Source organism: Amblyomma americanum, chromosome 6, assembly GCF_052857255.1.
Source record: "Amblyomma americanum isolate KBUSLIRL-KWMA chromosome 6, ASM5285725v1, whole genome shotgun sequence".
NCBI classification, from domain to species: Eukaryota; Metazoa; Arthropoda; class Arachnida; order Ixodida; family Ixodidae; genus Amblyomma; species Amblyomma americanum.
The window spans coordinates 47,825,737-47,969,915 of NC_135502.1; the positions used below are offsets into that span (position 1 = coordinate 47,825,737).

The 144,179-nt window shown below is 44.7% G+C and overlaps 1 protein-coding gene and 1 long non-coding RNA gene across 2 annotated transcripts; both read right to left on the reverse strand.

Annotated features, from left to right (window-relative positions):
* Nucleotides 1-23,753: 23,753 nt before the first annotated feature.
* Nucleotides 23,754-27,990, reverse strand: LOC144094690 (U-scoloptoxin(18)-Er1a-like). Its single transcript, XM_077628609.1, has 3 exons — nt 27,808-27,990; nt 26,787-26,979; nt 23,754-23,905 (listed from the first exon to the last, which is right to left on the reverse strand). Exons 1-3 carry the CDS (start codon nt 27,907-27,909, stop codon nt 23,874-23,876), a joined length of 327 nt encoding a protein of 108 aa, XP_077484735.1. The 5' UTR covers nt 27,910-27,990; the 3' UTR covers nt 23,754-23,873.
* Nucleotides 27,991-38,497: 10,507 nt separating this feature from the next.
* On the reverse strand, nt 38,498-103,400 carry LOC144094691 (uncharacterized). The gene is made up of 3 exons (XR_013306544.1): nt 103,302-103,400; nt 41,123-41,338; nt 38,498-38,559 (listed from the first exon to the last, which is right to left on the reverse strand). It is a non-coding gene; the product is annotated as an uncharacterized LOC144094691 (long non-coding RNA).
* Between the last annotated feature and the right edge of the window lie 40,779 nt (nt 103,401-144,179).

The following is a 144,179-nucleotide window of genomic DNA, read 5'->3' on the forward strand; positions in this document are numbered from 1 at the left end:
TTGCAATCTACACTTTTCAAGACATTTGCTTCTTTTAAACATCGAAAAATTCAGGAGAAATCATCAAGGCCATTTTCACCTAGGAGCAATGTAGGATGGTCTGGCATTTGTTGCCTGTGAAACACAGCAAAATGTTTTCTTTTCTTTAGTGTTTCCAGTTTCCTACACGAAAATAAACTTGATTTACTGTTATCTCACCTCTCCATTGTTCACATAGTGGGTTGTCTTGTTTTGTCAGAATCAACTTTTGTAAGGCGTGTGTTTCTTATACGCATACAGCTGAGAATCACTTTGTTGAAACGTTCCTGCTATGCGCAAGAGTTCTGTTCCCCTAAAACTGGCTTTACCAAGTGTAGTTCCTTAGCTACTTCGTTGTTCCAAGCGGCCTGCAATTTTTTCTTGATTTGCAATATACTAATTTCGGGCAATTCTTAAAAGGCATATTTCACAAGAAAGAGAGCGCACAAGTCTGCTCTCTCCATGCTTTTTATAACCAGATTGTTAAATATTTTGCTCAGCATGTTGCTACAGCTAACATTTGAACAGTGAGTCTTGGAAGGTAATGTATTCGGAAGTTTTTTTTCATATTGCTTGGTTTGTTTCATCAAAAAAGAAAAGCTGGACTCACTCCTGCAGTAACTGAACAAAAGGGTATGAAATTAACTGCAAACAAAACACTTGTTTAGTTGGTTATGGCCTAATCATCCAATGAAGAGAAATTAAGCGTTTTTCTCGAAAGTTGCGATGCAAATACGAGCTAAAAGCAATTTCTGGGCAGACACACATGTTCAGGCCTGGTCTATATTTACGTAATAACGTGAGGATATATGTTATCACGTGTGGGCTCATTCGAGTGTGTAAACCGCATCACGTTTTTAGCAACTTTTGTAGTGTAGGTAGAAGAGCCTGCTAGCCACTGTACGCGGTCAGCGTCCCAGTCAATTTTGTATGGAGCATAATTGATCACCGCATGAAATTTTATGCTTCTTCTGAAAGCACTAATCTCGCTCTACTAGAGCACACTATACGGACTTTTTTTTGTACGCGGCAGTTTTTACGTTTTCAAAGGAAATCCAAAGGCTAGTTAATTCAAAGATGTATTAAAGAATATTTTTTTCCTGGTAAGAAGACTGAGCCAAGCCCTGGTTATTTGATAATCGATGGGATAGGGCATGACAAACATATTTAACTAAGCAGTTTTCGAGAATTGTGTTCAATTTCGTAAAATTTTGCTCTAGCTTTAAAATTTCAAAAGCGCCGAAAAGAACGCTAATCATTTTTTCTTAAGCTCGTGTCTCCACTCAGTAACCTCTGAGTTGCAGTGCTGCCGTTGGTATGAAAACTTTGTTTGCGGAGCCAGGTCAAAAGATGAATAACAAAGCTTAATCATAACCTTTCTCGAGATAACAAGTGAAAAACCTTGGAAAATAAATAATTCAGTCGTACCAGCTGCGTAGCTTTACATCACGTGTGGCCGACAACTTCCTTAACAAGCTCAAACCATTCCAGTCGCGCGCATAGCCTTTATGGGAAAACCTGTCAACGTCGCTTGCGTTGAAAACTCGCCCAGCATCCCTTGGGAAGTGTTCATAAGCACAACCACCTGAGCACCGGGAAGAGAGTAACATTCGGCAAAGAATCGGATCGAAATTCCATTTGTCGCGAAAGAAATGCGTCGGAGAAAACTTGCCTCCGTATAACCGGCAGCGTGTATGACGAGCGCAGGTGGCTGTGATTTGGCCGAAGCCAGCGTTCACCTTCAACATTCGAGGGAAACGCTTGGAGGATGAGGGGCATATTCGGCGACTAGGCTTCAGAGGGAGGTTAGAAACCTTTAAGCGTTGCGAAAATGCGGCATTAGGAGATGCTGCCCGTATGCAAGGTGTTTCGCCTAAGACTTCACATATGCTTTTTAATAGGCTTTTTTGAGTTAGAACAGCACTTTTTTCGGCAAAGCATTGACAGCGGTGAAGTACACCATACTACAGCTAAAACGTCCTAACTAGAAGGATGGTCAACTAATATAGAATAAGTAACTAATTATTACTGTTATTCTCTTTAATTATTGAGAGACGTATAGCCTACCGCAAGTAATGTTCATATCCGTTTTTAGAATTTTAGAAACGCGGTCACCCTCGGCGCTTTGCCCCAAAAGGTTCTGCCTACATCGCACAAAAATACATGCTCAGAAGCTTGCAGACAAAGCGACCTTTCCAGTGCACGTAACTCGTCGAAAAAGCCAAAATTTGTTGGGCCACAGCACCGGGGGTAATCGCGTTTTCTAAACTCTAAAAATGATCTCGATATTGCTCACGGTGGGATATATGCCTCTCATTAATTGAGGAGCTTACCAGTTATAGTTAAACCGTTAACTATTCAATATTAGTTAACCATATCGTGCTAGTTAGCACTTCTTATCTACATTCTGATGTACCACACCACTGACAGTGACTTGCCGAAAGAAAGCGCTGTTCTAACTTAAAACAACTGTTTTGAAAATTGTGTGAAGTTTACGGTGAAACATCCTGCATATGGCGCAGCTTGCATGTTGAGACAGGGTCTCCGATAACGGAAACTCACCGGTTGGGTTTAGCGACGGGCAAAAGCAGAGATGTGGTTATATTGACCCAGAAGATTTATTTTCTCTCTATTTTCGAATGCATTAGACCAAGTTCTTCATTTAACCATCGGAGTGCATCAGCCATCCATGCACTACAGCAACAAGCAGCCGGAGGCTCCAGTCCATATCACGAATTTTCAGTACGAATGTGTTATTCGAACACCTCAGCGCATTATCTAAATATTAATCTACATATTGCCGTGAGCGTACTAAGCTCGCAGCCTTACATTTGTTTAGCGTTAATGTGAAACCTGCTAGAAAGAGCTCAGAGAGGGTGCTTTCATACTGAAACTAAGAAAGCGTTCGTCCAACTCCAATCTTTTTGACATACATGACGGAAGCAATCAGCCACCGAAACCAAGGATCATATGGTTTTTAACTTGTGGTGTCAATTAATTCGAGAATAATAGTGTAAACATTCAATGACTTAAAGATAACCGATAAGAAATCAGAAGAAAAAACAACCACATGCCTCCGGTGGGATCCGAATCCACGACCTCCGAATTTCGCGTCTGGTGCTCTACCAATTGACCTAGAGCGACGGCTGACCAATTATCTGCTTTCGGGGGTATTTATGTGCAGTGTAAGCGAACCTTGAGAGTGTTCACCAGCGCCTTCCTCATCCATAGCGGCCGATGTAGTACGTGCTGTATTACCGCGAGTGCCATGTAGGAACGTGATCGAACGGCGAGGCCAGAAGCAGCACGAGAACCCTCTTATGCTGCCTATGGCATCATAGCTGCCTGATTCGAGGCCCTCGTAAAATCATTAAGCCTACAAGTGAAGAGAAAAGAGGTGCTCGTTATCACATGCATGACAGAAGCCAACAGCTACCGAAACCAAGCAGTATAGGAAACTTTTTTTAATTTGTGGTGTCAGTTAATTTAAGGCATACAAGGCACTTTTTGCCTACTTGAGAGCGAGTGGATTGAGTGACAAATTGTGACAGCGTTGTGCGTGTGTGTGTTATGCCTTTTTTCCCTTCTTTCTTCCTCCTTTTCAGATTCAGATTCAGATTTATTTCAACAACACTTGGTTGCCGAGGAGGCGAACAAAAAGGCAATCAAAAGTTGCCTGACGAAGCGTCCGCCCCCTTTACACTCTACAACTGAGCAGTGGGCAGGTTTAACCTAATCCCTCTTTAACCTAGTCCCCTAATCCCTCTTCCCCAGTGCAGGGTAGCCAACCGGAACCCCTTTCTGGTTAACATCCCTGCCTTTCCCTCCTCCTCTTTATCTATATATCTATCAGAGGTCGTGGGCTCGGATCCCACGGGCAGCATGTGGTTGTCTTTCCTTCTGCTTTCTTATCAATTGTCTTCATGTGGTTGGATGTTTACACTATTAATCTCCAATTAATAACACAGCAAGTTGGAAAACAAAAAGCTTCCCTTATGCTGCTTGGTTTCGCTGACTGTTGGCTCACTCATTTTTTCTTCCCTTGTACGCTGAATTCTTTTTGAGCGTGTCCTAAAGATATTTACCCTTCATCATGGCCAGGAATGCGCTGCACGCTCACATGACTAAAGTTCGTTCACTGGTGACTTTACTCGTTGTTCCTTCGTTCGAACCGAAGGCTACTAGGGCAGATGAGAAGCAAATATGAATTATGAGTAAGCATGTTTGAATAATTGCCACAGCTAATGAAAGCGTCCACATATTACTGCGGTCAGATAAACTTCACAAGAACTCCCATGAGTAATCACAATGGTTACTGATTGCCGAAAGTCTTCGTTTGCTACGTGTGCGATTCAATTTTTCACTTAGTTCGCCCCACCGCGCTTCAGCGAAGTGATATTTTATTGCATGAATTCCCTAAAGAGCCCCTTATCAGGTCTCAAAATTGAAGTTATAGAAGCTAAGTGCCTAGGTTGTGAAGTTCCGATCGTCTCTGCAAAATGCTAGAGCCGTGCGCGCCTTGTAAGACGAAGGAAATTGAAATCAAACCCGTTCGCGCTCTCATTTTACAAACCCTAGCTCCCCATCCTCCACGACGGTAACCAAGACTTCTCTTTGACGCTTAAGCGACTGCACCTCATTGGAGCGTCATTCTGGTTGCTATAAAGTGACGTACCGTCTACTAGCGGCTCTCGGGGTTATCGCAGCTCCGTTCATTATAGCGTTTTGGGGCTAAAAAAACCTAGACCTTAATGTATAGGCGTGCTCTATTTATAATACGGCTTCGTATGGGCCTTGATCTTCCTTTCGTTTCTTATTCACCTTGTTCAGTCCTTGGTATTCCAAAGCGAACGTGGGGGCACCACCTCGTCAGAAAGCGGTCACGAGCGTTTCTGTGCCCGTGTCCTCCAATACTTGCAAGCATATTTCAGGCATATCGGCGTCGCCGAGAAGCGAAAAGAAAAACAACAAAAATCTACTGAGAATGTTTTCTACTACATCATTCGCATCAGTGCGAAAGCAAGGCAGGCCTCCCTCTTAGAACAGACACTAGTTGATTTTTCTAATCCCTGAACCACTTAATTAGTGCCACGTAGAAGAAGACGACAAGCAGTAAGAGACGTGGTGCGGAGCACTCGCTTTAAGCTAGCTTCTCGGATATGCACTAGACGATGTTGCTAGACACTGAACCACTGAATTAGTGCTTTCGAACTAAAACACCTGACGAGGCTGTGCCATGACACACACATGCAACATACTCAGCGCGTGCTTCTGAAAACACGAGAAATTAGGGTATCTCACTTGTAAAGGCTGGCCCCGGACAGGTGAGACAAAGAGACTTAAAGACAGAAGTCCGGCGAAATAGCTTGAGTGAGACTGTTTTAACTCAGTTGTTAAGAGAACCGCTGCATTCAACTCGCGAGAAATGGCCAGAATATCTTCTTTTAATCACTGTAACCGCTCGCGTGTGCCGTTTTCTGTGGTATGCGAAAGTTTGATTGCTGAAATCAATCCAGAAGTAGTACATTTTAAAAATTGTTTCGTTAACCGCGACGGCTGTGCATTGCTGAGAAATCTTCGAAAAATTGACGCTAATGCCTGTTCTAGTTTGAAGACTAGATGCTTACTAACTATGGTCCACGAGATTTCATCCCGGCTGCTTTAGTCAATTTTGACGTTGTTTATTTTGTAGCCCTTACAATACTCTGCTCTATCTGATGAAATTCTTTTTGATTTTGATGAATTACGCATTTTTTGTGCACGACTTTCTTTACACTTTTGACATTTCTATGCCAAATGCACTTGCAATTGGTAACCAGGTGTGTGAAGTGGTTAGAGATTATGTCTACTTCTGGCAGGTAGTGAGCGTAGATCCGAATCACAACAGCGAAATAACTATGATGATAAGAATGGGGTGCAGCACATTTGGCAGGTTGAATCAGCTCATGAATGCCAGTTTACCAATATCCCTCAGGTGAAAAGTATGAACAGCTGTATCTTACCGGTACTCACCTATGGGGCAGAAACATGCAAGCTAACGAAAATGGTTCAGCTTAATTTCAGGACAACGCAGCGAGCTATGGAAATAAAAATGACAGGTGTAACATTAAGAGACAGCAGGAGAGCAGAGTGGGTGAGGGAACAAACTCGGGTTAATGACATCCTAGTAGAAATCCAGAGGAAGAAATGCGCTTGGCCAGGGCGTGTAAAGCGAAGGCAAGACAACCGCCGGTCATTAAGGGTAACGGACTGGATTCGAAAAGTAGGAAAGCGTAGCGAGGCGCGGCAGAAAGTTAGGTGGGCGGATGAGATTAAGAAGTTTGTAGGCATAGGGAGGACGCAGCTGGCAAAGGACAGGGTTAACTGGAGAGACATGAGAGAGGCATTTGCCCTGCAGTGGGTGTAGTCAGGTTGATGGTTCAAACAGGTTTGTAAAAATCAAAAACAAAGAAGATTATGTCGTGGAAAAACATATATGAATCTCATCACGTGTAGCATGCATTCTGAAATGCAGTGAATGTTGCACCATTTCCTCCTATATTCTTTCTAGTCTGCAGGCGTTTCTCAAGGTTCCACAAAGTGTAGAAGCGAAAAAAAGTTTATGAAAAAGAAGTTCTCCGGACATATTGCTGAAATTTAGTGCACTTTGGTTTGAAAGTTGTAAAAACATAGAGAAAACATTTTAACTGAATTCACTCCAAAAACAAGAAAATTTCCGTTCAAAGCCACTACCTCCCATTAAGTTTATTTTTCAAAAACCTTTGCAGCTCTACATTCCGAAGGAGGTGGTTTACAACTACCGCGGAAAAGCAAATTTTACGCCTGAGGGTGGTTAAGAGCCCCTTAAACTGTCGAATACGTAAGACGAGCACTCAATGAATTACTGTGTTCCACTTTCAGGTTTGAGAGAAAGCAATGTTATTGGCGAGTGCCGTATAGGCAAGCGCAATCAGATCTTTTAACTGCGGCCTCTAACCATCACGGCTACCACGAGACCACGTTCGCAACGTAAAGAGATGTACAACGAGCACGACTCTTTCCGAGTATTGTGGCCTTAGGTGCTCATATCATGGAAAAGGACCGAGCAGGAATGCATGATCCTTACAAACAGATGTCGTCTATGCGCGCAAGTAAATCGAAACAGCTTCCTAAGATGCTCACGAATTGGTCTTGCTCTCTGCGTTTTGGGCATTTAAAGGTAACTGTTATGCAGGGTGTCCCAGCTAACTTTTGCGAGGGTTTAAAATTATGTCGAGGCACTCAGAGACGACGCGACTAATTGCATGTTGCTAACTATTGTATGGAGCAACTCACTCTTTTTTTGTATTGGATTTAGCTGCATGATTAGTCCAGATTAATTCAAAAAGTTCGCAAGCAACGAAGATAGGCGAGAAAGTCTGATCAGAAAGCTGTAGAACGGTTTACGAAACGTCCCACTGAACAGTTTCTAATTCTTCATCTATTGCGTATCGGCTTTCTTTCGCTCTCTACAGATACCCGCGAAATACAAAAAATACCACTTGCAGTGCTCTCAAACGCTCTGCCAAAAAACAAACAGCTCATTTAGCCCGGTGTGCTGCTGCTTAAAAGGTGACAGGCCTGCGATGCACGCGCTGGCTGTGCGATTACGGGCGCGCAAGTGATAAGGACAGTGCCTACATGTCGCTATCATGAAGCGCCGCGAGGCAGGCATACCGCTGGCGTAAATCGCTGAGCCTGCTGCTGCGTCGCTGCCCTGTCACCTTTTAAAGGGCAACACACCGGGCTAAATTATCTCTTATTTCCTATACGGAACGTTTGAGAGCACTGAAATTGCGGTGCGTAAGCGGGCGTGTGACGTGGTATTTTTTGTATTTCGCGGGCATTTGCAGTAAGCGGAAAAAAGCTGATACGTAATAGATGAAGAGTTAACTGTTCAATCGGAATTTTGCGGCCGGTTCTACAACTTTCCCATTGACATTTTTCGCCTATCTCCGTTGCTTGCGAAGTTGGTTAATTAATATCGAATAATTGTGCAATTAACCGCAATACAAAAATAATGTGACTTGCTTCATACAATAGCCAGCAGAATCCATTTGGTCGCGTCGTCTTAGCGTGCTTCGGCGTATATTTAAACTCAGGCTAAAGTTAGCTGGGACACCCTGTATAAGGCTCCCCTAAACGGCAAACTAGGAGGCTATTTTTAGAAATTCCTAATTCGTGTTCGAAGCTATCATGCCAGACAAGACCGCATATTTGGCATTATTATGATCGGGACCCGGACGCACATTACACGGTAGCTATCGTTCAAGGATATATCTGGGGGTCTCCGCACAAACTTTAATGGCCCAATCAGAATACTGCAGCTACCTGTAATTCTGCAGACCAGTACACTGTTGACTTGAGCTGGAACTTCCTCTGATGTGTCAAAAGAAGGAAAACTTTCTGCGCGCTAACCAGCTACAATATAACCTGGTGCGCACGTGAAGTATGCATTCTTACCTTGCGGCTTGAGTATTGTAGGATACAACTTAAAAAAAAAAACAGCAGTGTATAACACTGAGCCACGATCCGCGGTGTATTCTATTACTCCGCTAGCCAATCACAAAAGAAAACGAAATCAGCTTTTTAATGTTAGGCTTCATTAAACAAGCCAGGTACCAAGATTGTTAAAGTTTTTTTTTCTCGTGATTTGCTTCTTGTTTGGCTGACAGGAGAAGTTTTAAACAACGGACTACTTTTGTGCGTGGAGGAATACTGCGCGCCGGTCCTGAATGTGGGCGGGGCTTCACTGCAGACTTAAGTTGCATCCGACTGTAGAAAGGTGCACTTGCTCTTTACATCCATGAGAGGGTTTTCTCTTTTCTTAGCCGACTTTGTTGTAGCGTTTAACTGGGCTGCATCTCGGGGTTGGAATTGATGGGCAAGGTTATGTTTGGTTCGATAAACGCTTTGGTCACGAAATCATGCAGCGAGTAGTAACTTGCAGTAGCAAGTTCTGGATGCTCCACAATATTAAATATACCTTTCTCTTTCGATTTTGTCTGATCGGCTGTGCGCGATTTTTTTACTGCCATGTAGAGAGAGAGAGAGAGAAAGACGAGCAGAAAGGCAGGGAGGTTAACTAGGCGACGCCCGGTATGCTGCCCTACACGTGGGAAGGGGAATTGAGGGAGAGATAAAAAGGGGAGAGTGCAAAGGGAGATCATTTATCCACATGTCCGTTGGCCACTAGTTGCAGGGTACACAGGCCACAGGGCCATCTTCATACATAATAAAAAAATGTCCTTTTGGACAGGTAGTTTTAGATCCACCTATGAATCCGTTTACCGATTCCAACCGCCTCTAGCGCATCAAGGATGGCCTCATGTGTCACGTTATCGTATGCACCTTTGATATCACGAAAAACTGCCGCGCACGGCGCTTCTAGCCTTTCTGTTGCTGTACTGTGGACACGAGATCAATGACATTGTCTGTTGAGGACCGACCCCGTTGGAAACCCGCCATGGCATTAGGATACACGTTATTGTGCCCAGGGTAGCACTTAAGACTTGCCAGAAGCATTCTTTCCATGACTTTTCCCCCACAACTGGTCAAAGCTATTGGCCTGTATGATGACAGGTCGAGGGGGGTTTCCCTGGTTTTAGTAATGGTATCATGCGACTGGATTTCCACTGGGGCGGAACAACTCCGTCTTGCCACGAGTGGTCGTAAAGGCTGAGTAGCTCACTACGCGCGTCGTGGCCAAGGTGGCATAGCGCAGCATATGTAATACCGTCTGGACCTGGTGCAGATTAACGTTTACTTTCTGCAAGGGTAGCATCAATTTGCTCGCGAGAAAAGATAACATCAATCGCTGAATCCCGTGATGCAGGAGGAACACGCTGAGAACCCGACGTAGTCACTGCACCCGCCATTGTTCTGCAGAAATCAGTTGCAACTTCAATCTGGGGACAATTTTGATGTAGAGCCAACGTATAGAAAGGCTGTCTTTGCTGTGAAAGCGTTCGAAGCCCCCGCACTGTCCGCCAAATGAGGGACATGGGCTTTCGAGAATCCAGAGATTGACAGAAGAACTTCCAGCGCTGTTCCGCCAACGTGTCTATTCGCCGTTTGATTTTCCTCTGCAAACAACGCGCCTCTCTGAGGTCCTTTAAGCATTTCGTCAGTCTGTAACGTCTTTCTGCACGCCGACTAATAGCGCGTAGGTGGTCTAATTCGATATCAAATGCGGTGCGCAGTCTAGTTGACGTGAGGTAGCCTTTTGCAGCCTTAATTGCTGTTGCTATATTGTCCACCAAACTGGAAGTTACGCCTTCTTTGCAGGCCTCTTCCATTCGAGTTTTAAATACCGTCCCATCGATGTGCGCGTGTTTAGCTGGGCCGGACGCCCCATGACCTGGAATCTTGAGGTAAGTGAGTATGTGGTCACTCCCGTGAGCTGAAAAAAGCTCTAAAATAAAACGCCAATGTAGATCGAAATTGTAGAAAAATCTTCCAGCAAGCAAAAAACAGAAAGCTAAAGTTCGCGTCTTTTCTTGGTTCTGCTAGCACGCAACATATTCCTAGGGGGTGGTTTGGGGTCATAATTGCGAACTTCAGTTCGTTATAAATTGGTTATAGCTCATCCTCGTTTGAATTTTTTTATTCATGTGCAGTCTATAGATAGCGTGAATATGTAGCAAGCAAAGGCTCGGTGAAGCAGCGAGTTATTTGCATAAACTTATTTTCAAAACACCTTTAAGTTGTCTAATTAAAAACGCGAGTGTAAACAGCCTCTCTAACACGCAGTAACCACATAACTGTTTCCTATAGAACAGGTATATCTGGATGAGTTTTGAATGTTTTTCTTTATAATTTCAAAGGACAGCATTTGAATGAATGTCATGGAAAACTACCAAATTCATTTTCTTGTGAGCAAGAACTGCAGCAGCACACGAAGTGATTTCTAGCAGCAGTTAGAATAAAGCATATACTAGAACAGAAAGCTAATTAAAATAAAGCAGGTACCAAAAGAACCTGTGAGTAAAGGACAGGCGAAACAGACAAAACGAAATTTATTCAGAGTAAACCAGTCAACTAATGCGCAGTCAGTCGCACTCATTCATGTACACTTCCGTTATGCCTGCTCAGTTGAACCTCGAATTAGCGGCGAACTTTCGCCCTTTGTGCATCATATTAGCCATCACCCACTGCAGATGTAGGCGTACTTGACAAGCGAACATTGCCTTAAAATAGAAGCGAACAGAAGACGAGTGTCACTACTTCGAAATGCTTGTACGGAACACTCAATAGTTCGAAACAAGAACATGAGGCGCAAAAGAAAGAAACCACGGCGATCGCGTATAGTCATGAACGCTTATCTCGGGCCCTAGATTCAAGAACGTTAGTTCTGCATAGTCTCTCTTATTCGCCGCCCTCGATCCTTCAAGCTTGAAAAGAGGCAGCGATGGCGGAATCCTAGCTGTACGTCCCGCAGTGGAGACATTCACCACCAGGGTTGGCTAGGCCACGCGATCACATGTAGAACATTCTCGACAATCTCGACTGTACTGCCAGCATTTTGCTTATAAGGATGTTTTTCTAATGCCGTGTAGGGAACGTACTCAATAAGCTTTATAGAGATCCCGATGGCAAATGATCCCTATAAAACAAACCGGAATGCCGACAGCAACCTCGGTCACCACAAAGATTTGCCTCATGCAGATTTAGTTATCATGTCCAGCTTCCATGGACATCGCTTTTAATTGTACGGCAACCGAGGAATATTGCAGGGCAATTTTATAAACATTTAGGTGGGAATGGTTCAATATTTCGATGCGTAGCAAAACGTTTTTAAAAATGATCATCTGATCGCACTGAGTAGTTAATACTACCATGAAAAACTAATGTGGGGCGTTTTTCAGATTAAATAGCAGAAAACTACAAGTGTTCTAAGGAGGAACACGTAGATATATCAATTTCTATGGGAGAATCTTAGAATATGCGACAATAATGCGTTCATAAGGAATTTGTTGAAAAAATGCTCTTTTTCAGAAATTTGGTATGAAACTGGACCCCTTTCGAACTTACACGACGGATATATGCCATGGCCATTTTTTTACATGATGAATATTCCAAACCACACAACCACATGGGACGTCATTCTTAGTCAAGCCACTCCAAAAAGGAGGAATAAATGTTGATATTTTTATGCTTTGTTTCACAAAAAAAAACTTCTCTTTCCCTTGCCCCCGGAACTCCACAGAATTGAGCGGAATATTTTTTTTACTTTTCTTCATATCCCCAATATTCTCTTCTTACTTCCGTATCGCTGACATAAGCCTAGACTCACGCCATTCGAGGTGAAGGCAGGAGCGCGCCAGGCCTACACTCTGTTGGTCGACAGAGACAAATGCGGGCAGTGGATGACACTCAAACAGGGCCCAAGTCCACGTTCTACACCTGTGCATCAAGCTCAGTTTAAGCTGTAAGGGTATAAGCTTCTTCTGTTGCTTATTCTTTTCCCTCTTTCACAGGTCTTGTTCGAGCCTAAGTTGCCGAAGCTACACGTGAGTTCTTGTCACAAGGGCATCGCGAAAATGAAAGCACTAAATGTAATGCAGTAGAGGCTATGTGCGTTCCCCTTTAAGCCCTCACCAAATTCCCTTCGTTCTCCGCAACGCTCTAAAGACTGGATGTGCAGAAAAATATCGCCCATTTGCAGCTTGAATTCGCAGTTGCAGCTTTATTTACCATTACTTCTGCATATTCACGTGTACAGCGTTGATGTTTGTTATTCTTTTTTATTATTTTGTACATGACTGTAATGTTTTCCGTTTTTGTCATTTGCCTGCGATTATGTGTTTTGTTATATGTACCAACCCCCTCCCCTCCACTGTAATGCCAGATTGGCTCTGTGGGTTAAAGATGAATAAATAAATAAGTAAACTTGTGTTTCTCCCCAAGCTTCAAAAAACTCTGCTCAAGAATTGCAGAGAAAATCAAGGCGAGGGAAATATGGCGCGAAAACAGATTGCTTCTCAAGGCGTCACGCATATGCCATCCTATAAAGTACGATCAGTGCTTTCTTCATATTTCCTCTTTTTTTGACGCGGAAAAGCGTCATGCTAATCTAAGTAAACAGAGACTCCTCATGCGTCAGCGGTCAGAAACTTCTTTCTTGCGTGGATGACGCCTGGCGTGATGGACGTGTCTGCAGTGAAAGTTTCTTCGAAGTTATCTTTGGCTGTTACTCTCGACACCATGACGTCTGGGATTTTCTTTCTTAGTGCCTTTTCGCGCTCACTGGACTTCGTCGTAATTTAGTTCCCTCTCTTCAGTCAGCCTGTTTATTTTTGCACCCAGAAGGACGTAGCAGCTCGTCGCCTTAAAACCGACTGCAGAAAGGTGAACAGCTAGAAGTACTGAACTTCTCTTTTTCCTCTTGAGTGCTTTGGGGAAGCCGGCACAGTGTTCCAGATTTTGAATAAAGGAAGGAAAAGAAGGTTTAGTCAGCATATTGCATTGAATTGAATATATAAAGAAAACTTATAAGGGGAGGTTTTGGGAGGATTGCGTCCCATGAACAAACCTCGGAAGAGATGATATTGTTCCCGCATGCCGTCATCTCATATGACTATGTGGCATTGCTTTTTCTTTAGTGTCTCATTGAAGAAGAGTAAATATACGTGAACAGTGGGGGGGCTGAATATAACAGTTTTCGAGAGTGTGCTTTTACTTTGCTATTTATGATTTGTCACTTTCGTACTGGCAGAGTTGATTCTGGCACGGACTTCTTTACAGGCAAACTGCCGTTTGACAAACGGCTCAAAGCCTTAGCCGTCGCTCGTCGTTTGCTGAGCAGCTTGCCCTGCATGCCGGCTTGCGACTGTGACACTATATTCCTGCCTGCAATCCTTTAGCTCTAGAAGTGCTCCTTGATGAAAAAGGTACTCTTGCAGAGGGGAGGGTGCTCGGCGACCGGGGGTCTGGGAGTCTTCCTTTGACATACGAGTCGCATGCATCGACGAGCTGATCTGGCTGTAGATGCTCCCGAGTGCGTCGCTACCACCTTCGTATTTTGCCCTACCCTGAAGCTCAAGCGTTCATTGGCGAGACGTCTTTGGCCACGTTGCACCTACTGGGCTAATGTCGTTCGGCTTCGTGCCCAGTTGCACGCAACTCGACTGAACAGTGTTGTCGCTTGCCTCAGACCCGTCCTGGTTTGCGGTTTGCTCCTCACGATGTCAATCAGGGCGTTCGCGTCCCAAAGTTCTCCTTTGGGCCCCACCAAGTATCCATGGGCCCATCAAAATCTTTGGGCCCATCAAATAAATTGCCTTTTCCGAACAGTAAACGAGAAGTAAATAATGTAACGTTTCTCTCTCATTTTTTCATGACTTTCGAATAATGCCAAGGCTATCTATGATCCATTAGCGTAAACTGATGCGAAAAAGGCATGCATTCAGCATCGAGTCAGAAGAAACATATAACTAAATGGACTCCTCCTCTGCCAAAAGAGAACAAAAAAAAGGGGGGGAACACAGAGAGCACGCACGGTCAAAGGTCTTCTCGGTTTAGTACAGCACATTCTGCGTATACCTTCGCGTTGATTGCAAAAACAGTTGTTGCTCGACCTAAGAAAAACAAATTTCCCACAGGCCCCTTTGTTTTAAGCATGAAATATATGTGACCAGCACGGTCAATGCGCTTGATGCCCTTTTTTCTCGTTATTCGCTTCATCTCGTTTTGCTGGGGAGTTTGTAAGCATCCTTCTTCTTCCGTTTCCTGCTCTTTCACTTGATATTGTTAAGGGTCCCGTTCGGTGGGAAATCCGGCTTTGGCGTTGCAGTATTTGTCAGCGTTGTGAGCGAAACCAGATTCTTCGAAAAAATGGCTACCTCCCAAATGAAGGGGAGATTTCAAATGTGAATCAACCATTACAAAACTGGTTATTAGAAGGTCGAAAGAAGACTTCGTCTTAGGACATGTAGGTGTATAAAGTAAATTCAATGCGCTGAAAAGAAAATTTTCTTAATTAGACCGAAACCGAGTTCCTAAAAGTTGGTTAGCGAGTCAGACACGCCTTCGCTAGACCACGCAGGCGCGCTCTCACGGCTTGTTTATAGCCATATTTTATATGTATGTCATGTAGTATTTCACATGGTGATTGAGATCTTAAAAAAGTAAACTATGTCCGTGTTCGAGAATCCGCTGACTGGACTCGGCAACGCCTTTGCGTCATAGCCTTAAAGTAGGATCTTAAGTGTGCCCACATTTACCTCAGTTTTTAACACCACCCATATAAATTAATGCGCCTCCTATCATGTGTATAGCGTAATACAACGTAACAGCTTTCCCAAATGAATGATTGTTAAGGAGGGCATGTGTTAGCAGAATTGAGCTCTTGTCAAAATATGTTATGTTTGTCATATTTTTCCGAAAGCTGAACTAGCTTGTGGAAATTTTTTCGATTAATAGAAATTTCGGTCGGTCCAATATATGTATGAAAAAAAAAGTCCTAGAAAACTCAATGTTAGTGATTACAATGCATGCGCCTTTGCGAGTGAAAGAAGGGAGAAAAATTAAATTGTCTGTAATTCCATTTTCTAACGGGGTAGACGAGATATTGTGTCGTGTCTCCTTCTTTTCTCGTCCTGGTTTCGCGCTATTTAGCAGTCATCAGTCACAACCAACTCGCCCAACAAGCCTCCATTCTTGAATGAGATATTGGTAGCAGTGAAATAAAGACTCATCGGTAATTTATTAAAATTTCTTTTCGAATTTATAACCTCCAACTTATCTAAACAGTACCCGGTCTACTACGAATACTGCAACAAATACGGTGGAATCGGTCGCGGGGCATATATGGGCCGGACAGAATAGCTGGTTTCATTCGAAAGTGCATTATAATCATAACAAAAGGCGAATAAAGGCCCGAGGTATGCTTTGTTGAAAATGTAAAACTGCGTTGATTATTATGTTTCGGCTAAAAACAAATTCCCCTCAGCTAAACTGTGGTATTGTTTTGCTGCATAACGTTCAACTGTTCGTTGCCGGTCGCCATTAGCAGTCGCGTCGGCGGCTCTTCTACAGCAAAACTATTTGTTAAAGCATCTGGAGCGCAACCTTATATTCACCTAAGTGATTATCATCGCAAAAATGCAGCTTTTGTAAATGGTCGCCGCCAGAAACATCATTATGAGAAAGCACGCTCATTAATCTTCGATCGCAGGGTTTTGCTGCAGTAGCAGATACGTAACGTGAAAAGCTATTCACTAACATCTGCAGGCAAAAACAGCGCAGTTTGCGCATATTAAACGCTCGACAGCTGCGTTATACACACAACTCACCACAGCATCCGATACGTTCTACTAACTACTTGCGATATTTTCCTAGCAGCATCATTCGGTCAGCTATGTACGAGAACTTGCATTGGCGCAAAACGCGCAACACGCACCACATGGCGCAACATGCCATGCCACATGACTCTTTTTTTTCGATCCTAAACAAACTTAAGTGCCGTCTTTTTTCTCACGTGCACCGAAGGCTATTGTGAGCACTGTGCCAGCATTGCAGTGGTACGAACAGTTCTTCGTGCGTTTATTCGGTGTATTCAGTGCAAACTAGCTCGTAAACAGTAATCGTTTGCCCTGATATTAGTCTAGAGGCAACCTTCCTTTGAAAGCAAAGCATTCTTCTCCTCTCGCTGCTATTGAAGACTCGCCAAGTGTACTTCCAGAGGACCGGTAGAAACAACTCGCAAAGACAAACAATTTTTGTTTCACCTTCCCGTGATCGTTACAAGGAAAAATTTCTTCACTCCTCAGAAAGTGTGCTCTTTACAATTCAGTGACTGCACGTAACCAAGTTATTTAAAATACTGCTACGCCAGCAGAACGGCGCCCGCATGGCAGATCAGCATCCTAAAAAAGTTTAGTTTCCATCCTCATCTGATTACCCTTCTTGTTCTTGCCCCATAATCGATCTTTTCACTTTCCAGTTCATACTAATGAATATATTTTTGCACTGGTTTTTACTGTACAATTTATTTAACCTGCCAGCACGACAGCTTAACAAAATCTCTCATCTTTGAAAGAGGTGAACATAATATGGCATTTCCCTCTCTTTTTTTTTTGCAAGAGTTTGACGCAGTGAAAATATGCAGGTTTCGCATTCCAGCAGCTTCGTACACTGTTAGTGCATGATGGTTTATTTATTTATTTATTTCGCATACCCTCAATCGCCGAAGCATTGTAGAGGGCAGTGGGTTACAAAAAGCAAAACCAGAACATAAAAGCGGCAGGTATGTAAATACAAATAAATCATATAGCGTGAAAGGTTAAAAACCAAGAAACCGAATGTAATTGCACTAGAAAAGTAGACCGAAAAGCGAAACAAGACATGAATAACAATAACAAGAATACAGCAAAGAGGAAAAACCCATCAATAAACACTTGGTGACATTACAAAAATGGCTGAACAATGCTTGCCTGAAAAGAGCTTAATCTGATATGGATGCGATCTCTGCGGGAAGGGGGTTCCAGTCTTTAGATGTGTTTGGCAAGAATGAATAAAAAAAGGTGTTAGTGCGGCAGTTAGAAGAGCAACCTTGCGACGACGGTCGACACGTGAGGAGAGGTAGCTAGGCGACATGATGAATTCAGGATGTCGAAACTCCAGGTAGTAAATTTTATGAAACAAGCAAATGCGAAAAATTTTACGGCTCAATGACAGACACGGCAAACCGACATTCGACCTCATTACCGTTATTCTGGCTGTTTGGTTATAATTATAAAGTAAAAATAGAATAGCATTATTCTGCACCATTTCAACAGCATGAGATAAAGTGTTTTGATTGGAATCCCAGATGGAGGCAGCATATTCAAGTTTGGGTCGGATAAGAGTTTTATAAAGAACAAGCTTTAATGAAGTAGGTGCTTTACTGAAATTACGTCTTGAGCATCCTAACGTGCGATTGGCGTTGCTGATAATTTGGTCGGTGTGAGCTTTCCAGTTTAATGCGGAAGAAATCGTTAGGCTAAGGTATTTGTATGAAGACACGGACTCAAGTGGAGGGTTGTTAAGTGTGTACACCGAGCTACGTTCACCTTGTCGAGAGACACGCCTTATTTGAGATTTGTTAATGTTTAGTCCCATACGCCATTTTGTGCACCAAAGAGATATGTTACTTAAATCAGACTGAAGTATTAGCATGTCATCATCATTACGCACCTCGCCATAAATGACACATTCGTCAGCGTATAAGTGCATGCGAGAAGAGACGCAGCTCGGCAAGTCGTTAATGTATATTAGAAATAAAACTGGCCCTAAAACGGAGCCTTGGGACACGCCTGATGTGACTTCGGTTAAGAGAGAATTACAATCGTTAATACAGACGTACTGAGAGCGTTTAATCAGAAAATGTTCAAGCCAATTTAGTACAGCAGGATCAAGATTCTGTGCAGATATTTAGTCACTAATAGCTTATGATGAACTTTACCAAAGGTCCTGCAAAAGTCCAGAAATATGCAGTCCGCCTGGGAATTCCGATCAAGTATGCTGTGTAACGAATGCGTGAATTGAAGGAGCTGAGTTTCGCATGAAAAGGAAGGGCGAAAGCCAAGTTTAACGGATGTAACAAAGGAATTAGAGTGCAAAAAGCGATAGATATGGAAATATAATAGATTCAGCAACGTTTTTGTCGTTAATTATCCCTCTAGCAAGCGTTACGCATGAGCAGCGGATGATTGTTGCTTAAGTACTAGTTGGTTTAAACATCGGTCTGTGCTCGCGTCTATCTCTCTCTCTCTCCCCCCCCCCCCCCCCCCTCTTTGCAATGCTGCGGCCCCGCTCCTACCTTTGGTGCCGACGGCCTGGCGTGGAGACACTTTCCGCGGCATTCGTCGGTTGGTCCTCAGTTCATGGATTTCCAAAGCCTATTCTGCGTATGGTGAGGTCGACCGCAGCTGGCTCGCCACGGCACAAAGCGAACACTGTCGACACGTCCCAAGTAATTCCATCTCGGCAGACGCTGAACATCCCAACCAAAACAGCGGCTGCGTCTGACGGAAGAAAGTCTGACCCATGTTGTCAGATTTTTAAGAGCTAAAGAAGCCTGCTCACCCACGCCATGCTTTCATTCGCTTTCGCGGCCAGGACTTCGTGAAGACGATCAGCGCCGCTATCAGTGACAAGTGAACAAGTGGCGCCTCTCGCGTGCAGGACTAAACCATGACGATACACCTTGCTGCCGCTCCTCACCGTTCGCGCCGCTTTTCCAGCGTCTAGACGGTTTCCTTCTTTGTAGTGTGTGTGCCTGGCGCGCAGCAAGATGCTGCCAGTAAAGCGCTGCCCAGATCACGCTTCGGGTGCGCAGGTTTCGCTATGCATTCGTACGCGTAAGTTTAGGCCATACTTTGTTTCTTTTGTACGCTGCACTCACGAGAGGTGTAATAGCTTTAGGAAGCTTTTTTCACACCCGTACGGTGTGTGAACGTAGTCGGGCCTAACGCCCGCAGAATGTCAAAGACGACTTCCAGCGCTCAAGGTGTCACGCTGATCGAGCTGTGCTTTAGGAAAACCCGCACAGCGGGACAAACATTTGTTCTTCGGGACCTCCAGACAAGGAGTCCCGATCTCTTCAGTTCTATTCACCACATGTTTAAAGGAGGTATTCACAGAAGTGGACAGGGATGAGTTGCTGATAAAAGCTCACGGAGAATAGCTTAGCAGTGTCCGATTTTTGATGATATTGCCTTGGTAAGTAACTCAAGGCACGAATCGCAATGCATTATCAATGACTTAAACAAAGCATAACGGTGGATCCAAAAATGAATATGCAGAAAAGTAAAGTAATGCTCAACAGTCTGTGAAGGGAACAGCACATTGTGATAGGCAGCGCTGATTTAGAAGTGGTAAGAGAACACAACTACTTAGGGCACGTAGTGATCGCAGACTGGGACCACGAGAATGAAATAATTAAACTGAAAATGGTGGGAAGTGCATTTGGTAGGGGCTTTGGTAGGAATTTTGTATGTAAAGAAAAATCATAGGTGTGAAGTTAAAAGGAAGAGAAGAGAGCGGGTCAAGGAACAAACACGTGCTGTCATGCCAGTCCAGATGAAGAAATAATGAAGATGAAGAGTGCGCGTTGTTGGTCGAGTAGGTCGGACATACTTAAGCAAGGAAAATGCGCAAAAAGACAGGGACGATGCGCCCATCTTTGTGTTCTTCTCGTTCCTGTTTTGTTTTTTATTTTGCGTATTTCCCTTGCTTAAATGGAGATCAAGAAGACATGTAGGTAACCGATGGTCGTTAAGGGTAACCGACTGGATTCCGACTGGATTCAGAGTATAGCAGTTGGGCGTGAGAAAGTCAGGTGGGAGGATGATATATCTGAGGGGATAACACGATGAAGCTCGGACAGGACTAGGTTCGTTGGAGAGATATGGGAGGACCCTTTGTCCTCCAGTGGATGTGTTCAAGCTGATGATGATAGCAGACTCTGACAAGCTATGCCTTTTCGTCCTCCAAATCTCTGATCAAAAATTACTCAGTGCTGAGTGATGTCAGCGCGCGTTTAATAACCCAAAGTGGTCTAAATTATTCCGGATCCCTCTATTATGGTGTCCCTCATAGTTCATGCGTGCCTTCGGGACGTTAAAACCCACATTTTACAATATGTCATTTCGCACGGAATGTGCAATATCTGAAAAAAAAACTGATTACAGTACAATCTACTGAATTCAAAAACACAAACTCTCGTCTGAGTTTTGAGGAACTGGAGAGAGATTCTTCCTTGTTGATGTTTTCATCGACAATTTTTTTTGTGATCAATCTGTTCACACGTGCGCTGCTCAGAGGGCATGCAGACGAGGTCTTTGTTTCCTTTGGTTTGAGTGCGACTAGGTCTCGGAGTGCCACGCTCAACACAAATCAGCGGGCGAAAGCACGAAACCACATCCACCTAACGCCACCGCAGAAGTATACCTGGAAACTTGGGGTGGCATCTTCATGCCCCTAGCGACGGCGGAGGGCGCAACTCCCAAAGAAAAGCTTCCTCTGCTTCCGCGGCGAATGCGAAGGCCGTAACACTAAGTGCGGCGACTATCGCTAGGCGTCACTACTGGTCAACGAGCGAAACTCCAAGGCAGGATACATCGGCAGGGATCAACTCAATGTTTCCGTTAATAGCGGATCGCTCAAGCAGTAGAGGAATTTATCGGTTTTGCTGAGGCGTTACAGCAAAGAATGAAGAGCCGCAACTCTTGTCTCCCCAAGAGGTTTTGAAGAACCACGTTGCGCATTCGAAAGAGACAAACACAGGAAAAGGCGAAGAAGTCGAAAAGAGAGCAAAAAAGCACTTAAAAGCAATGCACCAACTAGCCCCCCCAACAAGTTCTTCTAAACTACCCCAAGAGGTTATTCAGAAATTGTGGAGTGGACGCGGCGCCCAAAAAGTAAAGCCGGCGCCGGCCGCGTTTCGATGAAGGCGAAACGCTGAGGCGCCCGTGTGCTGTTCGATGTCATTGCACGTTAAAGATCCACAGGTGGTCGAAATTATTCCGGAGGCCTCCACTACGGCACCCCTTTCTTCCTTTGTTCTTCCATTCTCTCCGTTATACCTTCCTTTAAGGCGCGGTTCAGGTGTCCCCTCGATATGTGAGACAGATACTGTGGCATTCCCTTTCCCCAAAAACCAATTTTCAATTTCATTCATCTTGAAAGGGGCAGAAACGATCTATCGCCGAATCGTCGTACCGTATCGAACGTCCCATACGTGGCGCTGGACTGTTTTCCACTGCGTGAACATTTTGACTCTTATTTCACGGGGAGTAATTTTCAGCTCTATCCGTCTAATTACGCATGATAAATGACGACGCTTGGCATGAGGCTTCTCTCTTGATGTGAAGCAGCTCTTGCGTAAGGCGCTCTGCCTTACAGAAATGTAGAGTTACAGGCGACGGTTATGAATTTTCGCTCTTGGCCAGCAGTGTGGTATCGTTGCGCTTGACGGCATGTAAAGAATAAAGCAGCACCATATCTTATCATCCACTCCTGTCGAAGCAATCTCTTAAGGAAACAGCGCTCGCCCCACGCCGCTGGCACAGTGATTTTTTCCATTTCGTTGGCCAAGAATGAAAAAAGTTATCACCGTCGCCTGCAACCACACCTTCTTGTTAGGGCGGAAAGGCATACCCAACAGCTGCGTCTCACCAGGGAGGAGCCTCATGCGGAGTGCCGCAGTCTCGCATGCGTATTTACATGGTTTGGGCTAAAATTTGATGCATGCATACAGAGGACACAGGCGCGTTACTAAATCTGCGCATGGTTTGAAGCTGTTTAATGTCCCCAAGCGACTTAGGCTATGAGGAGCGCCGTAGTGGAGGACACCGGGTAATTTAGAACACCCGGGGTTCATTAAAGTGCAGTGACATCGCACAGACCTGTAGCATTTCGCCTCCACAGAAATGCGACCGCCGCCACCAGGATCGAGCCCGCGTCTTTCTGGACAGCGGCTTGAGCAACATAACCACTGAGCCACCGTGGCGGCTGGTAAAAGTGTTCAAATTATAATAGTCTCAATACCGCTGCCTCGAAGTATTTAATATAATTATGTACGCTAATGGAAATCAATAAACATTTTAAGAATGAATTTTAGTTAGTTACTCAAGTTACGATCAATATTTTCATCATTCTTTATGTGCACCCGGCCGCGTAGCACGTTTACAGCAATTACATACCCGTAGTGCTCTTGATATTTTTTTTTAAATTCTTCGTCTTATTCTCAACATCCTGTATAGGTGCACATTCCTTAGACTCCACTGTACTTTCTCCTTGCCCCTTGCATGCCTATTTTCACGCTGTTCATCGTTCTACCGATCCGTTTATTCCCAATGGGCACAGATCTGATGCTCGCGATAAATGCTGCAGATTCTGCCGTCAGCCTCCACAGTTTTTTTTTTTAAATCTGCTTTATCTTTATGTAACTAAGCCAATATCTCCTCCACCATGCCCGAGTGAAACAATCGATCGTGAATTCTGGGGACCGGCAGACACAGCTGTCGCGAATGATTGCGGCTGCGGGATTAGAACGTGGGCATCAAAAAAGTTTTGCGAAAGTCGTTATTACTATGCACCTAAATATAGTTAGTGACGATTACCGAAAACTAAAGTGCTTCACAAGCCACAGTAACAGGGCAGCAGAAATAGCTCCAATAGGAAAATATTTTCTGCTCATTAGATTCTTCGTTTTAGTCCATGCACATTACTGTAGAGAGCAAATCACGCTGAGAATTCTTATCGGCGTCGACACAAGTTAAAAAGAAACTTATGAAATCAAATATATACTGCGGACGTACATCTTACCCCTGATGTTGTTAAAAGTAAAATAGCCAAATTAAGTTTACGTTTTTGGCAATGCGAAAACGGAAGCTTCTGTAGTGTACTCTTCTAGGCGCTAACACAACTCTCAAGATGCCCAGATCAAGGGACTGATATAACAAATATTTCGTGCCCTTCTCTCAATACTACTTGTTCGAGGTGTTACCACAACAGCTGCACCTTTGGCGATGTGTCAGTATGGTAGTGACCAGGCAACCGATGTCTTTCATGCTGAAGTGATCCCTCGATAATGTTTTACGTTGTTTTTCTCCATCCCTAACATCGCGAATTAACTGCGGCAGGGGTTTGTTGCACCACCAGAGGATTGCGTGGCGTAGTCAATTTGACGCAACAGTAAAAAGTCATCTACGTTGTCAAAAAGTGCTCACTTGAGAAACACAGCTCATTTATTTCTCTGTTCGCTTCAGGTCCTTCGGTAAATGCGAGCCGTTCAGTGTCCGTACCCTCGATCTTGAGGCAGTCTTCGATGTCTTCAGGAAAGCTCAAGTCTATGGACAGTAGCCGTTGTCTCCGCAGAGGCCTTCAAAGAAGACAGGAAAGCAGGTTAATGCCTGAGGAAAACGGAAGCAATAGCAATGAAAGGTTTTGAAACGAAATTTATTTTCTGATGCATATATACAGCTTTCCTCAAAACTGTCTGACGCACATGGTTTGTTGTTGACTAGGAAATTTCATGTTGATAATCAGCGATACATACGGTATCATATTTACACCAAAATACTGGGCTAAAGACCAGTGTATAAAGTGTAATTACAATAACAATACTGCACCATTATCTACCATACGACTGGCTTGTTCTTGGCACTACAGCACTAATACCCCAAAAGTGTCAATGGCAAAAAAAGGTAGCTAGGGCTGCATTATACCTCGTGCAAGTCTTATATGATAAAAAGAGCCGTCATATGAAGAACCTAATTACTGATTGAAATTTCGGAAGCAGATATTTAGGCATCCCTAAGGTCGACAACTTAAGAACTGATCGCTTATGTTTCAAAATTTCGTACCAGACGTGGAATACAGATTCTCATGTTAGCCATGGTTAAACGTAGTTTTAACGATGATCACTCTGTACGAACAGCAAAGGAGCGCCATGAGAGAATTTTCAAGTCGGTACGCTGTTTTAATGTCACTTGAAACGAATAATATTTCGTAGATCTAGCTTCATTTCGCCATTTCTCCATGACATGCCGTAAGGTATAATGTTATTCGCGAATAATAACAGTAACATTCGGCGAAGAAAAATATAAGTAGAAAAACGCAACGTACTTGCAGATTGCTTTAAACTTTCACGTGGGCATTATGTTGGCTCCATAGGCTTCGCCTATTTAGCGAAGCGTACAATGCTGACCTTGCGCAGCTACTGTGTCCTTGCAGCTGATGTTCACGCCTGCTTGCTAATGGAATCGAAAGTAACACCTTTATCGGACAGGCGGTGCTAGATCTAGTGTTTTTTTTTACTTCTTTAAGCCCCATATATGCCTTAAAACGCAGGAAATAAGTTAGTTTACCTTCGATGGTGTAGAGATAATCAAAGTGCGTTACTTGCATTTATTGCCAATCCGGGGTTGTGTGAATGCATTTGATTAGAATTCATATGCAAATATGAGCTCCACAAACTGATTGTAATCCCAACATCATCCGAAGCAAATGTGTATTCCCGCTATCGGACGAGTATTGAATCAGCAGCCCGAGTAGTTCAATGCGAATGTCAATAAATCACTCAATGTGAGAAAGGTATTAAATCTTGAACCATCATTTTCTTGTTTTTTCAATGTCACCTTGCAAATCGCAAGCAAGCGTTAAATAAAATTATTCTAGCAAAGCTGTGTTCAGCGCACGTATTTGAACATCTACCCTCTTCCTTCAGTGCGTCCTTTGCATTTCTGAAGCTCTGACGTGAAATGTAATGCCATTGTAAACAATGCGGACAAATTGTTGGCGCCAGCTTGTGGTGCTCATCGCTGATTTAGATGCCTTCTCTTTGTATCGTCTTTTTAATGCTGGTTAGGCTAACGACAACTGACAACACGCTAGAGTTATCATAACCGACGAGACATAAGAAATGTCACCCCTTCATGCGATAAGCTGGCGCGAGGGTCAATAGTGTCGCTAAAAAAGATTTCCTATACCTAATCTTACTAATAAATATAAAGCATTGAATCAGTAATTATATTGAAATTAAATAAAGACAAGCAAGTGGTAAAAATCGGTCTCGCAGAGACTACCCTGCAACATAAAGGCTTATTCCTAATTTATTTTGAAAGGTTAGAAAATTGTGTACCAAAATCTCCACATTTATCATGTACGTAGATGCTTACAGGAATGCGCTTTTGTCATCGTGTGACCGGCTGCAATATCAGCGCTTTTAATAAAGGATAAAAGAAAAAAAAGCAAAGTTGTCTTTATCCGGCTGCTTGCGCTACGCGAAAAAAACAATGGCTGACGTTGATAAACACGTCAGTGGTCGGACCGGTCTAGTTCCGCTGATATCGAAGGTGAGCGATAAGTGTGACCCAGGAGCTGCCGCGCCCTGCATTCTTTACTACACTAAAGCCCGCAGGGTTTCTTGAAAAGGCGAGGAAAGCATGGCAAAAGAGTTTTGTTCTGGAATATTGTGCTTTGTTTGTCTGCCACACGCATCCGTTTAATAGAGCAATACGCCATAGTGGTGACGTAGAAAAGTTGCGTAGAAAAACTCAGCAGAAAAGACACAGCACTTCAATTGTGTTCTCAAGTTCCTGCTCTGCTGTGCTTGCTCTTCTGCATTTTATGAATCACGTATGACCTAGGCTGGATGCTTGGAAGAAGGTTTGCTCCGTGCAGCTTGGCATAGCTGATGGAAGGCAATTACCTCACTGATTTAGTCAGTCTCCTGAGAGAAGTTTCGAGTATTATCCTTGAAGAACACGTGAGAAATGTACACGACGGCACAGAAGAGTGCATTGTATTATAAGACGAGCTATTGGCATACACAGATTTACGAGTCCAAATGGCTTCAATCCCTGCCTATGCCATGTGATATGCGACTTCATTAGGTTTTCCTTTTTTGCTTGCTTGCAGTGTTGCCAAATACTACTGTCTGTTGCAAGCAATGTAAGTGCTTTTTGCGCACCTGAGCATGAGCACTCCGTCTGGCTAAAGCATAAGCAGAGAAAAAGAACATTTTTTTTACCTTATCAAAAATGTTACAAGACAGCAACATAGCACAGACGTCAAATACAAAAAGAGATATCCGCGCTAGCAATAGGCACCCTACCCTCGTTTTGAACTAACAATGAACCGGTTGTCTAGTCACAGAGCCATAAATCTCGCCACGACTACGAACGTAACTCGTAGAGCATAAAGGACATGAGACTGCGCTTATGGGTTAAACGAAGATCGCAGAGTCCAACTGCTCTCACCGATGCGGCAGGGGCAGCCGCCGATGAAGGTACCGCCCTTGATCTGCTCATCACTGCAGCGCTCTCCGGATTCTGCGTAGCGGCGGCACTGCCTTGGGCTGCCGGCCTGGTCGCCGTCGGCGAACACGGTGGCACAGCAGCGGGACTTGCACTCGGAACTCACCAGGCAAGCCGCGCCCAGTTCCAAGCTCCGCTAGAGAAACGGGTGTGCAGAGAGGTGTTGGCAGAGAAATGTTGCCAGAGGATTGTCGGTCGACATTTCATTGCCCCGAAAGTGCACAGCAGACAATGAGCACCGTTGGCAAAGACTGAGGCCTTTTATGCAAACTTACACAAGTTCCCGCCTCTCCCCTCCTTTACCCTTCATTGGTGATCACCGACGCAGAACGTCAATGTAATTAATTCGGTCCTATTTTTATTCCCCACACAAATTTTACGTTTACCCCTCGCAAACAGCTCTTGTGATAACACAGAGGCCCGCAATTCGCTTCCCTATTGGCTAGCATTTCGATTCCAAATCTCAAGCGTGCTGTAATATTCAATCTTATCTTAGTGAAATAATGCAATAGATCAAAAGTAAGCGCCCGAAAAAGGGTGACTGAGTGAGGTGATTTATTTCGATACGGGTGAGAGAGCTATTTCACATTTTTTTTAGATATTCAATACAGCACGATACGTTTCCAACAGGGAAGACAAAAGAGAAGGCAATGCTTATAGATTAAGTAAAGGCCATAGGCTCACTGTAACTAGGCGTACAATAGAAACGGAATTCTATCGCTGCTTTGCATTTAGCTTACTCTATGCTGATTTTATGCAGTATTTCCGAAACCCTGACCTACTACCGCTGCAGTTGACTTGTTGCACAAAAGTTTTGATGCAGAGTACTTCAGCCTCGAATCCGACTATTCTTGAACACCTAGCAAACAGCAAACATAGGGTCTCCCCAACCCTGTGAACCACCCATCTACATTTACAAAAGGGTGAGTTGTTTATGGACGTTTTGCGAAGCTGAAAAGTTTACCTTCGGCAGCGGCAGTACGGGGACCTGCCCGATGTCTTCATCGGCCGACACCGCAGCGACGACGACTACCAGCAGGGCAACGGTCGCAACCACCTTGATCATTTTGCTCCGTGTATGCGGCAGCTATACCGGGGAAACAGGAAAGCCAAAAGAACTCTGCACCGCTGAACGATGAGAACAAAGAATAAGCCAGGCGGCGTCCTCACTTATAGCTGAGTTCGCTATCACGTGTTCGAAGTATCACACCTGCGCCCATAGGTTGATAGCACTTTATCGCCGTGAACATAGGGCATCCCACCTGCCAGGAGGGCTGCGACGTGACAGCGCAGCCTGCATTGCCGTATGCACAGGCAAAGACGTAATTCGTTACGCCATTATGAGACAACATCATAATAAAAAAACGCTGACGTTCGGGCGTCACACCCAAGGTCGGTTGTGGAACCGGTGTGCAAGCTTTTTTCTCCGTATAACTTGAAATGCTTCTGACAGGGCCGCGTACATAGAGTATCAGGGATAAAATTCCTGGAAAAACGTCCCGCTGATAAAGTGCGGTGTGCTATTGTGATAGTGATAGTGATAGTATGTTTTGACGTCAACGCCACCATCGCCTTGATGACTGCTGCATCAATAGCACGCAATGCTCAGATTATTAGTTGCGTCATTATAAGAGAATCCATTATATAAAGCTGCCAACAGGAGTGGCGCGAAAACAAAAAGAAAATTACATCACGTCACCCACCTACGTCAAGCTGCCGCGAAATGTGGCTAAGGTAGAAATGAGAATAACGAAGCGAATTGGGGACAGAAATTATGAATCACGCATGCAGTGGGAGACAGCTGTCACAGGAAGCTTTCTCAGGAACGTGTCGGTTGTCGCTGCTTTGCTGACATCGTCTTCCAATCAAACCTTCACGGCGCTGACATTACTCTGTTAACAAGGGATTTCAGGTTTTCCTGAGGTAATCCTCTTCTTTTTTTCAGCAACCCGACGTGGTGGCTCAAAGGCCCCGGCGTTAGGCTGCTGAGGCTAAGTGAATGAACCTCAGGTGGCCGAAGTTAACGGAAGCCCTCCAAAACGCTGACTCTCGTAGGCTTGTGAATCTTGACAGAGTTAAAGTTCGCATATTCCACTATACTTTAAAAAGAAACTCGGTGTAATCTATTCAATTACGCAATTTCTGTAAAACTGATTCCCTCAATATTAAGAAAACAGAAACTATACTTCCGAATTTGACGTTAATGAACAATATTCCAGGTGTCCTAGAAAGACTGGAAATCTCTGTATGAACCATGAGGTTCAAGAAGGATGTTAAAACACTGTTTTTTTTTCCTCTTTTACACGTACAACGTCCTGCTGTACATGAATCTTCTTTTTTTTAAGAGTGTTGTGCAAAATCATTGGGGTGTATTATTCTTTTGAGGAGTTATTTAATCATGTTTTCAAAGAATGCAGTACTTCTCTTCGTGTTTGTTGTTGAGTGCACAAACGCTTTGCGTGCTGAAGCTCTATTCATACAAGAATATAGCCTTTTTGTCACAGCATGTGAGGTATTTGCTAATCTCAAAGGGCAGACAACGCCTGTACGCGGAGACTGTAATTGATTGCTCAATTTACAACCTATAGAACACTTATAATCGTCCATGAACCTAAATCGTGCATGCGTGAAGGTTGCAAGGTGATGTAAAAGGCAGGCTGCGGAGCTATTCACAATTGTTGACTCTATACAAAGAGGAACCGATGACGATAAGATTGGAAACGACACAGACATGTAGGAAGGCACTTGACAATAGGTCAGGCTCACCCCCATATATTTGAATACTGATTTCGAAACCGGATAACTTACCCCGGTGCGGGAACGTTGCACTCGAGCTGTAGTTGTAATTTCGAAAAGGACGCTGCTCTCTTGATAGTTTGCAGATGTATTTTTTTTTCTAACATATGCCCTATCAGTCGTAGTCAGGTAGCAGAAATGACTCGGATTGTGGTGATGCGGGTGGGGATGCCTTAAATGAAACTGCTGGGCAGTAGCTAGTCTAGTGCGGTCCTTAGTTCGTTTTTTTTATTCTGTAATTAATGCATTGTCTCTTACCTTCCTCACTTCGCTCAGCACATTCGGTTGTGAGTGAAGAGATGCATTTCAGGTGCACTTCCTGACTCTTGTCATACTCGAAATGGGAACAGTGTTGGTCAAACCAACACTGTTCCCACTTCGAGTTACTGATCAATTCGCTCTCGCCCTGTCATAAGCTTGCCGTCCAGGTTAGCTCAATTGGGAGAGCGACTGCTCCGGTGAAGCGGTGGTCCCGGGTTCGAACCCCGGACCAGGATGAATTTTTCTTTCTACGAAGTTTCTGAGAAAGCTGCTTAGCTTTCCTTTGTAGCTGTATGGCTGCGTTCAGGTGGACGCCAATGAGTAATTACTCCCGTATTACAAATTTACTCCACCTTGGGGATTCCCCTAAACATATGACCAAGTGTTTTCTGTTTTCTTTGCTGCATAGAAGTAGTGCCGAAAAGAAAAATATAAGCATTATTACGCCAGAAACACCAGGCCACCATACCCCTGCACGACCTCGCCTTCAAAAACATCAGAAGTCTCGGAAGCGCACACATGCATCCAGATAGCGGAGCCAGCTAGGCGGCTCTTTTAGGGCAACATATAGTCCCCGCCCCAAGGCGCATTGCTCGCGAAACCAAAATTTCGGCGACCATGGCGATTCGGCGTGGAGGTTCATCACGCGGCTTTTCGAGAGACTAAATAGTCCCAGCAACATAAAGAGATCATATGGCACACACAGGTTTTCTCCACAGGCAAAAACGCATACTGTAGGGTGTGATGTCAATGTCCCCCTTAATTTTTTTGTTGTAATATGTCCCAGAAGAACATAGCATCAATGCACAGAATAAAACAATGGTCCATTGTGTCTGGTGTTTTGCACAGGAGGCAATTCACCGTTCATGGCGCAAGCATCTCCTAAGCTTGAAGCCATGCCTTCACAGGCAGCGTGGATGTGTGCGGTTTTAAGAATGTTTCATCAGGCATGTTTTATCAGAAATGTTTTATCAGCTGTGCGTATCAAGCGTCTCAGTGCTCATTTGCCTTTCCTATTCGCACCGACTGGACAAACTCGAGGGTGTGGATGGGGGGGTGGGGGGGGGCTTATGGGGATTCCTTAAGGAAGTTGCTGGCACCTTCAATTTCCTCACTGTGCGCTTTTCTTTAGACTCCATGTATAGCCTCTCCAGAAGGCAGATGACTGAGGCACTTACAGAATATTTGTTTCCTGTACCGCTGTGTCGGCACCCTTTTCTGGAGTTCCTTGACACCAGTGTTTTAAAACGTGTTAGACGAATGTGCATTTCTTCTGGTACGCCAAACCGAAAACAAAACAAACACGCGTATTTTTGTGTTTTTCAATGTAGTCTGACTAAATAGTTCAGCGCCGTCGGCTGAAATCATGAGGTGAAGTTGCGGCTGCGGCTGAATGATTGCCGCTGAAGAATGAAGAAGCACTGAAGCCGCTTGCCTGCTCTCGAGATTTGCCACTGGTGTTCTGAATCTATATGCGCACAGAAGTTTGCACGTCAAGATTTTAAAAATAATTTTCACGGCGCTGGCTGTTTGGCTGTGCTCTTGTGGCGCGCACGGAATTGTCGCTACGTACGGAGCTCCAGCGCAAAACTTGCTCGCATATTGCGCGACGTAGCTTCACAACCGGCCTACAGAGCAGCAAAGGCCAAATTTTACTTCCAACGAAGTCTCGTATACATGTCAACACATCAGGAAGCGTTGGGTGATCAACGGCTCAGCTTTGTTACTCAAGCCGAGAAAGAGTGCAAAAACACGCTGGAAAAAGCGAACACACGCGCTGTGAGCTCTTTCTTTTTTTTTTTACACACTGCTTCATCGTTGGGCAGGCTGTTGTTTTATTGTTCTAGTCTTTTTGCATCTCTGATCACACTTGGCCAGAGCGGAAAGAGAGGCAGTGTAAGATCGGTACTACGTAGGCTTCGTTGTTATCCTGCGATGAAGCTAGCTGTGCATATGTTTCAGGTTTGTGATGATAGCCAGTATTTTTCCTTTCAGTTTTTCTCATGCAGTTTCTACGCCAATGCGTAATCTCAAAGTATGCGCGAAGGTCGATTGCGCTAACTTAATAGCAATCAACTCACCCATCTAAACACTTGAAATAACAAGAATTTGCATTCAGTTCCTATTCAGTTGCAAACCGAGACCCCAAAAAACAGCGCTTGCTGCCGTAACATGGTTCATTTGCCCGATGTTTCGGCTCCCGGTTTCCGGACGGCCCGCTACTTCTAAACCGACACTGGTTGCTGCGCGGTCCCAACTCGTGAAGCACTTGTTCCAGTGCCATGAATGATATACGAGTTGAAAATTCAGTGTGGCAAAGCAAAGCCCAGCGTTTACCTCCATCCTGCCAGCGGAAAATAGTGTCTTTCCATCCCAGCCTTAGTAAAATTCTCCGACAGCCATGTTCGCAGCAAAATCCAGCGCGAAAAACATACTGGTTTTAGCGTGAAAACGATGGAGAACACTGTTTTTTTGCAATAGGGGACGTCACTGCTTATAACATCAGAGCCGTGTTAAACTCCAGTGCACCAAGCGAAAAGGCTGCTTCTTGCAAACGGTACCCAACAGCGAACCATATTCCGGCCATTTAAGAGGTTGTAGAAAAGTTCCTCCACGTTCCTGCCCCATAGGTGAGTACCGGTAGGATAGATCTGTTGTATACCTATGTCCTTAAGGGTAACAGACTGGATTTCAAGAGAAGAGCAGCGCAGCAGGGGGCGGCAGATGGTTACGTCGACGGATAAGATTAAGATTCCTGGGGATAGTGCGGCCGCAGCAGGCACAGGACAGGGTTAAGTGGAGAGATATGAGAGAGGTCTTTGTTCTGCAGTGGGTGTAGTCAGACTCATAGTGATGATGATAAAATGCTCTAAATATGACAGTCTTTGGATATCCTCTTAAGATGCGAGCAAGTGTTCGGTTTGGCAGCGCATGGTAATCAAAATCTATCTGTCCAGTCTGGACGTAAACGACGTCCAGTCTAGTGCTTAACGTTCAGTCTTTACGACATGCCTCGTAACGCGCTCAAATTTCGCATTTCGTCCCCATCAAAACGCGCCTGGCGCGGCGGGGGTTTGATCTCGCAACGACGCGTTCAACAGCAGATCATCTCATCCGCGTTTCGAACATGGCGCTGGAATTATATATAAATAACCTACAACACTTACACAGGGAACCCTTATTTGGCAACATCGCAAAATACCAATTATAAAGAGTACCAGAAACTGCAAGCAGAGGGTTACGGGTTTCATTATTTGTTTTTTTTTTTTGCAACATGATACTGCGAGAAAAATCAGAGAAAAAACTCTAGAAACACCTTAAGGGATGCTAGCTACATACCGAAAATAAATATTTTGTTTGGTTTTCAAGAGACCATCATTCCTTTACAAGTTTTCCTGTTTTTTTTTTTTTATGCGGCTAGGCTTCTTCAAATGAGTCGATCAAGCGCATGCGTGGGATAGCGATATTCAAGGGGTTGTCGCTTAAGCCTGAAATTTTTTTGTGCTGTAAACTGTAACCCAGCCCAGTTTTCTACCACTTCATGAAATTCCTCTTCAAGAGCTAATTTTCAAGGTTATTTCAACACCAACATCAGTGAAGAATTACGCATTGTTCAAATCACTACTCCGCATGTCCTCGCTATGAAACGACTTACGTCACTCGATGAAATTTTTCGTTGCAGGCGGCGAAAGCGTTGCCGTGTCAACTCAAGATAAGATAGCTGCGTAGACTAAATTGCAAGTAGTCCATCCATGGCAGGTTGACTCAAATTGTCAGTGTTCTTCTTTCGATAGCAGATATCTTAAAAGCTTCAATAAGACACGGCTGTGCCTGAATAGGGGCATCCAGACATAGAAAGGCGAACAATCAGCGTAACAGTGTGACGGAAAGCAATAGGTGTTTATGTAGAACGACCGACTTTGGCAGCTGCTCACACGCGCTAATAGTGAGTTTCCTCTCTGCCATCAGGTGGCTGCAGTTTTATCATTCTTAGTTTTTTTTTTAGAGAACATGTTCAGAATCCATCATATAGTATGTAACAACTGAATTTCTTTTAAAACACTTATATCAGCGCTACCAACGGGCACTACCAATGTGTTTATGAGAAACACTGCACATACTTAGGCCAACGAAAAGTACGAGACAATTAAGTGATGGTTCCTTGATGAAGTCGGAAAGCTTCAGCTAAATAACGGCAATTCTCTTGTTCGTAGTACGACACATCCATCGCAAAACCTTAACGCTATTGACTAAAAACGACGTTCATTTGGGTTTTATTTCCGGGGATAGATAATCCCTTTTCATTTGTTTATATTTTTATGAGAAGCGAACAAGTCGTCTATTTGCAGGAAGCGAGTTTGTACATGACATTTTTGTTCCTTACCACATCCCTCTCTTTCTTCCCTTTCTTCCAGTGCAGGGTAGCCAACTGGGACACCCATCTCGCTAAGCTCCTTGCCTTCTCTCTTTCTCTTTTTCTCTCTCCACTGGATAGAAGGCTTCACTGCCGCAGTATGTCTCAACCACAGACTCTTGCATTCACTTTCTGGACGAAGACAACATCATCGAAGTTAGTTGTAGTGCAGGCGCACTGCGTTGTTACCTAGAAAAAAAAAGGTCAATAGGCTCGAATGTACCCTGTATATAGCTTTCCAACCAGCGAATATGCATTTTAAAGGCTGGATAGCTGTTTTCAAACTGCCGCTGTCCCTCCCATTATGATCGGACCAGCTGAACGCAGCACCCCGGAAAACAGTAAGGCTACACCAAGGTTCGGGGGATTATAAAGGGGCACTATGTTGTTGTTGTTGTTGTTAGCCTATCAAAAGATGGCACATACCCACACTGGGGGATCGGCCAAGAATCGGGTGGCTATTCACCTGAACGCAGTTAAAAAAAGGAAAAGCACGTGGGAGCATAACACCGGTGAATTTTTCGTCATGAACAGAAAAGGGATGAGTGTTTTGTTTTTAAAATTTTAAGAATAATAATATAGAGAGTGATTAAATAGTAATGATTTAGTCAAAATGTAATAATTGATAGAAAAGAAAAGGTTGAAGCACTTAGCAAGGCAGTCGGTGAGATTCTATCAGGAAATTTTGAACAGCGGTGCACTATCTAGGCGCGCGGCGGAATTCTGGCAAGCGCTTTTTTTTTCTTCTCATAGCAAAAGAAGAAACGTAGAAATAATCACTCTAGGTTGGATTAAAAATGTTAGGCTTTTCGGCTTCCGTACAGAAGCCTTGTTCACTCTCATAAAAGGCTTCCGGCAGTGAAACTGCTTCGAAGCCTAAACGTATATTTTGACCTCACCCTTTGACCGGAAATTCTTCATTTCTAGTTTTGGTTTCTGGCAATGCGTTTCTTCGTTTCTGGCAATACGAAAATGAGTAAGACTCCGAATACGCAGAATTCAGAATACGTCCGCTCTCATCAATTGCAAAGGGCACAAAAAAGCGATTCAGTTGTGGATCAGACAGGGAAACTGATGATTTCTGTAGTCTTCTAGTAAAATAAGAACAACCAAACGAGCATTTTCCGTTTCCTTACTGTGCAGGTTTTAAGCAGAGGGCATGTGTCGAGGTCATCCATTCACATTGAAACTGTATTCCATAACAGGATCTTTTGAAAGTAACATAAAAAACCCTACGATTTATGCTTTTTTCTGTTTCCCGCAAATGATCGCACCGAGTGCTGGTGGGAAGAAAAAAGAAGGAAAGAGGAACGCAGAGGCGCACCAGCGAAGTTGGTGTGCATGGCTGTCGCCTCTGACAGCTTCCCACCTCATGAATCACGTTGGCACCCTTGCCTTTCACGTGCGCCAACTGTTTTGAGTCCCATAGGGACATAGTGGCGCTCAGTGAATGAACGTTTGTCATGGCAGTGGAAATGCCGGCAGCTTTTACTTGTAAAAAAGGGACAGGGAATAGTGTGGGCAGGAGAAGCAAGGTCAAGGACAAGCGGAACATCATCCTTTTGAAAAACATACTCTATGATGTTTTGCGAGCGGATGGTAGGACATCGAATAGAGAGACTTGTTTCCTCTGCAATTAAAATAAAATATTCAAAAACAATAAACACGCATTCTCTGCAACCTACTGACGCACAATGAAATGCGAAAACAGTGTCTCAAGCGTAGCAAGCTTGAGATCCCCACCATGCGAGGACGATTTCTACAAGCTTTGGAACAACGAAAATCAACCTGACATCATTGAGTTCTTGTCTTTAAAAGGTTTTTCTTAGCTTTTTTTCCCTTTTTTGTCAAGTTTTCCTTCAACTTGTCTCTGCGATTGTACACAGATTGACTACATCACTGCGCTAAAAATCAATGAACTATGGGCTCGGTGTAGGGCCATTAGTAGAATAGACCGGTTTTGCTGTACCCGCACAAACCTTTTTCATAGTTGTATACTGTTTTAGAAAGAAGTCAACAGCCTTTGAGGCTAATGAAAGCTTAGGAAATGTATTTTTTTTATAATTACGACTTTTCATGGGTAGTGGAGATAATTCAGAAATATTTTAGATACGAGATGATTTAGTAGAAAGTACAAGAAAGGGCTGCTTCTTCTGTTTTGTTAAAAATAATTGCCTGTTAAAACGATATCAATTTTGTCTAGTCATCTAGAAAGCCAGTACGAAAGAAACATTTTATGGCAATCAGACGCGTGCTAATATTGGCGATGAGCACTGTATGACGAGCGCTGGTTGGGTGAAAACACCATCACATTTCAATCTCAACTTATTTATTGCCTGTGCCACTCATGCAAGCTGCACCGGAGTTCCTCGCGCTGTCGGGTCCTCAGGGCATTGGAATTTACTGAAAGCCAGCGCGCGGGTAGTGAATACAGCAGGCCAACAACTTGCAACTGAAACGTCAAAAAGGTGCCTGCAAACTTTTGCTAAAAGTTCCTGCCGAAAAAGTCGGAAAACAATTCAGATGAAACGATCGTGCTACATTGTTTTTATGCAAACTGAATCAAGAATCACCTTTCTTGCAATTTCACGAAACGACGTTTTTCACTGGGGCGAAAAAAATGACTCGCACTTTTCTTTCTATTTAGCTTTCATCGCTTGCTGCTGGCTTAGTCCAGCTACAGCCCATACTTTTTTGACAACTTTGAGATGACAGCTTTCTGGGTAATGAAGTAGCTCCAACGCCCCGAGAAGTCGACATAGAAACAAGCGTAAAACGGCACTGAGAAAGAGGCAGTTATCTTGCACCACTCTGAACGCCACCTTTAGTTATTTTGTCCTGTCAGGCTCAGCGAAGCCCGCAACGGGATATCGCTTCTTAGGCAAAACGACCGCATAACTCACCGCTGAAGACTTGTCAAAGTGCTACGCCCCTCTAGGCTATGATTGCCGAGATTTTCGATCATGTTTCAAGGGGACTCTCTTGCCGTCATTACTAATGGATCAGCAGAGACTAGTTGCGCCAGGACGATTACTTTGGGGATCTGTCTGGTCAGCACTTCCTCTAGCTAGCCGTAATCATTTCATATAACGACTTCATTACTGGGACCTGCAGTTTTCTTAGTCGCTAACCTCAGTTTGTACCATTATCTATATTTTTAGTCCATACACCTCGATCTTTCTCAGTATTTGTTTGCTTTGTTACGCTTTCATACGTGGCTCTCCTTTCGTATTGATAAATTAAAATTTCAGCTGCGTTTATCTTCATTTAAGACAAATTCCACTGCACGAGTAACAACTTTCGTGCCTGCAATTATTCCACGCTCCAGCTGGGATACCAACTGATGGCCGGAGTGTGCATTTACTCTTGATGCGATGCATGGTTGTAACAGGCAGTGCTGTGCGGTACAGAAAACAGCGGAGAGGTTCTCTTGAAAACAAGCGGTGCCTCGCATACCACGAACAAAATCCGGATAACAGAGAATGAGCCCTTCAAATTCATACGGGCGCAAAGTGTCGCAGGGAAAGCATTAATCCTCTTATTGCCACTTACCGAGGATGTTCGCTTAAGAAATTAGTCATTCTTTTCGAGAAGAGTGTTCGCAGCTCTAACAATATACACAAGTTTCGTGCTCGCAGTTCAAATATTCGCACAAGTCATAAGAGTGTAAGACAAGAATGAAAACAAATATGCGCATCCCAGTAATTTCATAGTATTATTATATACCTTAGTGCAGCGCACGGCAAAAGTTGTGCCCCTCAAATTGTCCTTCGTGAGAAACGAGGAGGCTTTTCGTTGTGAGGAAACCGAAATTCTCTTCAGAAATTACATATTTTGGAGGTATAAGTGAATTTCTATTTCTGAATTTCTTATCGTGCATTTCATAAATTATGTTTTTCAAGTCTTTTTGGCAGGCAAGTCAGCCGTTTAGTTCTCTCTAAGCCCCCCCCCCCCCCCCGTTCACATATTTCATTCTCCTACCTAGCCTGATAACTGGCTTCATTTCCATCTCCACATTTATTTTAAACGCCTGATCCTTTGAACCACTGAATACATTGACTCTCACACTAATTTCTTCACAGGATGTTCATAGCTGATATGGTGCAAAGCATAGAAAGCAAGTTATTCTGATATTGCATTTCGCTGTGTGAAAACAAACTTACCCAGTTAATGCATCTCATGACACCGTTACCATGTTCATAGCCGATATCCTTCAACGGCTATGGTAATCTAGAAGTCCCCCTCCTGAAAAAGAATGACTCTCAGTGTCAAGCGCTGTGTACGCCAGTAGAACTGATGCGACGGAGGGTCGCCTGGGGCACTATCGAAGCGGCTCGCTCAGACGGCCCGGCCTCTGCCTGCCGCGGGATCGATGTTGTGCACGGTCCTCAGGGGCATGAAGATAAGTGGTCACGCTCTATTGACCATGCTCCCCTTTGACCCTGTTTGACCCTGGGTTTTGACCCTATGCCACTACGAAGATACGTGCACGTCGTTATCTCGCCCAATGAACGTGTTCTCTCCGCGCACTGCATTTTGTTCCGCTACCACCATACTCCTCGGGCTCCCATGCAGAAAGTTTTCTGCCCTAGCCTTTCATCGATGTTTTGGCTCTCAACATGTTCTGCTCCCATGCTCATTGAACTCAAGTTTCTTCTTCCCATAGTAAGTTGAGAGCAATCTTCTTAATATTTTGGTGTTTTTTTTTAAAGATGAGGCAAGATTTCCTACTGTTTCACCAAAGTTTGTGAATCCAGCATTGTAAGAAAATAAAAATTACGGCCATTACGTTCTCCATTTAACTGCATTGTAGTGAAACGTTATCAGAAGTTTTTTGCAAAGTTATCCGAGTTTTGATTTTTAACTACTGCAGCGCAACAGTCGCCATGTGGTTCGGTTGTCGAGCAGAAATTCGCATTTTCCAGCCCAGCAGCGCGACTCGCCGCATTTTGTTGGAGCCAGAAAGCAAAAGAGCACCCGTTTCGGGAATGCAACGCTGTTTAAAGGGTCCGTGGCACGCAAATTAATCCGAAACCCGCAACTAAGGCTTGTAGCGTAGCCTGTCATTTTTTTTTAATACGCGAAAGTACATAAAACATTACTTTTCTTGTTTTTTTTTCAGGCTATGAAAAACAGTAAGATATTTATACCTAAACAGGAAATTGCTCAGCTTAAAATAACTGACTTCTGGTAGGGAACTGATACCTTCGTCATCGTTGTTAACTTCTTAATTTTTTTTCTCATCATACAAGTGCTCCAGAATAGTACAAACAAGCAGATGTCCAGAAAGATACAGTGATGTCTGAGAGCACAAAGGTTTAAGAAAATGCCTTTTGATTAGAATATCATTCGGTCTTTCTAGAAAGACCAAAAGTTAGAAATAGCTCAATGAAATGCAGCCAGCGTGGTATGCATCAGTTACGCCATAGAGAAGGTCGCATGCAAAGCGCCCGGCCTGAATACCTGACTACTGAGCCAGTTCGTTAAATTTCTGCGTAGAATACGTTACCTTAACTTCGACGACAATCTTCAGAGGGTACGACATGAAAAACAGACCGCTACCCTGCAGTGCGTTCCTATAGCATTTAGATATCTCTACGAACCACGGTCAGCACTACGAGCCTCGTAATGATATTGTTCGTACTACCAGCACAACCACACGAATTCTTGGCTAGCGCCCAAGCAACACTGACTTTCAATGAACGCACTACACAAACAAACCAAAGAAAGCATATGTTGAAATGAGCCTCTTGAAGATGATACGGTCAAAACAGGGAAACAATATGAAGTCAGCGTGAGCACCCATTAATGCACATTTGCTCTCAGTACCAGCTCTATAAGATTCTCACTGGGGCCAAAAAAAAACACGAAACTGGAAGCCGTTTTGAAAATATCGCAGAAACTTGCACTGCAGCTAATCTTATACATTGCCTCTGTTAAGCTTTAATACATTCAGATGATTAACGTTCTAGACGAACCTGCTGATCCCCATCAGGTGACTCAGTTCTGTTGCTCCACGATGCATGAAGTAAGAGTTGTATGCAGCATTGTTTATGCACCAGTCCCGAACCCATAGCGCCCAACTACATTACCCCTAATGACTGGGCCAAAATAAACGCTGCGCACGTACCACAATATCCCAATCGCAACTAAAATGAAGAGCGGAGTGAACATCTGCCAAGTTGGATTAGGAACAGATACCCCCTTCAAGACCATAAGATGTAGGCGCAATACATAGAAGCCAGCTCATGCAGAGGCGAAGGGGACTCGCGGCTGAGGTGCGCTGTCTACTCAATGCGGTATACGCATTCACAGAATTAAGACTCATGCAAGTACAACATCTAGATTAAAGCGTAATTGCCGAAGCAAATGTCGTGTGGTCTCTTACATGAAATTATTGCCCATGCTCACCCTTTCAGATACCGTCTGCAGAAGTTGCCTGCAGAAGAACCTCCACCTAACCACAACACCCTACACTTACTTGAATCTTTGTGTTCTTCGTCGAGACGAAGACTCCTGCTGGCCTGAAAACTTCCCCGCAAACGTGCCTGCTGAAACTACCCTCCCCCCCTCCCCCCCAAACTTCCGTACCGGGTGCCTTAACGCGGTAGACTACACTATCCTGAAGCACGGTAGACTACACTTGTCTGAAACATAGTAGACTACACTATACTCCACCACACCCGTATTCTCACAGCGGAAGGCAAGACTTCTAACCATCAAAAACTTGGAGAAAACTGTGGCGAAAACTTCTAACCGGCTGTAACCCAAACCCCAGGTTGTAACCCAAACCCCAGGCTGTACTTACCTCCATCCTTCCTCTGATCCTTCTCGCACTTGCACCGTGGTGATAGTCTCACCTTTCTTCACATGTTGTGGCAGTGGCGGGTAGTTCCAAATGTACAACCAATACCTAAGGCTTCAGGGGCGGAGAGACATGATGGCCGCTGGCCAACAATGGGCGGTGGGGTGTGCCGCAGCTAGGACGGCTTCCTATGGGACACGGTATTCGGGGTATGACCCTCTGAAACGAAATGAAAACATTCTTTAAACAAATATTCCTCCTTGCCATCGCAGCCATCACCACTGCAATATTCAGCACGGGATCAACGCTAGAAACAAATCTCTGTTTCATTTAGTCCGATGCTGCGTAGCTTCTTTATGAGTTTTCAGAATACTTGCGACGACACAACAGCAAGATCAAAGTAACTGCACTATTTCAAGCAAGGAGCTCAATATTACCCGCAGGTAAGTCACCGCTGGCCGTGCATATACGCACAATTCCTACCAGCTGCCGGTGGTTGAGAATCGCGCAGCCTCGCTCATACCCCGCTCATTCACGATAGAGGAACCAGAAGGACCCTTAGATAATCATTGCGATGTCCAGCCGGGATTAAATCTGTTGTCACGTGCTGTTATCTTTGAAGAAAACATCGAAAAAGTGCTTTCTTCTTTAATTACTAAGCGCTAAAAAGGCTTGAACACGTTCCTACGTCCTCAAAGCCGCATCGTTGTAAAGGCGGCCCACCGTTATTGACCTTCTTTGTTCACATGGAGTTTTATGATTATTGTAGAAATCGACCTGCCATAAATCTGCTGTATTTTATTGTTTCAGCAGATTGAGAAGAATCAACCTTGGTCATTAAACCACTTTTCTGAAACCGCGTTTTCTTATTTCCAGGTACTACTGAATTTTAATGCGAGAGCAAGGAAAGCGAAAGAGTGCACCACTTATAATACCTCTCGATGTTCCACATTGTGAGCCGGCAATGTCCGCCAACAAGGCACTGCATGGTCGGACATAACGTTGTGACTTGTCAGGCTAGTTACTAAGCCTTTTTTCGCACTCGATCTTTTGCCCTCTTCGGTGAAGTGCCAACGGTAATCGTTTTGTTGATGCTCCTCGTGCTTTCAATTTTGGTACATTCATCTCTTCTTCATATTGTCCCCGATAAGCTGAGAAACAGTAGTCTGTACAAAACGCCGCAAGTCTCAATTTATCGCGGTATACGCTTTTTCTTGCGCAAGGGTAAGTAGAAACTTAAGGATTATAAGCGCCAACACAAGTAATTTCTCTTTCCTTCTTCATCCAAATGGCCCCCACATCACAAAAAAAGCAAGAACGTCGTCCACAATGGAGCGATAATATAGATAAACTGAACATGGACGCTTATTTTTTCAACACTAAAGATGGCCTTACATTTTCTTCCATAAGTGAGCACCTGTAGCCGCCTTAACACCCGAAACCGTGACGCATGAATTTTAAAAGTACAGACCCCGATCATATATCATGACTGATATAAAAACTTAAAATCCAGAATAACGTAATCAATGTTTAAAGCGTTTTCTAATTTCCACCTTTTTGCTGGTCGCATGGTTACTATTCTATAATGATGATCAAATAATCGCCTTCTATTTGCTTTTGTTCGCACCCCACTTTTTGATGTAACCCCCTCACATAATACTCTAATTGGAGCATGTGATGTAAGAGGATTATTTCATTTAATTAATAATTAATAATTAATTATTAATGAATTAATAGACACATCAGGTTGTTGTCAGAAAATGCGTACAATATATGAGTAGGCTTCTGTAGAGCGCTTCAGTAATCTGCGCTTCAGAGCTGACTAGAAATTAAGCTGACGACAGCGCAGCGAATCACGAAGTGTATAATGACAGGCGTACCACTAGGAGAATGGAACAGAGCAGAGTGGGTCAGAGAACAAATGTGAGTTAATGTAGCGGCGACAAGCGAGCCGATGGTCCTACGCATTAGATTCCAAGAGAAAGCAAGCCTAACAGGGGGCAGCATAGTCTGTTCGGCGGATGAGACTAGAACGTTGGTGGGAATTAGGTGGCCGCAGCTGCTACACGATGAATTTATTGAAGGATATGGGAGCGCACTTTGTCACAGAGCGAAAGTAGTTAGGCTGATGATGATGATGACGGGGGCTACATTGCTGAAATGCGGTGTAGGTTAGGTGTAGGGTAGCAAATCCGTTCTTACGGTTAACCTTCCTGCCTTTCTTCTTCTTCCTCCTCCTCCGGTGTAGGTTCAGTATGGATTTGCTTGCTTTAGCAAGAGCTGCCAGGTGGTCAGCTCTGAAAATCCTCACCAAATTTTTTTTTTGCCCATCGTAGTTTCTTTTGGTTTGTTTTATGGAGGTATAACTTCCAAAACGACTCAGGTTAAGAGGGACGCCGTAGTGAAGAGCTCCGTAAATTTCAACCACCTGCGGTTGTTTAACGTGCATTGACATCGCACAGTTCATGGGCATCTAGCATTTAGCCTCCATCGAAATGCGACCACCGCGGCCGGGATCGAACCCGCGTCTTTCGGGTCAGCAGGCCAGCGCCATAAGCACTGAGCTACCGCGGTGGCTGGACCATCGTAGTTGTCTCGAGATTAGTTGAGCCCCTTATATTTTATGGGGGATTTTTCTGTTCTTAACTGACGACCAACTTTTCTGTTGAGTGTATGTCCCGGGAAGAGAAGAAACAGAGCGCATTATTTTATTTCGCGACATTTAGGATCTCTTTTCAGCAGCGTGTGAACAGCCAGCAATTGCAGTGGAAGCGGAGAAAAAATATTGTATATCCGGCAGATAGTAATGACAACGAGTGCCTAGTAAAAAGGAATGATTCCTCTGCTGGTAACTATTCTGCTAATTACCATCCGCAGAGTCAGAATGATGTCCTGAAGTCGAAAAGGAAAGCATGCGACCGCCTATTTCATCACATAATGAATTTTAGTCTTTACAGGGCATATACAATTAGTTATTTCGAGAACAAAAATCAACTTAGCGTCATTACCGCTCTCTAAGTGGGCTCTTTGCTTTGAAATCCAGCCAAGCAATCCCCTTCGGAGAAAACAATCGTAGGGCACGCACACTTCTGGCAAAAGATAAGTATGTCAGAAGCAGGCCTGTAAATAAGCGCATCGCGTCCGCAGGCTGTAGCTGCGACGCTGATGCCCCCTGCATGTCCGTACGCACTTATTCCGAAATGGCAGCAATTATGTTCGCTCTGAGCGAGAGTTAGTCCGACGGACGCGAATAGCCACGTCTGCTGAAACTCGGTTATGACTCAGGAACAGGAAGCATAACTGTACGGGGTTCAGTCCTGATGCCACATCCTTTCGCTGCAGTGTTGGCAGCGGCTGTGTCGGTCATTTTTTTCCAAAGGCTGTCTAACGCATTCCTGCCTAATACTGCAATATAAGCGCAAAGGAATCGTAAAAAGAAGTGAGCTCGGCACGACAAACTTGCTTGGCTAGTACTAGACGCGCTAGGGATGACATAAAAGCAAGAACTGTGGTCCGAACACTCTTCGTAGTGCCCGATTACCAGGCAGGCATTTATCCTGCGTGATGATGCAGGCCCACCAAATGTCTTCTGCAGGGAGAGTGGTATTTTAGTGCTCCATAAGGCAGAGGGGTCCGTCACGTAGGCTTTGTTACATGTAATGGTGATCACACCGGTAAGTTTTCCTTACTCTACGGATCCTATAGGCATGGACTGTATGTTGTAGGCTTTTTTTATTCATTTGTCTTGTCTGTTTGGCGTTGGTCAGTCCCTGCTTTGATAACGAGTCCGACGTAGGGCGTTACTAGCCGGCCATCAACCCCCGGTGTTACAGACGGCCGCTACCAATATTGTAGAGAAAAAAAAAACGAAAGTAAAAAAAAGAAAGCTTACTAAATACCTACCCAGGTTATAAAAACTGTTATGAAGAGGGAAAACATGACAGCCTCAATTGAAGCTGCTCTACTGAAAAAAAAAAATTTGCAACTTATTTGGATTTAAAGGACTCGCATCAGAATATTAAACATTTATCACATGACAGAAAAAAGCGTGTCTTTTGTGCCGTTTCTTAACGCATGCTAGCGCAAAACTTGCGCGTAGTCTTCGCACTTGCAAGACATCCTTAATAATGCACAAAATTTTTAGATGAAATGGATTACAAGAACTTAGTGAAATGATTTGCAACCTACTGCATCTACGTTTTCTTTTTGGCTGCACAGGCAAAATACAAAATATTCTCATATTTGGCGAAAGCTACATAGGCCACGACCTCGCAGTTTCGCCGTGTTCGCATTCCCAGCGTGGTCGCACCACAACACGTCACCAACCACGGGACTGGTCACGTGACCAACCGCGTGACGAACCACGTGACAACAACTAGCCAGACAGACAGAATAACGTGCACTTGCAATCAAGATTAACCAAGGCTAACCAAGCTTTGCCTTAGCTTTCGCTACGTATATCCTGGCATAGCCGAGCTAAGCCACTACCATTTTTTATGTGATTTATACGAGAGGGGAAAGAACGCAAATGCAAGATGCTGAAAACACATCTGCTAGCATGGCCTTCACACAGATCTCGTAGCTCAACATGGATCTTGAGTCAGGGGCAAGGAGTTTTACAAAATTACTTAACGCTTTCACTACCAAAACGATTTATTTTTTCGTTTAAAGAAGGCAGCAGTCGGCCCCGAAAGGCGTCTCGTCAGGCGCACGAAGCTCCATATATAAAACATTTGTCGGCACACTCCTCAGCGGAACAGGGTGTATTGCTCGTTGAGCGCTGGGTAAAAAGAGTGTTTCTGTCTTGCCTTCTGTAACCGGTGTACAAACTTGGTTTTAGGCAATGTTTTCTGTTTCGCATGGCTGTTGAAGAGCTATGGGAGGCTGCTATACTGCAGGAGCGGTTTGAAGCAGGAGCATCAGATGTGACCACGGTGACCGACTTAGACGCAAGGTTTAAAGCAAGGTTGCCAGCAAGCGTGCAAAGCTAAGCGAATGCCAGATGACTGACGACGTTTTATGCAAAGCATGGGCCGACGCCGAAAAGGGTGAAGTTGGTTGTGTAAACTTTGGCTTCACAGCGCTAAAACCAGTAGCTGTTCATTCTAAAACCAGCTCCATGTCGTTTTTCGGTGGCGCTATAATTACTACTGGTGGCCCTGCAAGCGCATTTACCTCTTTAGTTCATGTATCCTCATCAACTGCTTGGCAGTGGCTGTACTCTTAGTCACAAAAAATTCAGGGAAACAATAAATCGTCCCCACAGCAGAAAATATAGCGCATTAAAACGCAGATACTTTGTCTTTCTTTCCTTCGCTTTCTTCCACCTCGTTTCTCCGATAATCAATCTTGAAATTGTGAGAACATAATGTCCTTTAGGTTCCCACCGGCCGGCGGTCAAACCTAAGACGAGCCCGAAAGAAGCAAACTTGACTTTTTTTGAGCATTTATAGCGTTGGCTGAACCCCGCCAGCTTACAATTTTTTTTAATCTCTTTCGAAGAATTATTTCATTTCATGCTGTAGTTGAACACTACAGTTTAAGCGGTCAGGCGCTCATGTGACAATCGAGAGTTTGCAAGCTGGAGCGTTAATTTGGTCTTTGTCTTGTAGCGTGTGGAAAGTGCGATTGGTAATAAGACTTGTTTAAAACAACAAAAATGAGGAAAAATTGTAGCTGTACATTATCTTTTTAAATCACGACTTTCTAAATGTTCGGAATGAGGATGCATTTTTAATTTGACTGCCTGTACAGCCAGCGTGTATGCCTATAAAATATGTTATCGTAAACGGTTTGAAGGGTTTTATGTGCATCCTATCTCCTCTTCCTCTATAAATAAAAATTCATTTTGGTTTGTCGCAAGCTGTGCGAATTTGATTATTTGTTTTGACAATACCCAATGGTTTCAACAACATTTCCTTGCTTCTTGGACCAAGTTTATTGATCAGCTTGATTGTAAAGTTGTCTATCTCTGAGGATGTGCAATTAGGCATAGTTGCTACCGTCTTTTTCCAGTTAAGACTGGTCATCTCTAACCTGCTTTCTATTATGCTGTCCTGTTTTGCTCCATCATTTGGGGAGATTACCCTATCGTCACTCCTAAGTGGCACAGCATTAACTGATGTAATGTAGTTCACAGCGACGTCTCCCTCTAAACCTTTCTCTTCGGCATCTTGCATCCGTTCCTGCATTATTTTATTCTTTTTACTAAGCAATCTTATATGCTTTTAGAATTTTCCTTCGCCCGCCTTTAGTTGCATCGCGAACTTCAGCCATAGAGCGATCAGTGGACTGCTGTAATTTACCTGGGACGAGAACATGTTTTTGTTCTATTTTCTCGAGATAAGTGCGCCTTCTTTGACTCTCTCTGTTCTCTTGAAGCTACCCGTCGTTGTTAGATGGCCGCCTTCTCCTTCTTCTTCTTCTTCTTCTTAAAACGTGACCTCCTTAATTTCGTTATTCCACCAACGTCGTGATTTTCTCTTTTCTTTCCAGCTGTTCGCCAGTTTCACTTGTGTCATTGTACTAATGGGTCGTTCTAACTGATTATAATCCATCTTTTCCATCGGGCTTTTCTCTATTGCTTCCGCAGTTCCTACTGTCATTAGCGCTAGTTGTTCGTCATGTAATTTTGCGCTTCCTTTTTGTCTTTGCGGCATTTCTCTTGAGATCAGGGCTCCCGTCTGCGCACTAATAGGCTTATGATCACTTCCCATACTGTACCCCTCCTCTTCGTCTATTTCCATTTTTGCGAGCTTCCTGTAGATTCCCAGCGACAGCAGCTGGCAATAGTCAATGATCGTCTGCCTCTTACGGAAATCCCACATGCATTGTCCCTCACATTTATTTCCTCAATTTACAATAAATAGGTTGCACCGCTCACAGAAGCCTCGCATTAACTTCCCGTTACAATCCTTGTGTCCATCCAGATCCCCGATGTGGCCATTCATGTCACCCAACAGAATTATATCGGCACCGTCTCCAAACTGTTTTATATCGTCAGCGAGACACTTCACTAGATCCTTGTTTTCTCATCTGCATTTGTCCCCTGATGACGAGACAAGTTCTTTGCGATTTGATTTTATTCTTTCTCAATTTGTTCATGGTGGGTGGAACAGCCCGAACAGACGATAGACGAGAAGAGAAGACACATTAGTTGCGAGTCAGTGCTTGTCTGTGTCTTCTCTTCTCGTCTATCGTCTGTTCGCGCTGTTCCACCCACCATGAACTGTTACCAACTAGCCCAACTTTCCATCCTTCTTCTCAATTTGTGCCTAGATTTACCAACATGCCTGCTCTTTCCCACTTATTCTCTGTTGTTGTTCTGTTGCATCCTTTCTAAACGTAGACATCAATAAACGGCGAATGTGCCTCACACAGAGCGCACGCATCCATTTCATCGCTACGATCACAGACTGCAAACGCCATCTTCTCGCGAAAACAAGCAAAGAAAAGCGCACAAGCCATAAAAGCAAAGTAGGGGAACGGCCTCAGACACATGGACCTTCTTTGCACTCATAACTCGTGCCAGCAGCATTCGTCCTTGTGTCCACACTTAGGCAGCCAAAGCCCCAGACAGTCATTACAAAAATAGCCTATAGACCAGCACAATCAACAGCGCGAGTAGACATACGCGGCAAGCTTATTTCTGCACGGTACAAATACAATGTTTATTTGTGTAACGGATTGACGGAATAGGACTCCACACACAGAACTCTCGGGGGCAAGCAACTAAATTCGTTTCAGAAAACGCTCAGGGTAGCATTGTGCCAGAAATTAAAGAAAGAGACAGTGCAACGTGCTATTGAGCGCCCATCCTCGGCACATCGACTTCACATATCCAATAACACGGTCTGATGAATGGCTCGAAAACTTTGTTATGAATAGCGCAGCGCACACTTCTGGCCTTAGTCTCTGAAAGCTGGGGCATTTCTTCATAAAAAGTAGGAAGGAATCAAAGCATACTGAACGTGGGAGCCCACCTGCCAAGCTCCTGAGGCCGCCATGTTGTGTCGCTGTATGCCACACGTGATCGCCTTTTTTCACTCTGTTATTGTCACTTTGTTCACTAAATTTCTGTATATCAGTGGCTTTTTAGACGCTACTTTTTTAGTAGTGATGTCCAAGGTTTCAAGCTGTGTTCAGGCGGAAAAAAATGAAACTTTGTTGTTGGGGAAATAAAATGGCGCAGTATCTGTCTCACATCTCGGCGGACACCTGAACCACGCCGTTAGGGAAGGCATAGAGGAGGGACTGAGAGAAGAAGAAAGGAAGAAAGAGGTGTCGTAGTGCAGGGCTCCGGAATAATTACGACCGCCTGGGGAGCTTTAACGTGCACTGATATCGCACAGCACACAGGCGCCTTTGTGTTTCGCCTCCATCGAAACGCGGCCTCCGCGGTCGGGTTCGAACCCGGGTACTGTGGATGAGTAGCCGAACGCGCTAACCACTGAGCCACCGCGGCGGGTAAGCGGCGAGGTGAAAGAGGCGATTTGAGTGTTTCGCACTTTACCTTGCAGCAAACTTTCAATGCTGAGGACTACATTTCTGGAAATAGAATTGCAAGCATATTTCGTACGTAATACTGTTATCCACTAGAATTTTCTTGCTTGAAACGCGGTGAATTCCCATAGGCATCGCTCTAAAGCCTCAGGCGAAAATAACAGCAATTCTTAAGCAACCCCACCACGACCGTGCTCTGCACACCAGTTAAGGTGCATCACATGTAGCGGAATCTTGCAATGGAGTTAAATATCAACATTAAGCTGTTCTGAAAACGCCACTTAAAAGTCAGTTACCAGATATTCCGCTTGTTTTTGCATGCCCTGCAACAGAACGTATGCAGATATTTGTGTACTGAGAGATTGAAAATAAAATTACAATCATTATTTAGCACAGAGCAACGTGCCTAGATTTTTCGTCCATGAATTTTCCAAAATATATGCTCTCGTTGTTTTTCAGATGCATAGGATGTAGTGGTCTGGCAGATGTCCTTCGTCTTTGAATTTCTAATTGCAATGCGTACGGTTTTCATTACTGATGCTTTTACACAGCAACACACTTGCAATGAAGAACCCGCTTTGTATGCGGTACACTCAAAAACACTTCTTTTTTTGTGCATACTGCGCAGTGTGCTGCTACCAACTGCAGGGTAATAACTCAGACAAATCTTACAAGGAAAGGGGTACTTCAATATACTTCCTTAGAATGCTCTCCTGACGCCCCATAGTTATCAATTAAACCAATTCAATTATTCCTAAAACATAAAAATCTCTATGCTTGATTCTGTCCAAGACAGACGCACATATGATTGCATCGTTGTCCCTCGCCATAAGACTGAGAACAATAATTTGCAGCGGCGCCCTCATCGTCTTCCTAAGTTGCTCTGGAAGCGTATTATGTATAAATTAATTTAAATTTCATTTTACTTTTTTTCCTGGTGGAAATCTTGAAGACAGAAACAGGTGGTGCACTGAACGAGTAATCATAGGTATGGCCTGTCTCATGGCGACACTACTCCCAGCTATTTTGCAGCCGCCGCATCCAATCCGGCACATCCAATCCGGCACAGTTGCACGAACAATCTCGCATACTGTAGTTTCTTTTCCGACAAGAGCGTCGCAATCGTCATCGTCGTTTACCATTAATCTCTGTCTGCGCCGGTCTATCAGCACGGGAAGTTCAGTGGTGAGTTCGTGCAAGAATGACATCGTAAGCGTTTTTTTGGCAGGACCGACGTGATATCCTTTATTCGTGAATACGTCACCAGGAAAAGCGGCTTAGACAGAGGGAGAAATGAAGTGAAAACAATATGAATCTTTACAAAACTACAAAATAATCCCCTCCCCTTTCGTTAATCTCCAAACTAACGCAATTAATCTGGCGTTTATGCTATTTTTAAGGCCGGGAGCAGGGGACTCTTCCCCTGCATGACTAACGAGCGTTCATGCAGTGGGATAAATTAAGGCCTTGTACAAGCCCCTACAACCGCACAGTAGGCGACCTACATTCCAGGAACACCTAATTTGTATGTTGAATCAGTACCCTCACCAATTAATGTAGACGATGATGTGTAATAAAGGAGTATGTGATGGTAGAAACCGTGTTCATGTCTGCGAAAGGGTGCGCCAGACGACCCCCTGACGAAGTAAGAGTATAACGATATGAGTAACCTGAACAGTATCACTTAAAAGTATAACACTTTGGCGCCATACTCTGAAGGTTAACTTAAGTGTCCCTCAAGTTGTTTTTTTTTTTAAGTTATTGTGTTTCTTTCATAGAAACGAATATCTTTACTACCTCCTGTAATGTGCGAGCAAAATTGGGCGTTACCCAGTCGAAAAAGACAAAATATTTGTGCCAAAAGTACGACAAAATATTTTGTCATCTTGCAGATTTTTGTTTATTGTGTATATTTTATTTTATTTTTATTTTTTATGTTAATCCTTATATGATTTGATGTCCCCATATACAAGAAACAGTTTTGTTTCCATCGACAGAAAATTTTGTGTTGTGTTTCTCGAATTGCGGTTTTTATTCCTCCTTTTTCACCATGTACATGACAGCAAAATGAAAACTTTGAACCTTGAACCTTGGTTTCCTGCTGACTAGGTTCTGTGTTATCAGTAGGCTCTGAGTCAGTAGGAAATCCCTGTTTTAGGAGAACAAGCTCCAGACATTAAACAGCTGTAGCTTCCTCAAATTCTTTCTCGAGCAAGAAACGAGTCTTTCCGTAAAAAGAAAAAAAAACTCAGTAAAAAGAAAAAAACTCTAAATAACATCGCTGCATCAAACCAGCTGCGCAGCTCTACGGCTTGTGCGTGCGACAGCTCCATTCACCTGCTCGAGCAATTCGAACTGCGCACGCTGTCTGCGTTCTGGTCAGGTCCTGGGAAAACTTGTCGACGCTGCTTCCAGTGAAAATTCCACAACCGTTTCTTAGGAGGTGCGTGTATACGAACGCACCTGCGCTTAGAAAACAGAGCAGCAACGAGGAATAAGTTGGAGGAAACTTCTATTTGTCTGGGAAGAAATGCGTGAAAGAAAAGTTGCGTCCCTAAATATGGCAGCGCGTATGACAAGCGCAGCTGTTGCCCACTTGGCCCAAGTCAGTGTTCACCTGCGCGGCGTGATAGGAAAAGAACGCTTGATGGGAATAGACTAATCGGAGTCAAAGCTTCAAAGAGATTTTCGAAATCTACCAGCGTTGGACGCACACATCATAATAAGCCCCTAAACGGACACTTCCAAGTTGAGGCAACGTGTTGGATGAGTAGAGCTCACTCTTTAGCGCTTTAGCGTCAGCGAGTGACGCCAACGAACCAATTTAATTAAGGTGCTAGCTTTAGACGCGTTTTTCATAAAATGGTTTTAGCTCCCGCTGTCAGCGCTACGCGGGTGGCCTTCGTGCCAGAACGGAAGGAGAACGCGTAGTGCATAAACAATCTTTGGCGAACATTTCCATCTTCCGCCTGGTGCCAACGAGTTTTCTACCGCCGGGGCAGAACATGCGTCAACAACAACGCTTTCGTTATATCGTGGAAGTCGAAGCCAGTGTTCCGTGCTGCAGAGCGTGAGCGAAGCGCCGCCCTTTGGCGGTCTGGATGGATGGATAGAAGGTAGGAGCGTCTCCTTTGAAACGGGTGGTGGTGGTTGCCACCGTGCGCGGCTTTTCTTTTTCTTCATTTTTGTTGAACTGTGCTGTAAATTGTTATGAAGATTCTCCATTTTCACTAAACACGTTTTCCTACACCTCTAACCTGATCTCACCTCTATGCTTTTGAGCCACCAATCTTCCAATGGCTTTTTGCTAATTTCCACCGCAGTTTTGTTTACATGACTACCGTTATCTCTAAGCCCTAGGGCCTCAAGAAGGACAACTGTGCCTTCATCGACATCCGGATGGAAACCATAAAAATTTATTATGAGGTGTTCAATTGTTTCTACAGATTCACCACACACAGCACATGCTCCCTCTTCGTTATTTTTTTTTCTTTTTTTGCAACGGCGCTTTCTAAGACACCCTGACCTAGCTTCAAACAGTAGGGCACTGCCACTTGAGTTATCATAGAACGTTTGCTTCCCAATTTTTCCTTCTGCGTTTTTAACCTGTCGTTTAATGATCTTTCTTTCGCCGTCCTCGTGTCCTCGTGTCCGTGTATAGTCTCGTGCAGAGCCATGGCGCCATCTATCAGTGCGGCGCGTAACCCGTTCTAAACAGTAAAGGCGCTGCACTCTGCTTCCCAAGGGGTGCTGAAGACGGACGGGTGTGTCTGGACTTAAACGACACCTTTCCTTGCAACGAGTCTAAGTCTATAGAATGTACTGCAATCCATTTCTGGCTTACGTCGCTCTCGACTACGAGAGAGATTGTTTTAGTGCGCTAGCAGTTATAGTGGCCATTCCTCTCATAGAGCCACTGTGTGCTTGTCTGTTTGTGTGTCTGTCTGTTTGTCTGAGGCACAAGAGCAGAACGACCAGCCCGCCCACCGTGTCAGCCGCGAGCTCAGTTTGTTTATTTCAACAAACAACTATCCTCATGCAGGAGGTTGTTGAAGGAAATAAACTAAAAAAAAAGATGCGTACATACTGGTTACCCTGGGGGATATGAAACAAAAACAAAAATTTATTATGTTAATCGTGAGAGGCAGCTCGCGAAGAGCAGCCTGGATTGCAACCCAAGTCCCACCGATGGCAGCACCTGCCTTCGCTTTACGTTGCACCACTGTGCCAAGAGTGCTAGGAAGACTCTCGGGGATCTATGAATGTAGACAATGACCGATTCCGCATATATGGACATGAACCCATTATCGCTATCCGAACAACTGCCATCCGTGAACACTGGATCTGAACACCAGAACCGAAGGAAAAACCAAACTGCTTGTGCACCTAATTCGCATTTGGCGTAAATACGCAAATCAATCGTAATTTTTTTGTAGCGAGAGCTACACTGGGCTACCAGTCGAGCATTTCACGGTCGCCGGGAGAAGCCAGTTGTGCTTATGCACCGTTACCGTGGCAACCTGAGAGGAGCAGCAGGTGCGGCGTGCGCTTCGCCGTCGCCGCGGCCGCGCCCGTTCCACCGTCGGAGCCACGCGTGAAGTCACGCGGATGAGTAGTTGTGCGCATGTGACGTTACCACGATAACCTGAGAGGCCCCACAGGAGCGCCGCGCGCTTCGTCGCCGCCGCGCCGCACGCCGCTCTATCACCCGAACCACGCGTCGCATGTGCACCAGTGGCTATAAAGGGCGAAGATGTAATGGGCGGCTGTATTACAACGTTTTACATGGATGCAGAGAAGGGAAGTCTAGTCTAGTCGCTGCTAAACGGCGGTACAGGCAAGAGAAGATTAACTGTTTTGATCCTGAGGTTGTCGCCTGGCACATGGCAACTCAACAAAGAGAGAATTAGCGTAAGAAGGCGAAGAGAGCAGCGGAGACGCCAGAACAGAGAGAGGAACTGGAGAGAGGAACCGAACTGATGTGAAATGGACAATGGACAGCTTATAGAATACGGCCTCTACAGTTATTTAACGTGCGCTTACATCGCACAGAACACAGGCATGTTGAAATGTCGGTTCCGTCTAAAAAATTACAATAATTGAAATTATTATAGGTATATAAGATCATTATATATATTAATAGGTTTATTAATACGCCTCCTGTGTGCATGCGGATGCGACGCAGTGTGCCTGGGCACCGGAACCACGCCAACCAGGATTTTATGCACTGGCCTTGCATATGAAATTCATGCTGACCTGCTCTCTGACCGCGATGCGGCTAAACTGGTTGCCTGTATATGATGTGTGGAATCTTGACGCCTCATTCAATATGCCTTACTGTAAATCAAACTCCGTTCTCAACTCGCTGAATAAAATTCAATCATTCTTGCGGCCATCAAGAGCCAGCCAACAAAGCAGTTCAAGGGAAGTTAACACTACGCAGAGAGAACGAGGACAAGAAAGCAAGAAATGAAAACGACCTCATAGAAAGCCAACTGCAAGCTGTTTATTCAAATATCGAAATTACGGGCTATGTAAGAAGGAGAACTAAAAAATTCAACAACTTTTACCCCCAACCATGTTCAGACAGTCGCTACTACACGGCTGCGTTCTCAATACCTAATATGTTTGGTTAAAAATATACAAGTATCTAGGAGTTCATATCACTCAAAATTTATCATGGTCTATTCATATTGAGTACGCGATTAATAATGCTAATCACATGTTAGGCTATTTATGTCGCAATTTCTCTGCCGCTCCCTCATCCCAAAACTTTTACTCTACAGAACACTAATTCGTCCTAAACTAGAATACACAGCATCAATATGGGACTCTACGCATGAAAACCTCGTATATTCCTTGGAACTTGTCCGAAATAATTCCATGTGCTTCATTGTTTAAAATTACAATCGTATGGCAAGCATCACAGCCACGAAATCTAATGTTTCACTCCCACCGTTACAATCTGGCCGTAAAATTGGTAGCCTAATACTATTTCACAAGCTATATCATCACGTTGCGCTTCACGACTATTTCATACCACCCCCAGAATACATTTCTCTTCGAATAGATCACCGTCACAAGGTTGGCATCGCAGCATGCCACACCAAATCTTCTTTTCAGTCGTATCTTCCCACTACATCTGTCGAATGGAACCGCCTTCCTCCGATTTTGCAACCATTGCAGGTAATAAAAGCTTTCACGAAGCTGTAGCTAACATTGATTATTAAAGCGAAAGTTTTGCTAGGCAATATCGGCGGTTTCGTGCCATCAAACGTGCCCGCAACCATTGTGGGGAACTAGAAAAAGGTAACGTTTAAAAAGTGGTTATAATCAAAGGAGCATGATAGGAGAATGCGGTATAAAAAATATCGCGACGATCGGATGAATAGTTAATTAGAACCAACAATGTGCAAAAAAGTGGTCACGGCCAAGGCAAAAGTGCCGCCTACTTTGACACGCCGGAAGTGTAATACCACGTGACCGGAAGTGTGGGTGGAGCCAATACGCGGCGCCAGTTTGAAAGTTGGAAGCGAAGCTTGGTGGGAATTAGACGAATTGCACAAATTCTCAGGCGGATAGGGGCAATAGAGGCAAAGATGAACAAATAAAGGCGACGAATGCCGAGCAGGCGTCAATGCTTTCGCATTACTCCAATGCGCGTTTTCCGCAGTAATCTCGAATATTTTTTCATGAGGAAGTTGATCTTGTGTTATATATATTTCCACTGTATTCTATATATTGTTTTTATCCTATTGACGTTTCTTGGTTGTTGTTTTTTTTTTCTAGAGGAAGTTTATGTTGTACTATTTTCACTGTATTAAGTTCATTTTCTTTATCTTAATTAACCCACTCTCTTCTGAAATGCCTTTGGCCCTGAGGGTACAGTAAATATATGAATAAATAAAATCACACAAAGTGCACGCAAAACACAATAAAACTAAACAAGACAAGTATCATTGCGGAAGCTAGGTCAAGCTAAACATGAATGTAAGAAATCACACAACCGAAAAGATCATGTCAATACCAACACTAAAATGTGCGCAGATGGCGAAATGGAGCACACTAATTAACCTGAGAAAAAAAGAAACTGAAGGTACAAAATACGAAATGCGATATAACCAGCGAAACTTGAAATCACAGTCATGATGAAATGGAAAACAAAGAGCACGTGTATGGGCGAACCAGTAAGCGCGAAAAATATTAAAAACAGGTCCTAAGAGCGGTCACAGGCATCCATAAGGTAATGGTGAAACAACATAAAAAAGGGTAAAGCAAGAAGCTTAAATGTGGACATCTTAAAACGCTAGTTCTTCAGTGAAACCGCAACTACAGGCAGGCTGACATGTTTTCCAATAATGTTTATATTTTCGAAATGATTCGATGGCCCCTTTTCTGTCTTTTGTTTAGACCTGAACAAAAAGTTTTTTTGTTTAATAGACCGGGTTGTTTTATAAACCAAGAAGCAATATTTTTCTTGGCTTTCAGAATAAAATTTCACTGCTAGTGCTGTAGTGAAACTGGCGTAGGGCGCTAGAGTACTTATCCTATCTACGAATAGGTTTGCAAAGAGCAATTGTTTAATCCTATCATAGCATCTATAATGGTCTCATAAGCGCCTGAAGTTTCAGAAAAGCTCTGCTGGCCCGATGCGGCAATTTCTTTCAAAGTCTTCAGTCATGCCTTCTTCGTATGACACATGGCATGTCGCATGTTTTTCCTGTCTCTCACCCACTTCCACAGCTTTTCACGTTTATCTGACCGTCACCTTAGGTTTCGAAATGTAGGGCCTCACGGCGTGCGGCAACGTTGTTGAGGATCTTAACGTTATAAAGAAATTGTTTATCCCATTCCGCGAAAAAAAAGACATTTGTTTACGTGCAATTTTTCTGTATTTGCTCACAAATAAGCTTACTAAATGTCGTAATAAATCCCCGCTTGTGCGATGGCTACCGCAAATTCTACCGTGGCAAGAACGTGTTCATTATGAGCAGGAATAAAGGCAAAAACAATATTCACGAGGATGCGAAAGACAGCTTTCGCAACTTTCCAACAGACTACAAAGAAAAATTAGTACTAGCAGGCCCACTAATGTAATACAGAAACAAAATTCAGGTTGCAAAAAGAAATTAGCCTCTACAGCCAGCCTTTTTTTTTTTCCTCTATTTCCTTCCAATTAAAAGATCCTAGGTAACAAATGTGGCATGTTCAAGTCATGCGTTAATGCGCGGCTTAAAAAGCGGCTAAGAAATGTTTTAAGAATTAAATGCTTTCAGCTCCCGTTCTCGGTGCGCCGCGGGTGGCCTTGCCACCAGTACGGAGGAAAACACGAAGGAGAACAGAAACGACCATTGCCGAAACTTTCAGTTCACCCACCACTGGTGCCTACGTGCTGCGCAGCCGCTGAAGCAGCGCATGCGTCATCAACAGCGCCCTCATCATCCCGTGGTAGCAAAAGTCAGCACGTTGCGCGAAGCCGCCAAAGTTCAGCCCCGTTGCCCGATAAGCGCACGCGCAGTTCTGGTTGCACTTCAACAGCGAGGCGACAGCGGCTCGTCAGTTGCCGTCATTACGTAATGCACGCGCCGGCGACATAAGTCCGTGGCGCCATCCTTCAGCACGACCAGTAGCCAGCTCTGCTTGTGAAGGTCGCCAAACAAAAAAAAAAGGTGCCAATTAAAGCCCAGCTCACTCTTGCTCGCGAAGGAAAGCTTAGGAAAGAAAAGCGGCTGATATTAGAAGCCCCCATGTCAGCTCTGGGAGACGGCCTAGGATACGGTATGCCTTTAGCCGCCGAGGTGGCTGAGTAGTAATGGTTCGCAGCTGCTGACCCAAAAGAAGCGTGTGCGATCTCGTCCGCGGAGGTCGAGTTTCTGTGCACACAAAGTTCCAGAGGCCCGTGTGCTGTGCGATGTCAGTGCTTGTTAATGAACCCGAGGTGGTCGAATTTATCCGGAGCCCTCCACTTCAGCGTCCCTCGTAGCATGGGTCGCCTTGGGACGTTAAACCACCATAAACCACACCAAATCATCATCTACGCCTGAATTTTAACTCCATAAGCTCACTAACTTGCCTAACGCGTATTTGTTGGTCCTCTCAGGCACTAAACTTGAGAGAAAAATTATTTTACTCTGCTAGCTTTTAACGGTTCGTTGTTACGTTATGTCGTACAAAGTAATCGCTGCTCACGGCGGTCGTTGACGACAAAGAATTCGGTGGCGATACTCGCAGCGGAAGCCGCTCATTGAAGCATTTCAATGCCTAGCGCCCTCACAGTTATTCTGCTTCTACCTTAGTGTCATGAATGCCTCAGGCCCCAGGTGCGCGGGGCGCAGCTGGACAGCGGACTGATTACTGCCCGCACATTATTTGCACCAACCACCACCGAGTCAACACTTTTGTTTCATAGATTTTCAACTTTTAAAAAAAATAAGACTCGCATAGCGACATGAAATCAACAAACATGACAATCGCCTTAGTGTAGTCACTAACTAAAGGCGTCTCAAAGGTCACTGGCTGCCAGTGTAGTGCTGCCACGCGTTTTTCCCGCCCGTACCGAATTTTCAACTCCTGCTTCAATATTAACAATGCTCTTCGCTTTAAACCTACACATTAAATATATCGATATGGTTATTTCTTCTAAGCTAACCTACAAGCTCATGACTTATTTTTTAAACAAACCATAACAAAGACAAAGTGAAGAACCGTTTTGTGACATGATGAATGCTTGGAAATATAATGAGAAATCTAACCGAAGAAAAAAGTTCTCAGAAAGTGCACGCTATCTCTAAACATACGAGAGGTGTGATTTTGGGTTTGCTGGGCCTGTTGATCTTGTTGCATGGCTAGAGGGAGCAGTGCGAAAAGACGAAGACAAACGCAGAAGCTGTCCTTATTCGGCACTTGTCCTGTATGCCTCCGTGTTTGTACTCATCGTTTCGCGGTGCTCCGTGTAGCTCTCTAAGCGTATTATGGCAATGATTTTTAAGACCCCAAGTGAAAATTTGGCCATATTGACGTGTAGCTGCGCTGGTATCGCCTGCGACGCTGATGAAGACGAAGTTTGGAGCGCGACCTGGCTCGCGCAGTTCAGAACAATTTTGGCAACCAGCCCGGCCAGCAACGTCCACAGCCCGCTCCGCCGGTTCACCAGCCGCGGATAACGGGACGTCAAATAAATGTGGTTCACCCTACCACAGACGTATCATAAGGTATAGCGCAAGGTGTACACAAGACGGAGTCGAAGAAGCATTTTCAATGATTTCACTCCAAAGTGCCCGACACCATGCCAGCTGAAAATTTGTTCGTGCCCCGAGACAATGTACGCGGGCCCTCCTTTGATTTTATCCGCTCTTCTCCTCCAGTTTCATTTCAGTTTGTTTTGCTCCTGAAAATACGAGTTTCTGTGAACTGTTCAAATTGAGAGCTCTGGCTATCTTATTGATTACAAACTCCCCAAACATTCTGAATTTTTAAGTGTACTAGGTGCATATTTGAAAAGTAGTCAAACTACTGTTATTAGTAGCAGAGCTTATAATGAGTGGAAACACAACGCCCAGGTGACTTCTTCGACGACAAAAATTGCTGAGGGCACATTGACATCAATCAGTCATCAACTACGCCTTTTAACCGCAGTGCAATGAGAGCCTAAGATAATGCCCGTACTATTCACGTGGCATGAACCGTGCAACGGCACACGGCCTAAGAAGAGAGCATATATTAGAAAGGGGGAGAAAGAGAAAGAAAAGAAGTGGGGGAAGAGGAGAAACGGCAAAAACACATTGTTGAACTAACAGCTGGCATTTATTTGGCGGGCTACGCGTATAAATAAAAGCACGCTGTTTCACTTACATCATGCAAAGAAACTCGCCCATCAGTTCATGCTTAAGATTCCCGCTGCTGTCTTCTTGACCCGATCTTCCGCCACGCTGCAGCACCTAAAATTAAATTCAAGGAAAATGCTCGCTAAGCATTCTTCAATAAGCTGTGCCAAAGACGGGTCACCCGGATGAAGCGCTCATGGAAACGAAGATTCTTTGGGAGAACTTTCAACAAATTAAGTCCATCTATTCCCTAGTGCAGCTTCAATGTGAAGAAATAAAGTTCAATTATTTTCTTTCTACGCTAGATGTTTGCTCTAAATCCGCCTGATGCTTAAATTCGCAATAAGGGAAAAATTGTTTCGGGAGAAGGCATCCGAAAGGCTGCTCCGAGCGCGCAAGGTTTTCGCAATTGTTTTAACCACTTTTAAGATGCCTCTCATCCCATTTGTGGCGTTTCGCCCTATATTATTTTTATGGTGCAGAAATGCATTCCACTTCCTTTCCCGACTAGCTTCTCTCACGAATTTAAGCCGCGCACCGCATGGCGACGACTGACAGTTAAAGATGCCGAATACTTCCCTACATACCTCGTTTTCTTTCAATTCTCCTTGATAAGTTTCTCTATTGGCCAGCTCTGAACGCATTAGTCCTCCCGCATTTCTTGCGTTGCTTTGCCAAGGAGCATTGCCGTTCTCTTGACAACAAGCGAAGTGCAAGGACACAAAAATGGGGGGGGGGGGGGGGGTTCTTGTTAATTACTTGAAAATGCGAGCAAGAGGAAGTCGAGTTTATCGCTGTATCTTCACTCAGGATCGTCGCCACACTGTTCTCCCATTCCTCTCCGTGCGTCTGTCTCTCTGAGCCACCGTCATTAGGCAGCCATGTCAGGTAACAGCCCCCCGACAACACTCCTCTCATTGCCTTTTGTGTGCACTGCTATCCGTCGCTCTCAATAAAGAAACCCCCATAATGATTCTGGCTGTCAAGGGTCCCAATTAGACGTACAAACGAGATTTCTACCTCTTTTTCCTTATGGCGGGCATCATCACTGCTGTTTTTTGCACTTTCTGTCTCTTCTAATTAGACAGCCAAGCGTTGGCACATTACCGCAGCCTGCCATTTAGGTTTGATTATCACGAAGATTTTTTTTCCCGTCGATATGGTTACCAAAGCACGGACAAGAGAATCGTTGGTTTGTTATGCGCAAGCCGGCTATGCGATCAAGCAAAGCGACGCGCTCATGGAAATTCTCGGGAAGTAGCGGCACATCTTTATCGAAAAAGCGTACAGAGACAGACGCTTACGTAGGGCTAGTTGAATCTTAGAACATAATTACGCTTGCGCTTTGCCACCTCTCACGCCTATTGCGTTCGTTGTTTCGTTTTCATGCTCTTTGTACGAGGGTCAGCTCGAGATATTGCTTATTCCGAACATAGAGTTCTTCAGAGATTTAAGCACTACCTTACTGATGGCCGGTCAGAAGCCACTTGTTTACGAATTCTTACGAAGTTTCGAGCTCGAGCTTATCTGTATCATCTCATAGCGTACCGTCCTGGTATCTTCTTGAAAGTGAGGTCTTCGCGTAGGCGCACTCCGCTCTTATCTTTCCTATTGCTTATTTTTCTCTATTTCGGAATACTTTTTTACAAAGCGCGTTTCGAGTGCTACATCCCCGCTGCCTTTAACCAAAGCGCTTCCCACAATATATTCTTTCTTTGTGCAATAGGCAGCGCAAGCTAACTCGCTTGCCCGCTGCTGTTTGCGACGACGGAAGCCTCGCCACTTCTGTTCAAACGGTAAGCTTGGAAATTACTTACCCTCTGCGCCTTTACAATTCCTGTCCTGTAACTTGATCGTTCGAACGCCTCGTTACGCTCGCACTCCAAACAATGAGTCTAATGCCTGGAAAACGCCTTGGATACCCAGGAGAACGAGAAGGACATATTATCCACTCCCGTCCAACGTTTCGGGTCCTACGTGCGCCTATTACCCCTTCCCCTGTCTTATCGCGGCGAAAAACTGCATCTGTACATTGTTGTACTTCTTGCGCACGACACTGTACACCTCTGTGTACAGTGTTATACCCCTACGCAGTGGTGCTCGCACGGCTAGCACGCAGTCAGACAGTGCCCATATGGTTCTGCTCGGTGCATCAGAGAGCGCACCGAAGTTATCCGTCAGTTTTTCCGAGTATTAGCAAACTGTGAATCACTCACTAGGATAATTCCATGTGAGAAAGAATTAAAGGAAGAAGGGGTCAGGATTCAAAGAACTCTTTCATTCTCTCAACCTTTTCTACTGGGCACCCCACTGCCGCTTGAGAGCATGATAGATTGAGAAATATTTTGCCGATATCTGATTGATACGTTATCATCTCCTTTGTCTTCAATTCCGTTAGGTAAATAGGTAGGTCGTGTAAATATGTTTTATATTCTTTATTTCTCGAACCCTTTCATAGCATAGCTAATTATCGCTCTGGTCTCTTTCTACAGCGTGTTTCAACTAATACTTTACACAATTTTAAAAAATAGGTTTTTTGAGTTACAAGAGCGTTTCTTCCGGCATAGCACTTTCAGTGGTGTAGCACATCAGAATGCAGCTAATACGTGCTAACTAGCAGGCTGGGTAACCAATATTTATAGTTAACTTTTAACCATTACTGGTAGGGTCCTTAATTATTGAAAAGCGTTTAGCCAGCCCTAAGTAAAATCCTTATCAGTCTTAAGAATTTTGAAAGCGCAGTTACCTTCGGCGCAATGGCTCAGCAAATTTTGACTGCACCGCGCCAAAATACATGCGCTTTCGAGGAGCTTGCAGGCAAAGCAATCTCTCCAGAGCACGTAACTCGTCGAAATAGCCAAAATTTGTTGGGCCACAGCGCCGAGGGTAACCTCGTTTCCGAATTTGTAAAAGATGATATGAACATTAATTACGGTGGGCTACATGCCTCTCAAACACCGGAGCGGTCGTGGTTGATCATCCTCCTCGCATGCGGGACGTGCGGGGTTCGATCCCCAGTGCTGCCGGGTACCCACCTGTGATACAATGAGTAAAAGCTTCCCCAGGCCTGGTGCTCGGCTTATTCAGGGTGAAATTCCTGAGAAATGGGTATTTGACCCTACCTTGAGCAAACGAAAATACCTTGTGTCATGGCGATAGTTGGCCCCAGATGTCCTTTAGCCGTAAAAATTTCCTATCATCATAATCATACACGCCTATCAATAATTAAGTAGCCTAACAATAACAGTTAAAAAGTCAACTATTTAAAATTATTTAAGTATCCTGCTAGTCAGCACGTCTCAGCTGTACTCTGAAGTAGTACAGTGCTGACAATGCTATGCCGAAAAAAAACATTCTATTTTAAAAAATTCTACAAAGTCTCAGGTGAAACACCCTGTATAATACAGCTCGTGTTACCTCTTACCGGAATCTCTAAGATGTTTCTCACGAAGGGGTTTTATACCAGTTCCAAGAAGCGCCACTGTAATTGAGTTACATAATAGAAGCGGAACTAAGCCGTGTAGATGAAAAGGGGAGCAGGTTTATGTACAGGTGGCAAGAGCATGGGCACATCCGAAAGCAAGCAAGCAAGCAATGTTACAAAAGCTGCGCTGTTGCCATAAGTCATAAAGTGTGCGAAAGGAAACCAATGAAGAAACTACAATGTAAAGAATACACAACCATAGTGAAAGCTTAAATTACTGACAAAACCCTTTAAATTACACGGGATAAATCACATACAACACCATTATCAAGCGAAAACGAGCACAATGAAGGTTTTTTTATAACTTCCATCTTGAGACGAAGTTTCTTGGTCTCAACGCTCCCCAATTCCCATATGGAATCATAAAAAAACTCTGTTTCCCAAAGTCCGCAACTTACACCTAGCGTGTCGTCTGTTTCTTATCGAGAGCGTGATAATGACGATTACTATCGTCACCTTCGTGCTAGCCCACCGGTTGTCACTGCTGCGTCATGGGCGGCAGCCGTGAAACAAAAGGTCAGAGTGTCTCCGTTCCACACTACGGCAAGCTATATTGAGCTATACTTGTGAAGACTCTAGCGTGCTTCCGTAATACCTGATCTTCTTTTGTGCGCTCCGCCATTTCGTGAGAGCTCTCCTCGAGGCGTCATTCGCACAGCTTTATTGATGGGGCTCGCGACAAGCAACTGTGATGTAACGGAGTCATCATGGTGAGGCTTATAGCTCATATGTAATGGTGCACTTCGAAAATCACAAGCGCTCACTCACAAAAGCGCTCCTCTGTACGCTTTCTTCGTGGACCAGCGGCAGCCATCTTTTACACACTTTCTTCAAATTCTCCACCTATATAATTTCCGCTTCTTGGAGAAATCAAGTCAATAGCTTCAGCGAAAACAGCGAATGCATTCGCGTCGATCCCTGCGGTTCCTGTTTTCTTTGCGCAGGCGTAGCCTTGTGCAGATTCCTGTGTTCTGTACTTGTGTGTATATCGTCCAATTTTAATTTGAAGCAGGCGAAGTGTTCACAGCGTTGGAAGTAGCGGAATCTGTTTTTTTGTTTTTTTTAGGGGAGAGGAGTATCTTACATATATTCATTCTTTCCTCCTCCTTTTTTCTGAAGGAACGGTCAGCAATAAATTTTCGCGGTAACAGACAGAACGAAAGTTGCAACGGCACATTTCGATATCACGAACGGGGTAGATGGGTTATCTCTGTTTGAACAAACCTCAGACAATTAAAAATACTCTTTTCACATAAAGTGGTCGCTAACTTCTCCAAAGTCGAGTGTCGATGCTGGGGAATTACAAGAACACTCCAATTGCTGAGAAGGCTCGGTGCGAGACCAGGACATCACCCTACACGTCCGTAGCTCTACCTGCTTTGTGGGCCTGGTGTAGTTGGCTAAGCCTTATGTTAAGCACGTTCATTGTTTCCACCCTTCTTTTTTTCTGAGCGACTGATGTGAAATAGCCGTGATTCTGTGCTGCTTGTAGTTGTCCTTATTTTCATGATTCAACAGCGCAAACAAACAGGACAGAGTAAAAGAAGGTTACCAACTCGCCAAATCTGCAGTCCTTATTTTGTCGACATTACCACTGGCGTCCATGCCTTCGGTCACCCAGCCTTCTAGACATAGGTTGTAATAAAGCGCTGACTACAGATGCTGATATGAGTTCGAGTTTAAAAAACGAATGAATCAGGCATAATTCGTCAGGCACAATTTCGTCCTTAAAATAAATGCGAGAAAAAATCAAATCTGGCTTAATGAGAATAGTCTAGGAAGGCGTTAATTCAAAACAGTTTAATCTTTCCTGTATATATCACTTATACAAACTGAAACATGTGATGCAGCAATCAAAAGTTCAACGTAACTACAATAAAATCATTTACTTAACATAACAATCATTCGCCTTCACCTTTTCTCTCCCTCTTTCTACTGAATGCCGCCTCATGTGCCTCATTCACTTGTCCTTTTTGTTTATAAGATATAAGCTCCATTAGTCTCATGCTTGTGTAAGCTTGTACCGGAAGCTTCTATCAGAGGGACACCGCGCTTAGCGGGTCCTATCAGAACTTTTTTCTCCTCCATTTACAAGAGAAACACCGTGAAAGTAAAGAACGGGGGGGAGTGCGTGGTCTGCGTTTCTTTCTTTTGTCAGGTCAAGCAAAAGAGATACAGCGACACTCTCAAGAAAGAGCTACGTTCATTCGTTCGTTTGATTCTTTGGCAACGGAAGGAAATCAGCAGCGCGCTATTAACAAATATGCCAATACATTTGAATTGATTGTTGCGGTACGTTCTAACATGAATGCGTGTTGTACTCTTTTTTTCTTCTTCTTCACTACTTTATTTCACATTATCTTACCGCACGTGTCAAACACTGTCAAAGGCAATGAACCGGTTACTACGAGCTAACCAAAAAAGAGCACTCACACAGGCCCCGACAGATACTTTCTTGCGTGGGGAAACAAAGCGGAGAACATTCGCCTTCAGGTGACAAGAAAGAGAGAATAAAAAGGATGATTTATGGCGCCAGCGATATCTGTGCACCTACAGGAAAGCTGCATGTACGCGGAATATGACAAGCTGTCTGGTAGGGACCTAGTTTAAGTTATCTGCACACGGAGTTTGACAAGTTTTATCGATAGAAAAAGAAGCAATGCTCAGTTTTGGCATGACGATACGAAAAAACACGAACGGACGCAAACTCGCATGCACGAGCTTACGGGAAAACCTGGGGTTCCTGACGTATGTCCTGAATGTACGCACTGATCAAACAGGCTCTTTCATACTTTTCCGATAACAGTTGTTGCGTAGTTGTGGTTTTGAGAACTTTCCGCTATTTCGTCATTTATCCGCGAAAGCCATGCCACAAAAACAATTATTCTTCCTGAAGCACGCTTTCGGTGATTTTTATGATCAGTAGTTGGACTTCCTTTCCCGCATCCTCAAATGTGCTGTACTGTGGGGCTACCTGCCGAGCTCAATATGACAACAATCATGTGGTTTTGTGCAGCAACCAGGTGATTACTGCGGTATGGTATACGCGTTCAATAACCTTCCTCTTTCAGCCCTCTCTCCTCCACCTTTCTCTAAAGATAAATTTGATCGCGTATGTGCGCCTCTTTGTGATTCTTATTTTACATGTTAGCATTCTTTTTCTTCGCTTCACGGACCGGCTTAATAGTGCTGACTGTACTCGGTGCTTGCAAGTATTTTAAACGCGGTAACCGAAAGCACTTTTCTCGTCCCACTGCTGATTTTTTCAATTTGGAAGTGCGAATATTACAGTATCTTTGGCCTAAATGTATTAATATAGTGCAAAGCAAGCATCCATGACGAGGTGAGGGCAGGAATGGCGAAATGCCAAACACGAAAAAGAAATAATAAATTGTAGCATCCGTGTACAGTAAAAACACCTGCGAAAACATTAAGCCGTCAAGAAAATAAAGTGAGGCCCTGTAGGTCAAGGCACATGGCGCTATTGTATTTTTGCATACTAATTGTCACACCTTGTAGAGAGTATATAACGATCAGCTGAAACATGGACTAAATCAGCGATCTTTATTTGTTTCATCAAAAGGTTTAAAAAAATGATGCATAAGCCGGAAGCAGAAAGAGGTCATTTTTCTTCCAATGTGTATCAAAACCGCATCTTGAGCGCCTTTTAGACTGTATAAAAAATCCAAGATTGATGCTGGCGCTAATGAATAGGAGCATGACTCTAATACAAACGCAAGCAGAGCGCTATTAAACATAGTCTAAATTGCAAATAATTCGTTTGAAATTACTTGTTTTCAGTTTTAAAGTGTATATATTCATATGCTTTCCTTGAAAAGCTGGCCGCTAGTGTTTTTGTTCAAATTACCATTTTTCGCACCCTTCGTTTAAATTAACACAAAATTATCTCTTTGCCAGCAAGAGAAAATATGGTTGTTTTTTGTTTTGTCTACACGCTCAACCCCATTTACGGAGACAGGAAGCTGCTTTTTAATAACGTTTTTTAGGCTTTTTTTTCTAATAATGCTCAAATTGGCTCCATTACTTTATTTACAGATGCCAAAGACAAGCTACATGTTAGATCTCTCTCCAGGTAATTGCCTCCTCGGGCATATTTAGTAAACTTGTGGATTCAGGTTTCTCCATTTCAAATCGTCTTTTGCCACTGATCAGCCACTTAAAAAAACAGAAAGAACAAGCGATCATCTGAGAGCATAAATACAACAATTGTTTTTTGAATTTATAAAGACTGGCGCTATTGCATATAATAAATCTTTGCGTTTACAAATTCTGCTTTTCTTTTTTCAATTTATGACTTTGGTGTAAATGTTGGACAATTTATTGCCCGCTCTGGTATTACTAAGAAAGCGTTTATTGGAAAGTACATTAGCCAATTCAGAAAGCTGTACGATCCAAGGCACAGCGACATGGAAATCAACGACCGAAGCTAAATTCGAAAGCATCCAATCAGTTCGCAACTATAAGCTTCGTATTATTTCGAATCATCAAAAGACAATTTAACAAAACTTGTAGCCAAGCACGGTGGTGCGTAGCTTTTCGAAGAATGTCTAAAACACACACACACACACACACACACACACACACACACACACACACACACACACACACACACACACACACACACACACACACACACACACACACACACACACACACACACACACACACACACACACACACACACACACACACACACACACACACACACACACACACACACACACACACACACACACACACACACACACACACACACACACACACACACACACACACACACACACACACACACACACACACACACACACACACACACACACACACACACACACACACACACACACACACACACACACACACACACACACACACACACACACACACACACACACACACACACACACACACACACACACACACACACACACACACACACACACACACACACACACACACACACACACACACACACACACACACACACACACACACACACACACACACACACACACACACACACACACACACACACACACACACACACACACACACACACACACACACACACACACACACACACACACACACACACACACACACACACACACACACACACACACACACACACACACACACGAAAGTTTCGAGGCTGTGTCTTTGTCTGCCTTTTTGTGTGTGCCCTTTTAGCGCTATTATTTCATCCAAAATCACCGAAATAATCCCAGAGACCAGTTAGAGCTTTTGCTTTCACACAGGCAAATTTCACGCAGACTTACTGTAGCGGCCAGCGTTGTATAGGGCGGCCGCTGTAAATATGGCGAGACGATCGGTTAAGCTTGAGCAATGTTTAGCTACTTCTTGTCATCGAGGAATGTTAGAGCCAGGCTCTTAACAATGAACACGATTTCGTTATCTAAGAGAAAAAAGCAGGGCGTTATCGAAGAACTTGGGTACGCAATAAGGACATGTATAAGAATATGGCGTGTCCTTCACTCACTTGAAATTAACAAGTTTTCAACTTGTGAAACGTACAAAAATAAACCGGCGGGTGATTTCAGCGGTTGCTTTCACGTGAGGCAGAAAGCAGCGCATTATAATGCATCACCCCGCAATTCCAGTTGCGTATATAGAGCACATTAAGTAGTAAAATTATCTGGCAATACGTTTTTTGTAGGAAAAATTATCTCACGGTTAGGAGTAATCACTTTCTGAGTGACCTCGGTACGGTGGTGCTTCGGTGCTTGCAGGTTATAAATTGTCTCATCTATGAAAGTACCATTATATTTTGTAAAAAAATAAATTAAACTGAGTTTTCATGTCCGAAGCGACACATATGCTATGAGGGACGCTGTAGTGGAGGGCTTCAGATTTAATTTAAACCACCCGTGTTTTTTAACGTGCGCTGACATCACACAGCCCACGTGCACACTTTTGCCTTTCGCCACCATCACAACGCCGCCTACGCGACCGGGAGAAAAAATATCGGCTTTAATGACTGAACGAAAGGAACTTTTCCGGCCATAATCCCATTTATACACCCTTGTTACGCCTGCAAGGGCTGAAAATATTGGGCCAATGTCTTAAGTTTTATACAGCAAGAGGGTCTTGAACTGGGGGTTAAATGTGCTGTCGTCAACAAGAACGAGATAAGAAAGCTACTCGTACAAACGAGGGCGCAAAAACAGTATTGACGTTGGCAGTTAGATCATTCGCGAAAACAATTGGTTCTGCAAGCAATGTCACACTCAGAAGTGACGGCCAACTATAAATTAGTTTACCAACTAGGACGGTAACATGATTTTGTTCTCCCGTTTGAGCACCGCTCGTGCAAGGCAATATTTGCTGCCTGTAAGGCGTGCTTTGTCTGTAGGGTACTACAGCTACGCAGAAAAGCGCACTTCCTCCATAGAAGCCATGTAATGGCGATATCGTGATCGTTCAGAACAACATATTCAGGAAAAACCTAATGAAACCGCTTCAATTTTTGAACTTCTGGCTCCAAAACTAGCAGAACACATCAAAATTTATTGCCGTAATTTTGTCGGCAGCATTAAAAAGTGTAGAGGCAGTGCAGGCAAGTAAGGCACATCTATCAGTGGTTTGCAAAAGGACGAACAAGCGTCCAAATTGGTCTTACAGTGATGCTGCTTATAAAAATAAGAACTGAAAAGGCAGTGAAATGTCAGATATAAATGGGGTACACAGCAACCTTGAATTTTGATGAGGTCATTTAAGCATGCATGTCAGTATTATGGTGCCGTATGCTAGGTATATGTTTCAGATCGACTGCTGGCGCGTAAAGCTCATTTGTCGCGTTTCTCCCTCGTCCTCACTTATATCATTTCTATTAGAACTCACAAGGTTTCAATTCAAATTTTCTTACGTGTTTTTTGTAATTTTATGCTGTTTACTCATTTGGCTTTTTATTGATCCATTTTTCTATTTATGCAGCGCTTATAAATCTTCCCACTATTTCCGATGAGTTCTTAATTGTTTTCTATACTACTTGCGAAAGACTTTGCCTACGCAGCTTTGGAAATACCAAAAGACGAAAATATCGAAAGAAAGTTTCTCGGGACTATAGCAGCCAAGGACGCTAATGCGTAAAACAAGCAGCTATTTTATTTTTTTTCTGGGTCATGAATTTCACCTTCACCAATAAACGATGAGTGTGACATTTTCGTACCGGTGTTGTTTTATTATATCGCACACGCCCTAACTCGACCTAGTGCCAAGCTCGTCTCTAGAGCCTTATCTCACTGCTCTTGCGTCTTTTTTTCTATGGCCATTTTGTAAAATCAATTCTGGATGCAGAAAATCGCTGCTGAACCACGCGGTAAAGCCACATTGCGCACCAGGTTTAAACGAAGGTCACAACAACGCATTGAGGAGCAATAATAGAAGTCTCTCAGGGGAATATAAAAAACAACCCAGGGGATATAAAAAACTACCTCGAACAGATGCGGCAGAAATATCTTATGAGGTTGGGGGGAGGCAATGTGTTGATGACGTCACTATTTATGCTGTGAGGAGGTTGATCTTGACTGCAACATGTAATAGGCATATTATTTTATTTGTTTATTTATTTAAGTACCCTAAGGGCCCGGCTGGGCATTACTTGGGGGGGGGGGGGGGGGGGGACAGCAAATAAAAAAATACACAAGGGTTCACTTCAAACATAATAAAGAGAAAAAAAGAATGAAAGAACAAAGAGTTATGAAATTGTGTCGGTCTTATACATCGTGGGCATGGTGCAGTGTGCAATAAACAAAAATAATATCTTTATTGCACAAAGATTTTTCATGGTCTCTGTTACGCACACAGAATGATATGACTAAGGTTTTTTTTCACTCTAATAATATATAGTAATAATATATGATGTTTGTGCAAAAAAGCACAGCAAGAAATTAAACAAAACGATGTCTCATGTGATCTTTATTGATGAAGCGATTTTCAGGACACAGCGTTATTAACAAAAATTGATAAATTATCCAGGAGAATATTGTTTATCAGGCTATCATCAACTTGCATTTTTAAAACATTTTCATGCGCTTGATAAACCTGTCTCTGAAGGCGCCAGTTGCGCCATTCCCGTTCCTCGACTGTTGCACCGCATGATTTCCGAAGTGAAAAACAAAGGAGCTCCAAAACAGCATAAAAATATTTATGAAACTGATGTCTTGAAGCAAATTATACGGGAAAAAATTTTGGCACCTCAACTAAGTGGTAAGAGTGAGGGATGTGACTGCAGTCAAAAAAATTATTCCTGATCCACGCGCTCTTCTGCAAATCACGTTTTGATCTTGATGCGGTGCACAGGAAATACTGGTCTGCAAAGCTTCACAGCCCTGCACGTGCCTCTGCCGTTCAGCGCATAAATGATGTGTTTGCCTCGGACAAGCACTGCCGCATGCAAGCACCTCTCTCGTCCGACTGCATTGCATTCGTGTTTATTATTGTTCAGCGTACGCATCCATCATGGCAGCACACATTTGGAACCTGGCAATCAGATTCGAAGACGCTCTGCAGAGTCTTCGTGTTCCACATTCACACCCAACCATAACTAGCTGCGTACCGTAAATTAACTTTTTTTTTCCTCCTCTGAATGCAGAATCATTGGCAAAGAAAAACGAAAGGAACCTTGTGCGAAAAAAGCGAGTTTCATGTATACAGCATACGTTTGACTGCACAGTGAAAGCACAGACATGTAAAAGAGAGACCCTCATGGTCAATGAAATCAGGAGAAGCTTCGCGCCTGTGTTCTTCGTTACCGCCTGTTGTTTTACACATTGATGCTTATTCTCGCTACAGAGTATTTGCCGGTAATCTCTTTTGTCTCGCGAATGTTTCGATTTACTTTTCTGCGCGCACCTCATCAGAAGTGTATTCTCAGTTGGAGTGCCACTTCCACTTTCGAGACAAGCGCCAGGTGCCGCTGCAGAGGCGGCATGCAATGCACCTCGGCGCGCTCCTGGCGTACTACTTATGCTGCGCAAACGAATGATGGAGAGGGGACGTGCCTCGTTAGGCAGGTAAAGCATTTTCGAGTGAAGAATGCTTTCTTGTTAGCTGTGTCCGGAATGAAAGGAAATGGTAAGACAGAATTGTCAGCGCAAAAAATAAGTTCCAGAAAAACCCTTAGCGAGGAGCATCTTGCCGTTCATTCGAACAAAGTTGGTTTCAGGAAGCGCACAGGCCGTACGAAAATTCGAGGGCGAATTTCAGTTTCTCAGGATAGTTCCTAAATGTTAGCGCCATGTAACTTAAAATAGATTTCAGCATGATTGAAAGGTCACACGATCCGCAGTTTGGGCCTGTATGATTTTCAAAGTTTGTCTTCATGAAATACAACTTAAGATGCGAAATTCAGTTCTCCAGTAAGGAGCTTACATTTTTCTGCTCGAAGTATGATACCAATTATAGCACTGCGACCATGGCACGCAAGGATTCATAAGCCTATGCTCTGCTCCTGAAAGGCTGCTGACAAGTGCGCAGCTCAGTTTTGGTTTCTCAGTAAATTAAGACGCTCAATGACACTCTTAGGGTGATCAGAATGTTTAGCTTCTTTCACGAAATCAATAAGCTTACTCTAAATATGCATGACTCAACAATACTGCCCCATTCTGGTTGAAAGATATAGAAAACTAAAAGGGTCTTGATATACGCTCATTGAATCAGCATCGTTAACACTAGGAAACTGGAGGATCCAAGTTGTTTTCTCTGTCGTTCTCTCCTATCTGCCTAGTAAACATGTTTCCGTTCAATCGCAAAACATGGTGAAAGAACAGCGTTTACTCTCTCGGATCACAGTAAAGTGCTGTAAATATTATCATCAATTCTACACCTCTGTGCAACTCAGAGAGAAAACAGCGGACACCACGCTGCGTAGCGTTATCACTGGTAGCTCCTGTACACTGATTCCACCCTGTTTCTTCAGGCGTACCGCAGTAGAGGGCTTTTAAGATCCCTATGTTCCTGTCATTTCTTCCATGTGTGCCGCGTATGTTGCTTGAAAACATGACATTAACCTCAAGCGAAAAGTTCTTCTCTTTTTAGAGCGCAGTTCATAAGCGCCCGTTCATGGGTCGAGCCGCACAGCATCCGTCGGTGGAACGCAGCTAAGCGATAAACAAATAAATAAAGCAAACATTGCCGCGACAGGGCTTCGAAGCCGCGGTGCCGCGAACAGGCCAGCTTCATTGGCCACTGCACGAGAGCACTAAAATAACGACGCATCTGATCAGAAAAAAAGGTTAGTACTGCGCGAATTAGATGCAACAGGAGAACAGGAACAAACACGACAACACAGGCGCAGACTTCCAACTGTTTATTCAAAACCTAAAGGCAAACGCTATATAAGAGATGAACCTTAGCGTATAACCATCACTGTCATTCACACATGTCTTGATTAAAATCTAGACCACATTAAACTCTAGATCACACCTCGCGCTAAACTGCACCACCCTCTCGCGCTGTGCATTGCACATCTTCGTCTTCTTTTGCCAATGCTCTTTTCGAACTAATATATACATTCTAGCTCGCTGTGCATTTCACAATGTGGTCTCCTTCAACTAATACTAATATCGAAGTAATATCGTCTCCATACGTTCCGATGGCCAAGAAAAGCAAAACAATGAGTTTACAGCACCTGAGACACCGACAGAGCTGCGCTCGAATTTCGCATTACGGCGAATCGCAATCGTTGTTATAATTTCCTTTACTTTCACTACTCTCGTTTCATCGCGATGACTTCCTTTTAATATGTGGCTTCCAAAGTTACAACTTGTGGTCTTACGACAATAATGTTCTTTGCCCTGCCTTTCCAAATTAAATAAAAAGGACAGTTAAAGATTCCATATAAACGCATGATTAGACACAAAGGTACGTGTACTTTGATAATACTACTCTTAAGTACCGCTATTCACAAGGAACATGATGCTCCGTGGTCATGACAATGAGGGGAGGAAATAAATTAATTTTTTGAGAAAGTTAACAGAATAATATGCTGGAAAAACAGGGTCTTTTGTAACCAACTACTTGGGAATAATGCCTCCGTAGCAGCTTTCTGTCGGCGTAGCAAAAGTTGGTTTTCAGAGAAATATTTTCGCTATACCCTCGATTTCCTTTCAATTGGCTCCAACAGTACTTTTGTTATTTTTCAGCACATCGGAAAAAAATTGAGGGTCTCAGACTACGACTGGCCCGAAGTTAGACGGGACACTAAGGTGATGCAATTCCCTTCGTAATCAAAAAGTTATAGTTGAATGGTGCTGATATGTTCTTAATCCAGAAGCTAATCCCAAGAGCAGTTAGCTCGTGATAAACTATACGGAAACACCGTAACAGTAAATGAGCAATGTCTGTCACCATGGCAGGTACGATTGCAAGACAAAAACGTACCACTAGTGCCATAAACGTAGCTTGACCAAACCACTATCTCAGACACTGCCGCGTGACGAGGGTAACAAAATGTCGTGCTGCAGCTCACACAAACTGCGGGAACTTCACGATAGGAGCAGAATTTCAAGGAGAGATCTTCGCAGAAGGAGTACTTGCGTACTGACGAAGGAACATGTTCTCTGCAAAGCTTCCCCACTTCTGTTTTTCTTGCCACTTCTTCCCTTCAGGCCTTCTTTTCGCTTATTGTCTGCTGTAAACTCCCTTCAGGGAGAAAAAGCGCAGAGCCTACTATTTATCAGATCCTTCTTTCAAGCGCCTTTTTATCCAGCGAAATACGAGCGTCAGCACGAAGGACCGCTCCACATGTTTTGGCCATCCAGGAAGCAAAAACTCACGCTAGCGACTGTGCTTGCCACCGAGCAGTTGTTCTATCCACCGCAAACATTCAAGCTTGTAGCTGGGGTTGCGAGACACTCCGCACCGATGGAGAAAATGTCTCTGTTGGCCAGGACACGTCACTTGGAGAGACAGCAGTGGGTTGTTTTGTCTAAGCTCTCGATTTTTTTAGTCTGCACTTGTCTTCGTTGACCCGCGTGGTTGTGGTGGATCGGATGGACGAATAAGAGGACTCGCACAGCTTCACCACTCTTAGCAGGATCAGCTGGCCCTTTTCTCCTAAAATGCAACTTGCGCCTCCCACCAGTCTGAGGTGTCTTGTCGGGTTACGCCAGTAGAATCTCTTATAACTGCTTAAGTTGTGTGAAGACGCACCAGTACTGGTAACTGACGCTCCTTGGTACTGACGCATCCACGCGTGCAATGATATTCAAGGCTTTCTACATATTAGTATTACTTATCGATATATCACCAATTGCTTTTTTTTCTCGAATATATGAACATTTTTTGTGCGCAACACTCATAAAAGTAGTAAACCAGGGCAGCAGGTGATGTTCGAGAACACAAAAAAGCCTCTGTATTCTGTATGGCGGAAGACATCACTGAAAAGGTGTGTCTGCAGTGCGGGCTTCAGGTGTGGGGTGCATGTGCGACAAAATTATGTGTGCTTGTTCTATTTATTTTTTCGCTTAACACGTATTTTTTCGCTTAACCTTAATTTGTTTCGCTAAACACGTCCCATTATTAAAAAATGTGGCGTTTGGCCTTCATGACATTTTAAGCAACCTGTATTCTGTCTCATAAAAAATGCCCACAGATATCTCGTTTTTTTTATGATGTCCTCGTCGCGCTCTCCATACCCAATAAATATGCGGCCTCTCTTTTTTCTTTTAGCAGAGCCTATACATGGTCATAAAACAGCATATTCGAAGTACCTCATTGGGTGGCAGAAATGTCTCAAGAGAACTGGAAAAGGAAAGAAAAACGAAGTGTAGTATTGAAATAAGAAGTATTTAAAGTTCAGAGATGCGTAACGTGCCCTGCAAGCCTTGGTTGTTCTTGCTCATGTATCCATGCTTAGATGTGAGACCAAGTCGTCCAGCAACGACTTAAGCGCAAGTGCGAGAAAAAAATAATTCAAGATTGACTCCATTAAAAAAAAGCTCAGCTGGGTAAGAGAAATGAATTGTGCAGTGCTTTGTTTGCCTAAAATCTTTGAAAAGCCTTTCCTTCTTGGGTGGGTATGAAGTTCATTCATTATTTCCCTGGTAAAGGAAAAATGCAACTATTCTTTCTTCAAAAATCCTCAACGCAGGCTTAAAGACAAACGCTCTAGAGCATACGTTACCCTCCTACTGCTTGCCTACTTATAGTGTTTTCCTGCCCATCTTTTGTCATGAGCTCGAGCACAATAGCCTTGCCCCTGGGGAGAGTGTCCGTATTCCTAATTTAGTTCTTTTCCACTCCTGCATCAAGCAGTTCTCCTTCACCAAGACTTTTTTATTCTTGATTTTTGTTTAGCTTTAGACTTTTTAGTTGCCTTTTGCCCTTCTCATGAGTGTCTCCCGCTTTCACGAGTGCTGGGTGGTGGTGAATATTATCCCGCACTAATAGCGTGCACTCACAAGGACAGCCAAGATTTCGGCCTCGGCACTCTACCACAGCCATTCTCCGTGAGCTACAACTGCATGCGATGTCAGGGTTAATGACATGCATGCTCCTGCATAATATATCGGGGGTATCGCGCTTAGTTTTACAGTTCAGTCTTTGTTTGAGGTTGTTTAGCTCAAAAGTATTATTTTTTTCTTCTGGAAAGCAGAGGGCTAAGAGATACAGGCGAAGGAAAAGTGAACACTTACGAAAGATTCCAGCCGTTTCGGCCAAAATATATGAAACGAAGATTGAATCCTCCTGGGAACGGGAATACGCATCTAAGATGTCCCTATGGGGCCCCCACTCTTGAGTGGCGGTACTCGCAAGAGGTCACTTGTGGCCCACGTTATTAAATTAATGGGGCTCGTCAACTTTTCTTAGGCAATATCGCTCCCCTCGAGAAGCAGGAACAAGCGGATGTAAACCGCATCAAGCATGAGTAAAAAGTTTGAAACGCTCCTTATCGGTGAGCCAGTGTGTGGCAAATCAAAATAACATTTGCAACCATTCGCCGCGTGAGGTAATAGGATTTCCAAAATTTAACGCATCAAATTTCCCAAAAATACTTTGTGTGGGCAGCAGGCGTTCCAGATGGCAGAAGAATAACAAATACACAGATGACTCTAACTACACCCAACACTGAGCAGCTTAAAAAGAGCATGTGTTTTTCGTCTTCAAGGCGAGCGGAAAATTCCATAGAATAAGGGAAGAGCGGCGTTTTCAATTTCTGATCGTAAATATTATTTATTTTGCACTGAAATATTTACTCTATTTTGTTTCTTCCTTTCATTGCATTCTTTCATCTGACTCGGGCATTATTTTCATGACAGTTTAGCTGTCTCGCCGAAAGTCGTCATGTCGCCAGAGAGTTTTGAACGATAAGGGTTCTCGATTAAATACGGTATAGTTACGGGCTTAGGTCCCCCACATCGGACCTTTTACCGGTTTAGCTTCCGCATCGTTAAACGAAACCCTAAATGGAACGTTTTGTGTGAAAGGTCTTTTTCCTGCCGTAGTAGATTATCAGCCCACTTGAGCCTAATGGAATGCCTTCTAGGCTGTAAACGCGAGTTTTTTTATGTGTGGTTCTTCACTGAACACTTGTTCTCAGCCACGGCCTTTCCCGACATCATTACATGACTGAGGCCCCTAGCCCAACTCCTGCCGACGACGGCGGAGCTAGAAGCTGCCGTGAGTGAAAGCTGCAAGTAGAAAGCTGTGTGTACAAGCTGCAAGATTAAAATTTCACAAGTCATGGCTAGGTGGCTTGAGCCACCGCCCGATTTAAAGGGTTCAGCCGTATCCATCCATCCATTCATTCATCCCCCGCACGCACGCACGCACGCACGCGCACGCACGCACGCACACACACACACACACACACACACACACACACACACACACACACACACACACACACACACACACACACACACACACACACACACACACACACACACACACACACACACACACACACACACACACACACACACACACACACACACACACACACACACACACACACACACACACACACACACACACACACACACACACACACACACACACACACACACACACACACACACACATCGTGAGCGGTGACTCTCGGTCCGGGAGTCAAAACTAGGACTAAAGCGGCGTCGTATCTTCTATGTTGAATGAAATCTTGTCAGAACCACCTGAGTTCATAATAAAAAATAGATTGGTGCCAATTATCAATAGATGCTTTCGGAATATGACTAATTATCCGTAACCTACGCAAAAATATAGCCGTTATCTCCCAGGCCATTTCGGCGCTCAGCTCTTCCTAGCAAGTCAAGGCAGTCAGCCGGTGTGCCTGCATTGGTGACTCCCATCTGAATGAAATGTTTAGACTTCGTCTGAGGAACTCTTTCCTCAACAGAAGCTACTGAAAGTACAATAAAATGAAGAGATAAAGCACATTTGCAGAGGCAGCTATTGATTTATAGCAAAATATCTACCCCCAGATCAATACAAAGAAGGAAAGAGAGGCGTCACAACAGCAAATCATTAAACGCGAACGTGTGTCTACTAGAATACGAAAACGCAAACCCGCTATTTCATTTCTGTTCGAAGAGCCCTACAAGCTTTGGAAGGTCTAGCAAGTATAGATACATCTGCCAGAAGTATTATACCCTCAGTATTGTCGCTGCTCTTATAGCATTATTGCTTAGAAAGAAACACGCCGGTGACGAGTTCACTGAAAGGCGCGAGGGGGCGGCCGGCGAGGGCTTCTCTTCCCCTCCCTCCGTCGTCGCCTTCTAAGTTGGAACTAAATATATGCCCCCAGTGACGCTCCGCATGAGTCGGGACGGTCCACCGGAAGGTCCAGGAGGTAAGCGCTTCGGCTCGCCATGACCCCCTACCAGGACTGCCAGAGTTGTGGTGATCGTTAGGCGCGGACTACTGTTTTTCTTCTTCTTCCATCATCCTGGGCTCTCTTGTTTTGCTTTTTTTTGTTTCAGCACCATCTTCGGCCAAGTATATGCCAGCACGTCTATTTCGCCACATTATTAGGCACCTAACATACATTCAACAATCAGTTCATGACTGTGCACGCCGGCATTCATAAGTACGGAGGGCTTCTATGAATGCTATGTGTCCTGCAAGCTGGGTTTGTTAACTAATCGTAGTATTGGCGTTATATGAAAGCATGCCGAAGCTTTTACACTGCATTACACGGCTGATTCCCAGCGCCTTTCACGGCAACAATGAGGCAAAAAATAATTACTTTTGTTCAAATTTTCTTTTTCCGTAATTAATTGGTGGGTCAGGGTTCATGCTCGAAAACGTTCCGGAATATGTTGAGTAATATTTATCGACACTTTCTATTCCTGTTAAGCTCCACTAAACACCCAGTGTCCAAACATATTCTCAGAAGTGTGCACGTGATCTTTCTGTCCTCTAACATGCAGCCACTGGCGCATTTCAAATGCTTTTTCTTTTTTTTTTTGCCCTCTCGGAAAGGAATGGAGGGCATAGAAAACGAGAACCTTTCTGTTTGTGCCAATTCTTCGAAATATTTCAGCGACACTTGCCTTAAAGTAAGAATATGCTCATTCCTATTTTTGTACTATATTGAAAAAATGAGTAGTTCTGATCTCCGAGTAGTTTCCTTTTACTCCTAGAAGTATTTTCGAATATCTTCCTGCATATTGTCAAAGCAGGACCGCTACAAAAACAGCACTCGTTCCACTAACTTGCCGAAAGCAATGTAGAATGTTAATATGAAGCGCTCCTAAGGCGACCGGCTCGGTTCAGAGCATAGCGCGGCTCTTCTGCCCTGCCAGTCAATCATTGCAATCATAACTGAATGAATAATTGAAGGACAATAGACGAAGGGAGAGGAAAATTAAGAGTGCAAAACAAAAAGCAAGATGCCGCTTCAACCTTCATCGTGTTGAGCGTTACGTATTGCTTTCAGGCATCAAAAACGTCATTTATAAACCTCTTTTATGGACGAAGTTTTTCTAAAGCATGTAGGCTGACAGCATTAATATGCATGACGAGGCCATCGTACGTTCATAATAGCGTCGCGACGATCCGCTACGCCTGTTTTTATTTTCACAAACGCCGGTCATGCAAAAATGCCAGTTTCACGGTTGTAAATTGTAAAATGAGCTGTGTTTTTAATATGCACTCTATTGATGCGCAACATACATGGTCAACTTCATATTGCCACACTACTCACATTCTGCGAGGGCCGCCATGCGGCCGAGCGGCTTTACTGGCCTCGTGTGGGAGCGAAGAAGAGGACGTTCCCGTTCGAACGCGCGATGCTGGGTTTCTGGCCTTCGGATTAAAAAAAAAACCATTTTTTTGTGCCGCCCTACGTTTGTCGGCGACATTTTGGTGGAGGTGCTGGGTATCGCTCCATGAACGCTCACCCCGAGGGCAACTCTGACGCTGATCAGCGACGCTTGGACACAACACCCGTCCACAAAGCGAGCCGCCGCCTGCGAGGCCTACAACCTGAGTTCGGCCAACTGACAGCGCCGGTAAGGGCCATGACATCCACCGCGGCTAGCCAGACAAGTCAGCACTCCGGGAGTGCCCCGCCATTTGTCCTTAACGCACCTCGATCGCCGCCGCCGTTCCACGGGGACAGGTTTGAGGATGTCGAAGACTGGTTGGCCAGCTTTGACCGAGTGGCGGGTTTCAATGAGTGGGACGGCGAGCGCAAGCTGCGCAACGTCTACTTTGCGCTGCAGGACTCGGCCAAAACGTGGTTTGAGAACCACGAAGCTTCCTTTACCACCTGGGAGGCTTTTCGTCGAGAGCTGCTAGCGACATTTACCAGCAGCGAAAGAAAAGAGAAAGCGGAAATCGCCCTGCGCTCGAGATCACAGCAGCCGAACGAGGGCGTCGCGATGTTCATCGAGGACATGACGCGACTGTTCAACCGGGCCGACCCTGCTATGCCCGAAGCCCAGAAGGTACGACATTTAATGCGTGGCGTAAAAGAGCAGCTGTGCCACGAACAGTGTCCGACATCACCAAGGAGGCAATGGGTATCGAGCGCTCTTTACAGGAACGGGGCGCCCACTACGGACGTCAGGCTACTGTAGCAGCCTCTTCCCAGTCCCAGTAAACGCCTACGTCGCTGCCCGCCGAGGACCTTCGGGAACTTGTAAGAAGCCTGGTGCGCGAGGAACTGGCGAAACTTCGCTTTAAAGCTCCACAGGTCAGCGTCGCTGCCTTTACGGACGTGGTCCGCGAAGAAATCCGACGAGTTGTGCAGCCACCCCCAGCTCCACACCCGGCGCCCTCCGTTATGACGTACAGCGAGGCGCTACGAAGTCCCGGGCCAGCGATGCGAGCCTTTTCCCCCATCGCTCCTGTGCAATACCTGCAGGAGCCAATCGCAACAGCACCCTCCGTGCCGCTGGAGTTCAGGCCCCCCGTGAGCAAAGCGCACGTTTGGCGTACGCCAAACAATCGGCCGCTCTGTTACCACTGCGGAAAGCCTGGCCATATCCTCCGCCACTGCCCCTACCGCAGGATGGGTTTAAGGGGGTTTTCGCCTGACTCACCTCGACCACGCTACGGTGAAAGACCACGGGATATCGAACAGTACTTGGCTGAAAACGTGCAATCTTCGACCTCGCAGCGACGCCAGTCCCGATCGCCATCCCCAAGGCGGTTCTCTTCGCCCGGCCGCCCGTCATCCTCTGGCCAGTTCAGAGGTACGTCCCCACGTCGGGAAAACTGAAGACGGCGTCCTCTGGGGTAGGACCGCCGCTGCCGCAGACAGTGAACAGCCTCCATCCGACGATTTTATGCGACGATCCCACCCGCCGACCTTAAAGACGATCCCACCGCCGACCTCACCGACGACCTCAGCGACGACCCCATCGAAGACGGCACCAAAAACCTCGCCGACAAATTGTCAAACAATTGTTTCCGCCGCCGAAATTCTTGTTGCCGCCGATGTCTATGACGTATCTGCACTCGTCGATACCGGAGCCGACTTTTCTGTCATAAGTAGTAACCTAGCCGCAACCCTCAGAAAGGTTCTAACACCTTGGCATGGGCCGCAGATACGCACAGCTGGTTGCCATGTGGTAACGCCGGTTGGCGTCTGCACCAGCCGTATAAAGATCCGCGGTGCAACTTTCACTGGCTCCTTCGCCGTACTACGAGAGTGCTCTAAAGAACTGATTCTCGGCATGGACTTCCTTAAAGAGTATGGGGCGGTCATCAACCTGCATGAGCAATTGGTATCATTTTCGACACAGCGAGCCGTTGATACCGACCCCGAGCCGCACAGAGCACCATTACGCATCTCTGATGACCACACAACGATACCGCCGAGAGCAAGCAAGTTTGTCACAGTCCAGTGTGATACCAGCTCCGGTACTCGGGGCATTGCCGAAGCGAATATGTCGCTGCTACTGTCTCGGCAAGTTTGCGTTGCTCGCGCCCTTGTCGACCTTGTTCACGCGCATACCACGCTCTTTGTGACCAACTTTAGTTGTGAACCCCAACATTTGACGAAAAACATGGTGATTGCCCATTTTGAAGAACTTGGCGAACATGCCGGCCAATGTGCCTTATCAACAACGGCTCCCGAAATAGCTGAACAGGACACTGCAACAGCCATTAGGACAGACGTGAACCCTGACCTTCTGACCAATCAGAAACACCGCGTGGAAAGCCTTATTGACTCTTTCCGCGACTGTTTTGCATCAACATCCAAGGTTCGCCAGACGCCAATAACTAAGCACCGTATTATCGTCGACAGTGACCAGAGACCGCTATGTCAGCGTCCTTATCGTGTTTCGTCGAAGGAGCGCGATGCTATTCGCCGCCAAGTTGCCGAAATGCTCCACGACGTCATACAACCATCGACGAGCCCCTGGGCGTCACCTGTTGTTCTCTGCGCAAAGAAAGACGGCAGCCTACGGTTCTGTGTAGATTATAGACGCCTCAATAACGTTACCAACAAAGATGTCTATCCACTGCCGCGCATTGATGACTCATTAGACCGCCTCCGCCATGCTACCTACTTTTCGTCACTCGACCTTCGTAGCGGTTATTGTCAAATCGAGGTCGACGAACGTGACCGAGAAAAGACCGCCTTCGTTACTCCTGACGGACTGTACGAATTTAAGGTGCTTCCTTTCGGCTTGTGGTCAGCCCCTGCGACGTTCCAACGTATGATGGACACCGTACTAACTGACCTGAAGTGGCAGTCCTGCCTTGTCTATCTCGACGACGTCGTGATTTTCTCCGACACGTTCGAGGAGCACCTGAAACGTTTGCGTGCCGTCTTCGAAGCAATTCGTTCTGCGGGTCTGTCTCTCAAGCCTGAAAAGTGCCACTTCGCATTTCGGGAGCTCAAGTTTCTTGGCCACATTGTGAGCGCTCAGGGCGTTAGCCCCGACCCAGAAAAGACCGCCGCCGTTGCTGCATCTCCCCAGCCAACAGATAAACGAAGCTTGCGGCGTTTCCTGGGGCTTTGCGCCTATTATCGGAGGTTCGTTCAAAACTTCTCCAAGCTCGCAGAGCCGCTGACTCGCCTGACAAAAGACTCCGAACCCTTTTTCTGGGGCCAATATCAGGAAAAAGCTTTCATAGAGCTTAAGGCCCGCCTCCAATCTACGCCTATCCTTGCCCACTTCGACGAGCAGGCCGACACGGAACTGCACACAGATGCCAGCAATGTGGGCCTCGGTGCGGTGATTGTGCAGTGGCAAAACGGTGTGGAACGCGTGATCGCATACGCAAGTCGCACTTTGTCCCGTTCCGAAGTGAATCATTCCACAACGGAAAAGGAGTGTCTCGCTGTTGTGTGGGCAATCACAAAATTTCGTCCATACCTGTACGACCGCCCGTTTCGAGTCGTCAGCGATCATCACTCCTTGTGCTGGCTTGCGAACCTCAAAGATCCATCGGGGCGACATGCACGGTGGAGCCTTCGGTTGCAAGAGTTCGACGTCACCATCGTGTATAAGTCGCGTCGGAAACATAGCGATGCAGACTGTCTCTCCCGAGCTCCTCTTCCGTGCACACCAGATGAGTCCGACGACGATTCTGCTTTCCTCGGCGCTGTCACCACATCCGACCTTTCCCACCACCAGAGGGCCGACTGCGAACTGCTGCCTCTAATCGAGCACCTCTAAGGAACCGCTCCGTCTCCACCCAGACTCTTCTCGCGCGGACTTTCGTCGTTTTGCTCAATAGATGGAGTCCTCTACAAGAAAAACTACGGTCCGACCGACACTGCGTATCTCCTCGTTGTCCCAACCGTGCTTCGTAAGGAAGTTCTCGCTGCATGCCACGACGACCTTTCTTCTGGCCACCTCGGTTTTTCCAGAACATTGGGACGCCTCCGCCACAAGTACTACTGGCCACGGCTTGCTGCGGTCGTCCAACGCTACGTTTGAACCTGCCGTGAGTGTCAACGACGGAAGGTACCACCGACAAAACCGGCCGGCCTTCTGAAGCCAATTGATCCACCGCAAATCCCATTCCAACAAGTCGGCATGGACTTACTGGGCCCATTCCCGGTGTCCTCCATGGGAAACCGGTATATTGTTGTTGCCACGGACTACCTAAGCCACTATTGTGAAACCAAGGCTCTTCCCCGTGGCACCGCGGCTGAAATTGCACAGTTCTTTGTTCACCACATCGTGCTCCGCTACGGCGCCCCCGTGGTTGTATTAACTGACCGGGGAACCGCGTTTACGTCGGCTCTTACACACGAGGTCCTCCGTCTTAGTGGCACCAGTCATAGAAAAACGACTGCTTACCATCCTCAAACGAACGGACTTACTGAGAGGCTGAACAAGACCATCACAGATATGATGTCTATGAATGTCGACGCTGACCATCGCAACTGGGACGAAATACTCATTTGCGTACAACACCGCCCTCCAAGAAACGACGCGCTTCACCCCCTTCCGTTTGGTGTATGGCCGAGATGCCCTGACCATGCTTGACGCCATGCTGCTCCCGGATTGTACCCCCTCGTCTGTCCCAGGCGCTGACCAATTCGTTCGCGATGCAGAAGCCGCTCGCCACCTTGCTCGACAACGCATTCGCCACCAGCAGACAACTGACGCCCGGCGTTACAACCTCCGCCACAGGGAGGTGATTTACCAACCCGGCGAGCACGTCTGGGTATGGAGCCCTATACGTGTGCGCGGTCGCTCTGAAAAGCTTCTGCGGCGCTACTTCGGTCCCTACGAGGTGTTACGTCAACTCAGCGATGTGAACTATGAAGTGTACCCGCAAGGAGTTGTCCGATCTTCTCGCCCGCCCAAGTCTGAAGTCGTCCACGTGTCCCGCATGAAACCGTATTACGCCCGTTAGCCCCTCCCGGAGTTCACATTCAGTGCTGCCACCACACGCCATCGCACTTTCGGTGTCTCCGCACTCTTTCTCCCCCTTGCCGGAGGCATCGAGGCGATGCCTCTTGAAAGGAGGGGGCAATGCCATACTACTCACATTCTGCGAGCGCCGCCATGCGGCCGAGCGGCATTACTGGGCTCGTGTGGGAGCGAAGAAGAGGACGTTCTTGTTCGAACGCGCGCTGCTTGGTTTCTGGCCTTCGGATTAAAAAAAAAAACCTTTTTTTCGTGCCGCCCTACGTTTGTCGGCGACAATATGTATATACTTCATTCGTAAACAGCAAGTGCAAGCACAAGTATTAAATACATAATCCTGAGTGTTAAGGCAAAAAAAAAAAGCATTCCAAAGAGTTTTTCAATTCAGGTTGAAAGAGGAACAATTCTGCGAGGGTTTACCACATATTCATTTATTGAATGGTGCTTTGAGAGCTTAGTCCTCTTGATCACAATGTACGCATGTAGTTTATTAAAATACATTAGCGACTTACTGAACCAAACTATTTCATCTACAAATTTTGAATGACAATTGCGTAGCGTATCTCGCGATTGGTTATGTTTTTATTTCTGTTTATTCCTAGCTACGGACTGACATAACCTGTATTTCTACTTGGTGAACTAGAAGGCAAATGAACCCAATGTTACCCCCTGAAATTATTCGCGTTCACACTGGTAATTTCTCCGACTTTTCACGCTGTCCTTCCGTGGCCGAGTCATTTTACTCTTCAGTAACGAAGAGTGGCATTAGCTGTGCCTGCCAACTTTCCATTGCTCTACTGCAGCGTTTGTACGCTGTCGCTCTATTCTATCCGTGCCAGAAAACATACATGACGGCAACGCGTTTCCAGAGTTATGGTGGCAGGAGTGCTCAAGAGAGCGGATGCTTGGACGCTGCGGCCCATGGAGAATCCAAACAGCAGAGAAGAGTCGTTTATAAGGCTCAACTTCGGCACGAAGCGCTGCCGTCTCTATGCGCGTGCTGTTGGCAGAAGGGATAAAGATTTGTGCAGGTTACACCTTAGAATACCAGGATTCCTGGCGGGATGCACTCCAGAAGAAGAGGCGCTGCCCTTCACTCTTAGTAACGGTGAAGAAGCGAACGTCATAAGGATGCGTCAACGCGCACCTAGAGAATTGGGAGGTTTACTTGGGAGGGAAGCTGGGCTTCCAAAGCTTAATCCGGAGTTTTACTTCTGGTTGTCAGCGTAGTAAAGTCATGTTGGCAACGGCCTAGGATGCGCGCTCGGGAGAATTTCGTTCATAAAAGCAGGTGGAAAGCGGTAAAACACTTAGACACTGCATCTGTGAGTAATAATAGGTCGACAGCTGCGGCGTAATTCCTTCGGAACTTTCGTTATGGACGAGAGGAGTAAAACAACGTAAGCCACGAAAAAATTATTATGACTCAAGGACGAGCAACCGCTAGGAGCCAGTAAACGATGCTCTAAGAGGGATGGCGTGCATAACCAGGATCATGCCAGAGACAGTGTATAACATTCACTGAAATACACAGTTTGATTCGTGTTTTTTTCAACCTCGTAGCAGTTTCAGAACGGCTCACTAAACTGTACCTGTGTGATAAATTTGCTTCAGCATTTTTGCAAACAACAATGTAACTTGCGTTCCTTTTTATCTTTATGATCATAATACAGGCATCTGTGCATAGACTGGGTTTCCAATGGGGATAGTTTTCTTCTCAGGTAACATGACACCACTCGAGACTGGCGGGTTGAGACGATGACCGAGTTAACACGCAAAATGGCGGGATCAGTGCAGACACTCCGACAAATGAAACGACCCAATGTAGAAGATATGCTTCAAGTAAAACTCTTGCTTGGGCTAGTTGGTTCATATGAACGAGGTAAAAAGTAGAACACACCGGATAGGACTTCGTTTGTCACGCCGTTTTCATTACATCTTCAAGCATGAACCAACTAGCCCAAGCAAGAGTTTTCTTGGAGCATTTAAAATGGTCTATAACCAAATGACCTGTAACTCGACCCTTTCAAGTCGGTGCAGCGGACGCCACACCGACGTGACAAAGCATGTGCCGCGTCGGTATCTCTTCGTTGTTCCTTGTATTTTTTAAGCGCTAGGTAATACCTCCAAGCCAGTTCATCAAAAGCACCAACTAACCCGACTTTCTTCTTTAATTCTATAGATGGGCCCGTTCTAATAATTTTTTTTTTCTGCCTGAACAGAAATTTTTCAAACCAACACAACTAGTGCGAGTGTCGCTCGGGACGAAAGCACGGTGTGTTTTATAAATTCTGTGGTTTCATGAGATAAACATGCTTTCTTCCATATGATAGGGCCTGTCTTCTTTTAAATCATTCTTGAGCACCCTGTATTAATAAGGACACGCGCATAATTCTATAGTCCTGCTGAGTTTTTTTAATCCTCGAACGGGCTCATAACAGCAGATGTTAGTTTTTAACTTTGCAATTTTTAATTGTTATTAATAACTCGTAAAAATACCTGCGTGCTATTTTTAACTGTGTTATTTTTTAACTGTGTGTGTGAATTTTTCTAAACCGCAAGCAGGTACCTGCTTGCGAGTATATATTTTGGCACACAGGTCTGCAAATATTGTTGTATGAATAGTTTTTTCCTGCCAAGACAGCATAAGCCCATGTGGAGCAGCAGCTGTGTTATCCTCCTCTGCTACGCCCAGCGCCTAGCATTCAGCTGACCACTAAGCAATTTTTAAATTTCATGTTGATGTGCTTTGTTAGTGTTTGTGGAACATTTGTATTTTTGGCCATTACCGTTCAAATGGTAATGGCGTAGCATGGTTTCCTTTTCTGTCCAACATGGTTCGCGGATAAGCATGGCGTTGTTCAAGCACTGCAAAAATCTAGAGATTATACGGGACTACAGAGATTACCAGATGACTTAATTGTTAAAAAAGAAATGGAAATCTGCTAGTGTTGATGAAAGCATGCATTAAACCTGGTAGCCACCGGCTAAAGCACAGTCCAAATACAAGAAACGATTTCTAACCTTAAGCAGCACGCTTCCGCCGGAACGTCTGCGCATATCTTCAGATGAAAGCATGTGGCAATGCAAGGTGCTTGGCTGCGGTCAGCCTGTAGAAAATATAAAGTTGCATTATCGCGTTTTTACTGTGATAGAATTAGAACACCAATGGGACCAAAATACCCCGTAGGTCATAAAACTTTCCTATTGAATATAGGGAGATGACTGCACCACACGGCAGCAATAGCAATAATTGAAGGGAAGCAACGCAACCGGATCGGAAATAACGTCACTTAAGGTAAAGGCATCGATAGATGTTAATGTTATCGCATTGCCAACACGCAATAAAACTGCATGCTCCTGCGATTTTTTTCTCCCTGAATAGCCGCGGAGATGTATTTTCTTGCGCGGTTGTGTATTGCTGTGCGATGCCGCAATGCATCAAGTAGCATTCGGCATAGAATGTGCCTCTTTCACCACCCTTCAGACGCAGATCTTTCGGCAGCACAACTTTACAAATAAGAATTTTAAATTCATTTCAGAGCGATAAATCTTTCTTTTATTTGTTATACCTAGCCAACCTGCGTTACTATATCGAAATACCTGCATCCTGTTCTCATTTTCTCCACATTTAACCTTGTAGTTCGGCAGAACAGGCACGACCAGCAGTTAACCATAAACTAAGAAGGTTGAACTGAAATGGTAACTCAGAACTTGGAATTTCCCACACGATGCTTGCAGCATAACGTCAAATTTTCGTCTGGAATACATAATTATTCTAAGTAGCATTTCAAAGAGGTTTGCATGTTCGTACATTATGCAATGAAGTTTCGTGTTATTTTTGTCATTATAATAAAATACGCATGAACTCTCAAGACATGAAAAGGAAACAGACCCAAGAACTAAACAAAGCAACATGTGGGTTCCCACGCTGACCAAGTTTCCTGCGATTAGCCTCCGTCTGTGATCAGCGGGGCGTCGCTTTTTAATTGAGCGCGACCGAGCGTTGTCCATTAGGGGAGGGGGGGAGGGGGGAGAATCGTCTCCTGACCGCGGCTCATTCTCATGTTAAGCGACGGGCTAGACACTCCCTGGAGAGTCATTAGCTGCACCGCGCTGTAGACGCATAAAGCGAGAAGGGAAATAAAAACAGAATAAATTTGAAACGGTATTCGTTTTTTTTTTTCTTACTATTTCTACCACAAAGCCTTCCTTTTAGCGTACACCCGACGTTGTTTCTCATTTCAATTTTCTCATTGCATTGACAAACTCGCTTGCTATGTAATGTCTAAAAGACGCTATCAAGCTTAACGTGATGTCATAATTACTAATCCGCGAATTTTTTTTATCGTTGTGGAGGCGCTAGTGTTGCTCAGTGTATGTGCGGTTGCGTGACGTCTTTCAAGCCTAGTGTGCTCTCCTGCTTCCATTGTGATGCAAGAAAGATGGAAGAAAAGCACGACTTCAAATCCGCAAATTTCGGTCCAGACTTCATTGTCATGGTTTCTAAAGTCGAAGCAAGTGCGAGCCTTGGTGACCAGAATGAATTTGATAGCTCATAGAAATAAACCAGCGTTGTAAGCATGAAACAAAATAGCTCAGCTAAAACACTTCCCCCTCAAGCAGAGGACTGCAGAGGCAGAGTTGTAATTAGCCGCGGAGTCAGAGGGAGGGGTACGTTCGTTAGGTTTTGTTTTTTTACCAAGTGGTTTCTTAACGCAGAGCATCATTAGCAATGAAGCGGGAATCGTTGGTTCCCATTCACCTCTTTAATGCGCGTGTTGGCTACCTACTTCCACGTACCAGCTGCAGTACTAACGTTGATAACCACGTAGGCAAGCTGCTGTCACCGAATCTGCCTTGTGTCAAACCTGTACAATGCTTCCATACGCTCAGAGGCAGGTTATCTGTCTTTTTTAAATTGGTTTTCCATCTTTCGGTCATCCCTTGCACGAAATTAGACACAAACGGCCGCATCCAGAAAGCCTAAAGATGTCTTCATCCTTCTGTTTATTTCATCCGGTAGCAAAATGAAGGTTAAGAAAAAGAGGAGTACGACTGCTAATGCCAGTAAGACTGCCATTAAGAGCTGTGCGGCGGACGGTTGAATGATTTTAAATAGAGTTTTTCACAGCCGGTTCCACAACCGAACGCTACTTAACCGACTGCGCAATTTTGAATTGGGCTGGACTTCTCTAGAAATAACCCAGAGTAAAACTGAACCACTTCTTGTAATGCTATCATCTCTTTTCTGCAGAGACGTACCAAATACTGCATGCTGTAACCGGAAATTCAGATGTCCACCACGTCAACTGCCAAATTCATTGTAGGCTCCGAGCAAAAGCGGTGAAATAATCTTCTTTTTTAATTTGTACATTGTTCGATTAAGCTTTAGCTCGAAGGAAGATGGGGCGGTTATGTGCCAGCGCATGCCGTTTTTTTCTTCAGCCCGCACTCACTCTGGTTACTGTCAACACATCACACGTTCACGGCGACCACTTTGCTGCACACATTCTCATGGCTAGGTTTAATATACGCATGCCGCCATCCTAAATCAAAGTGGAAACGTTCCACAATGAAACTTGTGAGTGTGATTAATTTTTATCACCCAAACGCAGCTGTGGCCAAGAGGCGAGAAGAACAAGTCGACAACGGTGCTCAGTATGTCACCCAACTGCCCCAGACGCTTTCCTCAAAGCATGAATTACTTGCACGCAGTTTTCAGTCTAGCTAAGTTTATTGAGCACAATTTAAATAATTGGCGGAATAGTCGCTAACAACGGCCGCTAACGAAGATATGTTCGGGTAGGCACATGAAGCAACTCAGACGCACTGCAGCTGGGTCAAGCCACTTAAGACAATGACAGGAGAAACGAATAGTAGCTAAAGACAGGGTCCTCATTAAGAACTCATTAGAAGATACTCGGAATTTCGACACGTGTTTCGGACATAACGTAAAAACAAAAAAAGAAGTTGGAGCCATTGTTTAAAGCACTTAAAATCGCAAGGCGCTGCGTTTCGAAACGAACTGTAAGGAAAATAATTAGTACTTTTGTTTCCGCTTTAGGGCTTGCCTGGTCGTGCAGAACACAGGAAATAAAAAAAGAGGTGAAACAATCAATGGCTGTCGAAATGCTGGCAAAAAAAATGACATCTGTTGCTTTCCAATATCTTCCTATATTAAATGCTAGCGAAGGAAGAAACAAGTTTGACGAAGGTTTCATTTTAGATCCAAAGACCAGTAGCGTGCAATGCTTCCATAAACTCAGAGGATGCCAAAGTGTTGCATAAAGATTACCGGATTTAGAGATACGTACTCAATATCGATTCCTTGAGTTCACTAATGCGTAGTCCCCCCATAATCAGAATCTATCGCTTCTTTATGCTGACACCCGACGACTTACAAGTCGGTCCATTTAAAAGAAAGCTTTTTTATGGTTGGCAGTTATATCTGAAGGACGCAACGGGCATAACTGTGATGACCATAAAAGATTTACGCGGCAGAGTAATCCGGAAGGGCCACAAAGCCTTGTCCTTCTCGCGCCATATAAGCATCCAGAAGTCAATACTATGCAGCCTGGAGAAAAAAAAATGTTTCTCAACTGCTGAAAAAAACACTTCTTCGTCTCCACGGCCATGGCGAGGCGCCTGTAACAAATGCGCCCTATGCAATCGCACTGATGGACCTGTGCTGGAGCGGTGGGCTAGCCGCTCCCGCTTGTGTGGTATTCAACTTATAAAAGTGTTATAAATCTTAGCGACTTCCTTCGCCTCTTTTCTCTTGCGCATTGTTTAAGCAGAGCGGCCTCTTTGGTATTTCTTTAGCGCAGCACCTCACTAGTGAGAGCTGGCTTCCCATGTTGAAAAATAGCAGAAATGCTCAAGCGTTTCTGCACCCTCGCTTCATCGCCAGTCGATCAAAGTGAGATCAATGATTGCACGAAAAGGTAGAAAATGTGACGTTTTCAAGGTCAGGGCCAGATGAAAATCGAAGTAACACAAATTTAAAGCCGCATGACCCTACTTTTCGGACCGAGTTTTAGGCGAGGTAAAAAAAAAAACCTGCCGACAGCGTAAAAGCACGCTTACTGCATTGCCTAAGTAAAATAAATACGTAGGAAAGAAATCTTGTACCGTGGAGTGATGAAGTTAAGAAGGGCGCCTCTTGAGAAAGCTTAAGCTTAGCTGCTCATGGTTTTGAAAGTGTACGCCCCAGTAATGCTGTTCGCTACTTCATTTCCACATTTTCACTGCCGCCACATCACAAGGCTGAAGGTTGGCGTTGTTTATAGTGCATCGAGTTTAAAAGAAGTAGCTTAGATTCTCAATCACTTCAAGAGCCTTTTAATATTTTTTTCAGAAAGTTATGTTGTTATGTTGTTATGTTGTTATGTTGTTAGTGGCTTCGTAGGTGCCACTGGCAAAATGATGACAACACGCCTGCTGTCTCTTCAAACACCAATTTTAGGCAGTTAGAGGATTCTGTGTAACGCAGCTGTGTTTGGTTATGGCAGCAATAAATGCTAAAAAAAACTCATTAACTCGTGCTGCTTCCAACATCCTAGCAGCAGATAAGCTGCGATTTATTACGTCCTATGTGAAAATCTAAAACCAAATTTTCTTAGCCACTATGCTCAATTTGGCATAGCATTTCCTGTCATAATGCAGAAGAAAATATCTTCGGGGACAACCTTTTTTTTCCTCACTCCGTCTCAAAGCAAGCAGTTATCATTTGCTCGGTTTTCGGTAGAAAGCTGAAGCAAAGGAATAAAGCTGCTATTTAACATTGCGCTTTAAGACAGGAAAGAAGACAGAACATTAGCATCAAAAGAAGTCTGCCGACATGCTCTCATTTCTGCATCGTTAATCATAATGGTACCTAGGAGCTTAAAAGCCCCCTGCAGGGACATGGATAAGAGCGGACTTTATTGTCTTGATATTTTCTCATGTAGTAAAGAGCCTGAAGGCACAATTTGCGCAGGAATGAGTAGCCATGGGCATTATGGTAATGTCCACTGTATGGCCGCTTAGAGTGAACGGTTTTGGCTTGTCTGCCACACTCAGTGTGCCTGAACTGAACTTATCGTGCAAAAAAAAAAAAACGCTAAAGTAGACGCACACAAAATAACACGCACTGAGGAGCATATAAAGACGGAAAGGCATACAGATAATCAGGTTGAAAGAAAACAGCCGGCGTTTTCGCGAGTTGATCTTATTTTAAGTGAGGGGCGCTCTCTGCCTCAGCAAGGATTCTGTGATTTACTTTGGCGGCCTTGCCTGCCATCTTTATCGCGCTTGTGAACACGAAGCATTTCGCTTGACTGCCGGACGAAATGCCTTCCCTTAGCTCTAGATCAATAATGCGTGTAAAACTTCAGCCCGATGGCACGTGCAAACTGAAATCCAAATTTGAAGCCTCTAGTTTCCCTCATCATACACGATTCAAGAGTCTTGGACAGGCTGCAAACTTACTATAAGCCCGATGTGTGCTAATGACTCCCATCATGTTCGGTAAAAGAAAGGAGCCTTTGGAGCCCTTTCTTCGGCTTGCCTCACCCACCTTGACGTAGCGAACCTTGACACCCAGTAAAATAATCAAGACGTAGTCTCAAGTACACGTTTTCTAAACAGCAGGAAAATAGAAAGCGCCACCTCTCCCCTTCCCTCCTTCTGCTCCCTGCATGTAGCTGTATTAAAGTATGAAAGAATTGCGAGCTAAGCTACTAACAATGCCTTGAGAAGTGAACAAAGCGAATAACACGGGGGCAAATAAAGACAACACAAGCGCCGGCTCTCAATTTATGGCTTATTGAGACCTTCTTCACGGCTCTCTGCGACCAGGGACTCAAGGTCTACCTGTTCTAGGCTAGGCGTACCTGGGTTTTAGGCTTACATTAAGCTCACTAGACCAGCATAAAGTGCCTCCCTCTCGCGAGCGAGCATCACTCTAAGACGACTACCAAGCGAGTTCCCGCCGAAGGTGAGCCTTATAAACGACCGTTCCCGGCCGCTTGGATTTCCCTTGCGCCTATATATCAGCCGAAGAAGCGCAGTTGCTTTGGCGCCAGAAAACCGGCCACCTATCGGCCAGTGATATAGCGCAGAAAATGCAGGGAAGAAGTAGTACAGGACGCGCAAGAGCTCTCTGTTGTTTCTTCGATCACTAACCATCAAAAAGCCCGGACCTCTACTTTAGTTGCCTATCTTCATAATGGCTTCAAGTACGGCTAACTTCAGGGAGACTGAAGTGAAACAGAGGATGAGATTACGACATCGTGAAAAAGAAAATAAGCAAGCATTCCGCTCTGATACGCAACAAAAAGACGAAAAATGCTAACAATTTTTTTTGTGTGTGTAAGAAGCAGTGGCATGGCACCAATTTTCTCCTTCCAGCACATCTGTCCGCGTTACCAAGAGCACATTTCGTGGCCGTCGCATCGCGGTGAAGCTCCTGTGAGCTCGCTGTGAACACAATGTGCGATGCCCGAGAATACTTCCTATCCACAGCGTATGCATGTTTTCGGTGGTTGTAAAGAGAGCAGACTTCGCGGGCTTAACGTTTGAGCAAGGCAATTCTGGATATCGCGCGCTTTCAATTATAAATTACTTTTTTCTGAGTGTTCCTTGCGCGCGGCCCACTTGCAAACGGGGCAAAAAATCTTTGTCCATTGCCATCGAAGTGGTGCCAATAAGTTTTTATTCAAATGCCGGATGATGCCGAGCGAACGTGCATGAGTGCTCGACGTGCAGCCATTTATGACAGCTTGGCTCTGCGAATTACGAATGTGGGGTTTACACCACTCTTCTCATCAGTGCGGTATGCGTCATCCTTGTGTAGGGCGCTCGAGCAGTCTGCTCCAAGCAATAAAACTAAAATCAGAAAGTAGCGCATGGTTTCTGAGAAAATTGCTCGTGATCATCTTGCTTGCAAGTCTATGGGGCTCCACCTGCGCACAAGTGTTCCCTCTGAATCGTAGAACCTGCGACAAGGTGTCGGTTTTTATGCAGTAGAGGGCGCAACTCGAGCGCTGTACACAAGGGTGACGCGGACTGTACATATACAAATGCTTCCTTTCCCTACCTCCAAGTTGCTGACAGGGTTTAGCTATTGGATTGGGCAGTGGGAAAAACTAGCAGCCCAATATTTATGGAAAGGAAGGAATATTCAGTGACCTAAAGTAAGGGCACACCTTACTATATCGGTAACTGCAGAAATAGTACTTGTAGCGACGGTCATGGCAGACTGTCATGCCTTGGGTATGCCTCCCTCGCACATTACGAAAGGTGTTATCAGGAATTCAGCAGGGCTCCTAGCTAGCAACGCTAAACCTTACGGCCAACAGCGATTCAATTGAAGACGCCGCGTTTTTTGTTTTGTTTTTTTTTCCAACATTTCGTACAGCTAACGGACTTGGTTTTGCCGCAGGATCTAGGTTTTATAGGTGATCTTCCGCACACTGAAAAGGCAGCGGCGTCTCGAACCCAAGCCTATCATTTGTTCCAAGGACATTCAATGTTTAAACTATGGCCGCCTAAGCAAATAACGAAAATTCAGAGCCCTCTTAGGTGACAAAAACCCGATTGTTGTAAAATATTCAGCTCCAATTGCTTTTTTTTTTTCGGCGGCTTCAAATAGAACAGAAAATGGGCCTTATGACCTCAGATTCTTTGTTTCTTCAAACAGATACGACAGTACGACAGTTTTCAGCGAGGTTTTCGCAACACGGTTACTCCATCTCTCGCTGTAGTGCCATAGCCTAATGGCTCCGATAGCACAAATAGGTTACGTGCGCCGAAATTTGCCGCGTAAATAGTAGGGTCGTAACAAACAGCTAAACCAGTGCAACATGCTTTTTTTGGCACATCTATAGTGCTCTTTCACGGCACCTACCTGAGCTAAGCCCAAGCTTCCGCGCTCTGTTGAAGCCACACGTGGTGTGCGTAAGCTATAGCTGGGCTAAGTGGAGAGCATCTAGGCACAGAATGTTTTCGCCAAACGCGCACCTCTAATCGTTCAGAATGAGGTCTCGTGTTTGTAGGGCTCAATCAGCAATTCGTAGGCCTTCAATGCAACAACTAAAACACCGCTTGGCCACTGAAGATCGCTTATACGTCGCACCGTAGCCGAGTGGTCTAATGCTACCTCTCCCGATATTGCGTTTTTTTTAGAAAAAAAAAGCAGGCGGTATTTTCCTGCCATGCGCCACGTGTTTGCAATCCGACTTGACCAATCAGCTCTTCCGAACTGCTGGTAACGAGCAATAAAAAGAAAATATTAGCAGAAATAACGAAATGGTACCCGTCCTATACACGCGGAATCACCACCACATTAGGCATTTTGCTCTGTATGCGGCGCGTGGCACTGATTGGTTGGTAGTTACTGTTAATGCACCCCTTGAAAGCACAATTTCTATTTTAACGCACGCCATGCCCGTTCCTTTCATGTGCACTCTAATTTTTACCGGAAAAACATGTTAACTAAGTAGCAACTTGCAAAAAAGCTCTTCCCATAACGCAAGTTCATGATTTTTCTCTTCCTCTCATTGACTCGCCAGAGCTCTCTTCACTGCACATTCGAGTCAGATAGATGAAACGCGCTCTTTACTTTCCAGCTCATAGCAAATAGGAGCGCATAGATATCCTTTTTACGCCGTATAACACAAACTTTGTGGCATTCATATCTTCTAAGCATAAAAAAACATTGCATCCCTGAATGTGTGAGCCATCCGGAGAACAAGAAGCAAAACAGGGAAACCAGCAGCACTTTGACGCATGGTGTGTTTGCAAAAAAGCGTCCTGAAGTTCGAAGTACACCAATCCTAATGAAGTGTCTAGAAAACAGCTCACTCTGTCTTTTGATCATTTCAGGGTAGTGCAGAGAAGAAGCTCAGCTTAGTTTTCTGTGACCGCCTGATATAATAACTAAATAACCCAGCGATGTGTAAAGGATCATAGGTTTAACGTCAGTAACGCTTTGATGCACGCTAAAACGTGGCTAATGCGATATTTGTGCATTCTTTATTAAAGCGGAAGAAAGAGGATTCACCGAGTGGCAGAGCCATCTAAATCAAACCCCAGCATTATGTGTGTACATCGCTTCGGCAACAATTGTTAATTGCAAACAGCAAAGAACCGCAAAAGAACATTTTATTTTCCTCATTTTCGTAAGGTGAGGCAAGATGCGCTGCGCGGTTGAAAAATGCAGCACCGCGTGTGTTTATCTTCGTGGTTAAGCATCGACTGCGTCTGCATTTAAACATGACTAAAGAAACAAAGCGCGTTGATACAGATCGAATGCATAACACTTAAAGTAAATAAAGCCTGTTGAAATCATGTCAGCGGCATCAGCCGCATGCTAAATCCACATAGTTACTGCAGCGATTTCAAGGGCGCTACCGCCCACGCAGACAATGTTTTTCAAGAACCAGAAACAACACAATAAAGCAGTCACATGGGTTAGTATTAGGTCTAAGAATTTATGCTACGTTTGCCTAACACTCGCGAAGCCAACGTTCCGCATGGCAAGATTGCGCCGTCTAATTCGTCGGTAAAATGTCAAGGGTTTATAAACTTTAAGCTGGCAACGTTTAACGCTAGAACCCTATCTATGAGGCTAGCCTGTCAGGAATTTTGCGGGCATAGGGTGGGCGCAGCTGGCAAAAGATAGGGTTCATTGAAGAGACATGAGAGAGGCCTTTACCGAGTGGGTGAAGTCAGGCTGATGATGATGACGACGATTATGATGATGATGATGATGATGATGGCAAAGAGGTTGTAATCTTCCATGTTTATGCTCTTCTGTAGAAGGTGCGTAATGAAAAGGCACTAAACATTAAGTGTGTTCATTTCGCATGCTCAACGTCCAGATAGACGCAAGTGTTCAAATTATTTGAAAATGTGGTCTGCAACTCCGCGCAGAAGCGAGCATTCGCCGGAACTTTATAGCATCCGGCACTGGCCGCTGCTTCCCGGCTGCGAGTGTAAACTGGCTGACGTAAGCCTGCGCCCTCGCTCTCCTTCTTGGTATGGTGAGAAGTAAACGGGTAGCATATGAGGCGGGCAAATTCACGCCTTTGGAACACTGTCATACTGAACCAGGGCGCAGGCTTAAGTCGTCCAGATTACGCTCGCAGCCGCAGAGCAGCGACCAGTGCCGGAGACTGCAGCGCCGCCACTGGGCTGCGAGTCCGCTCCGGCCGCCGCGAAGCTGCTTGGTTACTTCTTACAAAGGCGATACACGACACAATTCGATCATCACCATCGCCATCAGCCTGATTACACTCAGTGCAGGGCAAAGGCCTCTCCCATGTCTCTCCAATTGACCCTATCCTTTGCCAGCTGCGGCCACCACATCCCCGCAAACTTCTTAACCTCACCCGTCCACGTAACTTACTCCCCCCCCCCCCCCCCCCCCCCGGTACGCTTGCCTTCTCTTATAATGCACTCCGTTACTCTTAACGACCAGCGATTATCTTTCCTTCGCATTACAAGCCCTGCCCAAGGCCATTTCTTCCTCTTGATTTCGACTAGGATGTCGTTTACGCGCGTTTGTTCCTTCACCCACTCTGCCCGCTTGTGGTCTCTTAACTTCACAACTGTCATTATTTGCACAAAATTTACAGCTTGCCAATTCGTTGATAAATAATTTCGCTTGGGAACACCGCTGTGGCTCATGCGGCCGATGCCAGCCTAAGCCGGCGTGCAGATACCAGTGCCGACAGGCCGTTTCCTTTTATCTCTATGAAGTTCTTATACGCACAGATATTACTTGCCTGGAACGTGACGTGCTTGCTTCCTCACCAAAGAGGCAGTAATGCACAACGTCACATAATACATCGTTTCTTCGCTTCCATAACTACCCACTCACAAACAGACAACACCGCTGACTTCACTAGACGTGAAAAAGACCTAACCCCAGAATGCTTCGTCGCTTACGGTGTTGAAGTGAGTGCTGAAATTTTCAAACAGGTGGCCCCTAAAGATGCACTGCACAGTCATTTGTCGATGACATCAAGCACAATTTCTGCGGACGAAACTTTCTGCGTTAAAGAAGGCACTGACTAAGCGAGCTTACTATCAGCGTGAAATGAAACGCGAGCTGCGGAGCGCGCAGACAAACGTCCAGTTCACTCCGTCTGCCAGTCGCCATCGGACTCATCCGGTTTGCGACAGTTTTTGTAGCGTGAGCTACATTGGCCGAGGTTGAGCAGTTTCGCGTGGCTCCTGGAGAGCCGTGCTGCGCATGCGCGAGGAGCAGTGACGTCACACGGCACACAGCTAGCGGGCTGGAGGCGCCGCCGCTGCACGCCTCGCCGCCGCAGCGCGCGCCTCTCCGGTCTGCGCATTCCAGAGGAGTGCCGTCATAGCCACGGCAGAAGCACTGGCGCCGGCGCGGGCCCAGCTGTGCCCCTCCGTTGCACCGTAGCAAAGTCTGACGCTGCGCCGGAGCCGCTTGATAGCGCCTCTCATTTTGTGCGCATGCGCAGAGGTATTAGTGGAGGTATACATATAGCGGGGCGTTTGTCAGTGTGGTATAGCCATGGAGAAGGAGAGCGGAATTGCTGCTCAGCGGCTCAGCGGAGCTCACACTACGTAAATCCTGGCATAGCCGAGCTAAGCCACTGCTAATTTTTCTTCTGCCGTTTTTGACGTTAATTCTCTTGTTTCGCCACTGCAGCGTGTCATTCTTCATACTTTCCGCCGATTTACACTTCCGCACAGCGGTTCGGCTCGCCACCGGCTGTGGACAGCGTGGAAGAAACGAGCGCTCTTTGCTCCCCGGCCTGCAGCGGTTTTGATTTTACTTCGACCGTCGTCGTGTTATCAGCGTCTGGTTCCGATGCGAAGAGCGAAAAATACCGATTGGGTTGCGGTCGGTGTCCACCGTGACAGTACCGGAACATCTCGTTTCTGATAGTGAGCTCAACTTTATCGCCACCATAAGGGCTCAAATACGCAGGAATGCAACACTGATGCGTCAGCGTACGGCCTGAAAAGTGAGGGCGAATCATTTCTCTTTGTCGTCGCGGTCTACAGTAGCGCGTCATTGCAAAAGAAGCAGCTCGTCCAGTTTCCACGACTGCCAGAATTTTCCAGGCATTTTGTGGTGCGGGACGGCTTGGAAACATGCCCCGTAGGCATAGACAGCGGGTCGCCGGCAAAGGTGGCGACCTACTTATTGTGGTCCGTGCAGCACACACACCCAACACTACGGCTTGTGAGGTAAAGAACACTTTGCAGTAGTGTGCCAGTACGTCAACAGTTTCACTTCGGCTACACGAGGCTGTCCTGCGAAGGTTTTGTACCGTCGCAGAAGCCAGTGGTTTGAGAAGTAAACAGAACAGCAAGACTTGTGTTAGCGCGGGACTATGGACCACAAACTACGGAGAACTGGCCCTGCGTGATGTTCTCTAACGAGTCAAACCTTTCAACTCATTGGGACTTGCGACAGCGAATTTGGAGAGCTGACAACAGCAGGTGTGCTTTTCCTGCCATATATGCGCATGTAGACCTGCCGTATTTGAGATAGGATTGCTTTAAAGCAATGGTCATCATATTTAGTGTTCAGACGCGACGAGATCTCTTCGTTCTTTTCTTAATTCACGCAACCGGTCAATCTTTATATCCTCACAGCACGACCGGAAGCTGATGACACGCCAAGGATGAAAGGAAAATCGAAGCGCTGCAGGCCAGAGTGCTATTAAGAGCGCTCGCTTCATCCGCGAGGTTCACAGCCATGGCCGCCAGCGGTACCCCGCTTCGCAGATTGCATTCCGTGGAAAGAATGCGCGTGGCGCTTCAGTGTTAAAGCGAGAAAAGGAACGTCACAGGAAACAGAAGCACAACTATGGCAAACTGGATGAGAGTGCCTATCTCTACTAGCTGGCAGGCGACGTAAAAGGAACCTTTGACCATTTCATTTGACGCAGGTAGTACAGGCGCGGACATAAGTAAACGGAGCACTCCATTTCGTTCTAATGGCAATCTCGCCATTCCTATGGGACATCAGGAAACATTATTTCTTGATGACAACGCGATCTATCGTCTACTACTAGCCTGAGTAATCCACATTCGCCAGTCTCAATTAGGAATCGAGTGAAAAATGTTAGAAGGCAACAGCGTGCTCCGTTTACTTTTGGCCGCGCCTGTACGTGCACTAAACGACAGAGCCCACAGCAAGACTAATACTGGCAAGCTACGTCGTTCCTTAGGCGCGGCTCGCTCTTCCCCGACCACTTTGCCTTCGCCACCAGGCCTTCTCTAGCTTGGGGTCCTTAGCGGCATACTGGCTTGTTCTCAGTTCAGTGCTACATCAATCATGTCGCACAAGTCAGTTTTTTTTCCTTCGGCCTGGAATAAATCGGTACCTTAAGCTTTACTTACCGTGTGTTACTCCTCGGGTGAAAGCACGACCCCTTAACACCAATAATAAGAAGGCAAGCCCTTCAACTGAATTCACCTCGCCTGACTGCGCTCATATTAAAGAAAAAAAATCACGATTATTTCAAACCACCATAAATAGCAAAACATGCGATGCGTGAAAAAAATTTGATCTTTATACATTAATAAAAAAACTGTAATGAAGCCACTTATCCGGAATGAATCAAAGGGTGTTTTTTTTTCTCATTTTCATTCTCCAGGGGCAGCGTAATGCCTCATCATCATCATCATTTATTATACCCTTAAAGGCCTCTGTTGAGGCATTACATAAGGGGGGGGGGGGACAAAGCAAAGTTTCGTACTTCGAACTCTAAAGGCATATATGCCATGGCAGCCTGCAGGTCGTCGATATGGGTATTCAATGGCATTGATATTGATCGGATGTATATTGAGGTTCGTGAATTTAAACGACTAGGCTTGCTTCGAACGACCTTGCGGCTGCTTATCCTCAGCATTCTAGGCTATTTTGCGGTGGCTTACAGCCGCTCTGTGGCGGTGGTTTTTGTACATGAATGGATGTGGTTTACTCTGTTGTCTTATACACAACCCTTTTTAGAACAAGAAGACCACCGTGTAGCTTTTCAGTGATAGACGTTAGCACTTACACCAGAACTGCCGTCTTCATAGTCTTTGTTACCATCCGGAGATTGCTTCCTTCAATGGTGTCGTAAATTCTCCATTACACGAACCAAATGCGAGCCCTGTGGAGTCGAAAATATGAAACGAGGCTATACTGAACCGTTCACACTCAAGTTGCCTTAGAATAGTGAAAATAAGAGCAGGGCTATTTCCAAACAAAACTTAGCCACCCCAAGCTATTTCATTAACGAAACAGCCTGCTCTGAAAGAATCCGCCTACAAGCAAACTCCACAGAGATCACCTAGCCGCAAATAGCCACTTTACTGTGAAGGAACCATTTTTCGATGAGAAGATGGTGCATGCTGAAAAGGTGATAAAAATAGGACATTAAGGTTGGAACAATTAACGAACACAGTCACGCTAATAGGTCGTACTTGGAAACACGTGTTTTGTGACACTAAACGCACGAGTCACTGAGCCATGTCGACACACTGCGGCTCGTTTGAGCGCCTTTGTGGCCCCGAGAGAAATTACTCGAGTGCTCGGCGGTGGGTGATTAAACCAGAGAGTGCGGCTTCAAAACAATGGGAAGTCATCAGGTCAACGGGAAGTAATGCGCTCCTGTGGCCCACAGCCAAAAGCAGCTTGCAACTCGAGAAATACTGGCGGAGCTCGATAGAGCAGCGAGGCTCTATTCATTCACAGCTCCTCACTGTCTCCAAAACGGCTGCACGGATCTGAAGCAAAACTGCAAGGTGTACACGTGGCGAAATTCTTGACCCTAATTTGCCTAGAAAAGCTTTGGTACCAAAACTCAAAAACGGCAAATAGTGCGATCATCTCAGGGAGAGAGATGATGATACACAGTTGTATTTGCACGGGACTTTAACCAAGCGCTCAAGGTGTCAGCAAAATTGAAGAGCGAAGCACACGTGTCAGCTCTAGCACCTCCTCACAGTGTAACAGATTAGGTGTCGAGGGCATAAAAAAGAATAAAGGAGTTCGAATTTACGTAGGCATCAGAGGGCGAATTATCATTTCATGGTTGCACGTTCTGAAACTTCTGGACGTCTTTACTCATGCGTTGACGAGTCCAGGTTCTGATGACTCTGTAGGGTCGTGGAGCAAGCCCTTGCCTTTCGTGTGGAGCAGCACACCACTGCCTGTCATATACGTGCTTTCAATCTTCGCTTCCTTTGCAAGGGAGAAGAAAGGAAACACGGTGCCGCTGATGGATGAGAGGTCCCCTCTAAAGGCCTGTATTGGAGCGTTAGCTCTATTTATCTCGTTCCTGAGTTTCGAACGGTCGTAAGCGGCGGCGTCGTCCGTAGCACAGTCTGTAGGGCTCGTGGTTGCGTCGCCTCCAAGCATGGGAAAATCGAACACCGTATATGCTTGTTTACGTGAGCATGCTGCTCAACGAGTAGCTGACGCTGCATGCCGCACAGCCGTTTTAACTGGACTGCGTGTCGGCGAGCACGCGCCGCGATACAGGTGAATTTTGTTACACTAAATAAAGTACTGGATAGTATTTTTCCGTTCTCCCTACTATGATAATTAGCTTATGTTAAAATACTCTCTCTTAAAATATGGCTTAATATGCTCAGATGTGAACAGGAAAGTTGTGGAGCGCCGTGGTAATGACCCCAGGGAGGCGCTGCTCCGACAAGGTAGCCGTAGCGTACCCCTTTTTATTCGACAGAAATTAAAGCTAACGATATTTTCAAAATACCGCGTGACAGCGTACTCCTCGCGCCCGAATGCGCCGCGATTACAGGGCAACCATCGGCGACTTGGTTAAGCGTTGCCATCTTCATTCCTTCTGTTTTCTCCAGGACAGGGCTTCGCGTTGCTTGGTTCCGAGATAAGCGCCAGTTACTGCACATCGCCAGAGCAGCTGACGGTGATTTGACTGGTGCAGGACAATGTTATTGCCTAAAACGCGATATGAAATAGATACGCCTCTAAGGGAGCTTCCAGCCCAAATCGTTATTCCTTCTTAATAATCATAGGTATGTGATAAACAGTTTCGTTATAGCGGTGTTTAACTGTACACTGTTGAATAGTCCGCATCCGCATCACGCTGTCCTCGCCATTTTCGGGAGTGGTGCTCCTACTTCTAAAGCAGCAAACGGAAGTATCTCAAGCGACAACTGTCGCTTTTTCTCCATTGCACAAAGATAAAACTTGGATATTTTTTACCATCTTTTCTCATTAAACACAACTGTAGATCCCACCCTCTGAAGTCAATGGTCTGACAAATAAAAAACCCCAATCTTCGACTAAGGTTTTCTCCTTTCTCGCTGGTAGCACTGTTTCTCACTTTTAAGATTGTTAGCTCTTACTCATCACGTTTCGAGATTTCGTGGGGCCTGCTACCACCCTGAGATCCCAGCGCCATCGGTGGCAGCAACTACTCATCACGTTTCAAGATTTCGTGGGGTCTACTGCCATCCTAAGATAACAGAGCGATCTGTGGCAGCAACTAGAAAACAGTTCATCTCCATTGAGACTTGTAGCGCCATCTACAATAGCATTGTAGAAACAACCACCTGCCGCGTGCCAATGATGACGTCATGGTCCAATATGGTGGACAGAGGTGGAACTACGTGAGTGTGACGACAGGGGCCAAAATGGCTTCATAGTTTCGGTTTCTCGAATCCAAAATGGCGGTCATTAAAATTGGTTGTGCCCTCTTATCCCTGGGACTAACACAACTGGGCACAACTGGGACTAAATTTCTGCGCAACTCGGAATAAAATGGATTTATTATGTTTATTTTCGTTTTTGGTGCAATAAATTTGCCGCGTATGAAGGTTGATTTTTAGTCATAAAAATACCAATTTACTTAGGCTAATACTATAGTTCCAAGTATGTAAATGGAGTGATTAAATTCTATATGATGTTGTTGTTGTTTAGAGGCTATAGTTCGTAGAAGAAAGCTATACAAACCTCTAAAAATGATGTTTAAAGCAACACAAATCAAATCCTCAAAAAATCCCGCTTTTCCGCTCGACGTGAAGACGAAAAAAAAGATCAAAAGCTTTTTTAAAGACGCGAATTACATATTTCTTAAAGCTACAGCAATGTTCTACACGGAGAACGCCAAATCTAAATATAGCTTTTTTTCTTTTTACAAAACAGCCTCAACTCTCCTCAAGTCATAAAACACTAGTGAATGAGGCATACAAAAGGGCTATATTCACAGAGAAGGAATGAGATGGCCAAAAAATAGCTGAAAAGTATTCAGCTGGTGATTGCGTGGTCACATGCAAGAAATTTTTGGCGGCTTTGGAACAAATGTGGCTAAAACATTTACAACAGTCGTCCCATTCCTCTTTCTTCGCGTGAGGAGGAAAACCCGACTGCGCCATTTTGTTCCGTTATGCGCAAGGTGCAGAGCTAACACGGGTAGAGCATCAATGAAGGCAAATAGAGGAGAAAGCCTTAGATAAATACTGAAACTGTAAAAGCGCCAAGACAATCGCAGCCTAAAGAAACAAGCTGTGATTGAGTGCCGGTTTCACTTTGAATAGCACAAAACCCGACAAGGGTGCGCGTTCCACCCTGCTTTCGTCCAAGTCTCATTAATGGCAACCCGTCTCTCAGGAAGGCTCTTCGGCTCCTTCCAGGCTCTCGAGTATTCCCTGAATAGCCGCACCAGGCTTAGTCCAACGAGCAGAAAGTGGATGCTTCCGTGCTCACACTCCACCGATGCGAGACAGCGAACTAGAAAAGGCCGTCAGCGGCGAGCACTAAGGCACCTTCGCTTGGGAAGACAGTGACCACCCCAATACATGGTGTGGTAATCCACTGTTTGGACCGCACCGCTTGTTTCCCTCTATTAGTTTCCCATCTGTCATCCGGGCGGGTACAGTCGTTCCAGTCTGCCTCCTGACGAGCAAGCCGCCGTTTACAAGCCTGCGCCGTGACGCATCGGTGAGCGAGACACTTAACGATAGAAGCCATTGCTTCCGCTTTGTGAGCGTCACACATATCGCGCTAAGCACAGATAAAGCCGAAGAGCATGGCACTCAGAAAAAAGTAGAAGAAGTCGCCACAGTACCTACTCAGTGCCAAAAGCCGGTATTATAACAAGAAGAGTAAACAAAACGAAATAGTGACGCACCCATTACTTGATATGAATGTTACTCCATCAAAGCTCTCGTTCTTGTAGTTTCAATAATGCGTCAATAACAAAAGTTGTATCCCGACACATACGACATCTACACCCTTCGCCAAAAGTAAGCGAGCAACAGGTTTTTGCTTCTGAACCGTATAACGGAGCCGTTACGGAACCCCTAAAGACCGAAAGGTGCCCAAACGTGATGAAATGGGTTCACGTTACTTTACGCAAATTCATAGCTTATAGGGGCCGCCATAAGTGCTTCGCTACAGGGCTAAGAAACAAACCACCGTTGCTCGGTAGTTTTGCAAAGACTGTAGATGGCGTATATGTTTCTTCGTTGTGTCCTGTTTTCTTCGCGCAAGTACATACCTTACACATTTCTATGTCTCTTGCATGTCTTTTTAAAGTGAATATAAAAACGTAAATTTAATTTTACTAGATATCTTACTTATCCGCGCCGCTGATTATTAATTATTAAGAGTCCCAAATTATTTATCAGGAAAAAGTGTGGCAAAACAGCAACATGGGGCGAAACGCGAAATCTTGTTGCTGCAGTGCAGCACGTCTATGCCTGCTATACAATAAACATTTATTTATTTACTCTCTTCTTCGAACTTCTGAGTAAAGAATTAATGCATTCTAGGCCCTGCAGACTACATTTCCTTGGACCCAGTTTTACGCAGCTCAGGCAGAAAACAGGCACATTCACCTTTATATGCGTACACTGCATTCTTTTCCGTGTATATTGGACAACCTATATGTGCTGTCCGGATGTGCTTGGAACAACAAGATGAAGAATATGAAGAAGCCGGAGGCCAAGTAGATATCTTCGATAAAATAGACGTAATTCTTTGGGCAGCTTGGGGGAACTATTAAGGGTTTCATGTGTGTACCTTTTGTTTATTCTTTTTTTTTTTCAAAATGCGATGGTCAGTACTTTACTCTTTAAGTGTCTCATATTCCCGCTTAATAAAATTATAAAAACTTTTTTCCGCAGCTTACGTGAATCACTATTTAAACGGGTTCATGTCGTTTTCAAACTAGAGCGTGCTTTATCCTCGAGTTCGGTTTGCCCAAAGAGCGCCGATGAAAAATAAACGTATAGGACGCAGGAAGAAATTCGTAAAAGAAAAAGATCATATAAATGGTATGCCGCCCCCACCACGCGAAAAAATAAACGAAGCCGCATCCTTTCAAAACGCTGCCACTAGTATAACGCATTTAGAACAAAAGCTGGAGAAGGCATAGGAAGGTATTTTACGGTATAGTGATCCAGTTGAATAAACAAATGATAGCAGTGGTCTAAATTTGCGAATCTAAGGAGCGGTCCAGGGTAAAAACAGGTGTTCAATAAAACTAGCACAGGAAGAGGAGACAGGAGGGCAAAAATAAAAGAGTGTTTAAATAGGCTATAACCGAAGGTCGAGCGATAGCTTGTTGGCAATGGCCCGGGCCCAATTTTGAGGTTGTCATCGTGTGGGGTGCGCTCAATTAGGGTTGATCCTTGATTATGGTCCAAATCTTCAAAGGTGAAATTTCGGTGGCAGGTACAATTTCCGCTGGGGAATCAGTGAGAAAGCAAGGATTTGTGCTACGTAGAAGACGACGATGAGCGGGCAGTGCCGCCGGACGGAGCAGATGGAAGTATATTCAGCCAGAGGCCACCATCATCATCATCATCATCATCAGATGGAAATCTATGAAGGCGACGCTCTGCAATGCACAGCACAAGAGTGTGGTGCATTTTAACACGAGGCGTGTTCTTCTCTGGCGATAGCAGAAGCACACTGCACTCCACCTGCCCATAAAAATTGCGCGAGACGTACACATGCGTCAAGAACCGGCAACCATTCAGGCGGCCGGTCCTACACAGGATACAGCGCCTCCCGCCTCCCTCTTCCCCGGCCCCCCACACCAAAGTGCACTCTTCACTGAATCGAGACTTAGATGAACGAGGAGGCTCCTCGTGTCGATCCATCATGTAGCTATTCCACAGGCTAAAAAGTCCAATCAACATTAACAGATCGCACGGCATCCCGTAAGCTTTTAGGACAGGCAAGAACCTTACAGCGTAAGGTGATATCTCACTGTGTTTGCATTGCGGAATAGTACGCGCGTGCGCTGACATCGCACAGCACACGGGCACCTTAGCGTTTTTCCTCTATAAAAACACAGCCGCCGCGGTCGGGTTCGAACCCGGGTACTGATCCGGAGTTCCCGGGTTCGAACCCGACCGCGGCGGCTGCGTTTTTATGGAGGAAAAACGCTAAGGCGCCCGTGTGCTGTGCGATGTCAGCGCACGTTAAAGATTTCCCGGTGGTCGAAATTATTCCGGAGCCCTCCACTACGGCACCTCTCTCTTCCTTTCTTCTTTCACTCCCTCCTTTATTCCTTCCCTTACGGCGCGGTTCAGGTGTCCAACGATATATGAGACAGGTACTGCGCCATTTCCTTCCCCCCAAAACAAATTTTAAAAATTAAAAAAATGCGCGTGCGTAAAGCATCTGGCAAATCAGCTGGATCAATTTTCACGCAATAGACAAAAAAATTGGCGATAGCTTAGTAGTCTTGCGCAGCGTCCTGAGAAGCTGCTCTGTTCGAGCCGCCGTGGGTTCAACCGTCAGTCGTGGATTGGTTTCTTTTTCGGCGACTTTTTTTCTATCTAGGCACATTTTGATCCTGTCTAGACTGAAGGTCATTCGTTCGTAGCGGACAGGTCACGTGTTGTTGAGCGCAGTTGGCGCATGGAGTATAGCTGTCGCTCTAGCAAAGAGACTTACGGCTGCCGAAGAAGGAATTGTACCTTAGAAGCACCACAGGAAGCTGCTATGGTTACAGTAGCTATTACTAGCTAGACAGCACTCCGCGCCTCAACCGCAAGGAGCGCCTTCTTGGATATTGTGGTTTCTTTACGATGGTTTCCCTCGGGCGTAACCAGTGGACAAATGTCTATGTTTGCTCAATCTGTGTCGAATCAAAGATGCAGAGGTTTACACAGTTTTTTTTCAAGCAGGAAAAAGGGAGGTAGGCGACAAAAGAACATGGAAGGGAAAGACCGGAAATCTATCACTGGCCTCGGACCACTGCTCTTGCTTGTGGTCGGAGTAAAGATACTTTTTATCATTTGCGCCATTACTTTGGCTTCATATTTGCTTGGGCATTTCTCTGACTGTTATGAAAAGCTTCAATGCATTCGCAATACACGCTAAATCGTGCTGCTACAAATGTTAGCACTGACGCCGAGCCGAATGCCACTGCTGATTCGGTATTGATGACTCTTATCCATAGACGCTGCACTCCACATTGGGCAGGGAACTAGGGACATCATTTGGTTATTAAGAATACTGTTGAGGATGCATAAGGATTGCTTCGCATTATCTCTACCTTTTCAGGTGAAAGAGTTTTGTGCTGTTTTAGGTTGTGTATGAAATGACCGGAAGTGTCGCGATGGTTTCGAAACCATATGAAAAAGTGAGACCTCGACGTCAACTCAGAGTATAAGAATATGACTTTCTCCAAGTACCGAATTTCCCATTATTGCAGATTAAGCGCCAAGACGGCGTCAGCGCACCAAATGGATGAGGTGCTTAAGACAAAGCAATAATACGTGAGAATTTTAATGTTCGCACAGACTTACTCTATCGAATAGTAAAGGCTAAAGGCGCTCAAAAGCCAGAGTCACATTGCTTTGCTTCCTCTGCGACCCACATGCAAAGGAGGCTGAGGAGATTGTAAAAAATATTACTTCGCTCTTCTTCTTGCGTGAACAAAAAGGAACGCACACCTCCACCCACATGCACACGCACTGACACACACGCGGACTGAAGAAAGTGAGAACCATAGGCTTTAGTGGTATTGATATTCAGGTGACAAGAATTACTGTCTGAAAAGAAAAGAACTTTGCTGCGTCTTCAGCCCATATTGGTTACTTGTTAACCACTCGCCTGTTAGCAATCCTGTAGTTAAAAAAGCTTCCAGATAAAGAACATATTAGGAGGAGAAGAAAACCAAATACAGGGAGAGTGTTACGTAAAAACCACGACATCGACAGGTAGCCATGCGCAGTAAGTGCAGGCGCAATGTCAATTGATACGGGTCTGTGAGCGAGCGGGACTTGTTTACGAACCCAAACAAGTTCACAGTACGCGTGCTGCCAGATCGGTCGGAGGCGTATCTCGGAGGCAGCCACTTTGTCGACTCCCTCGGACGTCAACGATATCGATCTGTTGGCGCCCTGTGTGCTACACTGGTGGAGCTCACTTGCGAGACAAAGTCAGCAACAGGTGGCGGACACGGTACTCGACACCTGAAAGGATCGCTCGACCGTGAAGTGAAGGCTGTGCCATCGGCAGTGTTTGTGATAAAAAAAGGGAACGGATAATAGAAATAGAAGCATCCTTGACAAAGCTAAGAAAACGATACGGCTATAGAAGCCTCAAGAATTTAATGGCTCGTAAACGCTACAAAAGACTTAAGCCTCCAGCGAATCTACGGGATCCAACAAGTAGCGATAACGCAAACATTATTGCTTGAATCACTCCTGCTTCCTAGGCATCTGTGACTATAGTGCATAATTGCTTACGTCTTATGCATAGGCCGTCTCCCCACTCGTTGTGAGAACCTCTGGAGGGCCGCGGAGCGGCACGGTGTTGCCAATGAAAAATATGACGGCTTAGACTTAAGCTACACTTCCTCTGCAGATGTGCAATCTCAGAAAAAGCTCTGCATATTGGTTAAAATATACGAGGAAGGCTTTATTCGACGGTGGTACAGGATTCAGAATGACTACTTGACTAGCTTTATAAATCCTTCACTGCAATAAAAGAGAACGGAACGCGCGTTTTGAAGCAATGCTTGAAATGAAATTCTTTTCTTTTTCTGCTGTGGCGCAGAACAAATCGTGATGTTACGCACACTTTTACGCCATTGGGCAGGCCAGCCTATGAATTTTTGAAATTCGATCAAAACGGCCCTTTCTTATCAACTGAACTCGTTTTTCGAGGGCATATCTTGGCCCCTTTCACCTTTTCGTTATCCGTTCCTTCATCGTACGCTCCCGGTGTCCCCCAAGTGTAATGCTGATAACGCGCCGTTTTCTTTCTTTATACCCCTACGCACACATTGCAACTTGTTCCTCAAGTTATGCTAAGAATCAATTGTGAAGCTTCACCAATGCGGACAGGTGATAATGCTTCGACGCGTTTACCGCACTACCTTGCGTGACGTAAATATAGTCAATTTTAAGAGCGTTAGCTCTTACTCATCACGTTTCTAGATTTCTTGGGGTCCGCTACCACTTCTCTTAGGAGTGAAATTTTCTGTCCGAGGAATTCAAGATAGTAGCCCTCATAGTGAATCGATATAGCAACCCAATTTCTGATTTATTGGTGAAGTCAATAGTATATCGACTTGGTGTTTGATTCGTGACTTCACTTATAAATCCAAGATGTCAAATTCGTATTTCCATTTGTGTACCTCCCTTTAATCTCATTCATATGACCAATTCTAGTAAAACAAACAACTAACGCTCATTACTTCAACCTCTTCCGCACGGTGGTGGCAGCTTTTTGTCTTCAATATCTGTGGGCGTACAGTTTCGGATGTTTTCTACCGGTGTCTCGAGCGCCTGCACCTTGTGTTCAGCCAATATGCGTTAAACGTGCCGCACGTGTATGGGTTCTGCCATTCTGCTAACGAGCTGCGTCCGAGAAGCGTTCCGACGAGTATACATTCGTTCGCGCTTTCTACCCGATTATGGCGAGTGCTGCGCGAGGTGCAAGCTGCATGCACTGAGCGGTCACATGATCGCGGGTGAGCGTTCCCAATTTTGAAACGACCAAGGCAGCGCCAGGCACCTGCTTCACGGTGCGGACGTGAGTTCCGCAGCTTTCGCAGGGCTGCGGACTTGACCTGGAGACATATGATATACAGATACCGCTATAATAAACATGAGAACAAAAAAAATTCACGTTTTATGTCGCTCTTTGAAAATGCCCTTGCAAATGGACACAGGAACCAAGATTGTAATTGAAGCGCTACGCACGTTGTGTGCCTGGGCTTGCTCGACACGACAACATTGATTTTTTTTTAATTACAACAAGAAATGCGGGTAATAAAGTCTTACACAGGATAACTTCAAATAAAAAAGTATCCATTAATTATAATACCGGATCACACGCCCCTATGGCACAGCGACTAATATAGCTGCGCCTCTAGAAGGCTTATTGGGATTAATGCATCAAAAATTATACGCAGGCAAAAAAGAAAGCGGTGACACTTTTTGTTGCAATGTAGTCGCGTCCAGAAGTTCGATGTAGAAGGAGTAGGGACATCCCCCTTGCTGGTCTTTAGCAGCCGTCCACATATTAATGCAGAATAGTTCTAAATTAAAACGAATGTAGTGCCTCTCCATGGACAGAGCGGCTTGTTAGCGTCAGTATTGTGAAATTAGAACTTTGGGCGGCGGCAACTTTTATCGGTGAGTCAATATTAATAAGCGTCACCCAGAAAATGTCGGAAGTTAGGAGAACGATACTTAATTCTTCAGGTCATCTGTTTTAGTTTTTGCGACCGTTAATAGCAAATATTATTGTTTACCAAGATTATTTGTAACATAATTGGGATTTATCCGATGTCTAGCCTCGCTATCGTGTTAACTCTGTTCAGTCCTGGTATTTAAATTGATTATGGACTCAATGCATTGAAGAAACTCCCGACGTTGCCCTTCAAGCTTTGCATACAGTCTAATAGTGGTATTTCTTACGAAACAACAAAACAACGAAGCAAGTAGGATGGATGTTCATCTCATGAGACGTAAGGCCTTGTATGAAATAAAACTGCGTTCTTTTACTTTCCCGAGGTGACCTCCACGCTGTTGTTTCCTTCCAAATCTCTCACTGAGGCTTTTTTCTGGTGTTTCTGCATGAAATCCTACCTTCATAATCGGCTTTATTTCCCTTAGCTACGGTTAATACCTCCGTACTGATTTATTTCTCTTAGTTACCAAATGGAACAAGACAGCATCCTATCTTTATAGCCCTGATCACTATATTTGCTCGCGTTTTACTCCTCCGCGAAAGCTTGGGCATCCGCTACATGCTTCATTTGAAGACACCTCTTCCCGACGCTGGCCGCGTTATGTATCCGCTGGAGTGAACTTTCTACAGAAGCAAGCACCCGCTCTGCTATCTTAGGGTTTCCGGTTTTGTAGAACTAACACTTTACCAAGATGTGTACGGCATGCTCGACTTTGGTACTTTTTCTTTTTTCCTCCTTTTGATACTTCTGCATTTTCGAATTTCCGGGCTCCATTTCCTCTACATCTCTTCTTCAGCGGCTGCTACGTTGTCTCCCTTGCCCGAGGCGAAGCGGAACTACAACGAGGGCAATGAGACATGTCTGTAAGAAAGTAGAGTGCGCGGAAAAAAAAAAGTTGCTATTCGAAGAAAAACTCTCATGGTTCGTGCCGTAACCGATCTTCTGTAGCGGGGGGGGGGGGGGGGGGGGCGGGGGGGTTATTTTGCTTCGCTCCCGGAAAAACAAATGCTAATTGCATAGGCAACGTGTTACTCTATTTAGCAGTTGTGCCAAAGAGAAATTCACTGTGCAACTATAAGGAACAAATCCCAAAATAAAAAAGGGTGGAAAAGCAGCCCAGTAAAACCACTGGGACCAAGGGTAGAGCGAAGGAGAGGAAATTTTGCTAAAGACCTAGTGGCGTGCTTTTAAGGTGCCACAGCACAAACCTGCATTTTCACGGACAACGTGTCCCTCGTCTACGCGCTTATATCCTGTCTCGAACTGACACAATTAAGCGAATGAAGGAGTCCTCGGCCACGCACATAAGTAAATCTTTCTTAACATCCCAGCTACCTTTCACACACCCATTCCAATGATGGGAAAAAGGAAGAGCAAAGACGGAGGAGTGGAGAACTTGAAAGAGGAAAAAAAATGGACGTCATTGCGGGTTTTATTTTCGGAACCACTTTAACTGTATGGAACGATCCATCTTGTGCTACGCAAGTTTCCTTCCTTCGAGTGGGTTTCATTTGCCGCTGTCGGCGTCGCTTGTTTCGTCTCAACAGTATCATCCAAAACATGATGCGACTTGTCGCGGTAAGCAAACGGTTCAAGAATGAGTGCTTGCATGCTTGCCCAATAAGGCCTGAAACGAGTTGAACTGAGCGCGTATATTACAACCATCTCTTACAAAGAACGAAGGCGACACTGTCATTTGTGCGACTGCATATTTCTTCGTTCGTGTATTTTGGTCTTTAAACGATCCTGTTAAGAATGTGAGGCTTTTATTTGCAGCATACTTGTAGTAAACTGCAGAAAAGCAATGTGAAGGGCTTTGCTTCTTTTTGACAGTGAGGAATGTGTGTCACAAAACGTACACTACGGATAGAAAAAAACTATTAAAATAAAATAAGACTCAGCAATGGACTAAGAAAATGTAGACGACAAACGGATCTAACACGAAATTCTACCCACTCTAGAATGCCAATTAAAGATGGCGCCTTGAGGAATACGACAGCGAATGGATTGCAAAGTGGCTTTTCGATTCGAAAAACTTTTCAACATACGGATGGCTTCAAACTTCAAGACGTTTGTCAAGACGCATTCGTTAAGCTCCGCCTGTGTTACTTTTGCCCTTTTAAATGCCGCATTCTTGCGTAAAAGATATTAGTATTTTACACCAAATGTGCCATCTCGTCTTCACTTTCTCGGAAGCGTGAATGTGATCTTGTTGTGTAAGGCTGATGTAGATCACGTGCCCTGGGGAGGGAGGACACCAGCATGAAGGGAAGGAAATGTTACCTCCTCACCGATCCTTGTCTTTTTTGTTTCAAGGCCATGGAAGAGTCTCAAGGTTTCGAAATTTCTGCAATTTTAACCCATATTTCATGCCAAGCATTTTAATGTAGAGCCTATGTACTTATTGGCGGTGAAAATTCTCATTTTCTTCCATCATTTTTGTTGACAAATATTTGTTCCTATGCCCTCCTTGCAATATCTGGGCTTTTTTTCAAGCACATCCGCTATGCCAGAAAAAGAAAGGAGAGTCTGGAGGCATGGCGTGTCGGAAGTAACATGAGCGTATTCTTCAACAGAGGAGCGACCCCATGAGAGCAGTCGGAAAAACGTATAAATTGGTGCTATCGTAGGATGTGTTGAAGAACCGAGGGCTTTACTCCGATGAGAATGAGTGGTCAAGATGGCCTAGATTGCTTTCATTGAAAGCTGCCATATATGCACGCATGGCGTTTAAGAGGTCTGTCTTGTTATATACGCAGAGTCCATACCAGTTCACAAACTTCGGGTACTGTCTTCTTGGCAGGTCGCTCAGAGTACTCTATAGCGGTTTCTAGAACATATTTGCGGCAAAAAACATTAAGGATTAATTCCTGCTTCAAGAAAAATAAAAGAGAGGAAAAAAGACTTTGTAACTTAACTCCGAAGACAGAACTTCACTCAGAAGAGAGTGCGAACCAATCAAACAACTTATTTCGTGAAGCCAGGGCTTCAAAGCTGAAATTCAACACTCAGACAAGTTGAAGCCGGCTGGTGTTAGCTCCAGAAAATCGTTTCGAAAACATTCATGACAGGACAAAAATTTTCAATATTAAAAATTGTAAGGTACTGTTATAGAAATATTGAAGGTAATGGTCCATTCTTTTGACGTGTAACAAAATCTTTAATTCATTTTGTTTCTATGAATCGCATCGAGCAGTTAGGACTGGCTTAGAAATGCAATAGGGAGTGCTTTTAACGATAGCAAAAATGTTAATAGCAAGAAAAAAATACAATACTGCTGACAGGTGGTCTGCGGATCTATTGATTGTTATACTGAAATCTTGCATTATATGAAAAAGTTGCGTTCATAAAGTGTTTCCCGCTCAAAGATAAATTTGTTCAAAATTGTTGGGTATACTACATTCGCCGAACAAGCCACACTCACTTTTGCCCATAGCGAATTGAAGGGCACTCACATTCATGCAGGTAGTCATGTCAAAAGTCTTAAGGCCAAAGGCTTTTTGCTTCAGCCGCATAACACAGCCATTGCGGCACTATTAAAGACCGAATGACCTTGAAGTGCTAGGAGAAGGTTTCTTCTTGCGGTAGAGAAGCTCCCTACTTGACTTGTGCTTTGAGTGATCTGCTACACGGTGCATTCTAGGAACATTCATTTCGCTGCAGCTGAACGCTGTGGCCTTAAGACTTTTGACCAAGACTGTACTACCTCAATGGAAAGAAACGCGAACCCGCCGCCAACACACTCCGTTGTTTCAATTTTTTTCATCGCACTTTTACTTCGGAGATAGCAAAAGGACCCTAGACTCGTCCAAGATACATTCTAGGATGCCTCTAACGTCTTTTTCGTACCATCCAGGTAAAGGCGCTACGAAAATAAATTCCAACAGCGGGGCGTGTTGTCGCGTTTCGTTCCATCGAGGTAGTACATATAACAGTACCCAGCACGAACTTTACAGCTATTGGGGTACGGAGCGAGAACGCGCAAAAGCAACTACCGGAAGGGGGCCACTGCACTGCTGGCAAGTGGAGCTTAAAGCTAGACGCGCTCCATTATAACAGTAGACGTTCTGCGCCACCAATGTGTGCCAGATACTCCTAGACGCACATAGGCAGCCTAAAAAACTAATTACCGAGGGTTTCCAATAGAAGCGCGTCGGCCGCGGTTCAGAGCACGGCGTCGGAAGCATTTCTCGGCAATGACTTTACCGCTTAGTCTACGGTTCTGCTTTTCACATAACACGAATGGACTGTGTTCGTCGTTGATTTTATTATACACAAAAATCTCACGTTTTTGTCTATTTTTATATCTTCTTTAAGTGAAGTACCATTGCGACATCCCGAATTCACATTTGCGTGGCCTTGTTCTCTTGCCTTTTCATTCACTTTGTTTTGACTTTATTAGTTGGAGGCAAGCAGTTACGTTCTTAACGCTTGACTGTTCTTGCCTTTTCTCAAAAATTCATCAGTAAGGAAAGCAGGCTACCGTCATAGAATGAGGCAAGCTGAAACTCTGCTTTCTTTTCCTTAGTTTTCGTTCTGGTAGTGGTGGCTTATCTTTTCCATGGCGCAGCGTTTCTCTTTGCTGAACCGGAACAAAAGTAGGCCCTATTGGCTGGGACTTTCGTAATGAAAACATAGGGATATATATACTTCGAAAGCCTACAGTCAGCAATGCATATATATTAAGAGGCTGATGCTGATAAGTGACCCTGTATGAGGCGTGCATAATTTCTCAGGTATTACAAATAATATATTAGCGTTGCCGTTACTCCAAAGATATAAATAAAAATTGAATTAGACATATCCAAAACATTTACTGCCACCGAGGAGCACGCCGTACGAATAAACATACAGTTGGAAAAAATACTACGAATGAAAATCCAGTAGGCTTTGCAAAATCGACGCTTTGATAGCTATCCATTGGAGAGCTGAAATGTGGGTTTCACTATTTAGATCTTTGTTTCTTTGTAACGCGAAAGCGTTAGTACCCCCATGTGGAAAAAATCTGTCCAGCTAGGCGTTGGCCACCAGCCGCTAGGGCAACCTAGGGGTTGGCCACCTAGGTGACGTGACCTAGTGACGTCATCACAACCGGCCACCGAACTTTGAGCAAACTGGCCACCATGGCAGGTGTCAGTTAAATGAATGACTGCTAGGAACAGCTTGCTCGGAAAGATGAACCTGAGTGTCACAGGCCCCACCGGAGGCAGCACCTGCCATCGCAGGGCAGTGGAGCAACATATAACCGCTGTACCACTGCGCCAGGATTGGTATGAGGACTCCCAGGGATCTATGAGTGTAAAGTAGAGAATGACCAATTACGCATATACTGACATTAACCCATTAAACATTAACCCATTAGCGAAGCTTAAGTGTTCCATCCAGTTTCTTTGTTTTTCATTTTTATTTTTCTTACTAACGGTCAGATGCTTTGGCTGACAGCGCCAGTCTTCAAGCTGTACTTAGTATCAAGTTAAGAAATCCCTACTGTTCACTCTGTTCAGTTCACCGTCATTACCCTCGAGGTTCGCTTCGAGCTCGGTTGGCGCTAGCTTCTTGCACATCTCACAGTTTTTAGCAACTGGGAAAGTTGATTTTCCTGGTGCTCTTTTTTAAATTCTGCCCAATTGGTACGCAGAATTCCGTAAGGACAGGGTTTACACCTGCCACAATTGAACCGAGAATCTTTAGCATTTTAATGATTTCGAAGTTTCGGCTTTTTCGTTTGTTAGGTTCTCATGAAATTTTGAGGACTGAAGATAATGATCAGTATGGTACACTGTCAAAGGGAACATGCGGTCGCGTGAAGTTGACTTTCCGCGAGGCGCTGCTGCGGAAAGCCGGAAAGAATGCCGCGCTGATTATGGACAGGAGTTTTTTTCGGCATTCTGTCCCCGTGCATGGATCTCATTTTTCACACCCACAACGCATCGATTACTTCTTCTCGCTGCTGAATTGGATTTTTCCCTTCTGTGGTCGCGTTTCGTGCGAAATAAGCAACATTTTCTCTGGACTAGATTATCCACGTGTCAATGCCTTCGTTAATATGCCACTCAACGTGTACTGTACGCGTTGATGTGGTACAGTACACTGACTGGTGGTGTGACGGCCAAATCTGTCGCAGTTCCTCTTTGTTTTTCGTGTTTGGAATTTCGCTCTTGCATTTTTTTTTTTTTTTGCTTTTGAAAGAGAGAATTCGCATTGCATTCGAACTCGCGATTGCTACGCTCGGCGAACACGCTGGGTGGCCGTTCCGTAGTTAAGGTGCACAGCGCGTCTCAGGTGTGCACTACGAACTAAGGCAGTTTGTGCGCATTTAGTTTCCTTAAAATCATTTTTCTCTTAACGGCCTTCGCTAACATACGCGACGCACAACGATAATGATGAAGACGATGACATTCAAAGCATAGCGCGAGAGGCTGCTTGTTTATGATGCGGTGCTTGAGGTTGTGCATAGGGCATTATTTCGCTGTGATGAATATCTTTTTTGTAGATAAATGTGGCGATGGCCGAGGGGTCTAAAGCGGCCGGCAGTGAAGTTTGCCTGTTTGTGCCACTGACAGTTCGAATCCCGCATGGGACTATTAGTATGGTAAGCTTTTTTTTCTCGCCCCTATTTAATTTTCTCCTCCCAATCCTTCGCTGATGCTCTGACTTTCAACATACGCGCCGGATGCAGGCATTTTGAGAATTACACCATCTAGTGCTAACACATTAAAAAATGCTCATATTCTAACCTACAAGCACTGTGGTTTGTTTGTGCTTTGCGTACGCGCCACAGCAAGAGATGGGAGCCGAGAACACAAGGAACAGTAAATTTGAAAATTTTGATTCGAGAAAAGACGTCGCCAAACAAAGCACAATCTCAAACTTACTCGTTGTGCCAAAGCATATTACCCTGTTATAAGAAGAGGCGTTGACGCGACACGGCAAAAAATGCCGTGAGCAGACACGCGGTGTAGACAAAAAGAAAGAGAATGGATAAGACATCATCGGGGAATACTCGCCGCAAAATAAATATGTGGAAATAAAAGCGGCACTGCGCCTCATAGGAGAGATAAAAGCCAAAGCTAACAGAGTGACGCTGCCGCCCTTACGGAATAGTTCGCAGACTTTCCATTACAGGGCCACGCAAATTGATGCTAATTTCAGAACTCGTGCCAAATCGTCGCCCCAAAATCGCTTCGCTTGGCGCTTGCCTTCTTAACACGAGCCGTGTTTTCTAATTTCAGAAACACCATCCCTTTCACGCTGTCATCTTGTTTTGTTTCACCTCTTATATTTTCTATTTAGGACGTACGATTATTCAGCGAATTGTGCAGCTATGCAAAAACTGCACACATCAGCCCGGTCTTTTGCCTTCTTCCTCAATTTCTTCGACTTAATGCTCTCCAGGAAACCAGGCCATCTGCGTTTCAAAGCGATCCGAGCCTCGGCTGCATTTGTGCTTGCTGCTGTGTTTGGGATTTTGATGTAATCCTGGTCTGAGTTGTTCTGCAAAAAAAAAATTTCTCCTTCATAGTTGCAAAACTGTGTGAAACTGTTGTATATGCACTTAATCTCATCTTTCAGTTTCAAGTGTGTGTACCAGCAGCTCGTTTCTTTCAAAATCCTCAGACCTACTGAACTTACTGCTGCGCAGGCAAATCATAAAGGAAGCATAAGACATAAAATAAACATAAATCAAGAACCACGACATTCATTTTGTTCGTCCAACACAGTTATCGTGCTTGTCTAACGTGCAAGCCTTGTACTGGGATCAGTGTTGTCTCATTGCAGGAAGGCACAAGTGTATACTACTTATTCAGTCATGGAGGACAGCGCAGTGGAGTACAATACGACACAAATTTAAAAAACGCAGGCAGGCAACGGTGAAGACCGCAGACGCAAAAAGGGACAATCTTTTTCAGGCTCTACTTGTATAATTGTTATCGCTGTTCGTGTACAGTCGTCCACAGGCTTCTCCAGAAAGCCCGAACTGCGCACAAAGGAGTACACTTGCCATAGGTGGCCACACGGGTGGCCATAGGGATCGAAACAAGCCTTTATTGGGCATGCTCAGTGTTATCGATAATGTTTCACGTCTTTCAAACCTATATCGAACCCGCCATGCTATGGCAACAGTCATAAATGCAGAAGAGAGTACTCCATTCGAACGCACTAGACAGGCTGTGGACGACTGTACAACTAACCAGATCACAGCGCAGAGCGTCCCTCTACCAATTACCATATTTGCACTTGAGTCGTAACCCAAAGATAGTGCCGTACGTTTTACTTAAACGCTGAGAAATACCTGCAGGCCTATGCACCCAAATCACTATTAATCATGCTCACTCGAAGTGCTTTTGTGATTTGGACGATATATTTACTGCTGCACCAGCAGGTTTTTGTTTCTGTTGTTGGCCAGCACATAGCCGTAAGGTAAGGGTCCGTCAGAGCGCGCCCTGCTTGTGTCATTGAATTGATGTATAAAGTTTGTTGGCAAATCTAACTGCAATTTGAAGTCTAGGTCCTGAATGTCTAATATTCTTGAAACTTACCGTGAGCTTGCAGGGTAAAAAAAAAGATAAATACTAGGTAACTTGATCAAAAGTTTACATATTGCAATATTGCTGCAGGAAGTACACTTTGAAACTGCAGAATTGAAGTAAAAACTCTGGAGAGTAAAACTTCTCTTTTCAAGCGTATTCAGGTGACCATTTCAGCGACATGCTACATTCCGCGCTGCTCGCAGAGATTGCTTTTATATTAATTTTAGCTTTTTGAAATCTGTTATTTCGAATGTGCAACCAGTAAAAATTTTAACGTTATATGTTTACTATAAAATAATGAAAATGAGAAAACATAGTAACAACAGAAACAACTGTACTACAGAATAGACATAACTAGAAATCTGCAGTGATCCAGACTATTTAGCACTTTCTGTCCGGGGGTAGCCGCCGCGGTGGTACAGTGGTTATGGCGCTCGGCTGCTGACCCGAAAGACTCGAGTTCTATCCCGGCCGCGGCGGTCGAATTTAGCTGGAGGCGAAATTCTAGAGGCCCGTGTACTGTGCGATGGCAGTGCATGTTAAAGAACCCCAGGTGGTCGAAAATTCCGGAGCCCTTGACTACGGTGTCCCTCACAGCCTTAGCCGCTTTGGGACGTTAAACCTCCATAAACCAAACAAAAATTTCTGCATGCGAAAACATGAATTCATCAAAAACGGGTTCAGTATAATCAGCGCAACAATTGCTACATCTGCAGACAGCGTTGAATGCAACTATTGCGTTGCTAGTTACTTAAACTTTTGTACCACGATGCAGTCTTCTTTATTAGAACGAAACCTGGGTCTGTTTGTTATGTCTTCTGAGATAAGCGCCGCAAAAAAATAACAGGAGAGAAAGTGAAACAAACAAGCAACGAGCTCTCATGTGATCTTTTTTATTATTTTAAGAGCGCTGCGCTTTCAGTCAAAGGTTCCGTAAAAACGCCGCTCCGGAAAGGAGGCGTAAAGTTATATCGAGTTCAGGCCACCCGGGGGCAAGGGGTTGTTTACTGAGTTCGGTAAACTGGGTGGCTTCCTAATGACAAAAAAAAATGTAAAAGTGACCGCTAGTAGTCTTAGGGTTAAGTTTAAGACCAAAGAAACCTTCCAAATCTAGGTTTTCTTCTCTGGAAGATTTATGTGCGTAAAATTTCATCTTGATTGACAGCGCAGAAAAAGATAAAGCTTCTCCCAACTTCCCCCAACTTTTCGCTCTGCTTGAGGAAAACTTCCTTTGTATTCCTTTTTGAATGGGGCATTCTAGGTTATGATTGTGTCAGAGCTCATTGAAAGAAAATTTATTAGGCGTAAAAATGTGTAAAAACGTTAAGAACCGCTTTTTATTAGCTGATAACACAATGAATTATAATGCCAAGTAGTCAGCACAGTAAATTTAAATGAAAGAGCAGTGAGAGAAAAGGAAGGTAGAAAATGCGGAAGATCCGTGAAATGAGACACACGTGATTTAAACGGTGACAGTGAAGCCGGCAAGCAGTGCCAGCATGTAATTGCCCAGTTCATGCCGGTGCCGAAACCCTGATCCTTACGCAATTCTTGTTTTTAATGCCCACTACCTTTACAATGCCTTTCCACCGCCATACCAGACAGTCACTCCCCCTTTCAAGGTTGGACCACTGCCAACTTTACACCGCAAGCGGATTATTCGTGTTTTCCAAGTCACTTAAAAATTACGCGGACCGAATACGCTCTCCTTACTTTTGAAGCTACAGTTATATTCCTGGGAATCACTGCAATGTCTGCTTCGAAGCTTAGACGCGAGAAGTTAAGCACTCATAAACTGTTGCAAAATATTTCATGTGGTTAAGCTTTGGTGCATAATGCTTTTTTAATGTTTTAATCATTGTAATAATGTTTTAGTCGGTTTTTAAATCAGCCGATCTATGTGTGACTGAGGAACACTTTCAACCAATACGAAATTCTCGCTCACGCCGCCGGCGGCGTCACATGTTTTGCAGAATGACCGCCTTACGCTGTCGTGTAAAACGTGAAGGATTGGCAAATCGCCAAGGCAAAAAAAAAGGAAAAGCCATGCAAAAGAAACTGCTATAGCAATAATATGTTATCGGAAGGTGCGCCCACCCACTACACACCGATAGCTCACCACAACCACAGTAGGCGCCTAAAAAAATAAACACAGGGACGCAATTTCGACATTTCAGCCCGTAGTTGCTGCGTCAGCAAAACTGGAAAAGTTTCGTCAGCGGCTGAGACGACAGATTCTGGCTTGCGCGTTTTGTTGGCCTATTGTAAGTGCTTGGGAAAAACGACAATTGATTACAAATGTTCAACAGGCTATTTCACGAATTTTGCAACTTTAGTCTTTTCTGAGGTGACAATTGCAGGCAGGTGAAACTGAACATCGTGATCAATGAAATTCATACTTTTCCTCGTGTTATTTGCTTGACCGTGCAAGAGGGATGTTTAGAGCTTTTCATGAAAGCGCTATCTTGAGTGCGATCACGTGATATAATACTTCGAAGGGTGTGCCACAAAACGTAGTGCCCTATTTTTGACAGATTTTTTTTATCAGTGTGATGGAATCAGGATCCCAGACTGCGACAGCATACTCTTGAATGGAACGAACATATGCAGAATATAAAGCTTCCACGAGGGGCAGTTCTGAAATTTCTCATGATGAAATTAGCTGCCCGGCCAGCTTTCATAGTTGTATATTCTACGTGTTTATTTCTTGTGACAAATGATGAAAAAACAATGTTAAGGTATTTAACGTTATCAGTCAAAATTATATTCTCGGTATCTCAGTAATACATTGCGTGCACATGTGTGCGCTTTGTACTGAACCGCATAAAAATACATTAGAAAAAATTTAGTTTAATTTTATAGTATATCCTCATTACATTTCGGCCACTGTAAAATAGGAGAGCCTGAATTGATGACCAAAAATAATGCGTGGATCCCCTGCTCATTTTCTAGTACTTTTAGTTTTCTGGACCAAGCGGACATAATGAAAGTGTTGTGTATGAATGAACTGATACAAATAGTAAAATTATGTTTATCCTGGATAAAGAGTCAGGTAAAAGTTGCACCTTCTCGCTAGTTCTTCTCAATATATCTGGTGTTTGCTATAAATTTTGTCGGCAAGAGGTTTAAATATGTCCCCCTTTTAGGACCACTTTTCTCATCATGATAACGACTCAAATGTTCCTAGCCTCACGCATTATAAGACGGGTTCCGATACAGTTGCGAGTTAAAGCAAAATAACCTAAACGTGGTTTTGAAAATGAAGGTTTAGTCATCGGCTGTTATTGCTTATTTCATTGGTTGAATAACTGTCGCACAAAATTACTTCTTATGCAACTCCGCTCTACACAAGGTCGCCACATTAGCGAGAAATGAGAGCTGTACTTACGGCAAGGTGGGTGAAGGTCTTAGAAAGACCGAACTCCACAAGCTGCACTTGCTTAGGATAAGGCGCCATTCCACATAAAAAATAAAGTTTGCTGTTACGAGAACGACAAAGAATCGCACAACCATGATTTGGAGAACAAGTAAAGAGAGTAAATTACCAAATATTTTGCTTGACAACCACCGCTATATGGAGTTCGCACCCCAAAAATAAAAACGTTTTTCATTTTAGACTGCTCGGGCAATAGCCTTGCGAGAAATAGTGGAAGAGAATGTACGAATGAATAACTAACGGAGGTGTTTACATGAGAATCAGCCGCAGAAGCAGTGTAGCGACAGCTTAAGTTTCTCAAGCAGGTCTTTAGCTAGCAAACGCCGTGTGCATTTACGGAAGCAGAGCTGTAAGACGTGAGTGGAAAACGTACACCCTGTACCAACTAGCAACAAAGGTTGCTATAATCTTCCACACATCTAGGATGTCCCTCTAGTATCTTTTTGTTGATGTGTACGCTAATGGGATCCTCAGACAGGCATGTCATAACCAGATGTTGTTGTTGTTTTTTCACTTTGGACACAAACGCCTGCCATACGCCACGCAAGTAACTTTTACCTTGCATCATAAATCACCTTTTCTCTCATCAGCACAATGCCAGAGGTGTTCGGTTTTCTTCACCACACAAGCGAGACTTCGTCGGCGTGTGCGCGGAACATTGTCGTTCACTCGGGGTGATAAGTTCACTGATGATGACTCAGGTTGGGAAGTGCAACACCGTGGGGAAAATGACATAAATCACGTAACAAGTAAAACGTAAAATATAGATAAAGCTAACCTATCGTTACCGGTACAGGCCGTTGCAAGCGCGCAAAACAATCGATATCAGCATATTCGGATACTGGCTAATGAGGTTCCCCTTCACCGCTCGCGTCGGAAAAAGTACAACCTGACGGACGAAAGCCTTTCTATCAGATTATACTTGTTTTTCTTTTGCATTACATACTAAAACAAAATAAGGGCATCAAAACTGCTACCACCTTTCTTCCCTTTTTGGTAAGTGTATTCCGCAATAAGAACAAGTACGCTGTAAAGGCGCCTCCAGAACGCATGGCAGATGCCCCAGAAGGCGGTGGAGGACTGGGGACTGCTGATACCTTACTTTAATCTCCGTTTTGCTCAGTCTTGTCTCGCGCAGTCAATGTTGCAAGTAACACAACCTTGTTTTTCTAAGTAGATTATGCTTTGTCAGTGTCGGACGAGCCCAATAATCGTAAGGAGGGATGAGGCCTAGTAATATGACTAAACATCGCAGTAGATTCTTGTATACAGCTTTCTGAGAAACTTACCAGCTTTCTCAGAAGTTGCATGGCTGCGCTTTGGTGGATGCCAATGAATAATTACTTCCCTATTACAAATCTACTCCACTTTGGGGAATTTCTCTTAACATTTTACTAAACTAAGATATTGTGGGACAAGAACATAAGCGCAAAAAGCTTCCAGCAGTGAAACATTTCAAAATACTTTTTTGCATGTTTGCCCATACCACGAGCTCGTTCAGTAACTAGGAACCACTGGAACAAATACGGGCAAAGAAAACCGTCTGCACTGTATAAAGAAGAATGATATCAGGAAAGAGGGGAACGCCATGAGGATTGACATTCACGACAAGTGGAGCTGCCTCGGGTTTCTAAGCAGGCGTGGCGATACGAGACAACATGTCTTGTAGATAATAACCCAAGGGTCGTATACTCAAGCAGAACATCGATATCGCGGACAAGCGCCTGTCAGCACCGGAGCACACCGAGCCGAATGAACGGGCCGGAAGGACTCCGATAACGAGCTCTCTTGATCTGCATTGCAGAACTGTAGGCGCGACTGTCAACGTAGCGCGTGTTTTCTTTTCGTGAATGTTCTTCCACGGAGCAGACTGCACAAAGATAACTAAGCTGGCTGTCATTGTCACCTCTGCCCTAGACCATATAGATTTCTTTTGTGCGTTATCTCTAAGAAAAACCCAAATGTAGGCCAAGGAAAAGCCAGTGTTCCGCCTCTGTATTGAATATACTTTGTATACAACAATAGTTCTATGAGGAGCTTTAGTGTGTGCAATCGCATGAGCATCATAGCAGTTTGTCCAACCGCCCTGTTTCACTCACTTGCACAATGTGCAAGATACTTGAACGTATTATTCTTAAGCGCAAAACAAATATTGTCGAATGAAAGAATATCCTATACCCAAACCAGCATGGATTTAGAAAAGCCCTATTAACGACAACAGAGTAAACAGAAACGATACATGACCAAGCCTCCACAATTGATAAAAAGGGTCAGCTTGACTTAATATTTTTTTATTTATCCAAAGCCTTTAACTGCGTGTCCCCCGCCAAGTTGGTTTACAAAAGGAACAGCTGTCACAGCAACTGCAACGCTACAGGTTTGAAAGCGTATCTTTCAGGCCGTCGCCAGTCTGTATATTACGAAAAACGTTTTTCAATTCTTGTCGACGTACTATCCGCAGTACCACAAGATACTGTTCTCGCACCGATCCTCTTGCTCCTGCATATAATTGACGTATATTAATATTAACGTAGTCTGAAATGAGGCTAGCAGTAAGTCGTAATAGAAATAAATTAATTAATAATGTTACTTTTGTTTTGTGGTGTTTATAAATGAGAGATTATAAGTGTAATTGTTTTTACTCGAGGGGTCTTTGATTATAAAGTAGAACAAAAAGTTTGGGGGCGATCAATGCGATTGAGGCTCAAGAGAATGCGTTAGCCTGTGGGCTCTGATTTCGCGAACGATTTGTGTGGACGAACTTAATTCATTTGCAACAATGACAATTCAAGTTTCGCTTTGACAAAGTAATATTTACAGGTTTCCAGTTCTTTGACTGCAATTCCAATTATTGTAATTCAAATTCTTTCAGTTCAGTTTTCATATATCCCCCTATTGCCACATATCATTCCAGATATCACCGACGCTATATGAAGCGCATAAAAACAGTTGAACGCAGCTCCTTGGAGCTCCGATATATAACAGCCGGCAATGGGCAGGTACTGCTTCGCACTAATCAGAACAGCCTAGCGGGAAATGCTTACTATAGCAGCAGGAATTGTGGATCTGCCCTTTTCTCTCACGCCTGGCAGTTGATGCTCACGCGATATTTAAAAAAAAAGTGGGTGACTAGGTCTGTCACAAGTTGCGGCGTAATTTTTTTTTCATTGTTTTCTCTGCTTTTCACTGGTTCTTTAATTTTTAGTGCGTAAGCTCTAGTTACTGAGGTGAAACCCAAATAAGAATCTTGTGTGAAGCCTCGGAGTAACTCGGGGTAAACTCGGTTTAGTTCGGAGGAGCCTCGCGACAGCTGCAGCCAATGGGTGAGGGGCGTCGCGCCAGCTGCAGCCGAGAGGAGAGAAGGTGTGAAAAGGAAGAGCGAAACACGGTTGCGTGCACATGCACATACCAGAAAGAAGAGGCGAAGAATGAACACATCCATTCGCACGTCTACTCGGTTTAACTGCTTCTGCGTTGACTCAACCTTTGAGAATTTTGCGTTACAAGTTTTAGTCACTGTAGTAAGCTAGACGCTAGATGCAAATCTTGATACTAGTAGTATGGTCGCTTTGCCTCATATGTGGCATCTTTGAAAAAATCAGTGCTTGTCTTTAACTAACTCAAGAATTCTACTTGCACAGTACTGCGCAATGAAAAAATAACAACAGAGGTACAAGCTTTGTGTCATATTATTCTCTCCTATTCTTGGTAAGAACTGCGGAACCCTCTGCTTCATCAAAGGCAATCATGGTTTCAAAGAAGTTGATATTCAATTATTTTTCAAAAAAATCACTAAACTAAGCACTTCGCACCCACTAAGTCACACTGATTCTATTTGGAATCATGAAAAAATTTAAAAAGGACAGACTGAACATTCCTTTTGTTATCTTTTTTTTTTAAATTATCCTCCTCCAGCACATGCTTGATTCTAAATATCATTTTTTTCTATTGAAACAGCTTTAATTTAGGCCAGGAGGGTTAAGCGATAGCGGTATCGTCTGTAGGCGGTGACGAAAATGCACACTGCAGTTGCATTACAGCTTCAGGCAAGAGCATCCTCACTCCAGTGAGTGCGCGACTGTCCAGAAGTTGAGAGTGGTTATAAGAAATGAAAATGCGCGGTAGCGTGTATTAGAGTAGGTGTGCACCTGGTCAGCACAGAGAAAGGGTGAAAGAAGCAGAGAGTTAAGAGATTGACGAGTACACTAGCTTGCGCCGAATTTCACCATATACGCGAGAAAAAAAAAAGGAAACCGTTTTTGTCTTCTCTCACTTGTTTCTCTTCTTCGGTGCACGATGTTTTCTAACTCTAAGGAATGTTCATTGACACGTAGTTCTCTTCTTTAGCCTAGTCAGATTGTACCCTAAAAGCAAGGTTTTCACTGTGTGCGCACATAAATTCCTTTAAGCAGAATACCAAGGCTAATAAGAAGTCTGAAGTGGGCAGGCAAAGAAACCTGACATTGCTTGGGTACCTTGTTGGAAGAAGGAAAAAGGGGAAACAGCACAAAGCAAAAAACGTACCTGCAGATGCCGGTAAGTGTGCACAGGTGCGCGAAATTTTCCGCGCGACATGACCAGGCAAGGCAAAGAGAAAAAAAATTCTGTCGGCATCAGGGCGAAAGGATGAAAATGTCGTTTTTGCGTCTAATTGGAAGCCACGACATTCAGGATCATTATGTAGGCGCCTTTATCGAGTAGGACGGGTAGCTGCCCGCACAAAAGGAACGTAAAGAGTGTTCGCGGGCTCATTATCGGACATCGGCATGTAATGACGGTGGCGGAGAGACAGGGAGATGGACCGGAGGGGGGGAACCAAAAGACGATAGCGCTGATCAAAGCCAGAGCAACGAACTCCGCTTTCTTTGTGTCAGTCCTTTGGCTTAATAATATAGAAACCAGCATTTTTGTTTTCTAAGTACCTTCCTTCTCATGCTCGTAAGCTGGTAATGGTTCTTGAAACAACCTAGAAAGCATGTGATTGTGATTATATTCGTGCTAACGAATGAAAGCAGCGAACAGTCTTATGGTTGCGAGAATTATTGACAGCGTTGGAAACGAAACAGCAAGACAAAGAAGAGCCTTGAGACGTCATTGGGGCTTTTCTCTTCATCGTCCGTGGTCGCTGTGGCAGCCTGACATGGCAGGTGGTCTGCCAACACCACCTTGTGTGGGTGGTGTTGTGTCTGTGCTTGTCGAGACTGAGAGTATGGTTTGCCGAAACGCAAAAGTTGCGTTCACAGGCACACGGGGCTAAACGGCTAAATTTTTGCCATGAAGAAAGGTGAGACACTCGCGAAATGGACGTAGCACTCCACTATTTTCAAGCTCTCATTCGTTGTGTAGCTCTCGTTTGAAAATGAAAACAAGCTCACGAAAAAGTTCTCGTGAATCTATAGTTGTTCCAGCTTCTGCGGCTCATCACTGTTTCGGAGACTAATGAGTCTATTATTCTTTTTTTTTAGAGTGTACTAAGGCGAGAAACAGGAAACGGTGTCGCAACGATTTCTCGGCATTTCGGAAATTCCTTTAAAAAGCTTGAAATCCTTGAGCGTTTGCGACGGCCTTTCGGGAACCTTGTTTTGTTTTATATGCACCAATGCATCCGCTTATTCAAGGATTTTGAAGAAGGGGAACTACATTGAAAGTCGTGAAGACCAGGCACATTGTTACTACACTGAATAAGAAAAACAATCTCTCCTTAATACAGCTGTACAGACTGGACCGCTGAAATGTTCAAAATCGTGCACGAATATATTCCAGTCAGGAAAGCTTCAGCCCGGTTGTTGTTTCACACTTAGACAAATAAACCAATGGGTATCTGAGATGAACTGCACAAGAAAAACAGATGTTGCTCAGATTCTAAGAAGCCAACACTAGAGGTGTCGTTGTTATTCTTGTAGGTGACGAAAACCCGATTTAATACTTTAATTGAAAGTATAACAATCTCTCTAGTGTCAATTTATCTTAATGAACACCGTAAACACTCGAATAAGGAACGCGCTCGTGTATTGGCCGCTACCCCCAGCTTGGGAACCGATAAAGTAGAGGAAAAACATGTCCGCAAAGAGAAACAGCGCCTGTTTGCAAAGGAACAAATGCCGACATTTTATAACCGATCCTCTTCAGACCTCCAATACCACGCTCACCATTCAATATTATTTGTTTTTGTTTTTTAATATGAGGCCGCCAGTCTAACTCAGGGTCGCATATGGCACCTATAGGTACTTTGCCGACTCAACTGGCTGTTTTTGGTCCCAGCGATTCAAAACGACATGCAAACTGGGGACGCCGGCGGAAAAAAACAAAAGGGCACATTTGTTCGCGTTGAGGTTTAACTTCTCACAGCCTGACTTCCAAGGCACTAAGACAGCTTTAAACAACTCGCACAGCGCATGAAAATCTTTAACAGATGCAAAAATCCAATGTTGTATCTATACGCACAGAGACTGATGGAACTTCTTTCTTTAGGGGAGTTCGCAAGCCATGGTATGCACCCTCACCGCAGTTCAAAGAGAACACAACGCAGCACCACGATAGCGTCCGAGCTCCTCAACACTACAACAAGGGGGAAATCCAGGCGGTTCCAGCAACGCCATGCTTCGCTCCACTGCCCGCGGTACAAGACACACCGCTAACAATGCAGCTACCCTCACACACATACGTCGCTATGATCAAAGATGACTTGGCTGCTCTGCCAATAACAATGCAATGCTAGGACGCTGTGATGAAACACAGGCACGCTCTGCGCTCCAACAAACCTCGTTAAGATATTCGAGCCTCAACTCTACACAAATGACGGACTGGCAATTTTTCAGCCACTCACGCCGGGTGATTCACACCGTTGGGCCGGATCCGGCCGGGAAGGAGGACGCTCGCGCCGAGTGCGATCCATGAATGTCTCGCGGGTGGCTAGACCGCGCCGCCAGACCACGAAGTGCACGGTGAGCGGCTTCCGCGCTGGCCTCCCCTAGGCGCTGTTCGCCCGGCCGTTATCTAGCTGCCGGCGATATCAGGCGCATGCGCACCGCGCTTGCGGCCAAGAACGTGCCGTACATTTGCAGTGAAAAGGTGATCCGGGGGCTCCCGCTCACTCTAGATAACGCAGGATGATGAGCGTTCGTTCCCTGCAACCTTATGCGCCGAGCCAAAAGGGCCGAGGCCCCGCAACGTTTACATAAGGATGAACAGGAATATCTTGCATTAGTAAATTAAATAGTAATCTGAATAGTAATAGCAATACGACCGATCCTTGAGCCGCACCTCTTGACTAGGAATAGATGTAGAAATCACAGGATCCGTCTGCTGAAAAGAAATATCTGTCTTAGGAATTGCTGCGCCTAAGCAGATACGTAAAAATGTTCCCGAAGCTGCCAGTTTTTTAAGAATGATATGTTCAACATTGACTTATTTCTTTGTATTGCCACGTGACACTAAAGTTGGGGCATCTTTTTGTGTTAATTTTCTTGTTTTTACTCCTCTCTTCAAGTTTTCGTCTGCACATCTTCTTTTTACGATTTCATCGGCACAGCTTCTATTTACGTTTTGGTCTCCAAAAAGGATTTTTACATTTTTGTCTGCAGAGCTTCTCTTTACGCTTTCGTCTCCACAAATTCTCAAAGTTTTCGTCTGCACAACTTTCACATTATGCGCATGCGCTTTATTTCGGTGGCTTCAGCCGTTGTGGAACTCAATTTTACCTCAAGCAAGACACGGGAACTTCCAAATGCAGGTGCATTGTGATTCGATGTCCTCCATCAAACATCAGCAGTATGCAAATATATTCTTTAAGACAGGCCTGTGAAACGGGATTCACAATGACGCAGTGTGAGCTCTTTATCTTTTTAATCTTTCATTCAGTCTTTATTTTTCTCTTGGACAGAGAAGGAGACAGGACTAAAAGCTCGTAAGCTTGACAGAGGTCCTGCCCCATTTATCAACTTGGCAGTACAATACACAGGCAGAGATTTTCAATTTTCCAAATAAACACTGAAAGAAAATAACAAAACACTTTGTAAAAAAGCAGCGCTATGCATCCCTCCGTTCAAACTCCGACTTTGACATTTCTTCTTTAGTTTTGTAAACTTTATCAGGCTGCTCACATGTTTTGCCCTCCCACAAATCTCATTCTCTTCACTCGCACGGTATCTTTACATTTTTGTTTTCCTGGTGTATTTCTAATTCCTTTCAACTGATTACGCATGCCCACCTTCTATGCAGGCACATGACGCATTAATTTCAACGAATTTGATACGCTATAAACGCCGATCCAGCAAAGTTTCGCAGGTTTTTTTGTTCTCTAGAAGTTGGAAGTGACACCTACGCTCAGTGTTGACTCTCCAGGATTCAGAACAAAATGGCTCGTAGAGGGCCAAGACAGGACTTAAATCATAAAGAGGTCTGACACAAAAAACTAATGTAACATAAAATAAGTAGGTGCACGATTTATATATAAGACCCCTGCGCCACAGCTAATCCAGGGCTTTCAACACGTGACATGAGAATCAAACACGTGATGCAATATATCACGTCTCCTCCCATTTTCTTCAGTGTCCTTTTTCCCTGCGCTACAAAAGTGGCAGAAGAAAAACCATGTTCAATAGTGTTCAATAGTTTCACATCTGTGAAAGGGGCATTTGTCCGCCCAAAACGTGAATTTGCGTCGCTTGTCCGATCACCTCACCAAGCATGCCTAACACATTGCCTGCAAACCATACATAACCGACCCGCACTGTTCATCGCTCGTGAATATAACCGTAATGGCAGCGTGACTAACATAAAGTTACAGCTATCACTTCCGTCTTTATAATAGCGTAGAAGGATAGCACTTCTTTGCTTGTTTCATGAAATGGTGTGAAGTGTGCACGGAAACGCACCGCCTTTGCCAAAGCCATGTCGCACGTCACATAGTCTTCATAATCACAGGAACGTTATGTGCAGTGCTGGTTGTACCCAAGCGTTTAACATATCTGCCCTGCGACGTTCCATAAGCCATTCGACGTCTTACTCGCGAAATCATTAAACATCAGAGATCCTGCCCCGTTTTGAGGTATTATTTATTTATTCATTCATTTATTTATTACATACTGCAAACGTGAAGAACAAGCAGAAGTGGGATACGAAACAAAATATTTTGATGTTAAAATGCAAATCAAAATGCAAGCAAAACAAAATACGACCAGCAGGAAATCACTGCTAGCACAAGTAAAACTGTACATGGCCACTTATAAGATCAAAAGATTGTATACAGTAAGCTGGCAAACTTTTCTAATCAATGATTGTCTGTCAAACAAAGAGTGCTGCAAAAAACTGGTCTTACCAAACTGCGGGAAAAAAGAAAGGGGGTGAGAATGTCGGGTTTGTCCAGTTCTTAGTAATGTTATATAAGGTGAAAATTTTATTCCAAATTTGTGGTTAAATAACAAATATAAAAATTTAGCTCCGGGAAATTTGAGCCGGGACTGAAAGGTTGAGATTTAGTTGGATTGCATTAATGCAGAGACCGAAAATAGTTCGTCTGTACTGCAAAATAATTAAGTGGGCAGCTTTCCTATGGATTTTGTCAAGTGTTTTCATGCTCGTTGTAGTATGTTGGTCCCAAAAAATGGACGCGTATTCCAATTTAGTCCTTATAAAAGTTTAGTTCTTATAAAAAGTGTGCTAGTTTTTTTACCTGGATTGATGCGTCGTTTAGTTTATGGCGGAACTATCAGAGCTTTCGTAAAACAGAGGAGCAAGTATTAAAAATGTGCGTATTCCAGCTTAAGTTGCTTGCGAATGTCACACCGATATATTTATATTCATTTCCTTCTGTAATTTGTCTTCAACACGGAATAAAAGAGGATCTAAATAGATTCGGTTTTCTTGTAACACGTAGCAAGTCTGTCTTTCCGAGTTTACTTTCATTCTCCATTTGTTGTTTCACGTGAGATTGTTGCTAAGGCCCGTGTTTAGTACTACCTGATCATCAGCTGACCGGACGTAATTGAAGATAATGCAATCATTTGCATGCATGCAGATCTGCACAGGTTCATTAACCACATCAACAATGCCGTTGCAGCATAATAGAAATAACATTATCATCGTATTGCCAAATCGCTTGATTCAATAGGTTTTTAGCATAAATTATTTTAACTCTTTATAAAATGTACTCAATTCTGTTGTTATTTCTTTGCGAATTCCTGATCCATTTGTATGTCGTGAAATATTAAACATTTCTAAAAGGTCACATTTAATATAAGTATATCCTGTAGAGCTTTCCCGAGTGCTAGTTCGTTCAATTCGCTACTGCACCCGTGAAGTCTGCTTCGTTTCTGTCTCTTGGCCTCTCAGACTCACACAGTTCTACTTTTTTTTGAAGCATACCGTGCTCACAAATTTTTGCTAACCATTGTATAACATTTTCCTCTTTCGTCTGATCTGTTTTTGCTGTTGGGTTTGATAACTGCATGCATGTGTCATTCACAAAATACTCCAATGGTATAGACAATAAAATGTGGTATGGTTGGTAGGCTACGCCAGAACAAGTTTGTTGGTTAGCCTGACTGAATGGCCTTTGTGTCAGGCTCAAGAACCTAGTCCTAAATGAAGATACTAACAAGTTTTTTGCCGTTTTAACTTAACTATCGGAGGAGGCTGACTCAGAAATACAAATCAACAAAAGCGAAGCCAAATTATGAATTCACGTCTTTGCTTCTTTCTCTGCTTTTCGTGATTCAGCTGACACCGCAAGAGGCCGAAAAAAAGATAGCGTACGCCAAACAGTGCACTTGGATCAACAATTTTATTCTGCTGTTTCACTCAAGGTTTGTCTTGCTTTAGACAGGCGAAACTACAAGTGCAAAAGCTGTGCATAAATTGCTTCGGAGAGACCCAGAAGCAATGGCTATTGGAGCTTCCGTAAAATTTTACCAGGAGAAAAACAGGCGGAAATAGTAAACTAATGAGTCACTTCAAAAGACTAAACGAATACTGTGAGCTGAGAACAATCACTTCCGTTCTTCTCAAAGTCGAACGCTCTGAAGCGATAAAACTAGGAAGTGTTATCGCCAACGATGGTGCTGAATCTGCTTTGTCCAAGTTTTCTTTCTTTACAGATTTAATATCGTAGGCAAAACACGGAGAGTGAGGCTCTTGAGAGAGGCGAATGTATAAGACGATGTGAATTACTTTCAAAGGAAAAAAAAAATTTGACGGCGCTTTTAAAGACTAACTCCAAAAACAACGCTTAAACAAAACAGATACCAATACAGGCTGAGATAAATGACGGTGAGAGGCCGCCATACCATGGCCGAATAGCGCGTTTTATCGCCAAGATTATCAGGAGGAATGTGATCGGTCAGGGTCTCTTGTAGTGAAAAGTGTGTGCTCATCGGACTTCTTCAGACAATGAATTCCTCGAGAGGCTACTTCGACCGCTTCCTGGAATAGTCCTTTGTCAGCCAGGCATAAAAAAGCCAAGCCGCGAATTTTTGCGCTTTTTATTGGCGCAAGACAATAATCGTGTACCACGGCCAGTCCCGCGGTCATTTTTCTTTCAAGCAATGCAAAGATATTAACGTCGGCCTGCCTCTGTCTTACGAACCTGCTTTCCTGACACTCAAAAAGCAGAGCACTAACAAAGCAGAGAGAGAGAAAGAGGCACTTTAAAGAAAACAGAGATTATAGCCGGCGTTCCAAAAGCTCTGATATGCTACTCTGAATTAGGGATGGGTTGTGGCAGAGAAAAACTATGAAAGAAAAGCGTAGAATATAGTTGAATAAAATAAATAAAAACAATAAAAGTAAGCGGTCATTGAATTGGTGGGATACATGCATAAAATGAACACAATATTCACGCATAATGCAGGATTATGCAAAATTATTATTCAAAAAGTATAAATTGACCTTTGTTAAAAGCATAATATTTTAAACGTCATCAGACAATATGCCGAACAGTGGGACCTAAAGTGTCCAATCAGCTTCAAGTATCCCTTCTTCGCGTCAGTGCCGAACCTGAGGTTTAGCTGGTTTGTGGCTACTGAATGCGAATATAGAAGAAACAGCACTGCGTTTGTAATATGTGCCGGAAGATTTTAGCAAAAAAAAACTAAAGTGATTTACTAAACAGTAACATTTTCTGGTGTATTTTGACCTATTTAAAACATTTATTATGCACGTACCTAACGGGGCTCACCTACCGGGCATTTTATCTACATGTTATGCAAGTTCTTGCTACCCTTCAAGACAACGCGCTTGAAGCTTACGTTAAGAACAATCCTACATCTTCCATGACCATGCGTTTTAAAGGCGTCTTAGAAGCCCAAGTTCTGCCCCAGCTTCCGAATCTAGGTGATTCACCTTAACAATATGACTGGCTCCCATAGATGTTATGTTCTATTGCATAAAGCTTGCTAAAAGAGGTGAACAAGCCACTAGACAAATAAGACATAAAGATGAAAGCTAGAAAGTGGCGGTGATTCTCTACTGCCGAAAGGTTCCCCGCAGCTTGAAAATAAAAGCAGGCAGAAAGGCTTGCATAGAAATACGCCACCTGAAAAGCTGCCCATATTCTGTGGGGGGCTGAAACGCTGAAAGTACAGCAATCCCGACGTCAAATAAGCATTGGCAGCGCTTCACAGACTGAATCTATAGAGTGGTTTTGACGAGCAGTATTTTGGCCAGGCTGTCAAGTCCTTAAATGAGAGGTTGACGGAGAGCACCTGCAGTGTGACAGACACAAAATTAGTTCACCTGTCCTCTCACCGCCATGATTGCTGATGTAGTAGTCTTTCACAAAAGAGAGCAGCACTTCGCATATAATAAAGATAGACAAGCAACAAATGTGATAAAAGCTCATGAAATAGGGAACCCCTGTGTCTCGTGTTCTAAAACGCCTAAAACATCACACATGTGCACAGAGGCATTCACTTGAAGGACTTTCCTGCATAGACTTTTACCTGGCATAGTCACATACGAATGGGATGAAAATGCAAAAAGAAAATTATATAATGCGGAAGGTAGGCGGCAAAAAATGGTACGTTATATGATGATCACTGTGGTTTTATGTGTCTTGGTGGTGTTAACGACGGTTTTAACGCGAGAGCTAGGACCCTTTCGAATATTATTTTGAGTGGTTAGCAAGCGGAGTGTAGAGTCTAAAATTGTTTTCGACTTTCCTGAGTCTAATTTACGTTGTTACAACCCGTTGAGCATGAACAAGTCATCCCACCAAAATAGTTTAGCAACAGAGTCATTCCAGGGCTACCGCTTAAGTGTTGATTACTATAAGCATATATATAGCGCAGGCACGGGTTGAGCGGTACCTTTTTCAAATTGCAGAATTTTTGTCGAGCCATATTATAAAATGACAGCTACTGCAGCCAATTACGTATTGCAGAGGCACATCGCTACGGCAACTGTTTGCGAAAATCCGCTTTTGACTTCGGGCAACAAGCCATTTTTCTGAGCCGGAACACAGACGGGTGGATGAAAGAGCGTGGGTAACTTGATATAAAGGTAACAGCCGTCACGCGTTGGAGTGAACCGTGGGACCCGATATCATCTTGGCTGTAATGTCAGATCCGCTTTTGGTGCCTCGTGGCACTGAGCTAAAGCAGAACTTCCTGAGTAACCGGCTTCTCAGTTAGGAAGACTGAGTGGAATCACAAGCTTGCGTGCAGCTTAGCACCTCGGCATAAAGCGGGATAAAACAAAATGGTCAGAAAATCCCAGCTCTCTCTCTTGCGGCGTTAATCCGGGATGGCGAACATCAATTCCCAATATCTGTAACACGGAAATGCGTTCTAAAAAGCCGGGAAGTTTGGCTTGAGAGTCTACTAAAAGCGACAGTTAAGAAACTTTATAGCGCAAGTCAATTCAAATAACGCACCAGCATCGGGCCGGAGCACGCAGTCACTGATCATGATGAATACCTAGGTAATTTCGTAGGCATTAAAAAGGGTGATGCAGTGGCGTGATGATAACGAGGCGTTCTAGTATATTGCCGTTGGGCGATGCAACCACGACGTTCGATGTTAGTGAAGCGCATGGTTCATTCATGCTTAAGATTTCCACTTTGTATGAGGGCCACTCTGAATGAGGTTCATTGTGTATGAGGGCCACTCTGTATGAAAATCCCACTTTGTATGAGGTGGAAGAACGTGTCGCGATTATAAATTTAGCCAAGCATAATATACGAAAAAGCAAACGAAAAAATGGCTATTATTTAGCTGTGACAAACCTGGAGTGACACAATAGCTACATCTGCCGCCGAGTGGAACTCAGTCGAATTGCAGAGTCGGTCTTTCACGGCTCCGTTTCGCTGGGTGTTCCTTCTTCATCTTCGTCCCTGGACATGGATTCACTCTCTCCGTCCCCCTCTCCACTCCCTCCCCCCCACTCGGTTTCGCCGGCGCACCGCGCCGCCGGCAGCTGCTCCACACCACGTGACGAGCCACGGCGCCGCCATGGAGCTCAAGGGCAGCCACGCAGCTCAGGGGCGGCCACGCCGCTCATGGGGTTTCGCGCTGAAGGCTCGAAGTGCTAGCGTAAATGTGCTATCGCTACAAAGCAGAGTAGCAATAGCCAGCAAACACCATTCGTCCGCATACGAATGTAGTGCGTAATAGCATAACACATATTTGAACGACCATATGTTTCCATGTTTTTCGCCTCGGGCACCATGCTTAGGGCCCATTGACACTTGAGAGTCGCAGAGGTCGTGCGACCAGCAGTCGCCTGCGACTACACCGCAGCTCGTCAACACCGATAACACTTGCAAGGGCGACCTGCGTATCGCCTTCTCGTTCGATTCTCATTTGAAATGACAACTCTCGGCAATGACGTCGTTCGCGTACTTTCGAGAGTTTCGTCTGCTTTGGCCGCGTCTCCTGCGCTCGCGCTTAGCCCTCGGAAGTGCTCTGGTCCCTCGATATTAGCAATGTACTGTGATGACCTGAGTGAAGAGGAGGATATAGCGGCAATGTGCACCGCGGCCGTACAAGCGGCCTGCCAGCCAGCCTGGATGCCCGCCGTTAGCGTCAGAAAAATGCGCTAGTATGTTGTTTGTTCGCGTTCATACATATTGCTCTGCAGGAAGTAGAAATTCAGAAATGAATCAATTTTGAGGGTCATTGGCCAATACAGAGCTGCTGGATACAAGCACATTTCTTCTTATAGCCGCTTTGCTGCTGCTGTCCAATGCGGCTCAATCGCCTCGCGTCTGCTTTCTCTGCTGCTGAAGGCGCCGAGGAAACCGAGAATATTTTTATACTATCATGAAATGGGGTTCACAATAACGCTGTGACGAGAGTAGCATATTGGTTACAGCGCTGGTCAGTTCCAAAACTCCCTCAGCTGCGGTATCGATGTGAAACTGGCTAGGCTTAGCGACGACTAGGGCAGCCAAAGAGTGGAAAGTGCAGTTCGTCGCTCGGCGCACCTGCGAGCGGCGTCGTTGCCGAAAGCTCGGCTCGCTCGCTGATTGGTTAAGCAGTTTGCGACTCGCAGCCGCGAGGCTGCAAAATCGAGCAGCGAGCGACTGGCCCGCGACTGTCGCTTTTCGGCCAAAACGGTCGTGCGACCTCTGCGACTCTCAAGTGAATGGGCCCTTAGACGCTGTGCGCGCAGCAAGGCGCCACCCTAATGGCATTCATCCGTCATTCTGCTTCATAAATTCGAGCGCAGCCTTCCATTAGCTCGTCGTGGCGACAACCTGCGATCGCCAGATTTGGCGCCACCTGGAGCCATCAACCAAGGGCCTCGTCTCTCAAGGGTCTCGTTTGTGGACATGTATCGTGTATGAAAAGTGGAGTGGTTGTGGCGAACTTCAAAGTGGTGACGACTGCCTTCCAGGCTCATAGGGAGGATCTCTAATTGCGAATGCACCTTGAGGGTGCGGGAGATCAACCTTTTCGTCACAGTGCTGATGCGGTCTCCCGTATCACGACGGCGCACCTTCACTGAATTTCTTCGAGAGTAGTTCATTTTTTAGCCATAGCTACATTATGCTAGCACTTCGAGCCTTCAGCGTGGCACCCCTTGAGCTGCGTGGCGGCACCGTGACTGCCTGGTCACGTGGTTCGTCACGTGGTGCGGAGCAGCTGCCGGCGGCGTGCCCCACCGACGAAACCGAGTGGGGGAGTGGAGAGGGGGAGAGGGGGAGAGAGTGAATCCACGTCCAGGAACGAAGATGAAGAAGGAACGCCCAGTGAAACGGAGCGGTGAAAGACTGACTTTGCAATTCGCCTGAGCGAGTTCCGCTCGGCCAGCTGTAGGTATCGCGACACTCCAGGTTTAACGACAGCAAAACCACAGCCATTTTTTTTAAAATTCGCTGTGCTTGTCACGAAAAAGTCATTCAGTTTAAATTTTAATGGCACAAGCCCACTGCTTCTTGCAAACACCAATAATTCGCCGGGAGGAAACAGGAATAAATAAACTATTTACTCACTGCGCTGAACGACCTGAAGAAAGGGGTGTAACCGAAATTAAAGCTTGCCTGTAACAGCATGGAACATTTTACAGGCAAACAAAAAGGGGTTTGTGCATGGTGACGACGAGCGCATAATACTTCCCGTCGTGTAAAAGAGCGTAGCGAGCCTAGCCAATCAAATTAACGTCAGCGCACTGCCGTACGTGTCCCCCTCCCTCCGCCCTCGCGGTTCTACACGAGCGCGCTCACTGAACAAATTGTTGGAAAATCAGCTGCTTCTTATAGATGCTTGCTTCACCTGGTCAATTTCGAAAGCCCCTCATCTCGGATGATTAACTAAAAGTGTCACCAAGAAAGTATTTCATTATACAAACTGTTTTAGTAAAGTAGGTCAGTGATGTTAAAGATCGGTCTTCTTGAGGAACTAATATGGCATTTGCGGCACAGCAACACCAATAGTGCAGGCGTCAGTAAACATGCGAACCATTGTCACCAGTAAGCGGCGAGATAAATTTTAAGGAGCAAATTTTAGAACGCTGCTTACCTTGTAAGGTTTCTCTGCCTCGATTGAGGCGCCCTCCATTCTTCCATAACTTAAAGCATTAAAAAGAGCAAGCTAATTTCAGAATTGTCCTTAGCCTCTCCTTGGCTAAGAAGACAGTCAGAGCGACGAGCAGTCCCTTTATGCATCTGGTGTCGAGAACAGGCGTTTCATATTTCAAAAAATGTCTAAACTTTAAAAAAACAACAAGCACACATCTATATCTTTGCACTTATCAAGAGGTACGCACGCGCCTTTGCGCCCTTGCTTTCCATTTTACGCCCATTGTTTCAAGCTCTAGATGGCTTTAGATGAAAACATAGCGTGGCAGCGAAAAATTATTTACGATCCAGTAGCAGCCGTAAATGTTCAAACATGACTGTCGTAGAGGAGTACGCAAACTCAGAGGCATGCAAAAAAATAAATAATCTGGCGATGTTGGCGAACCTGCAGGTTCCAGATGTGAGTCAAGCATGGAAGAAGCCGCCATTGGGAACTCGGGCTTCGTCGCAGCTGCAGGTGTCACCCTTATGCACAAACGGATAGCGACTGTTTCTGCAGTGAAGCATGCGTTCAGGTAAACGAGCACGGTAAACAAGCATGAACAAAACGTTGCGCCCAGCTAAAGAAAAGGACGCTCGAAGGCAGGCACCACTAGGGCCTCCTTGGAGAGGCGCATGTTGGAAATTCATTACAGGAAGGGGAAAGGGTCTTCATTATCATCATCATCAACCTGACTAAGCCCACTGCAGGACATAGGACTCTTCCATATCTCTCCAATTAACCCTGTCCTGTGCCAGCTGCCGCCATACTATCCCCGCGAACTTCTTTATCTCATCCGCCCACCTAACTTTCTGCCGACCTCTGCTACGCTTCCCTTCCTGTGGAATCCGGGCTTTTACTCTTAAGTGTCATCAGTTATCTTGCCTTCGCATTAAATACATACACAATGAAGGCAACCAACAGCCACCGAAACCAAGGGGCATAAAGGAATGTTTTGTTTTGTTTTCTTACTTTGCGGTGTTGATCAATGAGAGAATAATATCATAATTAATCTGTTGTCTTAAAGATAATTAATTATAAATCAGCAGAAAAAACAAGCGTGCCGCTGGTGGAATCTGAGCCCACGACCTCCGAATTTCGCGTCTGGTACTCTACCAACTAAGCTAGGCCGACGGCTGCCCAATCATCTGCTTTGGAAGGTATTTATACTTGCATGTAACCGAACCTCAAGAGTGTTCACCAGCGCCACCCTCGTCCATAGCGGTGGGCGTAGTAGGTCCTCTATTACCGCCAATTTGACGTGTAACGTCAT

Bases quoted from the DNA above. Each gene is read 5' to 3' on its own strand.
- LOC144094690 (XM_077628609.1), bottom strand. From the start codon at position 27,909: ATGATCAAGGTGGTTGCGACCGTTGCCCTGCTGGTAGTCGTCGTCGCT. The intron at 26,980-27,807 runs GTAAACTTTTCA...CCGTTTCTCTAG, and splicing joins CCGTACTGCCGCTGCCGAAG to CGGAGCTTGGAACTGGGCGC. The intron at 23,906-26,786 runs GTGAGAGCAGTT...TCTTCTTTGAAG, and splicing joins CGGCTGCCCCTGCCGCATCG to GCCTCTGCGGAGACAACGGC.